The 144,179-nt window shown below is 39.3% G+C and overlaps 1 protein-coding gene across 2 annotated transcripts; it reads left to right on the forward strand.

Moving 5' to 3' along the window:
• The first annotated feature begins 55,899 nt into the window (after positions 1–55,899).
• LOC136875772 (uncharacterized) lies at positions 55,900–98,852 on the forward strand. 2 transcript variants are annotated; one of them, XM_068228129.1, is made up of 3 exons: positions 55,900–56,103; positions 83,339–83,521; positions 98,570–98,852. In XM_068228129.1, the coding sequence occupies exons 2-3, from the start codon at positions 83,372–83,374 to the stop codon at positions 98,792–98,794; spliced, it is 375 nt and encodes a 124-aa protein (XP_068084230.1). In that variant the 5' UTR covers positions 55,900–56,103; positions 83,339–83,371; the 3' UTR covers positions 98,795–98,852. The 2 variants fall into 2 exon arrangements, with proteins under 2 accessions (XP_068084230.1, XP_067005462.2); XM_067149361.2 differs by lacking the exon at positions 55,900–56,103 and adding an exon at positions 56,148–56,369.
• The last annotated feature ends 45,327 nt before the right edge of the window (positions 98,853–144,179 follow it).

A 144,179-nucleotide genomic window follows, 5' to 3' on the forward strand; every position in this document is an offset into this window, starting at 1 on the left:
CGTACTGGCACGAAATACGGAATCTCACCCTCTTGCCGATTAAAATAATGTCCCAACACACTGATGAAATAAATCATTTTCTTTCTAATAAAATATTACCACTTTTGAAGGGGACATATTTCTCCCTTGGTTAAATAATGATTTGATCTGAAGATGGAATCATTATTACAGGAAATCTCCAATTAACATGTTCCCTGAAAATTTAGGTGGTAATCAGGTGTCACTTCTATTTAGGGTTCTGTTCCAGCACGAAGCCTCGCGTTGTCTGCCTCGAGTGCAGCACCAAGCCGTCGAAGTTGATCCATTACCTTCTCTTGTAATTCACGGCATTCTTCACAAATCTCATCTTGTAAATTTACTTGGGTCGAAACATGGTGGTAGGTTGGATCTTCATCTGTATCTGGCGGTGTTTCTTCTTCTATTATGAGATTGATATGATGACCATCTACAGGTTTAGAAGAATAATAACTTTTTAAATTCTGGGCGTTATGAATACCTTCATAATTTTTATCTAAACTTTGGATTCTGTAAGCGTTATTCCCATAAACTTTTATAATTTTATAAGGACCTATAAAAAGTGGTGCAAATTTGGCGTAATATTTGCTGGTTGTTTCTGACGTAGCTGGCTTTTTCAAAAGAACATACTCATTGAGTTTGAGGGGTCGGCAAAACTTTTTATTCTTCACTCGGCGTTGTCTACGCTCAGCTTGTTCGCGCAATGAAGTGGCGGCTTTCCGAATGTTTTCTTCCAGCGTAGGTTTCAGATTACCGGGGCATTGGACAAGATCGTCCCAAGGTCGATGCGGTTGTCGGTCGAAGTGAAGAGTAACAGGAATCTGTGACGTAGCTTCGTGTACTGTATTGTTCAAACATTCCATCATAATGGGTAGAACATCAATCCAAAGCCAGTGTGCATTTCCACAAAATATCCTGCAGAATTTAGATAATTCTTGCATCACTCTCTCTCTTCCTCTCTCCAGTTTCTTTTCCGTCTCTCAGGTCTTCTATTCTCTGGTTCTCTTCTCCATCTGTCCCTATTGTTTTCATATGGTCTTCTTCGGACATTACGTCTGGAATAATTCCATTCTTCATCATCTCGGCGTCCTGGTCTCGGAGATCGGTCTCTGGGTTGTCTTCCTTCGATATTTCTACCCCAATTTCTCCCTTGGTTAACAATGTTCCTTTCTTCAGATCTGGTAACATTGGTTTGGAAAACTTGCTGTTCTTGGCCGGAATTTCGCCTCTGTGGTTCTCTAGATGTCATGTCGAGCTGTCTCAATATGGCTTCAGCTTGAATTGCGGTTTGTACATTTGAGGCAATCATAATTCGTTGCGTTTCTGCTGGAAGTTGCCTGGTAATAACCTTTATTAATTCAGCTTCCGATGGCGGTGTGTCTAGCTCTCGTAGCTTACGTAGCTGACTGGAGAAAAATTCTGAAAATCGTGTTGGCGTGGATAAGGCATACCTCTTAGCGTACAACTCTGTTTTGAGATTATGTTGAATGTCCGTGTTCCAATATTTTTCTAGGAAAGCCCTCTTAAATCCTTCGAAATTGTCGAATGAATATCGGAACGCTGTGAACCATGTCAATACAGAATTCTCCAAATATCTTTCCGTTACTCGCAGTTGGCGCTCTTCTGGTATTTTGTTGTCCCGAAAATATTCTTGTAATTCATTAATAAAACTCCTGGGAGTTACCCCTTTTACGTTATTAAATTTTTTTGGATGGTCTTCCTGCATTCGAATTATATTTACTATCTGCGTTTGACCTGACGTATTGAGTTGACTTACTCCTCCGCTATTATATCCTTGAGCTGGATTGGTGACATTTACGTTGTTATGGGCATTCATTTGGTCGTCCTGCTTCGGAGTTGAAGATAAAATTTCTCCGGATACCTTCCTTTCTAAATTACTTTGCCTCTCTAACAATGTATTGGTTACAATATTATGACTTTCGCCTTGCAATTTAAGCAATTGTAATTCTTTAGTGAGTTCCTGAATTCCGTTCTGTAGTTCTTGTTTATAGGATTCCGAACTAGCTTTTACCTCTCCTATTTCTTTATCTATTGAGGTTTTCATAGTTTGCAAACTCTGTTGTGTCTCCTCAATCGTTTCGTAAAAATATTCAAGTCGCTCTGAGTTGGTGACTTGAGCTACTTTTATTTCAGCAATAACGCCCTTTTCTACCTGTTTCACAGTTTCGAAAATTTGAGTGAATTTCCTAGACCATGCTGTTTTGGTTGCTGTTAAGTCCTGTGCATTCTCATCGATTTTCTCCTCAATCGCTTGAAATTTATCTTGCACCTCGTCCTTATATTTACCTAATCCTTGCAATATCCCAGTTTGTACTTTAGCCAGTCTTTCACTAAATTCATTAGACATAGCTGACATGGCATTGTCTATTCCGACCTGGATTTCTCCCTTTAAATTTGAAAAATTTTGTTTCACAGATACCAATTCACTTTGAACTGAAGCTAACTTCCCGTTAAATAATTTAACGTCCATGTGTAGCTTTTCGATATTTTCCTCTGTCTTGCTTTGGATTTCCTCAATAGTGTCTTTGAGTTCCCTCTTTATTAACTCACTATTCTCGCTAAGTTTTTTCTCTAGATTTACACTATTTTCACTGAGTTTTTGTTCTAATGATACGTTATTTTCACTAAGTTTTTGTTCTAATGATACGTTATTTTCACTAAGTTTTTGTTCTAATAATTCGTTATTTTCATTAAGTTTATGCACTAACAATTCATTAAGATTCTGCTCTAGTTTAGTTTGGTTTTCATTCATGTCCCGCTTTAAATTATTTTGTAAGTCTGTCACTACTCCGTCTAAGAGTCTACGTAAATCCTCCATTGTTACAGTACTCATCTTTCTTTTGAAATAAACGGCAATTCAGACATGGGAGGACTAAGTTCGATGGCCATATACCAGAATCCAATTCATCAGTCACAAGTGGATTGATGTCACAGCCATCAGAGAAGATTAACATCGCAAAATACAATCCTACAGCCTAAGTCAAAATTATGCGGAAAATAGCCGCTACAAGAATTTTGACAACTACCATCCAGATTTTGTTTATAATTAAACAACAAGGCCCTTCCTAAACTTAACCTGAGTGTAGTTCGCCACAAAATTTTGGGCTAATAAATGTTTCAAAAATAACCTGGAAAAATTTTATTTGTCGCCGCATCTTGTTTTTGTCCAAATTCTGGACTACAAGATCGAGTCCTTTTATTGGTACAGCCAATAAATCGGGCCTAACCACGTTGGCCGCCAAATCTATTCCTGCCCCCTTTATGCCGGGCTCAGCTCGCCGGAGAGCGAGGGTCTCAGTGGTGGACCGTTCGCTATCGGCTGCGCAGAAAATTTTAAAGGCAGGGATAGATGAAGGACTAGCGACAAATGAAAGGAGACTAAATTAGGTTTACACATTTATTAAACTAACACTCTTTTAAAGAAAACAATTAAATTAACAAAATCTGGGTTGGATTCTTGAAAAACATCTTCTCCTCGTGCTTTCATTCGTGAGGGATCTCGCTCAAATAAATTTTCAATGATTGTTCTTTTCTGCAATAATAAATATAGAAACCATTAACTTACTGAAAAATTGATTGGAAAACAAAATAATATCTAATATCCTTCTCTTATGATGATAATCCAATTATTAAAATTAAAATCTTCCCTCCTGGGTTTCAATTATTTTCCAAGAAAATGACTATTTTCTCCTCCTTATTTAAATTATTGAAAATTATTTAATTCATTAATTTATGATTAGCAAGTCTTCCCTAGACTTTCCTTTCAACAATTACTTCGTTTATATAATTATTGATTGAATAAACTTCTTCTAATAACTTTTACTTGAACTTATATCACCTTAACTTTTGCTCAATTTTATGCAGAAAGTGACTGTACAACATCTAACAATTAAATCTCGTGACATCAGTCCACGGACGTTGCCTTCTCTTATTCACTTTGAGTTAGTAAATTAGGCCCTAATCAACCTTAAATTACGATAAAATCTTCTAAAGATTCAAAATTGATCCAATTACGGACACGCGAAATAATACAAGTCGGTCAAAACTTTGACGCACATAATGAAAATTACCTTCACAAAATCGTACATGAAATATTCCAAAAAACACAGAATAGGATCAAATCTCACATCACACATTCACACAGGGTTACACGGCATTATTATAACATTATTTACACGAACACTAACCCATTATTATTAATTTTAGGATTTAATGCAAATTAGGGAAATCGTTCTCTAGATGACACTATCACACACATCCCAGGTATCAATTCAGAGTGTGATAGAATTAAGGTTATCACTTATACAAAAAAATTAACTATACAACGATGTTCAAGGAGTATTTTAAACAGAAATCATCCTAATTTAGCGAATAGAATAATTGTAACACAGGTCAAAATAATAGAATACGCGCTAACGGTACATGAGTTGCGGCATTTATTTTTATTCATCATAATGTCGTGGCTCTCAATTATTCTGCACTGAAGCTCGAAGAAATCATGTCCAGTGACACATCTCTTCCCAAAATTGACTCTAATGGGTGCATAAATTATTACTCAAAATATAATGCCCATCTGCAAGTCATACTCAAATTCATAGCGCAGAAATATACCTATAATTCGTCGATACTCCGTCCGGAGAATTTGCCATGTTCCAGGCTTACTTTACATAAAGTGAGCACACGATAATACTTCCCAAAAATAACTAACATTAAACTCATGACCTTATTAAATCATTTTAGCCCGTAATTAGCTTTAATTATTTTTACTCATTATTATTATTATTATATTCCTGACCGTGCCTAATCTCATTCGTAAAGTTGTCGTGTGAAGTTATACGGATGACTCTAAATAAATTCGAACCCATAAACATGTCGTACAATCATAGAATGAAATTCTACACGAAGAAAAACACTAGAACACTGTCCTAATTTGTTTCAAATAACTTTCAAATTATTTCAAAACTAATCAAAATTAACGCGGGGTTCATTTAATTTTTATCTCACCTGTCTTCTAAATTCTTAGGACAGTTGAGGTCTCTCTCGATGACTCACATTCATTTCTAACTCATAGAGCAAACACACACTCATTCCAAGGGTTCTAACTACCTCTCACCAAAGAAAGAAGAATGAAAAATCAAACTACTGCAAAACTAATAGAAATCCAAAGGAATAAGTAAGGCTACGTTTACAGATATTTACAAAGATAGAAAGCAATTGAATTCTTAAAGAATACTCATGTGACTGGTGTGAACTGGATTGTGGCTGATGACCTAGCACGTGGTCACATCACCTTCCATCGAACGAAGTCTCGCCCATGTCCGATGCCTTACATGTTTAGTGACTCATGGAGGCGTTGACGATGTACAGGAACTTGCAGTATTCTTCGTGGAGCTGGATAACCATCTTGCCGTAAACTCGAACTCAGGACCTTTCTTCTTCCAAGTTCTTGTAGAAAGCTGAAACTAACAAAAAGTCTTAGAAATAGCCCAGGATTCACTCTCGATGCTTTATAATCTGGCTGAAGACACTTATCTTAGAACAGCCCTAAATTAATCGTAGTGAAATTTTTCGAGTGTCTGAATTGCTGTTTATACAGTCCTCGATGCCTTCTCCAATGTAAAGTCTTCCCATGAAGCAAACGACGTCCAGTCTCTTCGGTTGCTGCAGTCAGAGTAATGCTCAAATTTAGCGTTCAGAAGTATAAAACCCTCTACCAAATTTTCCTCTGGAATTACCATTAATTTCCTGTCGTAAGACATAGGTGTGTCTCTTAATTACATCTAATTGGTGGATTTGTTGAATTCCAGTGAAGGTTGTCACTTTTATTGGTTGCTCCAGTTTTACGTCACTTGACTTTCCATTTATTGATCGATTGAGATCTGCTTGCTCGCCGTGTCACGTGGTACGCACACATGTGTCTGAAGGCCACATAACAGGAATTCCAGCCTGCTCCCTCGTGCTCTCTGTAGGTCGGGAAAACCGGTTCGCGAAGTGACTAGCTCGTACTGGCACGAAATACGGAATCTCACCCTCTTGCCGATTAAAATAATGTCCCAACACACTGATGAAATAAATCATTTTCTTTCTAATAAAATATTACCACTTTTGAAGGGGACAATAGATCGTTCCAGTTTTGGTGTAAGCTCAGATATATGCACCGAGCTCGATAGCTGCAGTCGCTTAAGTGCGGCCAGTATCCAGTATTCGGGAGACAGTAGGTTCGAACCCCACTGTCGGCAGCCCTGAAGATGGTTTTCCGTGGTTTCCCATTTTCACACCAAGAAAATGCTGGGGCGGTACCTTAATTAAGGCCACGGCCGCTTCCTTCCCACTCCTAGCCCTTTCCTCTCCCATCGTCGCCATAAGACCTATCTGTGTCGGTGCGACGTAAAGCAACTAGCAAATATATGTGGCGACCATGTCAGTCGAGCGTCATATGTGAGACCTGAAAACCTTGCCTGAGGTTTGACTCTGAAGTTGTATGGTCCCAAGTTCACGGTTAAGGGTGGGACTATCAGGTATTTACGCGTAAATATCACTACTTGAGACTTGGAAGGCGATAGGGATAAATTATTTGCAAGGGGCCAATGGTCTAATTGATATACAGCTAAAGCCATGTGGGCTTCTACAGTTTGGAGAGAGCTTGCACTAGTATATACATACACATCGTCAGCATATTGTAATATTTTAATCCTGGGTGAAAATATGTTCTCTAGGTCACAGGTGTATATGGTGTATAGCAGGGGACTAAGCACAGCACATTGAGGCAGACCTTGTGAGACTTTCCGTGGTCCAAGTAGTTTGTCATGATAACGCACATATATCCATCTGGCGTGTAGAAGATTGTAAATGCCCTTGATAAGCGGATGAGGAAGGCCGAGGTCCATCAATTAAGATACTAATCTTGAGATATCAACATTGTCATATGCAGCATAAATATCCAGAAAAAGGGCAAGCATATAACTGTTCGTAGCAAATGTCTTATATATGTCCTTAGTGAGCAGTGCATGACTATTGTACCAGGAAGGCCTAGGTCCTGGTCCATGTTAATTGAAAGAAATGATATTTCCAGCATTAAAGATCCGACCGACGTACGAACATCCATGTAAAGAATGTTCCAGTATGTGCCCGACCCTACGAGTGCGCTAGGCGGAGTCAAGTGACGTCACCTGTCGCTTGAAGCTCACCTCCCCTAGAGATATTTCTCGAAAGAAATTTTCTTTTAACAGCTTTTTAACGCCTTAACCAATTTCAACGGGACAAACGCTGAATTATAGCAAACATCATAAAAGTTAATCCCTGTAAATTTCAAATTAATTCATCAAACGGTTGTTGAGTTATAATAATTTAAAGTCTCAACGAAATTACGTAATCACGGTCACATGGCCGAGAGAGCCGCCACCCCTCCCTGCGCTGGTATCTATATATGTCAAGGCCAGACAGCCCGCAAGCTAGTACAAGGACAAGCAAACAGCTGTGTGAGTGAGATAGCGAAGAGACCGGCCCGTGTACAGTATGTTCGCGCAGTCACGGTAGAAGTACTTTCCGTCGTATCTCCGGAACGCGAAATTCTATCACCGATAGAATTATTAAAAGACGTCGCACTGCAGTTAGTATACCGCGTCGCGATTACAATATAATCCTAAAGACATTTAAGACTGTAACGCGAGTGAACTTATTGGAGTACAAATATTAACTATTTCATTACGTGTGGACTTAAGTAACTTCAAGTAACATTGAACTTCTACTGAGCCTAATACTTAGAATTACCAGAACTCATATTCACATCACATCAACATAAGACTCACAGTAGTAATTTGAGTGAAAAAGTGAGAACTTTTCTGTGTTAATATAACATTATAGTAACAGGATTAGCAGAAAATAATCCCTAGGAACTTCAGACTGTGTTCAAAGACTGTGCTTATCGACTTACTTTCTTTTTTTTTATGTGAACTGTGTGATTATGAACGTTTCAATAACGACTGTAAATAGCATTTCGTACAGAAAGGACTGTGATTCTTCATACGCCATAAATAGTGTTCAACAGTGTCAGTGATAAACTACTCACACTAAGTAAATTTTCGTGTGCGAAAATCACCCGAACAAGCTACAACTCAACGTGATCCAGTTCCAGCTGTCATCACCTCATTGGGAACGTCAACATCGCCAATCCTGATTCTACATGGAACATTCCAGACGTCCATCTTTCGACATTTGGTAGCAACAGTTCTTGTCATAAGTGAGTAACAAACTGACTAAACTTTTTCATTTATTTTGAACAGTGAAACTTCAGTGTCGCGTGTGAACAATTTTCATAATTTCTCAAAAGTGATAAATTTAATTTCAGTTTCATTTCTCGTAGAAAGACTGTAGGCTTTCAAGTGTGCTATATATCGAGATTGACGAACTGAGAACTGAAAACTTTGATAATTTCTCGTATCCATTTACAATTATAAAAGTGTGCTTAGGTTTAAAAAGACTTTAGGTGGAAATTCCCACATATGAAAGACTTTGAAACCAATGATATTTATGCCATTTTTTTCGACATTTAATTTCTCTGCAAAGTTTGAGTTAATAATCATACCGCAGGGTGAAAAATTAATAAATTGTTTAAAAAAAATTATTTACCATCTATTATTCGCTCTGCGAGACTATCCTTCTCTGTATCGGCTCCAAAACCCAGTTCCACTCCCTGAGGTCCTACTCATGCCCTTTGCCCACAACTTTTCCTGGTACACTATCATAGGTACTTCTTCCTTTTCGAAAACCATTCTGAGTTCGTGGTAAAAGATTGTGAAATTCTAACCACCATTCGAGTCGAAGTTTAATCATTCGCTCGAGGGTTTTCAGTATACATGAAGACAAGGCGATAGGATGGTAAGCATTCGGATCCTCTGCTTCCTTTCCGAATTTGAGGATGAGTATCACAATCTGTGTTAGCCAGGATATTGGAAATTCACCTTGACACCATATTTCGGATGGGAAAGGGGAATAAGTAAGACGTAGTGGGGGTGGAAGAATGGCGATGAATATCAGTCGCAAGAGGAGACAGGGTGAGAGCTTCAGTGATCATATGATTGTGATTTCGAAGAACTTTAGTAAGGTACTGTAGTTAAGGCCGAAGTCATGGGTATGCGTGAGGATGGAAGGGAAGGGATAGCACGGATTAAAATCGGCAGTAGGAATGTCGTAAGGGAAGTGGTAAGCAATGCGAATGGCTTGTCATTCTAATTTAAGAAGTTTGTTTGTCGTCAGCAGTCAACCATGTCAGTGAGGCATACGTCACTATGGGACGGACGGAGGTTTTGTATACATTTATAATTTGTGAGGGTCGGAGTCCCCATGTACTTCCGGAGAGAATACGGAGGACCCGAAACCGTTGAAGGGCTTTCTTATAGACGGAATTAAGATGATGGAACCATTAAGTTTGTTTTGGAAAGTTGCGGCTAGGTATTTAAGGAGAGGAGTTTCGGTTAGTGGGACATTGCACATGATTAGTGGAACTCGGTGTCTAGGGCGACAAAGGCAGGATTTTGCTCAAAATACTATAAATTGGGTTTTTTGTATGTTTAACAGTTATATTCCAAGAATTCAACCAAGAATCCAGAGTGTTAAGGTATGTTTGGAGATTTCGAGTAAGAGTGGTGACAGTGGGAGTAAGGACAAGGACAGCCAGGTCGTCTGCATATTGACAGAGTCGTAATGGAGGGTCGGGATGAGGAATGTCATAAGTAAATTGGACATAGAGCATTGGGGGAGCTGGGTGATCCCTGTGGCAGTCCAACTGTCATAGGGAAGGAATAGGAAGGAGTTACATGGATAATAATTTGAGCAGTAAGATGTTCAAGGAAGTTACTAGTAAGTCGGATGATGGTGATAGGAATCGGAAGATTGCGGAGTTTGAATAGTAAGCCCGGATGTCAGACAGAGTCGTAGGCCTTGTCGACATCCAGACAGACCAAGATGGTAGTTCTTCGAACACGGAGGTAAGCTTTAAGGGAAGCAGAAATATGAACTAGATGGTCTTGGGTTGCACGGAGAGAGCGGAAGCCGACTTGAGACTTAGGGAAAAGTCTTAAAGAACCGAGACAAGACTATAATCTCTTACTCAGGATTCTTTCTAGGATCTTTGAACGGATTATCAAGAGGGATACTGGACGGTAAGATCGAAGATCTGAAAGGGGATTATTCGGTTTGGGGAATAAAATGAAATTGGCATTATCCCAGTGTGCGAGGTAATATCTAGTATATAGAATGAAGGTGTAGATTATTGTAAGTTGTTCAATCAGGAGACGGTAGGTGATTCGATCTGGGCCTGAAGAGGTGTTTTTCTTGTTCCGGAGAAATTGGCGGATGTCGTGCGGAGTAATAGAGACATTTAAAGGATGGGTATAGTCTACGGTAGGGAAATGATGAAAGGAGGGTTGGAGTTCTGGAAGTTGGGGATGGTAATACTGAGTAATTAGGGGTTCAGCAGGGTGAAGCAGTTCAGGAGCTGTGGAAGGAGTAAAATCTAATCTGTAGTGGTCAGCAAAAAGGTCGGCTTTGTCTTTGTCAGTGAGGGTGTAGTAGGGAGAGCTAAGGATGGGATAAGTAGGAAGGAGTTTGTTTGTTTCAGTGAGTCGTCGATAAGTTTGCCAGAATTGTTGAGGGTCGCGGTAGTTGGCTATCTCCGTACATTTGGTTTAATAGCTTTAACATAGGAGCGAGCGTGACGTAACGTTCGATGGTCTTGTTGAAGAGTAGTGGAATCCCGAGTTCTAGTATAATGATGATAAAGGCCATGAGCTAGCCGTAAAAGACGCTATGTTTTGGGGGGAATGGGAGGTTTGGAAGGGTGGTAGGAGTGACGAGGTATATGAAGGGTGTCGGCAGTGATAACGGTGTGTTCAATTTGTGTGATGATGGTTTGGATGTTGGGGATTGAGGTGTGTGGAGGTAGATGTTGAAGGTGGTTAAGGATTGTTAGCCATAAACGTTCCAATTAGTATGTGAAAAACGTCGAGTGGGTGGGGATAAGGGAGGGGAGCGATGTTTAGAAGGGAGGATATCTGGTAAAGTGACGAGAGCGGGGGCATGATCAGTACCAACAAATTGAAGCTTTCGAATGGTAATGGAGATGGCTAAGGATGGAGAAAGAAGGAGGACGTCAGGAGTTTTATTATGTAAGGGTAAAGTATGGAACGGTAAGGGAAAGTGTAGTGATCGGCAAAAATACCCGTATTCGAGCGGGATCGAGCCGACCCGATACGCGTGAGGTTCGAGCCTGTTCGAAGCAAGCTCGAGCAGTCACGTGACTGAAGGCGAAGTCTGACTCGGGCTACAGCGCGAACGTGCAGATAAGCAAATAGCATATGAGGTGAAGCACTGTTCACGCAGGTGTGTGTATGATATTGATAACGAAGGTGCGTGCTGTCATATTTTACTATAGTCAGTCATTGACGTATATGTTATGGGGAATAAAATTAGAAGGTTTGGATTATGATAGACTAATATGCTATGAAAAGGACAAAGCATGTATCCGTAATATTCCCTGCGTATTAACGGAAGTATTTCCTCCCAAGGCAGTAGTTGTGCATCTTGTAACAACCGTACGTTTGACGCAAAATTATAAATACGGTAATATTATTTCAATCAATCAATACTGATCTGCATTTACGGCAGTCGACCAGGTAGCAGATTCCCTAACTGTTGCTTTCCTAGCCTTTTCTGAAATGATTTCAAAGAAATTGGAAATTTATTGAACATCTCCCTTGGTAAGTTATTCCAATCCCTAACTCCCCTTCCTTTAATGAATATTTGCCCCAGTTTGGCCTCTTGAATTCCAACTTTATCTTCATATTGTGATCTTTCCTACTTTTATAAACGCCACTCAAACTTATTCGTTTATTAATGTCATTCCACGCCATCCCTCCGCTGACAGCTCGGAACATACCACTTGGTAGAGAAGGTCTTCTTCTTTCTCTCAGTTCTTCCCAACCCAAACCTTGCAATATTTTTGTAACGCTACTCTTTTGTCGGAAATCACCCAGAACAAATCGAGCAGCTTTTCTTTGGATTTTTTCCAGTACTTGAATCAGGTAATCCTGGTGAGGGTCCCATACACTGGAACCATAATCTAGTTGGGGTCTTACCAGAGACTTATATGCACTCTCCTTTACATCCTTACTACAACCCCTAAACACTCTCATAACCATGTGCAGTGATCTGTACCCTTTATTTACAATCCCATTTATGTGATTACCCCAAGGAAGAACTTTCCTTATATTAACACCTAGATACTTACAACGCTCCCCAAAAGGAACTTTCACCCCATCAACGCAGTAATTAAAACTGAGAGGACTTTTCCTATTTGTGAAACTCACAACCTGACTTTTAACCCCGTTTATCAACATACCATTGCCTGCTGTCCATCTCACAATATTTTCGAGGTCACGTTGCAGTTACTCACAATCTTGTAACTTATTTATCTCTCTATAGAGGATAACATCATCCACAAAAAGCCTTACCTCCGATTCCACTCCTTTACTCATATCATTAATATATATAAGAAAACATAAAGGTTCGATAATACTGCCTTGAGGAATTCCCCTCTTAATTATTACAGGGTCAGATAAAGCTTCACCAGCTCTAATTCTCTGAGATGTATTTTCTAGAAATATAGTAACCCATTCAGTCACTCTTTTGTCTAGTCCAATTGCACTCATTTTTTCCAGTAGTCTCCCATGATCCACCCTATCAAATGCTTAAACAGGTCAATCGCGATACAGTCCATTTGACCTCCAGAATCCAAGATATCTGCTATATCTTGCTGGAATCCTACAAGTTGAGCTTCAGTGGAATAACCTTTCCTAAAACCGAATTGCCTTCTATCGAACCAGTTACTAATTTCACAAACATGTCTAATATAATCAGAAAGAATGCCTTCCCAAAGCTTACATACAATGTACGTCAAACTTACACAGGGGCTACTATAGCAACTCTCCATTCATCTGGTATAGCTCCTCCGACCAAACAATGATCAAATAAGTACTTAAGATATGGTAATATATCCCAACCCATTGTCTTTAGTATATCCCCAGAAATCTGATCAATTCCAGCCGCTTTTCTAGTTTTCAACTTTTGTATCTTATTGTAAATGTCATTGTTATCATATGTAAATTTTAATACATCATTGGCCTTAGTCTCCTCCTCTATCTCGACATTATCCTTGTAACCAACAATCTTTACATACTGCTGACTGAATACTTCTGCCTTGTGATGATCCTCACATACACACTCCCCTTGTTCATTAATTATTCCTGGAATGTCCTTCTTGGAACCTGTTTCTGCCTTAAAATACCTATACATACCCTTCCATTTTTCACTAAAATTTGTATGACTGCCAATTATGCTTGCCATCATGTTATCCTTAGCTGCCTTCTTTGCTAGATTCAATTTCCTAGTAAGTTCCTTCAATTTCTCCTTACATCCACTGGCGTTTCTAACTCTATTTCTTTCCAGTCTGCACCTCCTTCTTAGTCTCTTTATTTCTCTATTATAATAAGGTGGGTCTTTACCATTCCTTACCACCCTTAAAGGTACAAACCTGTTTTCGCATTCCTCTACAATTTCTTTAAACCCATCCCAGAATCTGTTTACATTTTTATTTACCCTTTTCCAGCGATCATAGTTACTTTTTAGAAACTGCCTCATGCCTGCTTTATCAGCCATATGGTACTGCCTAACAGTCTTACTTTTAAGACCTTCTTTTCTATCACATTTATTTTTAACTACCACAAAAACAGCTTCATGATCACTAATACCATCTATTACTTCAGTTTCACTATAGAGCTCATCTGGTTTTATCAGCAGCACATCCAGGATACTTTTCCCTCTGGATGGTTCCATCACTTTCTGAATCAGCTGTCCGTCCCATATTAACTTATTTGCCATTTGTTGGTCATGCTTCCTGTCGTTCGCATTTCCTTCCCAATTGACATCTGGCAAATTCAGATCTCCCCCTACAATCACATTTCTTTCCATGTCGATTCCCACATAGCTGACTATCCTATCAAATAATTCCGAATCCGCGTCAGTGCTCCCCTTTCCCGATCTGTACACTCCAAATATATCAAGTTGCCTATTATCTTTAGAAATGAGCCTTACACCTAGAATTTCATGTGTCTCATCTTTAACTTTTTCGTGGATTACAAATCCTTCTTTCACCAGAATGAACACTCCCCCGCCCACCATTCCTATCCTATCTCTACGATACACACTCCAGTGCCGTGAGAAAATTTCTGCATCCATTATATAATTTCTCAGCCATGATTCAACTCCTATTACAATATATGGTAAATATATATCTATTAAATTACTTAATTCTATTCCTTTCTTTACAATACTTCTACAGTTCAACACTAACAATTTTATGTCATCCCTACTTGATTTCCTGTTCCCTGTTCCCTTATCACCGCTCCCTAGGCCATTCCGTTTCGCTGAATGTACTCTCCCTATTACCCTTTCAAATAAATTTCTAACTTATAAGTACCACTGCGGTTTAAATGAAGGCCATCCGAGCGCAGATCCCTAGTCACGCTTTGGGTGGCTAAGACAGCTGTGTAACGTGGCAGGCGATAACAATCCTTAACCGCCTTCAACATCTACCTCCATACATCTCAAATCCTAACATCCAAAGCATCATCACACAAATTGAACACACCCTTATCACTGCCGACACCCTTCATATACCTCGCCACTCCTACCACCCTTCTTAACCTCCCATTCCCCCGCCCCCAATGCATTGCGTTGGGGGGGTTTGAATCCACTCCTTGGGAGAGAATTACCCTTTTTGCTCGTATAGAAGAATTTGAGTAAAAGAGGATTGATATCTCATCAATCATGTACACAAATACATGTATACATATTATTATGCAGCAATGTTACTGTCCGGTTACGCGAAATATATATGAAAATCAAAAGTGACTCGAAATTTCAAGCTGTATCCTTTACCAAACTTCAGGTCAATCGGTCCAGTAGTTTTCAAGCACATCCGAAACAAACAAAACAAGACACCATCGCATGGTGTAAACAATCTTGAACCTGCCGGGAATCGAACTCGAGACCCCTGCAACCAAATGCCAACACGCTACCCATTTAGCCATGGAACCTAGCGAGAAATGTGCTAACAACTAAAGAAAAAATATCATACATTTTAGTCTTATAACCATTCAAATATGTAATTATTTCGTACGTATAACGGTTTCCTTTTTTCTGTATTTACTATACGGCCCAAGCAACACATTTTAGTAGACAATTGGTTTATTCTCATGGAGGCATTTGAAACGAATCATCGCACAGATACAAAGTTTGACTGTCTCCAATATACAGATATGGGTCGAAATTATATTATGTACAAAAGGCACGGAAGTAACAGTAAACAGAGGACGAACCGATACCGTGCAACATAATACACTTACACATCCTTCTCAAGTTCGTCTTCTTCTTGGTTAGTTTTGGACATCGTCGTAAGACGCTACGTCCAGTCACTGGTTTGCAGTTGAAGTATTGTCTAGGAGAGGTGCCAAGTTAGGAAAATTAGTGCACTACAGGAGAGTAGGGATAGCTATTTAATGTAGCTAATTCACAGCGGGTAATGATAAAACATAAGAAAGTACAAAGTTATTTAGGGTAACTTACCAGGACATAACATAAAAACATTGGGACACAAGGTTCTAATTCTTCACGTCTGTGTGGTCCGTCACAACGTCTTACTGCAAACGAACTAGACCGGATCACAAATAAGGGTTGGGATGAGAAAGGATATCCCTGATGGAAAAGAAAATGTTACAATGAATGTTACAGGCAATTAAAAATTGAGAATTAAGTCTACAATAAGAAACGTCGGTTAGTACACTAAACACGAAACATTTAACGGCAGTTGGTAACTCGCGTTAAGAAGCTTAGATATGAACTCGCGTCGTTGATGGTCGTATGTCTGACACTGAAAAAAGATGTGATTTATAGTCCCGTGTGCCTGTCCACATGGACATAATTTACTTTCGGTAATACTAAGGCGATAGAGATGTGCAGGCGTACATACATGATTTAAACGGAGCCGTATGATTGTAGTATTATGACGGCGAGTGTATTTACCAAAAGCGAACCACGGTTTGTTAGGAATGTCAGGCAGAAACGTAAATAAATGCTTACCTTTTGTCTGTGATGTTCGTCGCCATTCTGCATTCCACTGGTCTTTGATGAAGTGACGACAGTGTATGATGTAGAAGACATCTATGGAGGATCGCTAGTGTATTTTCAAAGATAGTACGGGATTTTATTACCGTTTCTTTAATGGAATAAATAACTATTGACGTCCGAAACGGGGGAGGAGCTTACTGTCAGCTGTTTCCAATATGGCGGCGAGATAGTGACGGGAAGCAAACACGACAGTGATCGGGTGTGCGTCTGTAGGATTTATTAAGAGTTCAAAATGTCTTTGGTGTCGTATGCGCAACTGTTGAGAGTTGTCGAGATTTCACGCGTCCATTAGTGGAAGGGGAAGAAATATTCAAGCGTAATTACTTGATATGTGTAGGTAAAAGTTTTGAAACAGAAGATTAAACTGGTGTTGTAGCGTTGTGTTTAATCATCCCACATCGATTCAAAACCCCACAAAGTTAATGTTGTCTTGAACAAAGGGGGTGAAAATGTGAAGTGCAACTGTACATGTAAAGCGGGTTTGTCAGAGAAATGTTACCGTTGACACGCTAATTCACCTTAACAGTTAAGCTACTGTAATTTTCCACTATTAGAGGTTATGGAATAATTTCTTGTAGATTTGGTCCATGCCAAAGCCTTAGCCAGGTGACGGGGGAGTTACCTATTTTGTAAACTGTAATCTTGGGGAAGAAATAAAATAATAATTCTACTAAGTAAATGTTGTAAAGCAAATAAATCCTAGGCTTTATACAGGCTTGTGTTGGAACAGCCCACATAATCTTAATGATCTTCCATTTTTACCATCAGCACAAAAGTTAGAACTTATAATTTTTATACTTATTATTGTCGGTTCTAACTACCTACACAATATGCAGAGCAAAGTTTGAAAATTATAATTTAAGAGTACTATAACCTCTACAGTCGCAGCTGTTTCGGGTTGAAGAATACCTGGTTTGTCCAATTCTACCAAATAATTAGGTTATGGCTTCTAATTTATGATGACCGGGCGAGTTGGCCGTGTGGTTAGGAGCGTGCAGCTGTGAGCTCACATCCGGGAGATAGTGGGTTCGAACCCCACTGTCGGCAGCCCTGAAGATGGTTTTCCGTGGTTTCCCATTTTCACACCAGGCAAATGTTGGGGCTGTACCTTAATTAAGGCCACGGCCGCTTCCTTCCCATTCCTGGACCTTTCCTGTCCCATCATCGCCATAAGACCTATCTGTGAAGGTGTGACGTAAAACAAATAGCAAAAAAAATATGATGGCAAAATACTACATATTTTCTTTCATTGATAGAAGTATTTTATAAGCAATTTAAATGCAGTGCTTAATTACTACCAGTTAAATATATTACTCACATGTAGATAGTTAAATTACTGACTCCTGTTACACTTATGAAGAAGTTTACAAAGAGCGAATTACATTCTATGTGCGGCACAGAAGTACTAGGCTACAAGTTTATCAGTATTTTTGATGTAGCTAAATCTTTGTGAATACAAATTAGAGACAATAACTATCAATGAGTACAATGAACAGTACCGGTACCTACGCTGTGGAAAGAAGTCGTCTTCATGAGAATGCAGACTGCACACTGTCATGTATCGCGTAACGCGTTTTCCAATTGACAGCGCGGAAGCCCATCTTTCTCTCTGAACTTTTTGTACAGGAAAGTAGTGAAGAGATTTCGCATCCGTTTTATACGATTTGCAACCGTATACCGCCTCAAATTTCACAAATTCTTTTCTGTTTCCATCACGACGTCAATTCTTCGCCATGTAAATAAATCTCACCAGTCACTATCTTGCAGCTTCAACATCCTACCGCGTGGCTGCGCCATTCAACTTTTCTGACGTCAATATCATCAGCGTATTGTAGGATCCTAGCATGTTGAGTAATCACCTGCTCTAAGTCAAAGGTATATAACAGATACAAGATCGGGCTCAAAATGTCACCCTGTGGAAGACCTTTGGAAGTGTACCTAGAATCAAGAATCTATCCGTTGCTTTTTACAAAAATGTGACGAATAGTTAATAATTGTCTTATGATATTAATAAACGGAATAGGAAATTGCCACTTATGTAATTTGGCGAGAAGTACTCCGATGTCCACATTATCGTATGTTCCTTTTATATCGAGAATCAGAGCTGTCACAACGTCACCTCGACTTCGAGGGAGTAATTCTGTAAAACATATGTTAAGGGCGTCTGTCGTACTTCTGTCTTTCAAAAAACCAAACTGATAGACTGGAAGTATATTATAATATTCTAAACACCATAGAAGACGGTACAAGAGAATTCGTTGGAAAGTTTTTCGTAAGCAGGATCCCAACGCGATCCCTCTATACCCGTTTTTGTCTTGAGGATGTTTATCTTTTTTCAATATTGGTATGATTTGAAAATCATGCCGATCGACAGGAATTGCATGGCTATCGAGAATGGCGTTAAATTTATGTACCAGCGTTTGCTTAGCATGGGACGGTAGACGCTTCAACATTTTATAATTTATAGAATCTCTGCCCGGACTAGAATCTTTTCGATGTTCGAGTACCATATCGAGTTCATTAAGGGAGACATTTTGTAGGAGACTAAAAAAATTCGCGGAGGGAAGTCTGAAACTATATTCGTAGGATGGTTCCACGTAATCCTGTGTCAGTTGTTGATAAAATTGGGCAATTCCGATCGGGTCCGATTGAGACACAAGATTTGTGTGAGCATTACTTAGATGTTTGATGGCTGCCCATATATCTTTGATAGGAGTGTGTCTATTGAGAGATGTGACAAATGCATTCCACGCTGTTCGTCTGTTTTCATTAAAAATATACTGTATAGAAGCGACTGATGTTTATACTGAACATAATGATCATAAGTACTATATTTTCGATATGCTTTTTAGGCAGCTTGTCTTCGACGGACTAGGGAAGCGCATTCGGAATCCCACCAGTGAATAGAATTGTTCTGCTTTTTAAAAATCAGCTTGTGTTGGGTGGGATGATAGGTGTCTAAATAGGAATGAATTAATTTTAAAAGTAGATCATAGTCAAGAAGATGTGTATGTGGAAGTGTAGAGCGTCCATTTTTGCTAGGGGTTTTACGTCGCACCGACACAGATAGGTCTTATGGCGACGATGGGATAGGAATGGCCTAGGAGTTGGAAGGAAGCGGCCGTGGCCTTAATTAAGGTACAGCCCCAGCATTTGCCTGGTGTGAAAATGGGAAACCACGGAAAACCATCTTCAGGGCTACCTACTATCTCCCGGATGCAAGCTTACAGCTGCACGCTCCTAACCACACGGCCAACTCGCCCGGTAGAGCGTATTTTATCAGCAAGAAAGGTTGTGAATAAATCAGGATCAAACGAACGGAGATTACGGGATGTAGTAAATTGAGACACATTTCTGTAAACGTGTGGGCCTATATCTATTATTATTGGGAAATGGTCACTTTGATATGTATCATAAATTACACTCCAATTTGTTTTGTGTGCTAAATCAACTGTCCAAATAGCGAGATCTACTGCACTTTTATTAATGTTAGGGGCTGATAATTGAGTAGGAGAGCCGTCGTTGAGGATAACCAGTTCCTGTTATACGGTGATTTTTTCGATATTCCTCCGTTTTGGGCAGCTAGATATGCTCCCCCAAACAGGACTGTGGGCATTAAAATCTCCAGCTATGAGAGTGTTATTTTTGTGAAAATTGCGAAAAAAAAGTCCCATTGAGCATAGGCCTAATTACCTTTTATCCACGGCGGGCAGTATATTGAAACCACGTTCCAATCTTTAATTTGTACTGAATTGGCTTGAGTTCCCGGTATAATATAGTTTAATGGAGTTTTCTGCAAATAGATGTCTTGTTTGATTAAAATGCATGTACCTCCAGAGATGGGTGCATCATGCCGTAGCGCCGAAAAACATTTCATATGAAAATGAAAATAAGATTTCAACCAACTTTCGCTCAATAAAATTAACTCAGGATCAAAATAATTTAACAAATCCACTAATACATGTTTCTTATTTGGAATGCTCCTACAGTTCCATTGCAATAATCGTATGTTTTACTTGGAAGTAGTGGAATGTCCCAATAAAAGAAGAACCTCATCATGTAAAGACTTTAACAGATGCTTCCATTGGACGTTTTGTCCCATGTAGTCCATTAAGACTTCAGATTTTTTAGAAACGATTCGACATTTCTCATTAGAATTAACATTTGGATTACAATTTAGAGCCGCGACAGAGGTAGATGCAGTCTCATTAGGATTAGCAGGTATCAATCTCACTATTGGAGTGCCAGAATTTGCTGTAACTACCCTCGGATTACTTAACAAATTAAGATACACTATCCTGTCATAACCTGGTTTAATGGGTGGGCGGGGAGGATTACTAACCACTATAGTATATTTACGCTTTCGAGAGAAAGTTTCTTCAGATTTTGGTGAATTTCTATTTGATAAAGAAGGGAAATGTTGTGGCATCATAATGGGGTTGGATATGGACTCTAATGGGGAAAAATAGTTTTTTTACTTCTAAATACGATTTGTTTTCAACACTCATAATTATTTTATTTCTTTTTGTTGTTTGTGAATTTCACATCGTTCAGCCCCCGTAGGATGATTTCCTGCACTATTAGCGCATTTAATTTGTTGTTGAGTGCAATCGTCGGTAGTGTTATTAAGGGAACATTTACCACATCTCGGCTCCCTTGAACGACAATTAGTAGCGGTATGGCCATACCGCTGATAGCGTTTGCATAATAAGGGAGAAAATATAAAAGCCTGAACCTCTAAAATGACCTTAAAAATGGAAACACTTTTCGGAAGATGTTGACTTTAAAATACAACCTTCACAGTACTTGTAGGGATATATTCAGTTTTGCCCTCTTTCGAGGATCGTCTATTAAGACGTTGTACTTTCACAACCGGATATGGAGATTCTAAATATGTTAGAATGTCGGATTCGGAAATAGTAGTGTCTACCCCACGTAATGCCCCTACTCGATGAATATTCGAGGATGGAATAAACGCTTTCATTTTTTCCTTAAGAATAGGATGAATAAATAAGGCGCTTGCAGCCTTACTAGACAGGAAAGTAATCTGGATCTTATAATCACAGCAATAGAACCAGCTTTTGGGTGGTTAGGCCGTGTGCATAATGCAGAGTTTCGTCCAAATGGCAAATGGCACGTCTGGACGAAACTCTGCATTATGCACACGGCCTAACCACCCAAAAGCTGGTTCTATTGCTGTGATTATAAGATCTGCGGCCGTGAAAGCCTTTTTTGAAATCTGGATCTTATTTCTTCCCTTTCCATGAATGGCCTTGACTTCACCAATTTGCCTCTCATAGAAAATCTGACCCAGAGTCATAGGGTGAATATGTCCAATTTTATTTTGAGATTCTATCGATTCTACGTATACTATGTAGGGATCAAGATGAGTTTTAGAATATGTAGATACAGGAAGTTGATGACTTTGATCCATGTCACGTACTGTATCTTGAGAACCCTCTCTTTGAGAATCAGTATTAATATCGTCCATTCGTAAGTCCTCACTCATGGACTTATTGCCAATATCGGGGGTCTCCCTAAAGGGCCGCCTCCACTATCTACAGGCATAGTACACCTAAAGGTGATTACACTATACTATCAACGAAACAACTACAAGGGAAGAATTACAAAGATACAAGCACAAACACAAGACACTCTACTTTTCTACAGACGTGGGAAGTCAAAAGCCGCTGCACCAGTGGCCGGATAGAGAGGCGTGCACTTCACAACAGCCGAACACCGAATGTCCTTCTCAAGTTTTCTGGGTATTAGTAAGAGCAAGACGCTAGGTTGCGGCGCGCACAAAAGTTCGAACAGCTCGAGCCGGGCTCAAGCACATCACTAGCGAAGTGTATACTCCGGATGTTTGCACAAAGATCATTAAATTCTACGTGTTGAGCAGGGCTGTATGAATTTATATTAATATCGGCCAAGATAATATAATCTTTGAGCCGAGGGACAGTTGTTGTTGTTGTTGTTTTCATTTCCCGCGGGGCGAAGCGGCCCCCTAGAGCGTTACGCTCACTCTCGGGCCGGGAGAGGTGGAGAGAATAGTGAGATGTGTGGAATGAAGAAGGTTAGAAAGGCTGAGATAAGTTGATAGAGGAGAAAGGGTGGAAATTATGATGGATGCGTGTGAGGAGTGAATGTTTAATTGAGAGCGCTAGGATGGAGTTGAAGGGTTAGAAGTTGGAGGGTTGCTGTGATATTGCATAATGAGGTGGTGAGGAGTCTGAGGAGTTCAAACTGCAGAGAGGTTGATAGAAGAATTTAGCTGGGGGTAGGGGTGTCCTTTCTTCTATGTGAGGACTGTATGATGATGCTGTTGCTTGCAGTGTAACCCCTAGATATTTGAATTTGTTAACTCTCTCTAGTGGATTGCCTGAAAACACAATTTTGTCAGTCGCTGCTTCTTTTCCACCCTTCCTAAAAGTAATATGTACAGTTTTCTCTTGGTTTATGGTGACATCGTTTTCCCTGGCCCAATTTTCCAGCTTGTAAATTGCTTCATGTACTTCTGTCCTTATAGGAGACCCGATCACCATGTCATCTGCATATAGAATTATAGTTGTATTCGAGTTCTCCTTAACGATTTTCATTATGTCTGCTGTATAGATGTTAAATAGTGTAGGACTGATAGGGCCCCTGTGATACTCCATTTGTTTGAATAATCTGTCTCGATATTTCCACGTTGTTATTTATACATATGTAGTTATATTCCTTTCCCTTTATAGAGAATCTTCGTTGTTGCTGTTCTCCACCTTTCGGGTACCTGTCCTAATTCAATGCATTTGTTCATTAGATCTACGCAGAGATCTTGCTTAATATCAATAGATTCCTTCGAGTGCTCGATGTAGATATTGTCTGGTCCCACTGCCTTTTTTATTTTTCCCTCTTTATCGCCCGCCTTACTTCCTCCTTCGTTATTGGATCATATGCGTGAACCTGTTTTATTATTGGATCATATGCCCGACCTTTCTGTTGCTGGTTTAGAATTTTGCTGAAGTGGTTTGCCCTTGCCTCTATTGGTACTTCTCCTATAGTGGGTGGGTTCCTCTTCCTTAGAGCTATGAAAGGGTCAACCCTAGCGTCCTCTGCCTGTTTCCTTGCTTCTCTCTATATATATGGTCAGCTCTTTTCTGCTTTAGTAGACGTTTGTATTCTCTTCTTCTCTCAGCGTAGAATGTTAGGTCCGCTTGCTGTTTAGATGATTTGTCTCTGAATAGTGCTCTTGGTGGTTTTTTTCTTTCTGTAGCATTCCTGGTCGAACTATCTTTGTGCTCGCCTTGTCCTCCTTTCTGTGGTGGCTGTTTGCATTCTTTTGTGGATATTTCTAAAGCCTCATCTAATTTTCATTTTTTGATAAGGTCCCTTGCCTTCCCTATTTCTCCCGTACTATTCTTCAAGAATTTCGAGATCCAGTTTCCTCGAGTATTTGATTCCCTCCAACACACTTGTCTTTGTTTAGTTTCCATTTGAAACAGCGTTATAATTGGGACATGCTTCCTTATGGGTGCTTCTGAGGAGGTCCAAGGTCCTTCTTCCTTCTTTAATTGTAGCCTGTTCCCTCTGTAGAAGACAAGGTCGATTGTGCTAGTTCCATTTGGGGCTACCTATGTAGGTAGATGTTTGTTGTTTGTCATTTTAAAACCTTGCTCTTCTAAAGCTTCCATAAGCAAGTCCATCTTAGTGCAGGGTTTGTCAGTTCTGCAGTTGAAATCCCCAGTGATTTTCCTCGTTTCTTATTTGTTCTGTTACCTTGGATACAGTTTCTATGATGTTTCCCGTTGGTTCGCCCGGTGGGATGTATATTCCTATAAGAGTGACCATTGTAGTCCTAATTATTACCATATTCTCTTCTTTAGAAGTACCCTCGAAGTTTCCCAAATTGCCTTTATAGTAGCATGTGACTCCTCCTGCTGGCCTTCCAGCTGTCGGTGTTGCCAATGCGTGCACTGCGTAGAATGACTGCAGATTCAGTGGTTCTGTCTCAGTAAGTATCGCTCCGTCAATGCCCTTTAATGTACAGTACTTTCCTGTATGTTGGCAATGCATTCCTTAATCCTTCGATATTCTATAGAAGTAGTTTCATGAGTTTATTCAAGTGATCCTCTCTCTTCCTCATCTCTTCGTGGGTGTCCCCTCCAAAACCGAAATCTCCTCACAAATACTCGCTTCGGCCAGAAACCCGTATTCTCCACGTCAGCATGATTCTTGAATGGTATTCCCACCTTAAACGCTTTGTAGTTCCCCTTAATATTGAGATCCTTACACGATATACTCTCTGTGATTGCATTTTTTATTAAGGAAGCGCATTAGAGATTCACTGGTGGTGCTCTTCTTCAGTCGTCCCACATATAACCAAGCAGTCCTTTTCTCCTGCTCGTAGGTCTTCGTCCTCTTTCGTCCCTACTATTATTGGTGTTCGCGGCGAGATCTGTTCTTTTCCCTTCCTTTTCACCATTTGCGTCAGTTGGCTGGTATTTCCTTCTCCCTCTGCATTTTCTGCCTGCATCCGTTTGTCTGCTACTCGTTTGTCTGTGCTGTTCTCGTATGCATTCGGTTTAGCCATCCTATTACCTTCTGTTCCTCCTCCGTTGTTATCCTTTACTGGTTTAGCTTTTGGGATTCCTTGCGTCACTTATGGTCTCTGCTTATTCAGTGATTTTCCTATTTCTTCTATCGATGCTCCTAGCTGGTTTTGTAGGAAATCCATATTTGAGTCCACTTTCTGAGCCAGCTCATCTACCTCCTTTTCTTCTTTGTCCCTTTTCTTCATTAGCCGGTGCTTGCATGTCTCGCACATCCACGACAGTTTGCTGTTTTTTCGACACAGTGTGTCAAACTCCCCTATAGTCATGCCTGTGCACTCTTTGTGGTGCCATTTCTCACATATGCCGTCACATTGTATCGATATATCGTCATCTCTGACCTTCTTATCGCATGTTCCACATAGATCCTGGTTTTCTTTTGCACCTGTCATTTCGTTTCTTGCATTCCTGATCAGTCAATCGAAGTTCTAACTTCTTTGTAGTTCCAATATGGCGTTTTGGTATCTAGTAAGCCGTGATTTCAAAATTTCAAATTTTAACAGTCACTATCGACTGTTAGTCAAGAGAGAACAGTCCGTTCGTGAGTCTCGTACGGTGCGGATCGTTCTTTGGTTGCAGTCTGGTGTTGGCCTGCGGTGACAAGTAGTGTGTGAACGTTTGGCGAGTGTGTGTCTGTGTACGCTTTGGTGATGGATACTGATAATGGAGGAGATGAGGCACCGGATCCCTCATCTAATGCCAATGTTGGTCGTGAAGAAACTGTGCCGATGCAAACCGATTTGATTAATCTCACTTCAAATATGAATTCATTACAGCCGCCTTTACAACCTCAACAGTCTAATGACGCTCAGCCGCCTCCTCCACCTCCTTCACCTCCTGAAGGGTTGGAGGTTTATCAACAGGCTCATTTTGGTCCATTTATTGTCTTCGTTGAATCAACTAAGTCGAAAAATTATGGTGGGCTACATCCCATGGCGCTTGGGCGCTTGTTTTACGATAATGATATTTTTGTGAAAGGTATAACGCCCAAAGGACGAAATAGATTATTGGTGGAATTTAGTTCCGCGATCCAAGCTAATTCCTTTCTACGTCGTTCAATACTTGCAACTCACTCATTGAAAGCATATATTCCCAGTGCCAATATCTTTCGTGTTGGACTTATACGCGGTGTGGAAAACAATGTTTCTGATTCTGACATTCTTAAATACCTCAAATCTGATGTTCGGGTCAAATCGGTCAAGCGGCTTAACCGTAAGGTTGTAGAGCCCAGTGGAGTGACCTACGTTCCTATTGGAACAGTTAAGATTGTTTTTCGCTCTCAGACTCTTCCTCAATACGTCTCTTTGTTTCAAGTGCATTTAGAGGTTTACCCTTTCATATTTTCTCCGATTATATGTTCAAAATGTCAGCGATATGGACACACGATTAAAAACTGTCAGGCTAAGTCACCCCGATGTGGGCATAGTGCGTTACATCACCTTACATCAGAGTGTCAGGAAAATATTCGCCGCTGTGTTCACTGTCATCAGGAACATTATACTGGCTCATCAAACTGCCCTACTCATCAACAGCAAACTGCCCTTAAAAAGCTTATGTGTACAGAAAATCTATCCTTTTCCGAGGCGTCTGCTAGAATGCCCTCGACCCAATTTGACATGTCCAATAATACCCATCATTTTCCACCTCTTCTTTCAACTAGTTCCTCTTCACCCGTGGAAACCCCGAGGAAACGTAAATTTACTCAGGTAGTTATGAAAAAGCCCCGTCCCATTCCAACACCTGGTTTCGATAAGTCTGAGTATCTTAATCTCATCAGACCCACTCCAGTGTCTTCACATACCTCGGTCTTTCCATCCACTTCATCTTCATCCTCCCCGTCCCCGATTCCGTCTACGTCCCGTAATTCTCAGTGTTTACCTTCAGCTCCTTCTCAATCATCTAGTTCCCCTGTGCTACGCCAAAAGGCGTATCTCCAAAGTGGTCTTCATCAACTATTTCTACAACTTATTCAATTATTAGGGGACCAGCCAAATGTCCCACATACACTTTATAAGCTTCGTGACAGTGTGCACACTATGTTCTCTTTAGATGCTACGTATCCTGCAGTGGAATGTTAGGAGTATTCCTTCTAAACGGTATGAGTTACAATTTTTGATAAACGAAATTTCCCCATTCATTATAGCATTACAGGAGACTTGGTTTTCCCCATCCTCTGAGTTTTATTTAAATGGCTTTAATGTTGAACGCTGTGATGGTTTTGGTTACGGTGGTGTTGCTTTATTTATTCACCATAGTTTATCCTATTAACGTCTTCATATCTCGTATTGTCTACCCCATACGTTTGTTATTGGTATCTCATATAATCGCCTTTCCATTATTAACTTTTATTGCCCTCCAGATCTTTCTATTTCTCATATTCAATGGTGTCGATTCTTGCAGCAATTTTCTTCTCATAACGAGCTTCTCCTCTTGGGGGACTTCAATCTTCATCATTCTATGTGGGGAAGCAGTAGTGATACTTCCCTGGGTTCTTATTTCCTCACTGCTTCCCAATCACATGACTTTGTCATTTTAAACGATGGTTCTCCCACGCGCCTCACTCCCCCCGGCTCTCCTCCCAGTGCTGTGGATTTATCATTATGTCGTCCTGCAATGGCTTCGATTGTAACTTGGCACCGTCTTACTGATACACATTATAGCGACCATTTCCCTATTATTCTTACGTATGGTCTTGGTAGGTTTCCTAGTTCTTCTTCCGCTCCTACATGTATCAGTAATGTTCGCTCCCTCCGTCACTTTGATAGAGTATCTTTTATTTCTTATGTTACCCATCGTATTGAGCTTATTTCAGATACTATTTTGTCCTTTTCTACTTTCTTTCAATTTATACAAGATTATCTCGATCTTTACAATCCCTATAAACCTATTTCTTCTCACTCTGCTCGCCCCTCTTCCTTTTTACGATAGTGGGACTCAGAGTGCCATAATCTGGTTCTTAAACGACGCCGTTTATTCTTAAACAACACATTGCTTACACTAGACGAGTTTTTTCTTTCTAAACGCCGTGCTGCATGGCGATCCTTTATTTCCTCCCTAAACGCTCATACTTCGTCTTCTCACTTATGGAGTGCAATTCGTTCCCTTACCCGAGCTTCTCAATACATTCCACCCTTTGTCACCCCTCCACAGATTCTATCTATCTTTCTCAACTCCCTCACTCCTGATTATGCCGTGCCCGACTTTACTATCACCCTGTCTCCATGCTCTTCCCGCTTTTCTGTATTACTCCAACCTATACACCTTTCTGAACTTGAGGCCACCTTGTGTAACGCAAAGAGTTCGTCTCCAGGCCCTGATTATATATCGTATGATATGCTCCGGATTCTCCCTCTACGTGCTAAACAAGCTTTATTAGCTCTGTATAATAATATACTTCTCACTACATCTGTTCCTACCTCTTGGAATTATTTTTTTAGTGCCTATCCCCAAACCTGGTCAACTTCACACTGACGCTAACAGCTTTCGAGGGATTGTCCTTGGTTCATGTATCCGCAAGACGTTTTTAAAAATTCTCCTTCAACGAATCCTGTGGTCTCTTGAATATTATAATTTGGTTCCCAAATATCAATTCGCCTACTTTAAAGGTCGTTGTGCTCAAGATGCTATTAACAATTTACTTATAGATATTTTTTTAGCGCAAATTCGTAAGGATTGTCTTATTGCTATTTTTTGGACATACGAGGAGCTTTTGACTCCATACCACTTCATCTTCTCTGGACTAATCTCGCACAGAAAGGTTTTCCTGCTCATTTTCTCCACATCTTGCGTAATTTGTTTACGTATCGGAAACTTTCACTTAAATCCGCTTATTCTTCTCTTCCTTGTCGTCTGTCATCTGTCGGTGTTCCTCAGTGAGAAATTTTAAGTGGTCTGCTTTTCGCCCTGTATATGAGTAATCTTGAACAATTGGTTACCCAAAAATCTCGCATTCTCTTTTATGCTGATGATATAGTTCTTTATTACTCTCATAGTAATGTCGATGTGTGTCGTCACCATATATATCTGCTAATGGAGCAAGTCATTACATGGCTTACTTTCCATGGTCTTCAACTTTCTACCTCCAAATGCTGTGCAAAGTTTTTTACCTCTAAGCGTAGGTTTAACTCAGAGCCACTTGTTTTCGATTCTCATGTCATTCCTTTTTGTTCCTCCCATAAATACCTCGGTGTTATGCTAGACCGCTCGTTATCTTGGAAACATCATATTACTCAGTTACGTAATTCTTCTGATACGTATATTAAAATTCTCCAAGTGGTTACTAGACGATCATGAGGTGCTGACCCTGGCACAGCTCAGTTGTTATATTCCGCTACTATTCGCTCTAGACTCGACTACTGTGCGCATGTTATAGATACTGCGCCGGATTCTGTTCTTAACCACTTAAATACTTTACAATTTAAAGCCCTGAGAACTTGTGTTGGAGCATTGTTGTCTACCCCTACTAATGCTCTCCTTGTCGAGACCAGTAGTATAATACAGGGATTCAGCGGCCACCACCTCCTCCGGCACCCAGAGGCCACCTCCACCACCACCACAGCCAGAGGCTTCCCAGGGGCCACCTCCACCACCACCACAGCCAGAGGCCTCCCAGATGCCTCCTCCACCACCACCATAGCCAGAGGCCTCCTAGAGGTCTCCTCCACCACCCGCGGGAACTTTGAATTTGTAAACAAAGCCACGTGCTTTTTGACAGCTGTCATCGACAACAACGCATCGCTAACCTCAGTACTGCTATCTTGACGGGCCTAAACCTCAGTAGTGCCAACTTAACCTAACTAGCGCGAGGTAAACAAAGCCACGTGTTTTTGACAGCCACGTGCTTTTTGACAGACAACAACGCATCGCTAACCGCAGTACTGCCATCTTGACGGGCCTAAACCTCAGTAGTACCAACTTAACCTAACTAGCGCAAGATAAACAAATCCACGTGTTTTTTGACAGCCACGTTTTTTTTGACAGCTGTCAACGCCATCTTTAATCCAGAGAGCACCGTGCTGCCCTCTTTATCGTAGTAGCTGCAAATTCGTCACCTGTCATCCGCAGTGCTGCCATCTTAGCGGGCCTAAACCTTAGTGCTACCAACTTAACCTCACCAGCTCGAGATAAACAAATCCACGTGCTTTTTTGACAGCTGTCATCCGCCATCTTTAATCCATAGAGCACAGTGCTGCCCTATTTAGCTACTTACCTTTGAAATGTGTGGCGGATAATTTGAAAAATGCTTTTTGATAGCAGCCATCTTTAACCTAGAGAGCACCGTGCTGCCCTCTTTAGCTAGATACCTGTGGTGGCAGGCAATTCCACGTGACAGCAGCCATCTTTAATCAAGAGAGCACCGTGCTGCCCTCTATGTGGTGGCAGCAATTTGAAAAATTCTACATGCTCTTCTTTGGCAACAAACTCACGCGCTTTTTTGACAGCTACCATCCGCCATCTTTAATCAACAGAGCATAGTGCTGCCCTCTTTAGCTGGATACATTTGAAATGTGGTGGCGGCAAATTCCACGTGCTCTTGTTTGGAAACAAAGCCAAGTGCTTTCTTGACAGCTGTCATCCGCCAACTTTAATCAACAGAGCACTGTGCTGCTATCATGCGGGCAATTTCATCACCTGTCATCCGCCATCTTTAATCCACAGAACACCGTGCTACCCTCTTTACGGCTACTACCTTAAGCACGTAGCAGCGGGCAATTTGAAAAGTTCTGTTAGCTATCATCCGCCATCTTTAATCAAGAGAGTACCGTGCTGCCATCTTTTGCTAGATACCTTTGAAATGTGGTGGCGGCAAATTGAAAAATTCCACGTGCTCTTGTTTGGAAACAAACTCACGTACTTTTTGACAGCTACCATCCGCCATCTTTAATCGACAGGGCATAGTGCTGCCCTCTTTAGTTAGATACCTTTAAAATGTGGTGGCGGCAAATTCCACGTGCTCTTGTTTGGTAAACATAGCCACGTGCTTTTTTGACAGCTGTCATCCGCCATCTTTAATCCATAGAGCACAGTGCTGCCCTCTTTAGCTACTTACCTTTGAAATGTGATGGCGGATAATTTGAAAAATGCTTTTTGATAGCAGCCAACTTTAATCTAGAGAGCACCGTGCTGCCCTCTTTAGCTAGATACCTGTGGTGGCAGGCAATTCCACGTGACAGCAGCCATCTTTAATCAAGAGAGCACAGTGCTGCCCTCTATGTGGTGGCAGCAATTTGAAAAATTCTACATGCTCTTGTTTGGAAACAAACTCACGCGCTTTTTTGACAGCTACCATCCGCCATCTTTAATCAACAGAGCATAGTGCTGCCCTCTTTAGCTGGATACCTTTGAAATGTGGTGGCGGCAAGTTCCACGTGCTCTTGTTCGGAAACAAAGCCATGTGCTTTCTTGACAGCTGTCATCCGCCATCTTTAATCAACAGAGCACTGTGCTGCTATCATGCGGGCAATTTCATCACCTGTCATCCGCCATCTTTAATCCACAGAACACCGTGCTTTATGGCTACTACCTTAAGCACGTAGTAGCGGGCAATTTGAAAAGTTCTGTTAGCTATCATCCGCCATCTTTAATCAAGAGAGTACCGTGCTGCCATATTTGCTAGATACCTTTGAAATGTGGTGGCGGCAAATTGAAAAATTCCACGTGCTCTTGTTTGGAAACAAACTCACGTGCTTTTTTGACAGGCACCATCCGCCATCTTTAATCAACAGAGCATAGTGCTGCCCTCTTTAGTTAGATACCTTTGAAATGTGGTGGCGGCAAATTCCACGTGCTATTGTTTGGTAAACATAGCCACGTGCTTTTTTGACAGCTGTCATCCGCCATCTTTAATCCAGAGAGCACCGTGCTGCCCTCTTTATCGTAGTAGATGTAAATTCGTCACCTGTCATCCGCAGTGCTGCCATCTTTAGCAAGATACCTTTGAAATGTGGTGGTGGATAATTTAAAAAGAAATATTCTACAACAGCCCTCTCTCGACGCTAATTGCATAAGATGGCGGCTATACATGACTCCTTATGAGACGCCCTTGTGATGCTTGCGCAAGATGGCAGTTATACATGGCTCCTTATTAGATGCCCTAGGGATTCTTGCGCAAGATAGCGACTGCTCTTATGGGATGGCTTAAGGGTCCTTGCACAAGATGGCTTGAGACGCCCTAAGGATGCTTGCGCAAGATGGCGGACACAAGATGGTGGCTATACACAACTCCTTATGAGACGCTTTAAGGGTGCTTGCGCAAGATGGTTGCTACTCTTATGAAGAAAGCTAGCTTAGAGGCTAACGTGTCGTGCTAGTTCGATTCATTAAATTTAGGGCTTAAATGCAAAATGTTAAATATATCGAAAACGGTGCACCGTAGAGCAAAACGGACAAACATTTTCTGCCTAATATCTAGGTTCGCAGTATGAGGAACAAGAAAACCATAGTCTAATGATGGGATCAACGGTTCGGTTCCTACTTAGGCCCTTTGACATTTGCTCTGTTTTAGCTTGTATTGAAGCGAGTCTTCGTAACATGATCAGGTCTAGCTATGGTAGAGAGTATAACGTACCGTGCTGGTTCGATTCATTAAATTTGGAGGCTTAAATGTAAAATGTTAATTATCTCGAAAACGGTGCATCGTAGAGCAAAACGGACAAAATTTTTCCGCCTAATACGTAGGTTCGTAGTATCAGGAACAAGAAAAAACATAGTCTAATGATGAGATCAACGGTTCGATTCCTACTTAAGCCCTTTGGCATTGGCAGCTATCTATTTCTACAAGATGGTGGCTGCTCTTATGAGACACAAGATGGCTTGAGACGTCCTAGGGATGCTTACGCAAGATGGCGGACACAAAATGGTGACTATACATAGCTCCTTATGAGACAGCCTAGGGGTGCTCGCACAAGATGGCAGCTACTCTTATGAAGAAAGCTAGCTTAGAGGCTACTGCGCAAGATAACAGCTGCTGTTATGCATGCGGTGGAGGGCAATTTGAAATTCTATGTGCTTAATCAACAGATCACCCTGCTGCCCTCTTTAGCTGAAATGTGGTGGTGGATAATTTGAAAAAAATTTTGACAGCTATCATCTTTAAACAATGGCGACTATACATAGGATGTTAAGGTCTTATCATTCTCCTCCTCCTCCTCCTCCTCCTTCTCTACCTCCTCCTCCGCCTCTTATGTCAAGGCATAGCTTTATATCGAACAAGTTTAAACCTGCATCGCGAAGGCAAGCGTGTGCAGCGATAACATTATCGTGCATGTTTAGACTTTCGAAACATAAGAAGAGTAGAATTAAATGCTGTACTCGATACGACATGTGATCAGAACATTGATTGATGCGTTCAGAAAACAAAATAAGTGATCAAGACTAGAATCGAACACTGTACTCAATACATCATATGTTTAGAATATGTCAGGGGATACCCTTGTTCTAAGAAGATCAGATTGAAACATAACAAGACTAGAATAGAACACTGTAATCGATGTTGTTAACTTCAACATGTGATCAGAACATTGATTGATGTGTTCAGAACACAAAATAAGTGATCAAGACTAGAATCGAACACTGTACTCAATACAACATGTGTTTAGAACATGTTAGGGGGTACCCTTGTTCTAAGAAGATCAGAATGAAACATAACAAGACTAGAATCGAACACTGTAATCGATGTTGTTAACCTCAACATATGATCAGAACATTGTTTGATGTGTTCAGAGCAAAAGTACAATTTTGATGATTTGCTTAGTGTAAAATAAAAAACTATGGAAACACACTGTGCACATATCGCGTAGCTAACTCGCTCAGTAAGCAATATTGCAAAACTACAACTTCAATGATTTGTCTAGTGTAAAAAGTCAAAAACACACTGTACCCATACTGCGCAGCTAACTCGCTCGGTAAACGATATAGCCAAAGTATAACTTCAAATTATTTACCTTCCATCATTCGTCTTGTGTGAAAATCAGTCGAACAAGTTATCGCATAAACATGTAACATGAAATATCAGTCAGTCTGTTGGCATGGGTTACAAGCATGTAGCTTATGCGGGAAGTACAATTAAACAGAACGCTAGTGCTATAAGAAATACTCTGCTTACATTTAAGTCCCTAGCTGTTGAACAAGTTATTACATAAATATGTAACATGAAATATCGGTTCGGAAACATATTGTTTCAATCTGTTGGCATAGATGACAAGCATGTAGCTTATGCAGGCGAGGGCTACAATGCAAAATGCTAAGCCGAAAAAAAAATCGTGATAGGGTATGGAACCCAGGGGTTACATCTTATCAGAAGGGCAAAAAGGATGAAAGGACTCTTCCTCCTCCTTACCGCACATTCCTTGTACGGCTAATTGGCTGAAGGGCTAATGAGCAAAAGGCCTATGGGCTAAAGGGCTAATGGGCAGAAGGGATAATGGGCTAATGTGCTAAAGGGCTAAAGGGCTAAAGGAGCAACAACCTCATCGATCGCTATCAGCAAGAACGCTTGTACTTTGTTAAGTGTAGAAAATTAATCTTTATTGGTAAATGGTTTTATGTTCAGAACAAGGAATGGGACCTAGGGGTTACGTCTTACCTAATAAAATCCCTGAGGTGCGATGAGTTACGTTTTTCGAACTAGTGTTTGGAACACTGAACTTTTCAAGATGGCAAGAGTGAGGTTAGCAATGTTCTGTTGTTGGATTTTAAATTCTACGCTATAACATGCATAAGGTGGCAGCCTTGAGGTTTACCGCCGTAAAGATGGCAAGAGTGAGGTTAGCAATGTTCTGTTGTTGGATTTTAAATCCCCCGCTATAACATGCATAAGGTGGCAGCCTTGAGGTTTACCGCCGTAAAGATGGCAAGAGTGAGGTTAGCAATGTTCTGTTGTTGGATTTTAAATCCCCTGCTATAACATGCATAAGGTGGCAGCCTTGAGGTTTACCGCCGTAAAGATGGCAAGAGTGATGTTAGCAATGTTCTGTTGTTGGATTTTAAATCCCCCGCTATAACATGCATAAGGTGGCAGCCTTGAGGTTTACCGCCGTAAAGATGGCAGCAGTGAGGTTAGCGACGCTCTATTGTCCTTCAAAGTGAGGTTAAGGTTCGTCAAGAAGACAGCTGTCAAAAAAGCACGTGGCTATGTTTACCAAACAAGAGCACGTGGCTGTGACGTCACGGTCACGTAGTATGCTGCTTCAGCATTTAAAGTTCAATGTCTACACCTACGCAGTTAACACTCTGCTATGTTCACAAGATTTTTACACATAACTATTCTTTATGTTTTAAGTTCATGCACATAGGTTATGTTAGGATAGCAGCACACGTACAAGCGATGGTCGCACGCTCGCGTAGAAGTTGTTTAGTACGATAGTTGATGTATGCATTATCAAAAGGTGATATATACACGCTTTTAAACCTTGCTATTCTTACTGCTACTATGTTCGCAAGATTTTTAAACATCACTATTCTTTATCCTTTAAGTTCGTGCGCATAGGTCATGCTAAAGTAGCAGTGCAAACACATGTGAACGTTGTACATTCTAGCGGAATGTGTTTGTTATAATAGCTGATGCATGCAAAATCGATAGGTGATGTGTACACGCTTTGAAACTTAACTATTCTTCTTGTTTTATGTTCGTGCACATAGGTTATGCTATGATAGCAGCACACTCTAGCGGGAGAAGTTTAGTACTCTAGTTGATGCATGTATAATCGATAGGCAATGCGTACACGCTTTTAAAACATTGCTATTCTTACTGCTGCTGCTATGTTCAAAAGATTTTTATACATCGCTATTCTTTATGCTTTAAGTTCATGCGTATAAGTTATACTAAGTTAGCAGCATAGTTATAAGGTTGACGCACGCTCTAGTGGAAGAAGTTTATTACGAAAGTCGATGCATGCAAAATCGATAGGTGATGTGTACACGCTTTGAACTTGGCTATTCTTTGTGCTTTAAGTTCGTGCACATAGGTTATGTTAAGATTGCAGCACATACAAGCGATGATTGCACGCTGTTGTAGAAGAAGTTTAGTACGATAGTCGATGCATACATCATCGATAGGTGATGTGTACACGCTTTAGAACATAGCTCTTCCTTGTGCTTTAAGTTCGTGCACATGGGTTAGGGATAAACAAAAGCGATTGCTACATGCTCTAGCGGAAGAAGCCTAGTACGATAGTCAGTGCATCCATCATCGATACGTGATGTGTACACGCTATTCTTTATGCTTTAAATTCATGCACATAGGTTGCAGCACACAATTGTGATCGTTGTACGCTCTAGCGGGAGAAGTTTAACTTTATACACATACGTTAGCAATACACATATGCGATCGTTATACGAAAGTCGATGCATGCAAAATCGATAGGTGATGTGTACACGCTTTGAACTTAGCTATTCTTTGTAGTTTAAGTTCATGCGTATAGGTTATGCTAAGATAGCAGCACAATCTAGCGGAAGGAGTTTAGTACGAGAGTCGATGCATGCAAAATCGATAGGTAATGTGTACACGATTTGAAACATGGCTATTCTTTGTACTTTTAAGTTCATGTGTATAAGTTATGCAAAGATACCAGCACAATCTAGCGGAAGAAGTTCAGTACGAGATTCGATGAATGCAAAATCAATAAGTAATGTGTACACGCTTTGAAACATGGCTATTCTTTGTACTTTAAGTTCATGTGTATAAGTTATGTTAAGATAGCAGCCCAACCGAGCGGAAGAAGTTTAGTACGATATTTGTTGCATGCAAAGTCGATAGTTAATGTGTACACGCTTTGAAACATGCCTATTCTTTGTGCCTTAAGGTCATGCGTATAGGTTATGCTAAGATAGCAGCACAATCTAGCGGAAGAAGTTTAGTACGAGAGTCGATGTTTGCAAAAACGATAGGTAATGTGTACACGCTTTGAAACATGGTTATTCATTGTACTTTAATTTTATGAGTATAGGTTATGCTAAGATAGCAGCACGATCTAGCGGATGAAGTTTAGTTCGATGGTCGATGCATGTAAAATCGATAGGTGATCTGTACACGCTTTGAAACATGGCTATTCATTGTAATTTAATTTTATGGGTATAGGTTATGCTAAGATAGCAGCACGATCTAGCGGATGAAGTTTAGTTCGATGGTCGATGCATGTAAAATCGATAGGTGATGTGTACACGCTTTGAAACATGGCAAGTCATACTGCTGCTCTGTTCCCAAGACTTTTAAGTATAGCTAATCCTAATGCTGCGCTTAACGACGTCGAGGTAAGGATTGATTACGTGACCGTGACGTCACAGCCACGTGTTCTTGTTTGGTAAAAATAGCCACGTGCTTTTTTGACAGCTGTCTTCTTGACGAACCCTAACCTCACTTTGGAGGACAATAGAGCGTCGCTAACCTCACTACTGCCATCTTTACGGCGGTAAACCTCAAGGCTGCCACCTTATGCATGTTATAGCGGGGGATTTAAAATCCAACAACAGAACATTGCTAACCTCACTCTTGCCATCTTTACGGCGGTAAACCTCAAGGCTGCCACCTTATGCATGTTATAGCGTAGAATTTAAAATCCAACAACAGAACATTGCTAACCTCACTCTTGCCATCTTGAAAAGTTCAGTGTTCCAAACACTAGTTCGAAAAACGTAACTCATCGCACCTCAGGGATTTTATTAGGTAAGACGTAACCCCTAGGTTCCATTCCTTGTTCTGAACATAAAACCATTTACCAATAAAGATTAATTTTCTACACTTAACAAAGTACAAGCGTTCTTGCTGATAGCGATCGATGAGGTTGTTGCTCCTTTAGCCCTTTAGCCCTTTAGCACATTAGCCCATTAGCCCTTCTGCCCATTAGCCCTTTAGCCCATAGGCCTTTTGCTCATTAGCCCTTCAGCCAATTAGCCGTACAAGGAATGTGCGGTAAGGAGGAGGAAGAGTCCTTTCATCCTTTTTGCCCTTCTGATAAGATGTAACCCCTGGGTTCCATACCCTATCACGATTTTTTTTCGGCTTAGCATTTTGCATTGTATCCCTCGCCTGCATAAGCTACATGCTTGTAATCTATGCCAATAGATTGAAACAATATGTTTCCGAACCGATATTTCATGTTACATATTTATGTAATAACTTGTTCAACAGCTAGGGACTTAAATGTAAGCAGAGTATTTCTTATAGCACTAGCGTTCTGTTTAATTGTACTTCCCGCATAAGCTACATGCTTGTAACCCATGCCAACAGACTGACTGATATTTCATGTTACATGTTTATGCGATAACTTGTTCGACTGATTTTCACACAAGACGAATGATGGAAGGTAAATAATTTGAAGTTATACTTTGGCTATATCGTTTACCGAGCGAGTTAGCTGCGCAGTATGGGTACAGTGTGTTTTTGACTTTTTACACTAGACAAATCATTGAAGTTGTAGTTTTGCAATATTGCTTACTGAGCGAGTTAGCTACGCGATATGTGCACAGTGTGTTTCCATAGTTTTTTATTTTACACTAAGCAAATCATCAAAATTGTACTTTTGCTCTAAACACATCAAACAATGTTCTGATCATATGTTGAGGTTAACAACATCGATTACAGTGTTCGATTCTAGTCTTGTTATGTTTCATTCTGATCTTCTTAGAACAAGGGTACCCCCTAACATGTTCTAAACACATGTTGTATTGAGTACAGTGTTCGATTCTAGTCTTGATCACTTATTTTGTGTTCTGAACACATCAATCAATGTTCTGATCACATGTTGAAGTTAACAACATCGATTACAGTGTTCTATTCTAGTCTTGTTATGTTTCAATCTGATCTTCTTAGAACAAGGGTATCCCCTGACATATTCTAAACATATGATGTATTGAGTACAGTGTTCGATTCTAGTCTTGATCACTTATTTTGTTTTCTGAACGCATCAATCAATGTTCTGATCACATGTCGTATCGAGTACAGCATTTAATTCTACTCTTCTTATGTTTCGAAAGTCTAAACATGCACGATAATGTTATCGCTGCACACGCTTGCCTTCGCGATGCAGGTTTAAACTTGTTCGATATAAAGCTATGCCTTGACATAAGAGGCGGAGGAGGAGGTAGAGAAGGAGGAGGGGGAGGAGGAGGAGAATGATAAGACCTTAACATCCTATGTATAGTCGCCATTGTTTAAAGATGATAGCTGTCAAAATTTTTTCAAATTATCCACCACCACATTTCAGCTAAAGAGGGCAGCAGGGTGATCTGTTGATTAAGCACATAGAATTTCAAATTGCCCTCCACCACATGCATAACAGCAGCTGTTATCTTGCGCAGTAGCCTCTAAGCTAGCTTTCTTCATAAGAGTAGCTGCCATCTTGTGCGAGCACCCCTAGGCTGTCTCATAAGGAGCTATGTATAGTCACCATTTTGTGTCCGCCATCTTGCGTAAGCATCCCTAGGACGTCTCAAGCCATCTTGTGTCTCATAAGAGCAGCCACCATCTTGTAGAAATAGATAGCTGCCAATGCCAAAGGGCTTAAGTAGGAATCGAACCGTTGATCTCATCATTAGACTATGTTTTTTCTTGTTCCTGATACTACGAACCTACGTATTAGGCGGAAAAATTTTGTCCGTTTTGCTCTACGATGCACCGTTTTCGAGATAATTAACATTTTACATTTAAGCCTCCAAATTTAATGAATCGAACCAGCACGGTACGTTATACTCTCTACCATAGCTAGACCTGATTATGTTACGAAGACTCGCTTCAATACAAGCTAAAACAGAGCAAATGTCAAAGGGCCTAAGTAGGAACCGAACCGTTGATCCCATCATTAGACTATGGTTTTCTTGTTCCTCATACTGCGAACCTAGATATTAGGCAGAAAATGTTTGTCCGTTTTGCTCTACGGTGCACCGTTTTCGATATATTTAACATTTTGCATTTAAGCCCTAAATTTAATGAATCGAACTAGCACGACACGTTAGCCTCTAAGCTAGCTTTCTTCATAAGAGTAGCAACCATCTTGCGCAAGCACCCTTAAAGCGTCTCATAAGGAGTTGTGTATAGCCACCATCTTGTGTCCGCCATCTTGCGCAAGCATCCTTAGGGCGTCTCAAGCCATCTTGTGCAAGGACCCTTAAGCCATCCCATAAGAGCAGTCGCTATCTTGCGCAAGCATCCCTAGGGCATCTCATAAGGAGCCATGTATAACTGCTTTCTTGCGCAAGCATCCCAAGGGCGTCTCATAAGGAGTCATGTATAGCCGCCATCTTATGCAATTAGCGTCGAGAGAGGGCTGCTGTAGAATATTTCTTTTTAAATTATCCACCACCACATTTCAAAGGTATCTAGCTAAAGATGGCAGCACTGCGGATGACAGGTGACGAATTTACATCTACTACGATAAAGAGGGCAGCACGGTGCTCTCTGGATTAAAGATGGCGGATGACAGCTGTCAAAAAAGCACGTGGCTATGTTTACCAAACAATAGCACGTGGAATTTGCCGCCACCACATTTCAAAGGTATCTAACTAAAGAGGGCAGCACTATGCTCTGTTGATTAAAGATGGCGGATGGTAGCTGTCAAAAAAGCACGTGAGTTTGTTTCCAAACAAGAGCACGTGGAATTTTTCAATTTGCCGCCACCACATTTCAAAGGTATCTAGCAAAAGATGGCAGCACGGTACTCTCTTGATTAAAGATGGCGGATGATAGCTAACAGAACTTTTCAAATTGCCCGCTACTACGTGCTTAAGGTAGTAGCCATAAAGCACGGTGTTCTGTGGATTAAAGATGGCGGATGACAGGTGATGAAATTGCCCGCATGATAGCAGCACAGTGCTCTGTTGATTAAAGATGGCGGATGACAGCTGTCAAGAAAGCACATGGCTTTGTTTCCAAACAAGAGCACGTGGAATTTGCAGCCACCACATTTCAAAGGTATCCAGCTAAAGAGGGCAGCACTATGCTCTGTTGATTAAAGATGGCGGATGGTAGCTGTCAAAAAAGCGCGTGAGTTTGTTTCCAAACAAGAGCATGTAGAATTTTTCAAATTGCTGTCACCACATAGAGGACAGCACGGTGCTCTCTTGATTAAGGATGGCTGCTGTCACGTGGAATTGCCTGCCACCACAGGTATCTAGCAAAAGAGGGCAGCACGGTGCTCTCTAGATATTTTTTTTTTGCTAGGGGCTTTACGTCGCACCGACACAGATAGGTCTTATGGCGAGCTCTCTAGATTAAAGATGGCTGCTGTCATAAAGCATTTTTCAAATTATCCGCCACCACATTTCAAAGGTAAGTAGCTAAAGAGGGCAGCACTGTGCTCTATGGATTAAAGATGGCGGATGACAGCTGTCAAAAAAGCACGTGGATTTGTTTATCTCGAGCTGATTAAGTTAAGTTGGTAGCACTAAGGTTTAGGCCCGCTAAGATGGCAGCACTGCGGATGACAGGTGACGAATTTGCAGCTACTACGATAAAGAGGGCAGCACGGTGCTCTCTGGATTAAAGATGGCGTTGACAGCTGTCAAAAAAGTACGTGGCTGTCAAAAAACACGTGGATTTGATTATCTCGCGCTAGTTAGGTTAAGTTGGTACTACTGAGGTTTAGGCCCGTCAAGATGGCAGTACTGAGGTTAGCGATGCGTTGTTGTCTGTCAAAAAGCACGTGGCTGTCAAAAAACACGTGGCTTTGTTTACCTCGCGCTAGTTAGGTTAAGTTGGCACTACTGAGGTTTAGGCCCGTCAAGATAGCAGTACTGAGGTTAGCGATGCGTTGTTGTCGATGACAGCTGTCAAAAAGCACGTGGCTTTGTTTACAAATTCAAAGTTCCCGCGGGTGGTGGAGGAGACCTCTAGGAGGCCTCTGGCTGTGGTGGTGGTGGAGGTGGCCCCTGGGAGGCCTCTGGCTGTGGTGGTGGTGGAGGTGGCCTCTGGGAGCCGGAGGAGGTGGTGGCCGCTGAATCCCTGTATTATACTACTGAGACCGGTGAGCTCCCTCTTCCAATTCGCCGTAAAATGATAACATCTAAATATTTACTTAAAAGATTTGCTCTGGCTCAACACCCATTGCTTCCTAAATTGCAGTTATTAGATGAATAGTCTCTACTTTCACAGGCCCGCCGTCGTAAGATGCCTGCTTTGTTGTATGCATATCAATTTCTTCTCTCCTATAAAAATACTATCTTACGCACTGCTTCTTCCCCCGTTTATTCAGTAAATTTTGATTGTTTATTTTTGTCCCTTCTGTCATTATCTCCCCTACATCTTCTTTTTCCTCTTCTATTCCTGGTTCTTCGTTGACTGGCCCTCCTTTTAAGAAGCTACGTTTTGCTCTAAGTGATTCTGGCGTCCACATATATACAGACGGCTCAAAAAAACTCTTCTGGCGTTGGAGCTGCGTTCTATATTGTCAATACCAATGTTGCTGAACTCTATCGTTTACCCAGTGACTTTTCTATCTACACTGCGGAAAGTTTTGCTATTCGTCAAGCTCTCATGTACACTAAGCATCATTCTATTCCTAAAGCAGCTATTTATACGGATTCTCTCAGTGCAGTTCAGTCGCTCATGTCATCTCATCTTTCTTTTAACTGGTATTTGTATCATGTTAAAAGTCTCATTTATACTTTGCATCAATCTGAGGTGGTTCTCACTTTTGTCTGGGTCCCTAGTCATATAGGTATCTATGAGAATGAACGGGCGGATTTATTCGCTAAGCGAGCTGCTCGTGATGAAAATCCCTACTTAAACTTGCAGTTCCTCTACCCGATTTTTACCCTGTTCTTAAACATTACGCTTATCGTCAGTGGCAAGAAGATTGGACTCGATCAGCTTCTTATAAAGGTCACTATTATTACAATATCCAGCCTTGTATTCCTCCCTATCCTTGGTATTTGAAGGGTAACTATTCTCGCCGTCACATTACCAACATTATTCGTCTTCGCTTTAATCATGCTCTTACTCCTCTGTATAAACATCGTTTTAAACTCTCCCCACCCCCCACTCCTCCTGTCTATGTGGTACTCTGAGTGCTGATCTAAATCATTTATTATTCCAATGCCCTGTGTATGATTCTTTTCGTCCGGGTTTTATTTCTCGTCTTCTCAGTCTTCAGAAAGCTCTCCCCACCAATGTCTCCTGTTTGCTTACCGATATGTCTCCTGCTATAATACATGCTCTCAATCAATATTTGGATGACTCTCATAATCATTTGTAAATTACTGTCTATTTATTGTTCGCACGGTTGCATACTCCTGCTTCCACTGTTTTTTGCTTGTACGCACTTCTTTTGTTATGTTACGCGCTACTTAAGATGTGTACATAGACCTGATGCTCAACTCTGTTCTTCTGACCTTCGTAGTGAGATTAACTGCGTGTGACCTTCGTAGTGTGACTAATTGCGTGTGAAATAATAGAGCCCATAACCTCTCCAACAACAACAACTATCGATTGTTCTTCCTGTTCACATCAACAATGGCTCGCAACGGCTCATGGACCGCGCAACACTACTGTACAACACTACTGAGATGCTGTATGGCTGGACACTAAACATTAAACCAATCTAAACTAGTATTGTGAATAACTGATCGAAAACCTTTCATTGAGACAGACCTCACTAGCACAGCAATGCTATACACTGTAAATCAGCTGCTGTGAAATAACGTACGAGCCTCATAGGTCCGAAAGAACTAGCTTGCCATCTATGAAACTTGATTATAACTACCTGTACGACTGTGAAGTCTACCAGCGGCCTTCAGCGCGATCTAAGAGGAATGCAGAGAACTACCAACTACCTGAAGTAGAGGCGGCAAACTATCGATAGTAATCGCCATCGATATTTTCCGATAATATGAGCTCTACTATCGATAGTAATCGATAGTTTTCAAAAAGTTGAACGAATGATATCATTATGCATGAAAATAGGACATTCACTGAACACAATCCACAAAAAAATTCAGTACAAATTACAACTATTTCATGTTATGTAATTTTAGAAATTCAAATAGGAATCACTTATAAATCTATTTAGTGGCACCTCCGAGACATTCTCGAGCTGCACGCGCTTGCCCATAACTTGACCGCCCGAGAAATTCTCGTTCAGCTCCAATGTTCATTTGTGATCGCCCGACATTTTCTCGGGTATAGTAATATCTTTGGAAAAATGTTTTACAGCATTCTGAACGGATGGCAGGAGAGTTTTCAGTTGCTTTCATGAAGCCTATGGCCTAAAATTTGCCTTATCTTCTCTCGCCTATAAGTTATACAATCTCTTGACTCACCAGCTGACAAGGTAAACAGAAATGGCGAGCGCGAAAAGAAAGAAATGCTTGTCTGATGACAAAATAAGTGACTCGCCTACATCAAAGATGAATCTCTAAATGATATTGGTAATTCAGATAGTACAGTAGTAATAATGATTTTTCGTATGATGACCTGGTATTTCTAATGAATGTGAGGAAGATATTTTGTCGGAAACAATGGTGATGTAGCACATACATTCGTGTGGAAAAATGTTAATATTGTAAATACTGAACGATCTAATATCATTCCATTTACGGATATTCTAGTGTAGGGGTTCTATTACAGTATTCCACACCCATTGCACTTGGCTAATTTTTCATCCTCACTACGCCTGAATCACTTCCAAACGTCAGGTATCTTCCTTTTGGGCATCTATATATGAATTTCACAATTTTAAACAGGTATATTAAAGTTACTACCAAGCAGTGAAACATCTGTACAATTTCCGTTAGTGCAAAGAATAATCCAATAACGAAAAAGAAAAACGATCGTTGACTATCGATAGTAGGCAACTGACTGTCGATGTCAGACGGTAGTGGTCGCTATCGATAACTATCGATAGCACTATCGATAGTTTTCCGCCTCTAACCTGAAGCTAGCTACGGAATGGTACAGAAAGCTCTACGTTAGTCTCGTCCGCGACATCGTACTGTACGGTTCGTAGTGTTCGAGGTATCGTGTTCGGTGTCTGAAGTTTCTAGAACTTACTCCTGCGTTCGAGTGCTAGCTTGCGTGTGATTGTGAAGTGGTGTCATGAGTTCTGATAGTGGAGGTACTCGGGACTTTAATCCCGCGTCAAATAGTAATGTTGAACGGGAAGAAGTGAAAATGGATACAAACGTGAATGATAGTTCTACTCCTACCCCTTCGTTGCAAACTTCGACCCAATGCAATACTAACCCTCCCCTTCCTGCTCAACCTCCTAATACTAGTGCATGTAATTTATACCCATTAAACCACCCAGGACCATATCTTGTTTTTGTTTCATCCAAACAAGGTAATAACATTGGCAACCTACATCCTATTCCTATAGGGCGTCTACTCCATGAAAGGAACTTTCCTGTTAAATCCATCCAGTATAAAGGCCGTAACAGGATTCAGGTAATCTTTCACTCTCCTAATCATGCTAATGACTTTTTGCAGAATAAGTTCCTTAATACACACAAGTTGCATGCCTTTATTCCTCACTCCAATATCTTCCGTGTGGGCATTATACGCGGTGTTGAGAAAGATCTAACTGAATCCGATATTCTTACTTTACTTAAGAGTGAGGTCAAAGTTCATTCTGTTCATCGCCTACGCCGTAAATCCCTCCAAGATGGTCAGGCAGTCTATCTACCTACCGGCTCCGTAAAGATTATTTTTTGTTCCAAAACGTTGCCCAAATATGTTTCAATCTATCATGTAATGTTAGAAGTCAATCCCTTTATATTTTACCCCATTATTTGTTCCAAATGCCAGCGTTATGGACACACCATACGCAATTGCCAGTCCACTAACTTTCGCTGTCGCAACTGTGGTTTGAATCATCCTACCTCAGACTGCCTTGCTAGTGTCAAATTATGTGTACATTGCAATCGGGAACACGAAACGGGTTCATCAGATTGTGCTGTTCATCAGAAGCAAGTGGAAATCAAAAAACTCATGTGCACTGATAACATCTCCTTCTCAGAAACTTCTGCTCGACTAGTTCCACCTACTTATTCTGAGTATAATAACATTCAACAATTTCCTCCCCTACCCTTTCAACATCCTTCTCCAATACCAGACGCCCCTTGCAAACGCAAATTCACACAAGTGATTGTTAAGGATTTGCCACCTAAGCCTTCTGCCGGATATGACAGAGCTGGGTATCTACAGCAAGTGCAATCCACTACATCCTCTCGTCCCTCTCAATCTCTGAGTTATCAATACCCCATTCAACCCAGTCAGCCAACTCCCTCAACATCGAGCCCGTCAATCCCTCTGCAACCCGCACAGCATCCCCAAACAGGTACTACACTCCCACAGCGAGAACATGTTCAACAGTGTGTTCTCAATCTTCTCGTGCATCTTACTCAACTAATTGGAGATCACCCCAATATCTTACCAGTTATTAGTCAACTTCGCGACAGTTTACACCTTATCTTTAATAATGGTAGTACGCATCCTTCAATGGAATGCTAGGAGCCTACAAAATAAACAATACGAATTCAAAATTCTCATGCACGAAACATCTCCTCATATAGTCGCTTTGCAAGAAACTTGGTTTTCTCACACAACTAACTTTTATTTTCCAGGATATTCTATCGAACGCCATAACGGACCAGGATTTGATGGTTTCGCACTTATGATACATACTTCGTTATCGTACACTCCATTACATCTACAATACATAATACCAAATACCTATTCCCTAGGTCTTATATATCAGAACACATATGTTATAAACTTGTATAATCCCCCTGATAACTACATCTCTTTTGCCCAATGGTTCAAATTTTTTAATCAGTTTCCACCTGATACCCAACTGTTGTTTTTAGGAGATGTCAATATTCATCATACTCAGTGGGGAGCCCCGCTCAACACCTCCAAAGGCACACAGTTCTTACATGCTGTAACTCAACATAATCTCTTGCTTCTGAACGATGGTTCCCCTACCAGGCTCACTCCTCCTGGTTCGTTGCCTAGTGCAGTCGATCTATCACTTTGCCGCAACTCTATTGCCTCTATAACCACGTGGCGGGTCCTCAGTGATACTCATACAAGTGATCACTTTCCTATCCTCATTACTTATGGCCACGGGTATATTACTAAAAACCCACTTAACGACCATTATATCGCTCCGCTACGTTCCATGAAACAGTTCAATGCTTCGTGCTTTAACTCCTACATGGTAACCCAATTGGAGACCTTCCTTGTAACAGAATTATCCTATCACTCACTTCTCAAAATAACACAGTATCTGGACCTATACCATCCTTTTACACTACCATCAAACTCCATGACAACTGGTGCCTCTAAATTAAAGTGGTGGGACAGTGAATGTCACCAATTAATCCTTAAACGCAAGAGACTCTTCAAAATTTATCGTAAAACTCTAACCCCTTCACACTACTTTCGCCTCAAACATCATCTTGCTCATATCCGACGTGTATTCAATCAAAAACGACGACAGGCCTGGAAAACTTTTATATCCTCTTTCCATAACCATATTTCTGCATCTCAATTATGGAATGCTATCCGTGCTCTCACCCGGGCTTCCACTCACGTCCCACGTCCTCAAATCCCGCCGACTATTCTGAATGACTTTCTAAGGTCCCTCACTCCAGATCATGCACTTCCACCTTATACTCCAGCTATCTCTGCTTCCACTCGTCAGTGTTCAGTCCTTTCTCGTCCCATCACTCTCCCTGAGCTCACGTCCGTTCTTAACTCCTGCAAATCATCCACTCCCGGTCCTGATTATATCTCTTATGCTATGTTACAACAGTTGCCGACCAAAGCCCTACACGTGCTTGTTCAGTACTTTAATTTTGTGTTACATACTACGACTCCTCCTCCAGAGTGCAACACTTTTTTCCTAGTCCCGGTTCCAAAGCCTCGACGTCCAATGACCTCCCCTCACAATATTAGGGGAATAATTTTGCCATCTTGTATACGCAAACTATTTCTTAAACTCATGCTCCAAAGATTTCTCTGGTACTTAGAATATTATTCCCTCCTTCCCAAGTATCAGTATGCTTACTGTAAAGGTCGAAATGCTCAGGATGCGATCAATATGCTTATAATAGACATCTTATTAGCTAAATCTCGAAAAGAACACACTATTGCTGTCTTCATCGATATACGAGGTGCCTTTGATTCCGTCCCTCTGAATATGTTATGGGATGTGTTATCACAGAAAGGCATCCCAACCACTTTCATAACTCTTCTACGTCATCTGTTAACGTCTCGCACTCTAATCTTCAAACCTCCTCTCACTACGCCATCCCCTCGGCAAGCTACTGTCGGCGTCCCTTAAGGTGATATCTTCAGTGGAATACTGTTTGCTTTATATTTATCCGGTCTCGAGCAACTTGCCCTCCAATCTGCCCGAATTCTTATGTATGCCGACGACATAGTTCTCTACTTTTCCCCTAAGACGTAGATGTTGCTCGCAAATACATAACACGACTGCTCATTCAAGTTCAGTCCTGGTTACACACTCATGGGTTCTCTTTATCACCCGATAAATGCTCTGCAGTAATCTTTACTACCAAGTGGGTTTACAACTCCGAGCCTTTACTGTTCGATACTTATGAAATTCCCATACGTTCGCACCATAAATATCTTGGCATTATCCTTGACCGTAAATTACAATTTTCCCAACATATACAACACCTACGCAACTGTACTGCCACGTATATTAACCTCCTAAAAGCCATTACACGTCGTTCCTGGGGAGCTGATCCTCTTACAGCAAAATTAGTCTACTGCTCCACCATCCGTGCTCGTTTCGACTACTGTGCACATATAATTGATCTTGCATCACCATCTGCCCTTCAATCCCTCAACACAATTCAAAATCAAGCACTACGAGTTTGTTTTGGTGCGTTGTCTACCACACCTACTAATGCCTTATTAGTTGAAACTGGTGACCCTCCTCTTCTCCTTCGACGCAGATTTCTAACATCTAAGTATCTCCTCAAACGACTTCTAGTGCTCTCCAATAACCTTCTACCCAAAATATAATTACTCGCTCAATCATTCTCAACACCTATCACACATCCTTGCCGAGCCCCTGCCTTAATTTGGGCATTTGAGTCTGTCTCCCCTTTTAAATCTACTATTATTCGTAGTCATGTGCTACCATACTATTCTGTGGCATACGACGTGATTCAATATACTCCTACTATTATTCATTCTAAAGAATCTTCTTTTGCTATGCTCCCTTACCGGCTTTCATTTTTTCCTCTACATTCTAAAAAAGTTCGCATTTCATCCACTAATGCCTGTCCCAATTTTTATACTGATGGATCCAAAAATTCTTGTGGTGTCGGCGCTGCTTTTTATTACGAACAGACTCAGTATGCTGAATTGTTTCACTTATCGTCCCACTTTTCTATTTTTTCGGCTGAATTACATCAAACATTCATCCATACAATCTGCTAATATATTCACTGACTCTCTCTCCGTGCTCCAAACACTAAAATCTAACAAGTTTACGCTGAACTGGTATGTTTATAATGTCAAACACATCCTCTTCAATTTACACCAGTTAGGTGTCCAAATAACCCTCATTTGGATACCTGCACATAAGAACATACCAGGCAATGAACGAGCCGATCGCTTAGCGAAAGAGGCTTCCCTCTTATCTACAACCCCGGCTACATTTTCTGTTCCAGCCACAGATTTCATATCTCTCCTCAAATCACAACAGCGACAAATGTGGCAAAACACATGGACAACATCTGCATGTCAGAAGGGCAAATTCTATCATAGTCTCCAACCCATACTACCTACTACTTTCTGGTATCAACACGCCACCTACACTCGTCGTCATATCATCAATATCATACGTCTTCGCTTTGATCATTCCCTTACACCTCTATATAAATTTCGATTTCGCTTACAACCACATCCCCTATGTCATTGTGGATCTGTAGATGCTGATATCAATCATCTCTTTTTTCAATGCCCATTGTACAACTCTCCTCGCCGATGCCTGTACTCCAGCTTAATACAATACAATTATCCACTCCCCTCGTCAATTGCATGTCTCGTATACAAGCCCTCTCCCACAATCATACGTATCTTAAATCAGTTCTTAGATCACTCTAATTTACAACTCTAACCCCACTTTCCCACAATACATTGACACTACTTACATATTTCATCATATTCTAATTTGCCTCCCGCCCTCCCTAACGCCTCCTCTTCAACCAAGACACATAGCTACCGTTTATTCACATCTCCCCCTCCAACGATCGCGTGCACATTTTCATTGATGTTCATATCAACACACTGTCGCCCCTCTTCATCCTTTGTTTACGATTTCACTGACACTTTGCGCTCTCTACATCCCCCATATACGTTGGTCAGATATTTCTTTCCATCTGTCCAAAGTCCTACACTCTCACATATATCCACCCCTCCGTCGTTCCACTGCCCTCTCCTGCTTATCTCTTATATGTTGCCCGGTGTGTATGTTTTGTAGAAGTCGCTGAGACGGCCACTCTAGCGTGAAGATTAGTATACCTTGTGTCCCTGTGCTTTTCCTATATCTCCTAGTCATGTATACGTATTTCCTCACTCTCAGTTGTCTAGGTGATACGTCTTTTCCTGAACTACTTCAAGTGCTTTGAACCCATTTTGTGAGTCCGCTGCATGGTCTACTTCCCTCAATCTTCAAGTACTTCGTACTCAGAAAACATTGTAAACTCAGTTCCCTCTTAGCAGTGCTAGTGGGCAGTTGAGTGGACAGTCGCTGTGTAGAGGTAGCGTGGACGGTATTGAGTAGTGATTCTACGAGTGTAATTCGTACGTTATGGGGGAGCAAAGTGGTGGTGAGGAGTCTCCTGATCCTTCAACCCTCAGAGTTGCTAGGGAAGAGACAGTTCAAATGGACCAGGATGAGGATGATAGTCCAAGTGAGAATAGTGGTACAGTGAATAAATCGTATACACCAAATGCGGTGGTGAATAACGAGACTGGTGCTTCGATTTCGAAGACTGAGTCGCAGGAACTTTATCCTAGTACTCATTATGGACCTTTCATTATTTTTGTGGAGTCCACAGCAACAGGCAATGTCGGTAACATGCATCCGATGACCCTGGGTAGAATTTTCTATGAGAAAAAAATTCCAGGCATAAAATCAGTGGCCCGCAAGGGACGAAACAGGGTACAAATAGAATTTGTATATGCCGTACAGGCAAATTCATTTTTGAAACACCCTTTATTAGTTGAGCTTAAGTTACGGGCATACATACCTAGCTCTAATGTATTGTGGGTAAGAGTTGTCAGGGGAGTAGAGAAGACCTTGAAAGAGGAAGCTATTTTAAAGCACTTAAAGTCTTCTGCTGCTATAAAATCTGTAAAGCGTTTGAACCGTAGAATTGTTAACGAAGAAGGAACACAGTATGTCCCTACTGGATCTATAAAAGTGGTTTTTCGTGCGCAGAAACTTCCCCAGTATGTGTCATTATATCAGGTGCATTTAGAGGTGGAGCCATATGTTTTTGCTCCCATCATCTGTAAAAAATGCCAGCGGTACGGTCACGTTGATAAGCATTGCAGAGCGACAAGTCCAAGGTGTGGGAAATGTGCATTGCACCATACTACGGCGAACTGTATGGAAACTTTCCTGCAATGTGTGCATTGTCGCGGCACCCATTCAACTGGAGATGTTGACTGTCCAACTCACCAACAGCAAGTCCACATTAAAAAGATCATGAGCCATCAGAACTTATCGTTCAAGGACGCTGTACAACAAGTCCAACCTAGTGAATATAATGTAGTAGACAATTCCCAAAATTTTCCCCCTTTAACTGGGGAGGAGCAGACTCCTACACAGTCGAATCCCCGTAAGAGAAAATTCACACAAGTAATTTTAAAATCACCGAGACCAGTACCAGCCCCGGGATATGATAAGGCAGGTTATCAAAATTTGGTTCGAGAGATTCCCCGCATGGAGATGGCAGCTTCAAGAGTTACACCTGTTTCCAATGGCGCAAGCCGGCGGATGGAGGCACCTTTGGACGAACCTGTTGCCACGAGTAGCGCCTCAATGGCGCAACCGCTTTCGTCATTTCATAGGCAAAGAGAATATCTTCAAAGTGGTCTTTATCAATCTATTCAGCAATTGGTACAATTATTGGGTGATCACCCCGCGTTAGCTCATAATGTATTCCAGTTAAGGGACAGGGTTTGTAGTTTTATTCAATTCTATGATCAGAATCACTCAATGGAACGCTAGAAGTCTCATGAACAAACGTCATGAGCTATTTAAATTAATTCAGGAAACAGTACCTCACTTTTTAGCTATACAAGAAACTTGGTTTAATCTTGAGACTCACATTAAGTATCCTAATTACAAAGTTTTACGAAATTTGGATACACTTCAAGGTACACAGTTCCTTAATGCAGTAAATAACCATGCTCTTGCTATTTTGAATGATGGCTCTCCTACGCGTTTGACTGCGCCTTCTGCCCCTTCTAGCGCTGTAGATTTAACACTGTGTAAGCGAAATATGGTGTCTATCACTACATGGCATACTTTGAGTGATACTTATTCCAGTGATCATTTCCCTATTGTTATTTCTTATGGTGTAGGCAGACCCTTTTCTCCACCGCAGCACACATTTCAAAATAACATGATTCGATCTTTGAGGAGATTTAAACCGCAAATACATACCGCTTACATTGAGGATGCGTTACAAAAAATACAGGAAAATGATTTTTCATATCAAACTTTACTGCAGATTTTAACAGATTATATTAATCTTCACCACCCCATCATCGTTTCACCCCCTTTAACTTCTAGGAAACCTGCGCATGTTAAGTGGTGGGACGAGGAATGTCATTTGCTGATTCAAACCCGCAAAGTAGTTTTCCGACAATATAGGCAGCACGCAACACCTGAAAATTACTTCCGGCTCAAACGACACATAGCACAAACTCGCCGCATTTTCCATCAAAAACGTCGTGTCGCTTGGAGGGAGTTTATATCGTCCTTCACGCGTCAGGTTCCACTTGCGGACTTGTGGAAAGCCATCAGGGCAATCACACGAGTTACGCAGCACTCCCCTGCCAATACCATCCCAGGTCAGGTATTATCTGATTTTCTTGTTAAAGAGACGCCAGATTTTGTTGTTCCACAGTATGTTCATTCCCAAGACCCACTAGACGCACGTTTTTCCGTATTGCTACAACCCTGCGATTATCAGGAGTTAGAGGCAGTACTCCAATCGTGCTCAAATTCCTCCCCAGGTCCAGATAATGTATCATACCAAATGCTCAAATTATTACCTATTAGAGCAAAGAAGGCATTATTAAACAGGTATAATGATATTTTTCGCAATCATAGTACACCTGTTAGTTGGAATGACTTTTTTCTAATTCCCATTCTTAAAAATAAGCAGTTACCCACTGAGGTTAGTAATTATCGCGGTATCGTACTCGGTTCTTGCCTCCGTAAAGTCTTTCTAAAGATCTTACTTCGAAGAATCATATGGGTATTAGAATACTATAACTTGACGCCTCGATATCAATATGCTTTTTTAAGGGACGCAGTACATCTGATGCATTTAATAGTTTTGTTATCGATTTACTATTAGCTCGTCATATAAAACATAGTACCATAGCGGTTTTCCTTGATATTCAACGGGCTTATGATTCCGTACCTTTGAACATATTATGGGAAAAACTTGCAACTCTTCAGATTCCTGAGGGATTTATTATCATTCTCAGACAACTTCTGACTTATTGAACACTCAGATTTAAATCGACACCTTATACAATCCAGCCACGGCAGGTAAGTAATGGGTTGCCACAGGGCGATATTCTGAGTGGTATTCTTTTCGCTCTTTTCATGAAAGATTTCGAAACGGTCATTTTACGTCATGCTCGACTACAGGCGTATGCTGACGATTTTTTGCTTTATTATACACATGAAGATTTACAGCTCTGTAGACAACATATTAGTTACACGCTTCATGAAGCTAGAACATGGTTAGAGGTCCATGGGTTAAATCTTTCCATAGCGAAATGTCGAGCGATGATATTTACACATCACCGAACCTATGACCGATCGCCACTTGTTTTTGATCAGTATGAAATACCAGTGGTTAGTCACCATAAATATCTTGGGTTATTTATCGATCAAAAACTTACATGGAAACATCATTTTTTTTATATTTGCGTTCGAAGAGTGAACGGTATATTCAGGTAATACAAGCTGTAACCCGTAGGCAATGGGGGGCAGATCCCGTTGTGGTGCTATCTTTGCACAAAACCACTATTAGATCGATATTGGACTACGGATCGCATATTTTTGACTTGGCATCGTATACTAACTTGAATATTCTTAACACTTGTCAATATAAAGCAATACGCTCCTGTATTGGAGCTTTAAAGTCCACACCTACCAATGCACTTTTAGTCGAATCCTGCGAAGCTCCCTTACAAGTACGTAGAAAAATACTTGCGACGAAATATTTACTTAAAATGTTTTCTTTAACAAGTCATCCTTTAATTCCGAAGTTACAGTTACTCTCGGAGTATTATTCCGTACGGCGTCAGGGTTTACGCAGATTGCCAGTACTGGTTCATGCTTTTGCTACATTGAAGTCGAAACAGAGTACCTTAATACACAGTGTTAATTTAATACCATATACCTTACCCTATCAGGTTTCTTATTATAAGCCTCAAATAATATGGCCTATACGTAATGGCTCTACTACCGTTACTTGTCTGCAGGGGACCGAGATTTGTCCTGTTAAAAGAGTGAAATTTTCTAATATTCCACGAAACATAAACATTTTTACAGATGGGGCAAAGAACGTTAATGGAGTTGGGTCCGCTTATTATATACCTTCTCTAAATGTTAAAGAACAATATGGTTTGCCTAGTGACTGTTCGATTTTTACGGCGGAGTTATTCGCTATACAGCAAGCTTTACTTTTTGTTCAGCGACAGGGATATACGCGAGTTACAATCTATACGGATTCGCTGAGTGCATTGCAATCTTTGGTTTTGTATGAGTTGTCCTATAATTGGTATGTATACAATGTCAAGAGCCTCCTTTATATGCTTGACAACGTCGGTATTTACATAACTTTAGTATGGGTACCAGGTCATGTGGGTATCGAGGGCAATGAAAAAGTAGATTGTCTTGCAAAACAAGCTTCTCGTCTTCCTGTTCCGAATACTAACAATATTGTTCCTGCTTCTGATTATGTAGTTGTTATCCGACAGGATGCGCGTCAAGAATGGCAGAACTACTGGAGCCAGACTGCACAAGTCAAAGGTAACTTCTATTATCATTTACAACCAACACTTTTGGTTAAACCTTGGTTTGTACGAGGATCATATTCTAGACGACATATTATTAACATCATTCGGTTACGGTTTAATCATGCCCTTACACCACAATATAGATCACGTTTCCATTTAACGCAGGATACAAACTGTTTGTGTGGTACAAATATTCGTAATGGCGACTCCAACCACATTTTATTTGAATGTTCTTTATATGCTAACCCCCGTAAACAACTTCTGACTCATCTCAAGCGACTCAAGCAGGTTTTTCCAACCAGTGTTTCTTGTTTACTCAGTAATCCTACGGACGAGATTATTAGAGTGCTAAATTTGTTTCTAGATGAAGCCAATATCGTGTTATAATTCTGTCTGTAATATAGGGTGAGAATTGCTCATGCTTTTGAAGGTTCCATTTGAGTGATTCCTCATATCATTAGTGTATTACTTGAGAGTGCTATTTTGGACTATTCGTGTGGGTGAAGGTTTAGAAGAAGTGTGATTGCAAGATTGGAAGTTTCCCGTATGAGAACAGTCTGCTCTAGCAAATTAGGGTTATTATGTGATATAGTGAAGATCATTGTTTTGTGTTTTCTACTTGCAAGCTCAAGCAACAATTATTGAACTGAAGTTTTTCATTTATACTAGTGGGTTTACATGAGTAAGCAAGTATTGACTGGGTGAAATGTCGTAGACACAGCCCATACGCATCAGCATGCAAGCAAGCAAACATTGTAAATTGCATTGGTGTACTGCTTTATTGAAATTGTGTGCGCGTGTAGGACTAGTACAAATATAATACAGTATTGTGTCTGGGTGAAATAACGAGCCCAAATCAACTTCACGAACAGAACAGAACAGAACAAAGCTCTACGTTAGGGAACAGTGTCGACTCATTTGATAATGACAATAAAATATTCTGTCGGTCTTGCTTAGACTATACCTGAACGAATATAATTTAGGAGCATTGTAAGTAAATGGCAATGATCGGCTCTTTACGGATACCTATGATTCAGCTTCAGCTATGATTCACCTGGGCACGCCTCTGCGTACGATGTCGCTGCCACCAAATTACGAGTTTCTAGTCGTATAATAGGGTTTTTTAATTTTTCTTTAAAACCAGTGTAATTTAAAGAGTTTTTAATGCTGGATCAGTTGAACTGTAGTATCATATTCATCTTTATTCCTTGGTAATACGGAAACATTTGCACACGATGATTGATTGATTAACAGAGGTAAGATATTAGATAGTGGCGATTTTTCCGTTGACACGCCTGCTGATGGGGTAAATCAACAGTATTACTACTACTACTACTACACAGATCAAAAACAAAATTACGGGAACATGTTTTTGAACGTATGCAGTGCTCCACAAAACAGTACCTCACACCCCGGTATATTACCAACTAATCCTTTACCGTTGAAGTATACAAAAGAACATCGATTGATTCGCGGTTTTTTTTTTTTTTTTCAGAACACAAACGGAAATGTCCAAATAGGGGCGAAAACAACGTAATAAAAGTCCTCCAGGGTGGATTTTTATCACAGTTGGAGAGCGTCAGTATGGCGTATGTCCTCCACAAGCATTTATCACAGTTTGGCACCTACATGGCATGCTCCATATAAGTCGACAGAGGTCACGTTGCGGTATCAGGTCCCATTCTTCAACGAGAGCCTGTTCGAAGTTTTGGAGAGTCTGTGATGGAACAGGACCCCCACTAACACTTCTGTCAAGCCCATCCCACACATGCTCGATAGGATTAAGGTCGGGACTCACTGCTAGCCATTCCATCTCTTGAATGTCCAGTTCTTGTAGGACACCTCTGGTGATGCGCGCTACATGAGTCCTGGCATTGTCATGCACGAGTATGAATTCAGAACCAACACATGCTGTAGCAGTATCTGCTCGGTGTTGCCCCCAGCAGTAAGATTACCACGGACGACGACAAGATCTGTACGACCGTCAATACTGATGCCACCCCACATCATCATAGAACCTTGTCCGAATCAGTCGCCTTCCTGGACAACATTTGGCATATACGTTGACGTCCATCCCTCTGTGTCAGGGGAAATCTGGACTCGTCTGCGAACAACACAGATTTCCATTGGCAAAGTTGCCGGTTGACATGGGTACGGGCAAACAGAAGGCAAGCTGTGCTATGTTGCTGCGTTAAACAGGGCACTCGAACAGGACATCGGGGTCATTAAGGACACTTCTCTTAACCTGTTCCTTACTGTCTGGTCAGACACCATGACTCCAGTGACCCTCCTGAAGTCTTGTTGCAGTTCACTGGCAGTTGCTGAATGACGCCACAACGCACAGATATCGGTAATCCTGTGGGGTTGTCATGTGTCCTCGACCTTGTTCAACCCTCCTTGTGAGCTGGCCTGTCTCATTGTAGTGTTTCCACAAGCGTTGAATAACTGACGGAGAGACATTGAGATCCACAGCAACACGACGAAAAGTCCATCCTTCTGAATCAAAGTGACGGCCCTTGCGACTTGAACCTCGTTAAGATGTCTCATGGGATGTGCTGGTTGACGTACAACGTGCTCAAGTGACCGCAGTAGTCTGTGTACCTCATAACCACACAGGGACGCACCGCTATTCACTTTGTTTTTAGGGGTCACCTAACAGTTTAATTCATGGCTATGCCTACAGATGGAATATAAGTTCGATCTGACATACCCTGAGTAGCTAAGGTCTCAAGGTATGCTGTACGACCATTGGAACGCCATCTACCAAATTAACGTTCACATACCAGACGTTACATAATATGTTCCCCTAATTTTTTTTAACTGTACACCTACTAAAACGTTTTCATTCCATACCCTCCTAGAGAGTGGTTCTTCCTTTCAGGCCAGGATATGTGTTGCGGTGATTTGAGATCTGGATAAGGTGAGAGGGTAGCGGCTGTGGCCTATAAAAGGAACTGTCCTGGCATTCGCCTTACTGAGGAGAGTGGAAAACCATTCTCAGGACAGCCAACGGTGGGACCCAAGCCCACCGCCTCCCAAATGCACAGCTGTAAAGACGTGGCCACTTGTTAGCCGAAGCTACTCTACTCGGTGAGGAAAATCAATCGATCACTACTGATCTTCCTTTAGGGCTGTCACCCAGATGGCGGATATTTTATCAGTTATTTACCTAGTCTTTTCTTAAATAATTTCAAAGAAGTCTGAAATTTATAGAACATCACCATTGTTAAATTATTCCAGTCTAGGGCAGGGGCGTAGCCAAGCTGGGACTTAGAACCCCCATGGAATTTAAAAAAAAAACACACAAACTAACAATAAACTAAATAGACATTAAGAGACATACTTGTAGAACCAATGTTTTCTAAGAAGCCTCGAAAGTTGGATTTTAGTTTTTAGATTGTAAACTGAACATACCATTCACTGTAAAACTGTTGACCTTGATCCCATTGTTCTTGTTCTGTAAGTTAATGTAAAATTGTGTAATGTACTGCAGTCTAAATATCAACATAATTCACTTGTATCAGTGACCTTATAATGACAAGTCTTGTATGCGTGCAGCACACATGCACAAGCACCTTCAGTGTGTTCTATCATCAAACTATAACCTTCCCCCCAATCGACCGATCCTGGCTACGCTACTGGTCTAGGGTCACCAGATGCAAATAGATTTTTAAAAAGAGGACAAAATTATTTAAAAAGGAGGACAATGCTGGAAAAAAAGAGGACACAAAAATACTTCACTGAGAGTCGGAATTTAGACATATAGCTTATTCTAATTTTCACATATAGGTACATAAACAAAATTTATCCATTTACATATCATACAGTAAATACCTACAAAATTTAAACAATGAAACTAATTTACACACCTTGCTGGTAACTTACTTTCCTGAAGATTCAGTTGCCTTCAGGAGTTTCGGTGTGTCTAACATATAAAAAAATCCACATGTAAATTCCCTTAGATTATATTAAACCATTAAGAGGATTTTGACAGATTCTACTTTGAAATGGTTTCTGTTATCGGTCCATTGTGATAAGATCAATGAAAGTACTGCTACGTTTGCATTGTGTCCTGGTATAGAAAAAAAAAAAGTATTCTGCAAGTTTTAATAACTCTGAACTGCAATCAACTGACTTAAGTGATCTAAAATACTTTGCCCATTTCTGACTACAAGGTAACTTGTTAAATTCAGGATCATTACTACTTTCATTCAGAAATTGTTTGAAATTGTAGAACTGATCAAAATATTTCACATCATCAATATGAAAGGTTTTAAACTTGGCTCACAAATACAAATTACATTTTTCAACATCACAATAATCAATATTACTTTTCAGCACCATCCATTTAAAACAGGCTTCCTTCAAATTCTGGGACATTCTATAACAAACAAATCAATCAATCAATCAATCAATCTCCTGTCACTTGTTACATTATTACCTGTCACACTTCAACTTAGTACTGCTGAGAGAGAAGCATGCATTATACAGAGTGGTAAATAGCGTCTATTATCACAATACAAGATACGAATCCAATAATTGCATATACTGTATATCCATAATCACATTTCTATATATCGATATGATATCGATGATGCTGTCGCATAGTGAAGAATACTTGTAAAATCAAAGTAGTAAAATAGATTACCCCAAAATGAGCAGATTCACTAAAAAAAGGACATTTTTGGGTTTTTTAAATAATCCACCCTTCCCGGACAATGGTTAAAAAAGGAGAACATGTCTGGTCACCATATTCCAGTCTTTAATTCCTTATCGTATAAACTAATATGAATTCCAACTTCATATTATGTTCTTTCCTACTTTTATAAACTCCATTCAATCTTATTCATCCACTAATGCCATTCCACGCCATCTCTCCAATGACAGCTGGAGCTTGTTGACTTCCAAGTCTTCCCAGCCCAAAGTCTGTGAACTTTTATTAACCCTCTCATGCATAGATCGATCATTACTGCCTACTAGCCATGGGTGCATATTGCAAAGAGCAAGTATACCTGCAAAAGACCGTAGGTTGATACCAGATGTATTACTGAAGCCTGTGCTAACTGGATGGGGAGAACCCATGAAAAATAAATGGTACACGTGGATATTAATGGGGTGGAAGGAATACCTTTGGGTGTAGGGCTGTTCTGCCATCTGTCATGCAATTTTTTTTTTTTTTTTTTTTTTTTTTTTTTTTTTTTTCTTGAGACATCACTGGTATTGACCATTACTATTGAGATTAAAAATAATAAAATGCATATGAGGTCCTCGTGCACAAGAGGGTTAAAACTACATTTTTTGTTGTCGGAAATTACCCAGAACAAACCATGCTACTTTTTTTTTTCTTACCTATACCAGTTCTCAAATCGAGTCTCCTGGTGAAGGACCCATACACTGGAAGCACATAGAGAAATGCTGAAATCACTACCGAAGAAGTGTCACTGGAAGTCAATTATCGCAGATTCTTCAGTTTAAAAAACACACAGATTTTCAAGGACACTTGAGAACAATATGGGATGATGATAATTATAATAATCAAGAAAAATATTCTACAATTGTGAATATAATAGTATATTAGAACTTAAAATATAAGAAAAATCCCAATTAATATGGGTAATTGTACTTGCACTATTTTACATACTGCTACTCCTCCTCCAGTCCAACTGATGAGCCCACTGCTACACTGGGGCGAAACGCTGGTGATTTCACAATTAGAAAAGCTTAAAGACTTAAAGAGTTTAAATGTTTTTAACATTTGCAATCTATGAAATTAAATTATGGTTTCCTTCTAGAAATTTTTTGATATAGGCCAAAGGCAGGCATTCATACAAGTGGAGGCACATGCTTCCCCTAGTGCACCATTGTCCTACATAAGTAGGCTTGCAGTGGTGTCTCAACGGCGCACTAGCTGACAGCATCTTGGAAAGTTATAGCAATCCAACTGATGAGCCCACTGCTACACTGGAGCGAAACGCTGGTAATTTCAAGATTGAAAAAGCCTAAAGACTTAAAGAGCTTAAATGTTTTTAATTACAGTTTGTTTGATTGGCACCAACAAACCTGTGAGATAGTGGTGGTGGTGGTGGTGGTGGTGGTGGTGGTGGTTGTTAATGTTTCAAGAGGAAGTACAACTGGGCAGCCATCCTCTATTAACTCTAATCAAAGGAAAAAAGGAAGAAATCTGACACTTTGAAAAATGAAGGTTCGGCCAAAGAAAGCAAGGGCCACGAAGGGCATGAAAATGAACGGCTCCCTAGGCCTCCATACGTAACACCGATGTGTCAGAAAAGACCAAGAATTAACCAAGGGAGGTCGGGTAGGATAGATGAAAGAGGAGGAAGCACAAGTAAGTGGAAGCAATGCCAAGACTCAGCGAAGGACCCCATAGTTGCAAACCCACGCTCCCAAGTTAAGAGACCCTGAGGCCTCTTTTAGTCACATCTGACGACAGGCAGCAGGTACCATAGATGCTATTCTACCACCCCCATCCACAGGGACCTGCATAGCTAACTATTTTTTTTTTTTTTTTGCAACAGTTGATATTTTTGTTATGTACTGAAATTGGGCTGCTGACATTTTTGATGATAATAATAATAATAGTAATAATCAGTACTGGGTTTTTACAAATAAATGGTTCGTTTTGTGTGAGGTTTATAGTTCTTCTCAAGAAATTCTAATCTTAAACAGGGCCTAATAATCAACAGCAGTTGAAGTGTCCCTTATTTTCATGCTTTTAATCTGGTCACCCTAGGGCAATCATATGAACAAGGTTATTAAGAAAGGTTACAGATCTCTTCACATGGTTTTGAGAGTATTTAGGGGTTATAGTAATTATGTAAAAGAGTCGGTGTATAAATCTCTGGTAAGACTCCGGTTAGAGTACGGTTCCAGTGCATTGGACCCACACCAGGACTTCTTGGTACGAGAACTGGAAAAGATCCAAAGGAAAGCAGCACAATTTGTTCTGGATGGTTTCTGATAAAGGAGTAGTATTACAAAAATGTTGCAAACGTTGGGCTGGGAAGACTTCGAAGTAAGGAGATGAGGTGCTCAACTATGAGGTCAGTGGCGTGATGTCGAGGAATTACATTAGTAGAAGAATAAGCTTGAGCGGAGCTTTTAAAAGTAGGAAAGATCATAATATGAAGATAAAGTTGAAATTCAAGAGGACAAATATGGGCAAATATTCATTTATAGGACAAGGAGTAAGGCACTGGAATAAATTAACAAAGGAAATGTTCAATAAATTTTCAAATTATTTGAATTGAAAACATTTAAGAAAAAGCTAGGTAAACAACTGATAAGGAATTTGCAACCAAGGTGACAGCCCTAAATGTGGATCATTAACGATTTATGGCAGTAGGAACAATGGCAGGAGGGTACTCAGAATGAGGAGATAAAGGCAAAATTAGGTATGAACTCAGTTGATGGAAGCTGTACGCATAAATCAGCTTTGCTGGTGGGTCGTGTGAGGCAAATGGAGGAGGATAGGTTACCTAGGAGAATAATGGGCTTGTCATGGAGGGTAAGAGAAGAAGAGGGAGACCAAGATGATGAGGATGATTAGACTCAGTTTCTAATGATTTAAGGATAAGAGGTATAGAACTTGATGAGGCCACAGGACTACTTACAAATTCACAGAGGCTTGCTGACTGAACGTTGAAAGGCATAGCAGTCTATGATGTAGATTTATGTGTATAGTACAGTATATATATTATCCGCACACTTCATCTTGGTGCATTTAGACCCTAGTGCTGAATCAGTCGACCTCGGCGATCTTCGAGATTCGTACTGGCAACCTTTGAAACACAAACTATGAATCTCTTAAGCATCGTTGTGCGACATCTGGCGTACACTTTACGTACTAGTACTGTTGTTGTTTACATAACAAAGCCAAAGTATAGAATTCATGCTAGGAACAAGATTCGCATCGAGAAATGTTTTATAATGTGTATGTGACATAGTTGTTGGCTTAAGATGATAACGGTTTAGAAATTTCATACCGATCGATCATATTCTCAATTCAATTCAGATTTCATTTTCATTCAGTTGGCAGCACCAGGCAGCACTATCGATACCGGGACAGCTCCCTCCTTACTCCTCACCCCTGTACACAAATGCACCAAGATAAAGTGTGCGGATAATGTGTGTGTGTGTGTGCGCGCGCGCGCTATCTGCGCACTTTTTAGTGATATAGATTTACACCCTAGTGCTGAAGTGGTCGACTTCGGTTATCTTCGAGATTCGTATTGGCAACCTTTGAAACACAAACTATGAATCGCTTATCATCGCTGTGCGACATCTGGCGTACACTTTAAGTACTCGTACTGTTGTTGTTTACACAGCAAAGCCAAACTATAGAATTCATGCTAGGAACACGTTTCGCAACGGGAAATGTTATATAGTATTATATATTGTGTGTGTGACACAGTTGTTTGCTTAAAATAATAAAGGTTTACAAAATTCATATCGATCGATCATATTATCGATTCAATTTAGATTTCATTTCCATTCAGTTGGCAAAATTAACGGAACCCTTCTTACTTCTCCAACGAGTACAAAAATCTATCACTAAAAAGTGTGCATACTATATGTATGTATGTATGTATGTGTGTATGAAGGATCCATTAATAACATCTTGAAGAATACAGTATTGGAGGAAAGAAAACTGAAAAGCCTCCACTTCACTGTCAAATATTCATAGGACAGGAGTTAAGAGCAATGTAGAAACCTGACTATTCCTTGAGGACATATTAAGACATTTAGAATCTCCATATTTGGGAATATGTTGAGAGCACAACAGAATACATTTGTACAGGAACTCATAATGTAACCTTTTAATCTAGACAGTTATAAAGAAAGTGTGTATCTTTGATTCTCTTGAAGTTTGAGCATGCACTGTTTTTCCTATAACACAGTTTCAAACTGCTGCACTAAAGTTCCCTGTGTGGCAAATAATGTAAATGAATATAAAAAAGGAATGTTTGTAGGAAGTAAATCATCAAAGTTTCAAGTCAATTTACTGCCATCAGTGAACCTCTTAAACCACAGATTTGTCCCATAAAAATTTCCACCTCTCCTTCTTAATGACTCTTTAACTGTAAGTGAGAATATCACTTACATAAACAGAAAATAAGCAACAGTATTGAAAGTTCTCCATACCAGCCAACATTATGAGAGTTTGATAAAATGCTTATTTTAATATAATTAATCAAACAAAATACTATAAAGATACTCAAAGTGAACAGCCAATAGCAAAGAGCGCTAACATGATAGATTTAAATCAAAGTCATCGATCCATCTCGATTTTGAATTAAGGTAACCCCTGTAAATAAAAAGTACACTGGAGACATTTAGGTCCTACTTAAAACAGTGCATGATGGCATAAACACCGTAAGGATACTACAATGGAACTGTAGCTGAATATACTGCAGAAAAACAAATTTTTAAGACTTCTAGAAAAAATGAAATAAACTTCCTTAATGAAATATAGTTAAGAAAATAAGTACCATTTTAAAATCAAAGTTTATTCAACTAATTGTAACTAGGGTAAAGAGCAACATGTTAAGAGAATAGAAACAGGAAAAGATTTGATTCAAAATAACAAAATGCCAACTAGGATTACTGCCCCCTATTAATGAAGAAGAGTGCTGTAGATTTAACAGTCTGTAATAGATATCACTCGCCCATCAGTCGGACAATGATTAGCTATGGTGCCTACTACAACTGTGAACAGAGTACATTCCAGCTCAGAATAACTGGAAGAACAAGCAGAGGGAAATGTTTTCTTGTGGAACAATACAAAATTAGATGCTTGGAATGATGGCAAATGAAATTGATCTTGAACTAAATGAGAGTTTTCTGGGACTTCACTGTGCAACAGACACAACAGGTCAGGCTATAGTAGTTATTGTACTGGTCGTATTAAATAGACTAAATCTACCCAATAGTGTGTTTTGCGCAGTAGCGGTGATTGGAAATTAGAAGTGGGTGGGGGTGGGGGGAAATGTACAAACAACAAAAAGTACCCGGGTTTGTGGGATATAGCAGTCAGGAGGGAGGGGGGCAGGGTATATTGGCTTAACGCTGTATTGAGGCAAGGATCAACCTAGCGTAGTCAATGGATTCCATCCAATTATTCTCGTGTTTGTAGCCTGAAGTTCAGGGATAGAAATATAAGATAAAATTAAAAGAAAAATACATTGAAGTCAGCGACTGTGCCTAGTCGGTTTTCGAATTATCCCCATTATTTATTTATTCACGAAGCACAAGTTACAGCTACACTGAGCAAATTTCACTTGCACTGTCAACAGACTATTTAACAAACGTAATCTTTCATAATAAAATATAACAAACATAACAAAATATAACAAGATCAGGTACACAGCCTACTAATAACAACTGTCCAAATCAAAAACCATGAGAATGTCCATTTTCATAGCCAAGTCGTCGCGGGTCAAGATGACGGTATAATCCCTTCACATCAACTTATCTTTAAGATACTATGTATACCCCTCTCGAATATGCTTTTATTTGATGCTATATCAAGCTCTTGTCTCCTGTTAATATTGTTAAGAGTGTTGGGAGGCGGATTAGGAAAGATTGTTGAAGTATTGAGTGCTGAGTGTGGAGAATGTGGAGAAGGTCTTTGGTTCTGGTGGAGTGGGAAGGAACACGTAGAGAGAAGAGTGAGACAAGATGTTCCGAGCGGTAATGCCAATTTAAGATCCCGTAGAGGAAACTCAGGTCAGCTACCTGTCGCCTGATGTGCAGTGGTGACATATTAATTGCCATTAATACCTGCTGCATAGACAGATTTCTGAGCTTGGGGTTTCTGTTCCTTATAATTGCAGCAAAGAAGGACACTGCTCTGTCTAACTGCTTAGTATTGGAGGGGGCGGCTGCTGTCCAAATCAGAGAGCAGTAGTTTAAGAGAGGTTGAATGATCGTGAGGAAGAAGTGACGAAGAGTAATGGGGTCAGAAATTTCTGTGAAGCGATAGAGAAAGCCTAGTAATTTCATAGCCTTGGTTGTATATGTTTCTATGTGGTTCTTAAATTGTAATTTTGTATCAAATATTACACCTAGGTCACGCTGTTGCGTAACTACGGTGATGGGCTTGCCGAGTAGGTAATATGTCGGTAGAGGAGATTTACATAGTGTTATGGTCATGTGGCTGCATTTTTGTGGTTTGGGGATAGGTTTCCAAGTACGGCACCAGTTCGAGAGGGAATTAAGTGAGGACTGTAGCAGAGCTGCATCTGCTGGATTCCTGATCTCCCCAAATATCTTGCAGTCATCAGCAAAGAATAGGGTATTCGCTGTTTCATTGAGTTCGGACGGCAGATCGTCCATAAACAAAGAAAACAGCAAGGGGCCAAGAGTATTGCCTTGTGGGACACCGGAGGGGACTGGTAACATTGAGGATGAAGTGCCTGATATTACCACTCTCTGCCAACGGTTATGTAGGAAGCCAGCAAGAAGGGTCAGAAAACTGCCATGTATATTAAATTGTTCGGAGAGTTTATGGATCAACAGAGTATGGTCTACAGATTCGAAAGCTTTCGAAATGTCTACGTAGCAGATATCCAGCTGTGATTTAGCTGCAATGGCATGTGATGCAAAGCTATGCAGAGTAGCCAGGTTTGTTAGACAAGAGCCACCTGGTAGAAAACCATGCTGCTTGGTTGAGATATACGGCAAAGTGAATGCGAGGAGACGCTGGTGTATAATTTTTCAAACTAGAAAAATAACTCCACGAAAGGCAGGACAGCGACAAGATATTTCTTCAGAACAAATCTATGACAAGCTCTTCAACCGCAGGAAATACATTGGATGACGAGTATGAAATTCATGTGCACAATGACGTCTCAGAAAATTAGAGTAGGTGAAGCTTTATGTTTTCTCAGAGTGCATTGGCACTGCCGGTGGCTCCAAGTGGCCTACGCAATGGCCTCCACGGTATGCACTAGCCAGCGTCTTGGTAGGTGTGTTAGGTACCAACTGATGAGCCCAGCCTAGGACATGAGGGTGAAACGCTGGCAACCAGGAACGAGTTAGCTGGAAAATTTATAATGTCCAATAACGGACCACTAAATTGGTATTATAAATTTACTCATTCGGGACAAATATTTTAGATTCCCTATGGGAATCAACATCTATATCATCTGATAGCCAAGCAGGCATCAATTTTTGGTAAAGAGACAAAGTCTCTCATAGTGCATTAGCACTGCCGGTGGCTCCAAGTAGCCTACGCAGTGGCCTTCCCAAACTCGGAAAACCGATCTACGCTTATTTTTATTACGGCTGGGGAACACTTCAACTCTAACATTGTACCCAGCCGTGCCAATAAGCAAAACTAGTCCTGACACCAAATTGGAAGTCGGCCTCCCCCACCATGCCAAACTGCATACTCTAAGGCGTAGATCGCTCGTTTACAGATGGAGAACTCATCAGATACCTGAAGAACAAAGGCGTCCCAGTGTTGAACCTGAGCAGGATTCTGGAAAACTATATACCCACCGACTGAGTCCTAATCCAACTTTCAACCGAGGAAGCTGTCCAAAATACCATAAGGTTGATCTACATCAACTGACTTCCACGCTACGCAGAGCCGTGTTCTCCGTACATGGAGAATGACTTCGGACCGAACCCGGGCACAAAGCCACCCTTACTGTCTCCAAAACCAGCAGCAAGGCCACCTCCATACACCACACCACCCCAGCCATTGACCCATTTGTACACCACACCTATTACCACCATCACTACCACCATCGCTACTACTCCCGCCCACACTCCCCTCAATACTCCCATAACCACCACAGTCATGACCCACTCTTCACCTATCATGATGTCTCCCATCACCCTCTCCGCTCCCAGTCCACTCTGGCCACCGGTTGAAGAACAAGCCTCCAACATGACCATAGAGACAGGAAGACTGACACCTCCACCAGCTCCCGAGTCCAACAGGACAATTCCACCAGCGCCTGAGTCCAACACCAGCTGCGTCGTCCGAGGAGTCAACCCATCCATTCCAACCGAACTCATCACCCATGAAATACAATGCACAGGACTACATCTGAAGAAAGCAGCCAGGATCCACAACGCAGCCGGGCCCACCTACATGGTGCGGCTCCTACTCCAGCCTCAAGATGATGTTCAACACCTCATACAACAGGGGATCCAGCTCTTCGGAAGGCACTACTGGGTGGAACCATCGCTCTCCCCCACAACCTTCCACCCGCCCTAACCCACCTCGCAACCGTCTCCCCTCCCAACACCACCTACCAAATTCACATAGCAATTCCCACCTTCTCCGCCTCCTACTCACATCCCTCGCCAACGTAACCTTCTTTTACCAGCAAATCATAAACCTTCTACTCCCTAGCACCCAAACTTCAAGATAATCAATAATTGTACTAATTACTTGTAACTTGTAATGTACCCAATAATTGTAACCCATTAATTGCGCTAAATACTTGTAACTTCTAATGTAGCCAAGAAAATCTAATGAAAAGCAAAAGAGCAGAACTGCACCCTTCGCCAAGAGGCCATTTCTCCACTTCACCCTAAAAAACAAAGCTCCCCCTTTTTTCTCCCAACTTCAACAAATCCCCAAACCCCGCCAAATCTCCTGGCCAGAGAGAAGGCGTAACCTTCTAGGTGGCCCTTGGTCCTCCACGGTATGCACTAGCCAGCGTCTTGGTAGGTGTGCTAGGTACCAACTGATGAGCCCAGCCTAGCACACGAGGGCAAAATGCTGGCAACCAGGAATGAGTTAGCTGGAAAATTTATAATGTCCAATAACGGACCACTATATTGGTATTATAAAGTCTCATTCGGGACAAATATTTCAGATTCCCTATGAGAATCAAAATCTATATCATCTGATAGCCAAGCAAGCATCAATTTTTAATAAAGAGACAAAGTCTCTCATAGTGCATTGGCACTGCCGGTGGCTCCAAGCCCCCACGGTATGCATTAGCCAGCGTCTTGGTAGGTGTGCTAGGTACCAACTGATGAGCCCAGCCTAGCACACAAGGGCGAAATGCTGGCAACCAGGATTGAGTTAGCTGGAAAATTTATAATGGCCAATAACGGACCTCTATAGTGGTATTATAAGTGGTATGTTCCGAGCTCAGCGGGGAGATGGCGTGGAATGACATTAGTAGACGAATATGTTTGAGTGGCGTCTTTAAAAGTAGGAAAAATCACAATATGAAGATAAAGTTGGAATTCAAGAGGACAAATTGGGGCAAAAATTAATTTATAGGAAGGGGAGTTAGGGACTGGAATAACTTACCAAGGGAGATGTTCAATAAATTTCCAATTTCCTTGAAATCATTTAAGAAAAGGCTAAGAAAACAACAGATAGGGAATCTGTCACCTGGGCGACTGCCCTAAATGCAGAGTAGTATTGATTGATTGTCTCAATCCAACTCAATATTCTAGGGAGTAACAATGACAGCAGTCATCAGAAAATCATGTATTAGAGGCTCTGATCAAGATTTCTGAGACTGCAATAAAAGCTGATGACTAGAGCCCGGATTTCCATGCAAATGCATGTTTTTAAATAAGCTAGCTACACTTCTCAAACTTTGCAAATATTCGTTTTACAGCTTAACAATTCCAAATAACCATTCTTTTTCCGTGCATGTTTGCATGTTTTGGCATTTTTCGGAGAAAATTCATCCATAATGCATATTTAGAAGATTTTGGATTTAATAGCGCATGTTTGGACGTTTAATATTGCATAATATGACTTTTATTCTGACTTTGACGCATATATATTGTTAACTTGCATCATAGTGCATTTTCTGAATGTTAGTTTGCAGAATTTGGGACAATTTTTCACGTTGTAGGCTACAGTATGTCTATTACTGAGAGACGGAGAGAATGTATTCCTGGCATCCTATGTGACAACCATAGTTAGTAGCCTACGTACGGTACAGGTCCTACAGTATAATGCAATTAACCAAACACTTTCTTATCTGTTGCTTGAGTAAACAATGACGTAAGTCGGAAGGCCCCACGTCGAAATCTAATTCTTAGGAATAAGGTGTCCCAGTTTTACAGTTGTACATTGCTATAAATTGAACCGTAAATTGTGCATTAATCATTGACGGCTCATTTTTCGTCTGTTAAGACGAACAAAAGAAACCTTGTATCGCACTTCTGTGGTGCCACGTTACTGGAATAGCAGCGTACAAATTCTGGTTTTTCATTGAACCCTCTACTGTTGTTATCCTGGAATGTCCTACCCAGAACTCTCAATCGTCACATGTCTGTGTTATCGCACCAAGCAATCGGTACCACTTATTGAGGACATTCAAATGTGTCTGCAATCATAGCATGGAGAAGCAGCTGCCGCAGATAGAGATAAGTTGAACAAACTCATTCGCTCAAATCCTGACTTTGAATTCGTCAAGCTTATAAAAGACGTATTGTGGTGAAAATGCAAAAGATGTACAATTTGACCTCACTTTGTCCAAATGTCTTCATTGAATTATGCATCTATCACTTCTCGTGACGTAAAAAGATAATTTTCTGTGCTTAAGTATGTGCTGAACAATAAACGGATGGGCTTAAATCAAGACAATTTAGAGAAATTAGGGTAGTTTTTGTTCATGTTTCAAAAGGAACTGAATTTTGATAGTGCATATTTTCCAGTTTATTGTGCATGTTTTGCCATATGATAGTGCATGAATGCATGCATATTTTGAGATTTGATAGTGCATGGAAATCCGGGCTCTACTGATGACTAACTATAATGAAGTTAAAAGACTCCTTCATTTTTTGAAGTGCCAGATCCCTTCCTTTATTTTTCCTCTGATTAGAGTTAATGGAGGATGGTTGCATAGTTGTACGTCCTCTTGAAACAATAATCACCACCACCACTACCACAGGTTTGTTAGTGCCAACCAAACAAACTGTAATTAAAAACATTTAAGCTCTTTAAGTCTTAGGCTTTTACAATTGTGAAATTACCAGTGTTTCGCTCCAGTGTAGCAGTGGACTCATCAGTTGGATTGCTACAACTTTCCAAGACGCTGGTAGCTAGTGCGCTTTTGAGACACCACTGCTAGCCTACTTATGTACGGCAATGCATTGACGGTGCACTAGGGGAAGCATGTGCCTCCGCATGTATAAATACCTGCCTTTGGCCTATATAAAAAAATAAAGTTGTATATAGTTTAGAGCACTCTTTGTATATCCCTAAACTCAAATACTGAGTTTCGAGAAATTCTGTCGAGCTGTTTTCCCATGATATTCAGACAGCATACAGACAGGCAAAAATTGAACTAAACCTTTAAACTTTAGTATACCTAATCCAAGATAAATACAAAGTACGAGGTCAAAATCTGAAGTATACAGACAAAATTATAATTTTTATTTATACAGGATGGCGCAAAAGTCACTGGACAGTTGGTTAAAAGAAAACAAAAGTAACAGCAAGACGTAGTACAGTAGGATGTTTTAACCCATTAAGTTGTTATTTCCAAACGGCGATGATTATGCTTTGTCAAGTTGGTATACATTACAATGCTATGACAAACAAAACAAATACGATAATCAAACGAGTGTATTGTTGAAAGCATGATCTGTGAGACGTGTTTACAGCTGTAATTTTCTGAATTGTCATGATGTTAAAGAAAGAAGAAAGGATTTTTGAGTTAAAAACATTTTACAAAAGTGGTGCTACTGCAGTTGTTAATGAATGGGGACAATACTTGAGATCAAAACCACCGTCTAGACAAATGGTGTACAACATACGGAATAGATTTGAAGAACATGGACCTGTTATGGATGCACCAAGATCTGGCCATCCAAGAACAGTCAAAAGTGAGGAAAATGAACTGCCTGTATGTTTAGCTGTGACTCAAAGTCCGCAAAAATCAACCAGACGATTAGCAACTGAGCTAGATTTATCATGAAGGTCAGTGCAAAGAATGTTACACAAAGAGAAGTTTAAAGTTTACATTCTACGTTTACGACATGGGTTACTTGAAGATGATCCAGACTGACGTCCTCAGTTTTGTGAAGAAATGCTTGACCAGCAAAAACATGATCCTAACCTATTTAATAAAATTGCGTGGTCTAACGAGGCCAATTTTAAGTTAAGCAGACAAGTTAACAGACATAACTGCACTTACTGGTATACTGAGAAACAACATCTTTTGTTAGAAGAACAACTAAATCAACCTGGTGAGAATGTCTGGGGGGCAATATCATCATTTGGCATACTTGGACCATATTTTTTGACGGAACAGTGACAGGGGATAAGTATTTGGACATGCTTCAGAATTACATAGTACCAGGACTTATAATGTGTGCTGAAAACTTTCAAGAAATTTTCTTTCAACACAATGGGGCACCACCACATTATGCCACTGCCGTCCACGATTATTTAAACGAAACTTTTCAGAGAATGGTCGAAGGGCAGATATTGACATGCCTCCACGTTCACCAGATATTATGCCCATGGATTTTTTCCTATGGGGTGTCATCAAGGGTTCTGTTCATTCAAAAAAGCCTCGGAACATTGCTGAAATAAAAGACTACATACCGGGCGAGTTAGCCGTGCGCGTAGAGGCATGCGGCTGTGAGCTTGCATCCGGGAGATAGTAGGTTCGAATCCCACTATCGGCAGCCCTGAAAATGGTTTTCCGTGATTTCCCATTTTCACACCAGGCAAATGCTGGGGCTGTACCTTAATTAAGGCCACGGCCGCTTCCTTCCAACTCCTAGGCCTTTCCTAACCCATCGTCGCCATAAGACCTATCTGTGTCGGCGCGACGTAAAGCTCCTAGCAAAAAAAAAAAAAAAAAAAAAAAAAAAGATTTCATGATTTGGACAGTGATACCACACTATGCCACAGAGTATGTAACAGTGTTCCAAAAGAAAACTTGAAAGATGCATTCATGCAGATGGAAAACAGTTTGAACATAAAATATAATTGTAAGCATTGTTTGTATTTGTAATGAAACATAAAATCAATCTTTTGTTTAAATCAGTGACTTTTGCACCAGCCTGTATACTATATAGATAATCAGCTGATTGATTGAATTATGGTTTTATGACAAACTCTTAACTTGTAAAGGCCTAATAGTGTCAATGTTTAAAGAGGACAAGAGGTCGGTAAAGCATGTCTTAATGGCCACATGGCGCTATAGTCCTGGTGGCCCTTGGCCTTTCAGGTGACTGCTGGTCAACCCAAAGGCCTGCAGATTATCAGTGGTCAGCATGACATATCCTCTCAGACATTATTAATGACTTTGTAGACTGGGATCATTCTCTCACCATTAGTTAGATCCTCGATTGTCGTCATGTAGGCTTAATGTATCTTGAACCAACCCTCAGATCCTGGTTTAAAAAAATCCTTTACTTGGCCAGGAATCGGACCCGGGGCCACTCAATTGGAGGCAGATTGGCAATGGGTAATAAGAGAAAGGAAAATAACAAGAGCAATGGAGCAGCCTTAAGTCCTATGGTTATCAACCCTATACATACATACATACATACATACATACATACATACATACATAGACTTCCCATGTCATTCCATCTAAAGTGATGGGTTGGCAAACGAGGCTTCTCCACCCGTTCCAGCCTCTGAACCTCTCTCCCTCTTTGATGCTTTCCAAGGTATGTCCTCACTCTTCACTGTTAGTTTTCACCATGTCCTTATACCTGAGTCTTGGTCGCCCTCTTGGTCTTATGTCTCCAAGTTTTAGACCATATATATAACCTACAACAAATTTTAACAACTCTTGTATGCAGATTCTGAAGAGTTTCATTCTAGTTTTTAGTTTTTGAGTTGATGCAAGTATGTAATGGACTAGTATAACTTGGAAACAGTTCTCAAAACTCATGGGTAAATAGTGAAAATATCAAGCTCGATTAGTAGGTGTTGTTGTTGTTGTTGTTATTATTATTATTATTATTATTATTATTATTATTATTATTATTATTATTATTATTATTATTATTATTATTATTATTATTATTATTGGATGCAAAAAAGACCAGGAAACTGATCATGCAAAGCTCACTTAGAAGTTGTACATTTCCTTCTTTGCCAGGCAGCCTTCAATTTTTCTCTCATCGTGGTTCTTCGTTCTCTTTCCACTTAGCTCCTGTCTTCTTCTTGTGGTTTCTCTCTGACTCTACTTCCCACTTGCTACATCTCCCTCATCTGAATATGCACATCCCTTCACAGTTTTAGACATTGACATGGGACTAAACGACCTCAAACCTTTTAAGTCACCTGGTTTCGATGGCATCCATCCAGAATTTCTGATTCATTTGGGAGGATATGCTAAGAAATGGTTGGCAGAGTTCTTTACTGACATCCTGCTGACTGGTCAACTTCCATTGGAGTTCAAGAAGGCTAAGATAATTTCTATTTTGAAACCTGGCAAACCCAGCAACAAGGTAGAAAGCTATCGACCCATCGCCCTTCTTAGCTGCTGCTACAAACTTTTTGAAAGGTTGATACATAACAGAATAAGTAGCGCAATCCTAGAGCATATTCCAGTTGAATAGGCAGGCTTCAGACCAGGACGTAGCTGCTGTGACCAAGTATTGTCTCTTACATCCTTCATTGAGGCAGGATATCAAATGAAGCTGAAAACATCTGTAGCATTTGTTGATTTTACTGCTGCCTTTGACACTGTATGAAGGGAAGTCCTTATCTACAAATTTCTTCGTATCATACCATGCAGAATGATGGCTCAACTGATTAACATCATGTTAAGTGATCGCTGGAGGCAAGATAAGCAAGGAGAGGAAGCTAAACAACGGATTGTCCCAAGGATCAGTTCTCTCACCATTATTGTTCAACTTATATCTCTCTGACCTTCCTGACACTTCATCCAGAAAATTCTGCTATGCTGACGACTTGGCTCTAGATCCAACGAACATCCGGACGATTCTAGAAGAACCAGCGCAGGTATATAAGAGATGAACGACCTGCCTAGAGTCAGTGAGAATTGGAGAGTGAGAGTTAGTTAGTGAGTGAGTGGGAGCGAGATTGAGTTCGCTGGAGCGCAGTCAGTGATGGCCTGGGAGTGTGCAGCCTGATGAAGTATCTGCCTGTGGAGCCGAGGACTCGTTCCTGTTTTCCTGATGTCGTGCGCGCGCGCGTGTGTGTGTGTGCGCGCGCGCGCGCGCGCTTAGTTAATAAATCTTAGAAATAGGTTGCTACCAGGTGCTGTACTCATTTTTTATTTATCTACCCCGCCAACCTGTTACAATATATTATTGATATTGTCTGTATAAGCCATGCGCTAAATAATAATAAATAATAATAATAATAATAATCCCACTTGCTGATTTTTGTTCTGTAGCAGGTTCGGTCAGCAATGTCGGCCACTTTGATTCCTGACTTTTCCAGGTCTTGGCGGATTTCCGATGTCCACCTATTTGTTTTGATGTTTTCTGTTGCCTCAGGTAAGATTCATGTCAGTCTGTTTTTTGGAAGGCATTTCATGAGTCCCTAAAATTTCAGGCGTCTTTTTTCTCATGTCGGCCACAAGGTTTGAGAGCTCCTCAGTTTTTCTACGAGATTGCAGTCGGTATCCTTCATCAGTCAGTTTTGGGCCGAGAATTTTTCTGATGATTTTACATTCCTCTTTCAGGATGTCTTCGAGTACTGTTTTTCGGTGGAGATCCAGTGTTTCACTCACATATAGTATTTCAGGTTTGATCACAGTGTTGTAATGTCAAATTTTAGTGAAGATTGAAAGGCATTTTTTGTTGTAAATGTTTTGCGTTCGGTCAAGGGCTCTCTTCATTTTCTGGATGCGGACCTCGAGGGCCTTCCGTTCTTTTGCTGTTGGTACTACAATTTCTCCGAGATATCGGAACTCAGTTACTTTTTCGATTGTGCCAAATTTCTTGTTCAAATTCTGGAGGCTGCAGTGGTTGCACATGACCTTGATTTTTAAGAAGGAGATTTGTGGGCCAAATGTTTCTGAGCATGAGGGTTTCGATTTGGCTGATTGCCTGTTATTCGTTTGTTGTCACGAGATCATCTGCAAAAGCGAGACAGGAGATTTTTACATGTTTTCTTGACATACCTAATGGTTGCCAATTTCCTTGAGCTTTTAGAGCTTGTTCCCATTCTCTCATGATTTTGTCCAGGGCTATGTTAAAGAATAGTAGGGAAAGTCCATCTCCTTGTCAGACATCGGTTTTTATCTGAAATTTTTCAGATATATTTTCCATGAATTTTACTTGGGAGGTTGTGTTGGTGAGAGTTAGTCTGATGATGATGAATATTATTATTATTATTATTATTATTATTATTATGGGGTATTCTGTGGAACGCAGAAGGGAAAGAAGGTGTGGGCTTGAATGGGTCTATCTTTGACAGTCAGAAGGCATATTTAAAATATATGTTGAAAATGAAGATTATATTTCTTTTGATTTCTTTTCAGAAATGAAAGTTTTAACGATCAATTCGCTTTGCGAAAATGAGATACCAGTTACAGAACAAGTTAGTTAGATCAGGTACAAAGTAGGTAACATCAAAACATATACATTAGGGACCTGAGCTTGTCGCTCTTTAAGTTGACAATTTAACAAGAGCACTGAGGCTCGTTTCTGACACATTCAAGGAGAAAGATCTCATAATTTTCTTTTACAGGATATTTAAAAATTACACCATTATCAAGAGCACATTTCCTCCAAAATATTACAATTTACGGCCTTCCAAAAGCATCCAGTTTACATTACAAGAAAGAGCCTATATGCTCTACAAATGCTACCAAGGAGACTACGCTCCCAAACCCTTACAGCCTATTCAAGGCACCCATTAACTTTCACAATTTGGATAAGAGCGTCTTTGCTTGATAACTTTTACACTTTCAGGTCTCTTTAGGCACAACCTACAATTTACAAGACCATATCAATGACCTTTTTAGTTTACACAGGGGTATCTAGTACCCATTCTACTGGGTCTTTATGGAAATCAACAGTTTCAGTTACTGGCCCCAAAAATAAAATGTATGCAGGCGGACACTTGCGCTCCTTGAAATCGAGAGGTTAAAACCCTACTTGGGCTTGTGGCCCGACGATGCAGAGGCTAATCCTAAACTACTGAGGTGACTAGATGGACAAGTAAGTTACAATTTACTAGCGAAAACGGTTACAAAATCATAGTCACCTCAAGATTAATTGAAGGGGAATTCAAGAGGGTAACGCACTCTCTATCTCCGGTTTTCAGTTAAGTACTTTTGACTTACTTGAACTTTTACATGATCCACCCTACTTGCGTCCAAGTAAGCGTATGGATAAAGTCCCAGTAGCATATCAGGTTAAGAAATTCATCTCGTCATTACTATGTTCATATATCGTAGGTTCTGAAGAAGAATATAGGCACGTCCTCGTATAGTATTTCAGGTTTGATCACGGTGTTGTAATGTCGAATTTTGGTGAAGATTGAAAGGCATTTTTTGTTGTAAATACACTGACTGACAGAGCAAATGCAACACCAAGAAGGAGTGGTCAGAACTTTATGCCAATTGCAGGGTAGACTGACGTCACTGAGGTATGCTCATGATGTGAAATGCGCCGCTGTGCTGCGCACGTAGCGAACGATAAATGGGACACGGCGTTGGCGAATGGCCCACTTCGTACCGTGATTTCTCAGCCGACAGTCATTGTAGAACGTGTTGTCGTGTGCCACAGGACACGTGTATAGCTAAGAATGCCAGGCCGCCGTCGACGGAGGCATTTCCAGCAGACAGACGACTTTACGAGGGGTATGGTGATCGGGCTTAGAAGGGCAGGTTGGTCGCTTCGTCAAATCGCAGCCGATACCCATAGGGATGTGTCCACGGTGCAGCGCCTGTGGCGAAGATGGTTGGCGCAGGGACATGTGGCACGTGCGAGGGGTCCAGGCGCAGCCCGAGTGACGTCAGCACGCGAGGATCGGCGCATCTGCCGCCAAGCGGTGGCAGCCCCGCACGCCACGTCAACCGCCATTCTTCAGCATGTGCAAGACACCCTGGCTGTTCCAATATCGACCAAAACAATTTCCCATCGATTGGTTGAAGGAGGCCTGCACTCCCGGCGTCCGCTCAGAAGACTACCATTGACTCCACAGCATAGACGTGCACGCCTGGCATGGTGCCGGGCTAGAGCGACTTGGATGAGGGGAACTTCGTGTTCTCCGATGAGTCACGCCTCTGTTCTGTCAGTGATAGTCACCGCAGACGAGTGTGGCGTCGGCGTGGGGAAAGGTCAAATCCGGCAGTAACTGTGGAGCGCCCTACCGCTAGACAACGCAGCATCATGGTTTGGGGCGCTATTGCGTATGATTCCACGTCACCTCTAGTGCGTATTCAAGGCACGTTAAATGCCCACCGCTACGTGCAGCATGTGCTGCGGCCAGTGGCACTCCCGTACCTTCAGGGGCTGCCCAATGCTCTGTTTCAGCAGGATAATGCCCACCCACACACTGCTCGCATCTCCCAACAGGCTCTACGAGGTGTACAGATGCTTCCGTGGCCAGCGTACTCTCCGGATCTCTCACCAATCGAACACGTGTGGGATCTCATTGGACGCCGTTTGCAAACTCTGCCCCAGCCTCATACGGACGACCAACTGTGGCAAATGGTTGACAGAGAATGGAGAACCATCCCTCAGGACACCATCCGCACTCTTATTGACTCTGTACCTCGACGTGTTTCTGCGTGCATCGCCGCTCGCGGTGGTCCTACATCCTACTGAGTCGATGCCGTGCGCGTTGTGTAACCTGCATATCGGTTTGAAATAAACATCAATTATTCGTCCGTGCCGTCTCTGTTTTTTCCCCAACTTTCATCCCTTTCGAACCACACCTTCTTGGTGTTGCATTTGCTCTGTCAGTCAGTGTATATTCATTAAACTCTGCCGGTGGACATCTCCATTCAACATACGATGTGAATTAATTCCTACCATCCATGACTATAATACCTTATTGCTACATATCTTATCCTATTTTCCAAAAATAATAATTCAAAATAATTCTTACACTAGTTTATGCTAATCTGGATAAAAATGAAATGAAATTATAATCTGTAGAGAAAAGAAAAAGGATGCTTAATAATTAATCAACACATATTTACATTGCTTTCTGTTGATAACATAGCTGAAATGGGGTCTCGTCTGCTAATACATTCATTAAATGCCAAACATTTAATTAATTAATATCATCGCACAACTCCCAAATTTGTAATTCAACTCAACTGATGAAAAGTTAAAGTTTTACTATGTGAACAATGTGCCTATTGAAAATTAAATGCTCACAAATTGATTAGTTTCCAAGTAAATTCATAATTGATCTTGGGGTTGTCCCTACACAAGGTTTTGATCTTTATTTTTATTCTTTATGGGGAAAATTTCACGTTGAGTCTTCTTGTTGTTGACATTCTTGACTTATAAGAGCCAAGATATTCAATAAGTTTCCTTATTATCGCTAATAATTGTTGCCATACCCTTAAAATATTGTTATAATTTAAAATATTTATTCATCACTGCTATATTAACTCATGTGCAACACTGGCAATCATAGACAGGCCAAATAAACCTCTCATTAAATATTCCATTAATATATCAACTGAGAAATTGTGCCAAATATCTATATATTATCCTACCATCAGTCCTAATTTAATCTTATTTCATATACTGCTGTGCCATCAATTCAATTTAATTCAATCTACTGTTTGCTTGGGAAAGAATGATCCTCTATAAGACAATAATTCTTGACATAAATCCCTACATCTACACCATTAAGCATATGAAGTCCAATAACTACTCATATTCTGTTACAATATGTTACAAATCAACATTGAATCAGCTGGTCTTTTGCTATTACGTTCATCTCAACATGACCTAACCTTGCAACATTTATTTCAAATACGATCCTCTACCAACATGTATCATATGAATTCGTAACAACTTCTTTCACATAACCTTTTGACGAATAAACATTACATCTCAACATCTCCATTAATACATAATTCAAATCCATTTCTTCTTATTAATCATTCTTCATATATAACATCTCATTACTCTTCCCTTTAATATCATATTTGTTACGATACAACTTTCCCTCGACGATATATTTTCTATAATATTCTCATATTCCAAGCAAGATCCATTTCTTCTTATTTATCAGTTAGGTACGGTCATGTCTGTCGATCTGATTTCCTCTTAAAACTCAACTATGTTCTATAATTCATGTATTCTTCCCAAGATCTCCCAGTTCATAGCTGACTAGACTTTCCGTGTAGATTGGTACGTTAAATCGATATACACTCATTACGTATGTCAACATAACCATGTCACTTCACATTTGAGTATATCTGCTACTTAAATTAATGAGTATTTGCGGTTATATGATCAAGACCTACCACTAACATTTAGAATTTGGCACATAGGATTCATTAAAAATAAATATTTCACCAACACAGATTATGTCCGACTCATTGGCCGAATGGTCAGCGTACTGGCCTTCGGTTCAGAGGGTCCCGGGTTCGATTCCCGGCCGGGTCAGGGATTTTAACCTTCATTGGTTAATTCCAGTGGCCGGGGGGCTGGGTGTTTGTGCTGTCCCCAACATCCCTGCAACTCATACACCACACATAACACTATCCTCCACCACAATAACACGCAGTTACCTACACATGGCAGATGCCGCCCACCCTCATCGGAGGGTCTGCCTTACAAGGGCTGCACTCGGCTAGAAATAGCCACACGAATTATTATTATTTAACTCATTATTTGTATCAAATATTACAAATGTTTTTACACAGGAAACTTATCTTATATCTCGTCTCTCCTCTGGGAACTGCTGGCTTCTACTTGGTCATTATGCCATCTCCATGTGGATGGATTCCACCTCTTGAGACGTCATTTCTGGTCCCACGGCATGGTATTGCTTGATCTCGATATGGTATCCCAGGCAATCTTCTCCCAATAGTTTAGGCGGATCTCATGATGTCGCAGCCGCTCATGAAAGTAGAAAATGATATTATACTAGCAGAATATACAATTGAGTCATTCATTTTAGCCTCTCAATAAATATAAATATATTATTGTCTTTATGTTGAAACTGTGTCTGTATAATTATTCAAATGTGGCTTCTTTTAATAAATATATCTTTTCCTCAGGCTAATTACAGATTCCAATTGCTACTTTGATTATTCTTCAGTGTTTTTAGATTGCTTGTAGCACGGAAATTTGCCCTTTCTCGTTTTCTTTTGGCGACTCCAATATCTCCCTTCCCTAATATTTTGAATTTAAAGATCTTCATCCCTTTCCACAACTTGACTTATTGTTCTGCAGTTATGTAGCTCGGAATTCTACTGCAATCTTCGTATTTAATCTGTTATATATTTTCTTAATGATGATAGACTGCCTCTTCTTGCTTCTGAGTTGATTTTCCTGTATGCATTTTTCTTTCAGTATTAAGAATGAATTGATTTCAATTATTTTCTAAAACAATACTTGTTCCATCTTGAAGCTCCTTTGCAAGGTCTCTATGATTCTGCGCCTTCTACACTTAGATTAATCTGTATCTCGGTGAGAATTTATATGCATTTGTACTGCTTGAAGCTGCCGCGCGCCATTTTTGTCCGCTCCTTTTCCATGCGTATGAGCGCCTCTAATGTAACTTAATTGTACAGTGAGAAAGAAGAAAGTTTTCATATTCGGAAATTGACTGTTACATAGCTAAAGATAGGAACCTTCCCCTCGAATCAGCTTTTGGAGATAACTACAGAGATAGAAAAATGGTGGCCATTACCATAGCTGATGTTCTGCCTGGTGATGGGTGAGGCCTCCGCCTCCTCTCTTAACACACACACTCAGTAACGCGATGATCAATAAGACAAGTTAGCTCGAAAAGGCGTCAGCTTTTATACCCGAGAGAAAGGTTCGAGAAGGCTCTGGGCTAAGACCAGACACACCCTCTCATTTTTATTGAACAATCGGAAAGTTACAAGAAGCCTATGACTGGCTGAAAAATAAATACACAAAATTTCTGATTGGCTAGAATCCAAAGTTGGCGGAATGAGTAAGAAATGTTGCAAACCTTGAAGTTCAGAAAACCTATGAACATAAAATTTCTTTAAATTTCTAGTCATTCCACTTTGCACCAGAGTGCATGACATTAGTTCTTAAAGAGACACCTATGGGGAAAAAGTCCAAACTTCTTGAAATAGTTGTTGTAAACTGTGATACACCCCAAAAAAAAAAAAAAAATCCGCTCAGTTCAGGAAACCTTAAAATAACACATTACTCTATCACTTTAGTAGTTACATCTGTTGATCAACGTCCCAACTTCTTTCACAAGTTGTTTCAATTTTTATGTGGTATTATTATTATTATTATTATTATTATTATTATTATTATTATTATTATTATTATTATTATTATTATTATCATCATCATCATCGTCATCATCATCATCATCATCATCATCTACATAGTTATGTACGACATGTTGTCAGTACAGACATTATTTGGTGTAAATCGTGGTCGTATCATTTATTAGTTGTGTTTTGTATGATCTGTCTTGTGTAACAGAACATGAAGAGGGTATGTCACGATACTTCTGATTTATGTTCATTAATACGACTTTATTTAATGTAAGAATACGTAATTAATAGTATATAATTTGTTGTTACCTGTGAATATGATGTATGAAGCCGATGTAATGTTGTTCGACACAGGGTATGGTTCTAGAACAACGCACCTTTGTCACTCGAGTTTTACAGAATGTTCTATTCATTTGTACATAGGTTATTGGAGATTCAAGAAGATACGAGAAAGCATGTTGTGTCATACTTTTCTGGAAGCCTGGCCAGGCAAGGTATATAAAAGGACGGTCTTGGGAGTTGAGTTGAGTAGTTAGCGAGAGGCATTAGTTGAGTTAAGTATGTGAACTCACGTTGTGGTTTTGCCGTTGAAGTGGTTATGTTGCGTTGGTACAAGTGTTCCATAGTTGGTTGACATGCTAATGTGCAGTCAATTAAGTACAAGATGGTGATTCATTTGATGTGCAACTATTAAGGTGTATATAATTTGTAAATAAAATAGTGTACACAATTGACAGCATCTCGTGTGTGTGTCTTTGTGAATACAATAAAGTAATTGAATTTTTTGTGTGAAACTCTGTCTCTTATACTAAATTCTATACTGAACCATAATTGATTAAATTACTGGTATGTTGCAGGTTGCCGTTGCTGCATGTGAATTTCATAACAAGATGTCTGAGGAGTGGAATCTTGCCACTCAGAATGCTAGGAGAGCCTTTTTGGCAGGCAATGAGGAAGAAATTAATAGAATAGCAGAAGTAGCAGCAAACCAGTTCAAGGAATTTAAGTCACTACTGGGAAGTTTGCAAAATCAGCTTTTGGTAGGGGTAAAAGGCTTTACACAGAAAATCTACTTCTGGATATTCTTCAGTAGCAATGGTGATTTAAAATTTAAAGAGACATTTTTCTCACAATTTCCTTTCTTTCAAAAAAACAAAAATTTGCCTACATTTTACTGTTCATGCTAAGAAACCTACCATTAGAATGAGGGAACTAAAAATGAGCGCTTCAGTCATTGGTCAAAACTATCTCTAACATTTAGTCTGTGTTTGACTTCACATCCTTCTACTCCACAAAAATGCTGAAGCTATTTGGAAAGGAACAAGCAAGTGTCACATCAAGTCATATATAGATAGTAATAATGTTATTGGCTCAATGTCCCACTAACTACTTTTAAAGTTTTTGGAGACGCCAAGGTGCCAGAATTTAGTCCCACAGGAGTTCTTTTACGTACCAATAAATCTACCGTTATGAGGCTGACGTATTTGAGCACCTTTGAATACCACCGGACTGAGCCAGGATTGAACCTGCCAAGTTGGGGTCAAAAGGCCAGCACCTCAACCGCCTGAGCCACTCGGCCTGGCATATATAGATAGACAGGAGGAACAAGAAAAGAAACACAAAATAGGCAAGTTAGTGTGTGAAGAGTGTTTTTTTGTTTCTCCCCTTTTTATTGCTCCCTCTTCACACACTGACTTGTCTTATTTAAGATACGAGGCTCATTTTTTAACTCTTTCCGGTCTAACTGCGAGCATAGCTCGTAGCGGCCGAAATTACGTTCAGGCTGCGCTGCGGGCATAGCCCGTAGTAAGGTTTGACAATTCACTAAAAATCGAGAACGAGCTATGCACGCATTCTGGTGTTTACATCATGTTTCTTCAAGTATTCGTTACGAGAGTATTTAAGCAGATGACAGTATTAAGTCAGAGAATTTATGATATTTTCAATCAGCATGCATCAGTAGATGGTGTCACACTGTGAGCTCTAAGACATGGCTTCTCGTGGCAAACATGTGCTTGACGAAAGTTATATTTTCAATATATTATGATATATTATAATATATTATAAGTTTATGCGCAAATGAACATATTATTGACGTATGAATTCGAAATAACTTCTTACATTTCATTATGATTGGAGTTCGTTTTACGGCCGAGCGCATGTTCCCGCGTATTTCATACTTGCGTGAATACGTAAGACCTTTCCTCCATTCGCAAAACATGGTATAATATATAAACAATTTTAAAATATCATGTGATAGTTGACATGATACAAACAGCGTTTTCCAAAATTAGATGCTCAAACAAGCACAAAGATGAAAGAATCATGCAAATATCTCCTACAGGTACAGGTATATGATGTTTTATAAATCCTTAAAAATGCCCAGTCCAGAACGTTTGTTAGGGATTTTAAGGCCCAGACTGGAATGGGTTAAAAGTAGGCTACCATTTTGATACAGAAGAAAGAGTAATGCAAGTTTTTAAACAATTCTTCTTTTTACATGTAAACCTGTACCTTAAACTACTTCTCAACATAAGTTCCAAGCATATTAAGGCACTTGTCATATCGTGAAACAGCTTCTGAACTCCATCCTCATAGAAATCTGCCGCCCGATATGATATGCCAGCCACTGCTGCACAGTTGTTTTAGGTCATCATCATCGTCACAGCGCTGACCTCCTAAATGCATTATCAAGTGCAGGAACAGGTAGTAGTCACTAGGCACTAGGTCAGGACTATACGGAGGATGATCAAATTGTTCCCAACCAACTGAAGCGATGAAGTCTCGGGTTTGATTAGCTGTGTGAGGTCACGCATTGTCATGAAGCAAAAGACTCCCCTTGTGAGCATGCCACGCTATTTGTTTGGGATTGCACGATGGAAATTACATAAGGTCTCACAATAATTCGCAGCATTTATTGTGTCACCCCAATGCAAAAAATCCACAAGCAACACACCCTATCTGTCCCAAAACACAGTGCACATTAGAGTTGACTAGTGTGTTTACGTCGAAACACTGAGCCAGCACAATCAATGCCTCAACACAACAATGCCTCACTGTTTCGAAGCAGTGAGATTGCTTTGTGTGTCATGTCGCGGGAACAGAAACTCCAGTCGTTCCGTACATGTCAGCTACACCAATGCTTTGAAACGGTAAAGCTTTGAAACAGTGGCGGTGCTTTGTTTATCCTCTTGCCTCAATAGAAACACTCTTATTGCCCTGAAGATGAGCCAGCAATCATTAATAGATGCTCCACATTCCTAACCTCCAGTAAAGTTACTAAAAAAACCAATGTTTGGTGCTGATAACCTAGATGTTAGGCCCCTGTAAACAACAAGCATCATCATCATCATCATCATCATCATCATCATCATCAAACACAAAATGTGCTCCACAATGTACTGTCTTTGTTTTACACAGAAAAAGGACGTTATTGCTCTCAAAGCAGGGTCATACTACAACAGAAAGAAGCTCCCTTTGTCAAGTGCAAAAGTTTCAAAAATTATTTTTTAAACTTTGAAGTAGATTTTGAAACTGGATTAGGTCAAATCTGTTACTGCACATATAATACTGACCTTGGACTCTTCTTAGATTTAATTATTTTATAATAATTCAAATTAGTTCGTCTTGCTATGCTTACTATGCTTTTGTAACTAGCTTGGGTCGCTTCTTAATGTACATAAAATTCCTATTTTGGACTCTTCTTAGATTTTATAATTATTCAAGTTAGTTCTCTTACTTAGACTGCTATTTTACTATGCTTTTGTAACTGGATTAGATTTTGTTATTGTACACAGAATATCTATTTTGAATTCTTAAATTTCATTAATCATTTTATAATTATTCAAATGTTACTGTTTTAGTGTGCTTGTAACTGCAAAATTGATCCCTTTTAGTATCATCGTAAGCGTGTAGTGAAGATGCAAACGCAGTTCATTACTATACAGGGTGTATCCATGATGATGTTAGAAACTTTCAGAGATGATGGAGGACAGCAAATGGATCAGTTTGAGATAAGGAACCATAGTCTGAAACTGACATAGAAACGTCTTATGGGTATGATGGGATAGGAAAGGCACAGGAGTGGGAAGGAAGCGTCTGTAGCCTTAATTAACGTACAGCCCCAGCATTTACCTGGTGTGAAAATGGAAAACCGTGGAAAACCATCTTCAGGGCTGCCGACAGTGGAGTTTGAACACTCTATCTTCTGGATGCAAGCTCACAGCTGCGCGTCCCTAACTGCACAATCAACTCGCCCGGTGAAGTATAAGAACAACCAGGCCACATAATATTCTAAGACTCGGTCATTTACCTGGTGTAGTCGGTGATCCTCAATTATCCAAGACACCGTAAGATGCTTGGAGAACTTTGTTTACAGGTGACATGATTAATATGATTTTCCAGTACGTTGAATTAGTGAAAAGTAAATACAACTGAGAACGCAATGCCAAGTTAACAGACACTGTAGAAATAAAAGTATCCATAGGTCTTCTGTATTTGTACAGTGTGCTTCAGAGTAACAAACTGATTTTAGAGGAACTTTGGAGTTTAGATGGAGATGGTGTGGAAAGATTTAGACTTGTTGTAAATTTGAAACATTTCAGATTTGTATTACATTATTTATGATTGACCACTTTGCTACAGTTACGGAGCTTCTTGACAATTTCGTTGAAAACTGCCAACAAAATTATTTTCTTGGCCCTTATGTAACATTGTTATGCAAAGCTTGAAGATTTTAGAGGCCATTGCAGTTTCAAGCAATTCATTTCCTCAAAACCAGCCAAGTATAGTGTTAAAATTTATGTGACCGACCTCGATAGCTGCAGTCGCTTAAGTGCGGCCAGTATCCAGTATTCGGGAGATAGTAGGTTCGAACCCCACTATCGGCAGCCCTGAAGATGGTTTTCCGTGGTTTCCCATTTTCACACCAGGCGAATGCTGGGGCTGTACCTTAATTAAGGCCACGGCCGCTTCCTTCCCACTCCTAGCCCTTTCCTGTCCCATCGTCGCCATAAGACCTATCTGTGTCGGTGCGACGTAAAGCAACTAGCAAAAAAAAAAAAAAAAATTTATGTGATGGTACATGAAAAGATGTTCTACACACATAATCTGGAAGTACAGTATATGCTGGAAATCAGCCCAAAGGAAAATATGTTATCAGCAATAAACTATGAGATGCTCACTTGAGACTGCCTGAACCAATTTACAATACAGTACTGCGGATGTCAGTGTAGTTAATGAGTTGCAAGTAAAGAGATTATCATTTGTTGGGACACTAATGGAGAGTGGTGGTGGTGGTGATTACTGTTTTAAGAGGAAGTACAACTACGCAACCATCCTCTGTATAATACTAATCAGAAAGAAAAATGGAAAATGAAGGTATCGGCCAAAGATAGACAAAGTCCTTGAGTGCTGTGATACCGTCGGGGTCAGAAAAGAACAAGTGTTGACCAAGGGAGGTCGGATAGGATAGATGAAAATGAGGAGCCTGGCACAAGTAAGTGGAAGCAAGCCAGGACTCAGCTGAGGGCCCCGTGGTCGCCAACCCACGCTCCCAAGTTCAGAGCCACTGAGGCCTCTTACGACAGGCAGGGGATACTGTGGGTATTATTCTACTGCCTCCACCCATAGGGGATCTTAAAGGAGAACAAGCCACAGCTACTTCCAGAGCTTTTAGCAGTCAAAGACAGACCAGAGAAGTCCTGTATATTGTAACCTAAAAGCTTTTCAGTCTGTCGAACACAAGTTCAATATAAAATATTATACTATGGCATCCCTCTCAGAAAACACACTATTAAACAAAGAATGACATGTTTCCTTTTTAAAATATCATCAGATTCCACATTATAAATTTCATATTAGAGCCCGTATTGTCAAAGTATCAACTTGTGAAAATTTAAATTTATAATTCCACCTTTACAGTACTGTAATTGTCTTTATTGAAAAGACTGCATTAGACTATATCATGCCGGTTCGAAACATGTCTATTTATGTGTGAAGTTTTGTCTTAATTGGACGTAAAATATATAGTATTGACTAGGAGGATTAAAATAGTTTTGTGCAATTTTGTAAGAAGAGAAGTAAAGACACTAAGAAGGAGGTGCATGTTGGAAATAAATTAGAAATGGCTGTTAAAGTGTGGGAAACTGAAGGAACTTACTAGGACATTGAATCTAGCAAAGAAGTCAGCTAAGCATAACATGATGGCAAGCATAATTGGCAGTCATACAAATTTTAGTGAAAAATAGTTGTGTATGTATAGGTATTTCAAGGCAGAAACAGGTTCCAAGAAGGACATTCCAGGAATCATTAATGAACCAGGGGAATGTGTATGCGAGGATCTTCAAAAGGCAGAAGTATTCGGTTAGCAGTATGTAAACATCATTGGTTACAAGGATAATGTACAGAATGAGGTGGTGAATATGGTAAAGAAGTATTAAAATTTACCTATGATAACAACGACATTTACAATAAGATACAAAATTTGAAAACTAGAAAAGCAGCTGGAATTGGGGATATACTAAAGACAATGGGTTGATTATTGTTTGCATGAAAGAGCTATACCAAATGAATGGAGAGTTGCTATAGTAGCTCCTGTGTATAAAGGAAAGGATGATAGACATAAAGCTGAAAATTACAGGCCAGTCAGTTTGACATGTATTGCATGTAAGCGTTGGGAAAACATTCTTCCTGATTATATTGGACATGTTTGCAAAATTAATGACTGGTTTGATAGAAGGCAGTTAGGGTTTAGGAAAGGTTATTCTACTGAAGCTCAAATGAGTGCAGCTGGGCTAGAGAAAAGAGGGACTTAATGGGTGGCTATATTTATAAATAGTCCCGGGCATGACATTAAACTTCGTCTACTGAGTGACAACCGCTATAAGTGGTCCCCTTCTACCAAGTGCCAACAGCCTCCTCAGAGGGCGGATGAGCAGGTAGAGGTCCAGGGCATAATTTTGTCCTTGGGTTGAGAAATCATCCCTAAAGGCAGATGAACTGGCTTGATCTGGTCAGCGACATTAGGATGCAGAAGGCAACGGAAAACCACTGCATTAAAGATCCTAGGAATATCCCTTGTATAGCAGCCATGCCAAGTTGCGGTAATAGAATTGTAGTTACTAATCATGGAAGTCGGAAGCCAAGATTCGGCAGGAGTGGAAAAAGCAGCAAGGCCTCTCTGGTCGTCATCAGGCAAAATCCTTGCAAAGAGAACAGTAAGTTCAACTTAGGTACATGAAATGTGAGAACACTAGGTAAGCTTGGGAAATTTGAAGAAGTAAAGAACTCAATGATCAAGAAAGACGTAGATGTGCTTGGTGTATGTGAAACTAGATGGGCAGGAAACAAAGACTTTCAATCAGGGAATTTCAGGGTAATACACACTAGAAATGATAAAGGTGGAATGAATGGAGTAGCAATAATCCTAAAAGGTAAATGGTGTCAAAATGTGATGAATACCCTTCATATCAGTGACAGGATTGTGATGGTTAAGATAAAAGCTGACCCTGTTGACGTAGTCATTATTCAAGTATATTTTCCAACCACAAACAGTGAAGACGATGTTGTAGAAGAAATGTATGATTATATTCAAGAACTCTTTGAGTTAGTAGACACTAAAGCTAATATTATCTTAATGGGAGACTTTAATGCTTCAGTTGGTAGTCATGAAAATCTTAAACATACCGGAAAATTCGGACTTGGCGAAACAGACTCGAGAGGAGAAAAATTGCTCTAGTTTTGTGAACAACATGAACTATTAATAACTAATACATGCTTTTATGTTCACAAAAGATGACGTTATTCATGGAAGGCTCCTGGAGATAGTAGAAGACATCTCTTAGATTACATAATAGTAAGACAGAGATACAAAAACCAAGTGCTTACCAGTCACAGTTACCCAGGGGTTGATGTAGACAGCGATCATATATTAGTTGCAGTGAAGTGCAGTATTAGATTCAGAAAACATAAAGCGTACGGTTCGAAGAAATGGTGTTTGAATAATTTATACATTGCAGATTTTGGCTTCAAATTTCAAAGAGAAAACCAATCAACTGACCAATGAAAGTACTGGATGGGGAAATGTCAAGAACAGCTTAATGATGGCCACTTCAAGAAATTTTAGAATTCATTGAACAGAGGAACAAAATGAGAAACAGCAATTTTGAACAATATAGATCATTAAAAAATGTAATATTAGACAAGTGTCGGTTAGCAAAGACAGCTGGATGAATGAAATTGACGAGAACATCGAAAAAGATTTAAAAGGAGGAAAATCTGATGAGGCCTATTTTAAAATAAAATCATTGCAGAACAAGAAAATAACCAGAAGTAATGTGGTTAAAACAAAGCAGGAAAGATTCTTTTTGAAAATGAGGAGGTAGGTGACTGCTGGAAGCAATATATTGAAGATTTATATGAAGGTCAGGAAATAGATAACATTCGGGATTATGTAGAGGATGAGAGCCTGATTGAGATAGAAAGAAAAGGCCCACCAATTACAAAAAGTGAACTTAATATGGCTGTACACTTATTAAAGAATAAAAAGCCATAGGTGTTGATAACATTTGAGCAGATTTCCTAAAGAACTGTGGAGACATCATGAAAGAGAGGTTGTTTGATATCATTACAAACTGCTATGAAGAAGGAATCATACCACCTGATTTCATACAGAGCCAGACAATAACACTCCCAAAGAAAGGAAATGCCAAGAACTGTTCAGATTACAGAACAATACCCATTCTATCCTATGCTTCTAAAATCTTACTGACAATACTTAAAGGTCGAATTAGCAGGGAAAATTGAGCAGAATTTAGATGACGACTAATATGGCTTCAGAGCAGGTAAGGATACCAGAGAAGCAATTCTAGCTCTGCATCAAATCCTGGAGAGGAGACTGGAAGTTAACAGGAAAACTTATGTAACTTTCGTGGATTTAGAGAAAGAATTCGAAAAGGTTGACTGGAAGTTATTATTTCAAACTCTGAGCATGTTGGGTCTTGATTGGAAGGACAGATGTTTGCTTTTTAACCTGTAAAAAGCCCAAAGCACAGAAATAAACATCAATGGAATGACAAGAGAAGCAAAAATAGGAAGAGGAGTGCGGCAAGGGTGTCCCTTATCACCTTATCTCGTTTAATATCTTCATAGAATTTGCTATTAGAACAATAAAAGAAAAACCAAAGGGATAAATTTTAATGGTAAACAAATTCATAGTATTCACTTTGCAGATGATATTGAATTGATAGCTGATTCAGAGCACAAAATGACTAGGATGCTCGGTATACTAAACAACACGTTAGAGAGGTTCAGGCTAAAAATAAACACAAAGGAAACGAAAGTGATGGTCATTCGAAAGAAGAAGACTGAATTGAAACATACATACATTATCATTATAGACTGTTATGCCTTTCAGCGTTCAGTCTGCAAGCTTCTACTGAATTGAAAACAAACATTAAATTAGGCGGTGAAAAAATAGATCAGGTTAAAGAATTTTGTTATCTGGGTAGTGTTATTATCAATGATAATCAGTACCTGACAGAAGTCAAAAGAAGAAATGCTACGGCAAAACAAGTGTTTCAAAGCAGGAAAAATCTATTGTTAAATAAGCACATAGGAATTGAAACCAGGAATAAATTTGTTAAAACCTTTGTTTGGAGTATGCTAACTGACGGTTGTGAGACCTAGACTTTGGGAAAACAAGCACAGTCAATACTAGAAGCTACAGAAATGTGGTTCTGGAGAAGACTGACAGGGATGAGTTGGACAGAAAGGAAAAATAATATCCAAATCTTGAATGATGTTAATGGGAAACGGACCTTAATTTATTCAATAGAGCAGAGGAAAGCTAAATTTCTTGCACACGTCCTACAACATGACACCTTTCGAAGGAAATGTCCTAGGGAAGAAGTCGAGATGAGAACCACATCTCTCATACCTTAGGAACATAATCACTCAGCTGGGTTTTGCTTCCTATGTCATGATGTAAAGGACTGCTGAATACCGTGGGATGTGGCTGCAGTGACAAGGCTTAGCCTTTAGATAATGGATGAATGGATGGACGGACGGACGGATCTTTATCTGACCGTGTAATAATTATGAGGGGAATTCCTCAAGGCAGCATTATTGGACCTTTATGTTTTCTTTATATATAAATGATATGAGTAAAGAGAGATGTGGCTTTTTGCGAATGATGTTATTCTGTATTGAGAAATAAATAAGTTACGAGATTTACAAGATTGTGAGAAACTGAAAATTACCTTGACAATGTTGTAAGATAGACAGTAAACAATGGTATGATGATAAACAAGGTTAAAAGTCAGGTTGTGAATTTCTCAAATAGGAAAAGTCCTCTCCATTTTAATTACTGCATTAATAAGGTGAAAGTTCCTTTTGGGGGATCAGTGTAAGTACCTTGGTGTTTATATAAGGAAAGATCTTCATTGGGTAATCACATAAATGGGATTGTTCATTGCAATCATGTAAGAAAAGGCTATGAAACCAACATATAGGGAATCTGCCACCTGGGTGCCTGCCCTAAATGCAGATCAGGATTGATTGATTGATTGATTGATTGATTGATTGATTGATTGATTGATTGATTGATTGATTGATTGATTTTAACTTGTTAATATTTATGCAAGTATGTATTAATACCACTGTACGTTGTTTATTTAGCTATATACATCAGTGCTGTATTTGGTTTTCGTATATTATCTTCAGCGTGTTTTCATATTCAAACTGTAGTATTATAGTAGTAAGTCAATGTTCTTCATTCTGTTTTTGTTTTTTTTTTTTTTTTTTTTTTTTCTTATTTATATTTATTAACCCTTTCCGGCCCTTAGCTCCCGAAAGCGCCCGACTGTTCATTTAGCCTTCCAGTCCTTAGCGCCCGAAAGCGCCCGGCTGCATTATCTGCATTCGTCTGCGATCTGTGCGATAGTTTTTTTATTTTTTGTATCAGTGAAGTGTTTATAAGGCATTTATGAACACGCAGTGCAATCTACAAGACTTAGAGAATAAAGGAAGAGAGATAATCTGTCTTGACATTGTCTAGGCAACGGTCTTGGACTTCCGCGAGCGCGGGTCAGCTGTTTCGTGGGCGAAAAAAGTGACACAGAATCCTTGAGTAGGGGTGCAGGTGAATTTTTAATGAGTGAATAATGTATTAACGAAGATAATTTTAGTGATAACAGTGATATGAATGAAAACGAATATCGATAAATCGGACCTGATGGCGATGCCACGGCAATTCAGGTAACAAATATTACGTTTCGTTACTCCGAATGATTAAATGGATGATGTTGAACCTGCGCATAATTCGGAAAGAGTATTAGGGGAAAGAGATTGTTTTTACGTATGTTAGGAGGAGAAAAACTATTCAGTGACATAGCCTATTGCACATATAACAATGCAGCCTTCAAACAGTCGCATTCCGGTAAGATAAAAACAGAATGGGAAGACCCTCGCCCAGATAAAATAAAGTCATATATACATGGGCATCATTCCACTTCCAAAATCACGTGATTATTGGTTTTTAGGGATTCAGACAACATGGGAATGTGACAAATGCAGACTGTCTCTGTGTCGAGTATCACGAGGAGGGGGGGGGGGGGGAACACAATATGACTCAATAAACAGAGAAATGGATGTGATGGTATATTTTCTAATGTTATTGAAAATTTGAATTCATTCTGATCAATAGTTTTTACTGTATATAACTTTTTATGAAACAATACGGTTTGTTTCAGTTTTTGCTAAATAATAGGTTGAAACCTGGGGATAAGCGGAGTGAAAATGCGGGCGGGAAAGGGTTAATATACATTGAAAATGTTTGTACAGAGAGATCAGAAATATAAGTAAAACCCTCAATAATTTTTGCATATGACAGATATTGTGTACCTGTTCACAGTAGCGGCGACTAAGGGGGGTGAGGGAGGGCAGTTGCCCCCCCCCCCACTTTGTAGAGAAAACATTACATTTTTATTCCATTTTAGCTTGCTTAAACTAGGAATTATAGGAATGATTAAAAAACAGTTTGTGCAAATTTTTAATTATCAACAAAATTATTATCGAAAATACGCCTAAAGTGTCGTTCGTCGCTGTTAACCGATCTGCATAGCGCTACAGCAAGTAGTGGAGACTTCGCAAATGCTATGAGGAAGGGTAACAGGGGTATATTTTTTGCCAAGGTCATGGACACTGAGGTCTGATTCACCTGCTTGTCACGTGCATTCGTCAGTCTGGCAGTCTCTTTAATATAGTCTGTTAGTTTCTTAGAGTGTAGTCAAATACTAAATGATTTTTTAAATTTTATAATCACACCGTACTTCTATTGAATTGTAATATGTGTGCAATATTGTGTCTTTGGTGAAAGTATAGTATTGAATGAAAATCTCAACAAAAAAAAACCTATTATTGCCGCACTTAAGTTAGTAAACTGACAACCTTTTTCCTTTATGTCAAAATTCGCTCAAAGACCATAAAAAATTTACCATTTTGTAGCTTTTTGGTTCAGTTTGATGTGTATAACATCCGCCCGCCCGCTATACCCCACAACCTGGCTACTTTCTGTTGTCTGCGTATTTTTTTGCCCTCCACTTCTAACCCCCAATTGCCGCTACTGCCTGTTCATATAACAAATAATATTGTTTATTAATATTTTTATTGGTAACAAATACATTGCATTTGGGAAGTATCCCAGTGGGAATGGTCACTTACAGTAGCGTGATAATAAAGTAAAGCTTAAACATAATTACCCAACAACAACAAATGTTACAAGCAATATTAATAGTTTGACATTCTAAATCCAGCATCATCATATACAAATTCACACACAACTTAAGCATTTTCCAGTGCTTAACACTACGGCTTATAATAGGGTACTCTAGGTTGAGCTTACTACTAGCTTAACATTACAAGTGATAATAAAGCAAAAATCTTAGGTAATTACATAACAACAACAACAACAACAACGACATGAGTACATCAAGCAATTCCATGGAAAGAGAATATTACAACAAACACTACTAGTTTAACATTCTAAATCAAGCAGAAAATCAAAATTCAGTGTCCGTCATTTACAACTTTTACTTTACACTTTACACTAGCACTAATGATCTTCTTAAATGGCTTGATACCAAAAGGGAATCTATCAAAGACCACTGCAGGTAATTTATTCCTGTCCCTTATGGACCTGTTTATGAAGGAGAAGTTGCCCACATCCATAAGCTGGTTCCCGGCCCCAATTTTATGCTGGTGATCATTTCTCGACAAGTACAAGGGAGGTTCCAACCTATTCCTAATACTAGTCCAGGCAGCCCTTCCCGTGTAGCTCTTATAAAGACCACAGAGGTGAGCTCTAGTTCTTCTAGATTCAAGACTTTCCAAATTAATGGTATTCCTCCTATTCCTGTTTACAAAATGCATCGCTCTTCTTTGAACTTTTTCTAGGGAATTTATTAAAGCTACCCTGTACGGATCCCAGCATACAGATCCATCTTCAAGAACTGGTCTTACCAAACATTTATAAGCTTTACTTTCGGCACCAGAATTAGCTTTCTTGAGATTCAACATAATAAAATGTAACAATCTGCAGGATTTCTTAACTACATTTTTCACTTGCTCTGACCAGTTAAAGTCTTTCCTAATAGTAACACCTAAGTACTTACAACTATCAACTTCAACAACACTTCTGCCCCCCAAGTTCATAACCCCTCTTTCCTGTATTCTTTTTTTTACTGCAACACAATTTCTTGCTTCTTTCCGCTGTGGATTTACATTCAATTTCCATGTGCCAATTTTTCAATCATATTGAAATCCTGTTGAAGCAATAGTTCGTCCTCCTCCATCTTTATCTCCTAGTATATGATGCAATCATCTGCAAAGAGGCGCACTTCTAATTTCATTGAATCAGACATATCATTCATGAAAAGTATGAAAAGAATTGGCCCAATAACCCTACCCTGAACCACACCAGACGTAACGTTGATTAGAGAAGATAGCGTTTCTCCCACGTGCACCCTCTGAGATCTTCCATTGAGGAGTTCTCATATCCATTTCACCACTCTGATGTCAATGTCCGTACGCGCTAACTTGTTAAGGAGGATGTCATGTGACACAAGATCAAATGCCTTAGCAAATTCAATTACTACTACATCAATCCTTGACCTATTATTGGGCTTATGCGATATATCTTGACATGCGGAACAGAGCTGGCTTTTGCAGGAGGAGCCTTCCCTCCCTGAACCCATGGTGCCCCTTAAATATTATTCCAGAAGAGTCCCATTTTAACCTCAAATAATCTACTATTAATTGCTCCATTTGTTTGCATACGATTGACGTCAGACTTACCGGTCTGTGGTTGTTCAAGTCGCTCTTGTCACCCATAGGAACTACAATGGCTGATTTCCAATCTTCTGGAACCTTCATATTGTTCAGTGATATATTAAAGTTTCTTATTAAGTAAGTTAGGATCGATCCACCTCCAAGTTTAAATGCCTCTCTGGAAATAAAATCTGGTCCACAAGATTTATTTTATCAGAGTTTCAAAAGACCGTTACGCAATAATGAATCTTTAATTTGGAAATCGTTATTAGTTTTCGGAAAATTGTCCCTGAATGACTGTGCCACCAGATTGAAAACCTTTCCGTAGTGCTTATTTAATGCTTCCGCTTTATCTATATCTGTTGTCTCCAATAATTCCCCTCCTATACAAAGAGAAGGAATTGATTTGTTCTCTCCCTTCAGTCTTCGTGTATATATATATATATATATATATTTTTTTTAAAGGGTTCCAGGAATTTCGATTTTTGTTTAGGATTTGGTCAGGATATTTCTCTTCACCCACTTCCTTTTCTGCTAGCAAAAGCTTCACCAAACTTCTATACTCAACTTTGTACGCATCATTATTATTTCCTCTGTTGAACGCTCTCGTAGTATTATGTTTGAGATACCTAATAGTCGCGGTGTAGTACTACAGATCTGAATTTTCCCTAATTATCTTTTTGGGAACAAATTTATTCAGTCCAGTATTTAACATGTTTTTGAAATTCTCCCAAGTTTCATCCATCCCTTGCCCTCCTTTAACCAATTAGTAGAGCAGAACTTCAAATAGTTTTGAAAACCTACAGAATCTCCCCTCATATAACACAAAATAGTCTTAAAATTTCTCACATACCTCGTATTACAAGTTCCCCAAGAGAGATTGAGTACCACTGCATTGTGGTCACTAATCCCCTGAATTATGTCACAAGATATATGTCGTCCGGTCTGACTAGAAAAACATCTAAAAGTGCTCGTTTATGTGTGTTCTTTGTAAAAACTTGGGAAAAGCCATTATTCCACACTAATAAATTAACTGCTTCCTGCGATAGGCCCGTCGTAGTTGACCCAGCCCAGTTTACTGACAGTAGATTTAGATCCCCTGCAATTATAGTTCTTTTCCCGTAGCACATGTCAATTCTAAAAGACGAGTAATCATGCTATTTTTTTTTTTTTTGCTAGGGGCTTTACGTCGCGCCGACACAGATAGGTCTTATGGCGACGAGAGTAATCATGCTTAAACCTGATTTCGGTGGGCGATAAGCTCCAATAATGACTATATTTTGTTTACTGGGTGCATTATTTACCTCTACCCTAATTATTTTTTTTGCAGTCATTGAGAACCCGTTTTAATGTACTGCTTAGCTTTGATCTAACACAAATGAAAATTCGACCGTCTATCCCGTCTAAACGTTAGAAATTTTGACCTGAATATTTCTGAATTATATATAATATCTGATAACCAACCCCCATTTCTACAATTATATCAGGGTCACTCGCATCAACTAAGTTTTTGAATTTTGCTGTTTTATTACCAATACTTCTGCAATTTACCTGCAACAATCTAAGAAACTTACCCGATCCGGTGTCATTATCTATCACTATATGCTGTTGGTGGCCTCCTTGTTGCTGTAGCTGCATCAAAATACATTTTGCCTGATGGAGGGTTAAACAAACAATTATCTAGAATTCTGAGGTTATGAAGCTACAATACTTCTCTCAAACTATAAATACAATGATTTTGTAACCCCCTTGTTTTTTTTCAGGCTGGTTCTTCTAAAGAGTCATCAGAAGCATTAAATATTGTGGAACAGCAGCAGAAAAAGTACAATGGCAAGGAACTCGGGGGACTTGAGCAGGTCAATTTGAACCTTAATACTGTAAAGATAATCATGAAGGCCCACACTCTTGTCCCCACAGCCATATTCTGGGAAAGTATAGAAAATAAAATATCTTCTCTATTGGAAGAGCTGAAGAGTGCTGGTATATAGGGCTTAAAAATTTGTGATTCAATTACCTTGCATAAATAAACAAGTTATTAAAAGTTGACCATTCTTATTTTGATCTCTGCCCATGTCTTCTTCCTGGCCTTTTCCCCAGTTTTATTGGGGTGAGCATGAGAGGTGAATTTGGCCATGTTTTACAGCCAGATGCCCTTCCTGACTCCAATCCTACATCATAGAGGATGTATTCACTATAGCATGCTTCTCTGGTGGTTGGTAATTTGGTGTGGTGTGTGTAGTTGAAGAGGAGAGAAGTATAAAAAGCTAACTTCAGTGGATATAGGATGAGTCCATAAAGTTCTTTGCGTATGAAGTACGTACATACAACATTTCTTTCTTTTTTTTTTTTTTTAGTCACAGCTTTATAAATTATGAGTGATTTAAATTTGTTTTAAAAAGTATAGGAAAATGTAAGTAAGTGAGTAAGTAAGTAAGTAAGAAAGTAAGTAAATCATTTTTATTGGTGGCGAGTTAGGGCTCAAGGCCTTCTCTAACAATTAACCACAACATTTAAAAAATTATGTAACAGAAATGGACAAGCAATTACAACAAATCATAAAAAATAATATAGTAGTACTAATGACAAATATGGAGATAGTAACAATGAAAATAATTATAGAATGTTCAATATCACAATATAAATGAAAAGTTAATTATAAAACTCACAGTAATAATAATAATAAAAGAAGGAAATTCGGTAAAAACCTGTAACTAGCAAATACATTTCTAATTTTTATGAAAATATGCTCATTCACACTTCACTTATTAAACAAGTCAGCCAGAAGCATTCAGCAAGTGATTTCAGCAATCTATCTTAAATCTCCTACGAGAACACAAATCTCTGATGTTAGCAGGGAGGGTATTCCACAGCCTAGCAGCAGTGATGACAAGGAAGCAGTTGTAAGCCCTGGAGTGACTGAGAGATATAGTTAAAGAGGAGCCAGATCATGTATCGTGGCTATGGTAGGAGGAGAGATAATTAAAGTTTGATAAAGGGTAATTCAGTACATCTGAGTTTAGAACTCCATGCAGAAGGGATAACATGTGGAGACTGCGACACTCGTACACACAAAGCCATGCCAATTGCCTATAATATGGTGAGATGTGAGAATCATATCGCACTTTAAATATAAATCTAATACAGATGTTGAAACCCCATTCGAGCATATTATTACTGTCTACCTGGGAAAACCCACAAATACAAAGAACCATTGCAAACCATATAAGAACATCAAAAGGCTCAGTGTTCAGGATAATAAGGCAACATAAAACACTTGAATGTCTTGGAAGAGCAGCATATCAATAAACAGTTCACCAATGCAAGATAATTGCATGAAAACCACCTGTCAGATAAGTGGTAATGGGAAGTTACCTTGGATGAGGCGTGGGTGTGCTTGGATGATACAAACAGACCCTGGGCCATTTACTATCATCTGATAGGTCAAACGGGGTGTTCCAACTTAATTTGGAAGAACAAAGAAAAGTTCTCCAAGGGGATTGCTGCAGCTACTATGCCAGAGGACAACTCAAGATTTACAGAGTTGCAAGTAATGTGAAAATAATAATAATGATATAGACTCCATAAAGATGAAGACATTCCTAGTTTGTGTGCTGACAACAGCTCAAAAGTATGGATCCACATGGATACGGCATCCAGACACACTGCCAGATCCTCCCTCACCTTTTATCAAGACCATGCTTCTATATGTTCCATCACCACTGAAGATCTCTGGAAAGCCTGCCATGAGGTTTGGCATAATTTTCCACTTCATGTCTTGCAATCCTTCTGCAGTGGAAATCGTGATGTTTGCAATAGTCCAGGTCCATGGACATCACACTAAACACTATCAATGGTATAGATGTTGATTCCCATAGGGAATCTGAAATATTTGTCCTGAATGAGTAAATTTATAATACCAATATCATGAGACAAAGTCTCTCATAGTGCATTGGCACTGCCAGTGGCTCCAAGGAGCCTATGCAGTGGCCTCCATGGTATGCACTAGCCAGCGTCTTGGTAGGTGTGCTAGGTACCAACTGATGAGCCAAACCTAGACACTGGGGCAAAACGCTGGCAACCAGGAATGAGTTAGCTGGAAAATGTATAATGTCCAATAATGGTCCATTAATATTGGTATAATAAATTTACTCATTCAGGACAAAGATTTCAGATTCCCTATGGGAATCAACATCTATATTATCTGATGGCCAAGCAGGCAGCAAATTTTGGTAATGAGACAAAGTCTCTCAGAGTGCATTGGCACTGCCGGTGGTTCCAAGTAGCCTACGCAGTGGCCTCCACGGTATGCACTAGCCAGTGTCTTGGTAGGTGTGCTAGGTACCAACTGATGAGCCCAACCTAGCACACGGGGGCAAAATGCTGGCAACCAGGAATGTATTAGCTGGAAAATTTATAATGTCCAATAACGGACCATTTATATTGGTACTATCAGTGCTGACAAAAGGAAATCTTGTTCTGAAAAATAGTAAGAAAAACATCCATGTTTAAATCGGACAACCCTTTGTATACCATGTTCATGTTCCTATCTCTTTCCTAGCTAATTTATACAAGAAATGTTTACAAACTCATTAATGAATCATTAATGAACAAGGGGAGTGTGTATGCGAGTATCTTCAAAAGGCAGAAGTATTCATTCAGCAGTATGTAAAGATTATTGATTACAAGGATAATGTCCAGATGGAAGAGGTGACTAATACTAAAGAAGTATTAAAATTTACCTATGATAACGACATTCACAATAAGATACAAAAGTTGAAAACTAGAAAAGCAGCTGGAATTGATAAGATTTTTGGGGATATACTAAATACAATGGCTTGGGATATAGTACCATATATGAAGTACTTCTTTGATTATTGTTTGCATGAAGGAGCTATACCAAATGAATGGAGAGTTGCTATAGTAGCCCCTGTGTATAAAGGGAAAGGTGATATACATAAAGCTGAAAATTGCAAGCCAGTAAGTTTGACATGCATTGCATGTAAGCTTTGGGAAAGCATTCTTTCTGATTATATTAGACTTGTTTGTGAATTTATTAACTGGTTCGATAGAAGGCAGTTCGGGTTTAGGAAAGGTTATTCCACTGAAGCTCAGCTTGTAGGATTCCAGCAAGATATAGCAGATATCTTGGATTCAGGAGATCAAATGGACTGTATCACGATTAATCTATCTAAGGCATTTGATAGGGTAGATCATGGGATACTACTGGCAGAAATGAGTGCAATTGGACTAGACAAAAGAGCGACAGAATGTGTGGCTATATTTATAGAAAATAGATCTCAGAGAATTAGAGCAGGCGAAGCTTTATCTGACCCTGTAATAATTAAGAGGGGAATTCCTGAAGGCAGGATTATTGGACTTTTATGTTTTCTTATATATATAAATGATATGAGTAAAGAATTGGAATCAGAGATAAGGCTTTTTGCAGACGATGTTATTCTGTATAGAGTAATAAATAAGTTACAAGATTGTGATAAACTGCAAAATGACCTTGATAATATTGTGAGATGGACAGTAGGGTGGGCCAAAAATATTTGAATCCTTTTTTTTAAGTCGTACTTCCGCAGAAAAGTTGCGAATCGGGGAGAATAAAACATGGTAAAAAAAATATCGGTTCATTGCTTCCGATCACGCACGTGCTCTAAAGTTTGCCGAAATTCGGAAAAATGTATTTTTTTACGATAATTTTCTATCTTAACTTGTCAATATTTAAATGTAGTAGCTCTAGTCGACTCTTACTCAAACTAAAGAAAAAAGAATGGTTCAAATTGGTTAAGGTCTTTCGCTCACGCAACAACCGTCAAATCTAACAAATTCCCACACTCGCCGTAACTCGCTCGGGTCAAAGACCCTGACGCTCTGCCCACCTACGACTCTCGCCACCACACTGCACTATTGTTGTGTCAGTCTGCACTTATTCCTCGTGTTTGATGTGTGTTTCATTCACCCTTCCAGTTACTATTGTGGCATTTGCATTTACTGTATTTCAATGTCAGTTTTGTGTTATGCCATTTTTGTGTAACTTCGTAACTTAACGGTGATATACTATGGCTGTACCCAAGAAAATCATCACAGGACAGGTATTTGATTGCCCTACATTTGGTGCAATGAAAGACTTTTCATCAAACAAGCTTCCTATTGGTGAGGACGTGATTCGGTGTTGTTCACAGGAGATATACCACTTGGCGCTTAAAGTTAATAATAAGGGCGTCAGTTTTTCACTCGTTGCCAGTACAGTAGCTAACAAAATAATTGGTTTGTATCAGAAAGCATCCATCCCAACGGTTACAGATAAGAGAATTGTTAAACTTATAAATGTGTTGCATGATAAATATTACAGCATTCGAAAATCATATACACGGGATAAAAACAAAGATTCGTTTAAGCAGAAATTTCAGGAAGAATGCTCATTGCTTTTTGACATAGTGGCTTGCAAATGCACCCTCGTTGTTAACTGCATTTGTAACAGAACCCCTGATTTATGTAAATGCGATATAACTATCAACTGTGTTTGTGCAAAATCAAATAAAATACCTGCTGTTGCGCTAAGATTTGTTTACTTATTATGAGCACATGGAGTAGGCAAAATTGGAGGGTTGGCCGTGTCTGAAACAAAGAAACGTATTAAATCATTTGAAAGGAGATTGCGTGACAGCCATTTAACTTAGGATGATGAATATGAATCTCATCTGAAACCCTTGTGCTCGCATTAAATGTAAATATTGTTGAAACTGATGATGAAGACCAATATCCTTGTAAAGGTAGCAAAAGTGACCAAGATTTTAAAGTTCCAAAACAGGTTTCTTCTGATAATTTGCCGATGAGAATTCAGCTAAGATCTACTACATTACAGAGCGATCGTTATGGAGTTTCTGATCGTGCTACCACTGCATTCGCATCAAGTGTTTTGCACGATGTTTGATTAATTACCGATTCTGACCAAATAAGAAGAGGAAAACGAAATGTTAGAGCTGAATTGTGCAGTAAATCTGAAGAATTTCCACTACAAGGTCTCTATTTTGATGGGAGGAAGGACGACACGTTAGTGGTAGATCTAACTCATTCGAAAAGGTTCTGTAGAGTAAAAGTGGAAGAGCATTACTCGCTAATTCAAGAACCTGGTTCAGTCTACATCGGCCTTTATACTCCAACTTATGGAAGTTCTGAAGATATTCTCACTTCTATTATTTCTTATCTGTCTGGTCGTGGTATTTCTCTTGAAAAGTTAGTTGTCGTAGGATGTGATGGCACTGCTGTTAATACAGGTTGGAATAATGGTCTGATTCGTCAAATCAAAATACATTTGGAGAAACCATTACAATGGACAGTTTGCCTTCTCCATTTCAATGAACTGCCATTCTGGCATCTATTTCAATACCTAGACGGTAAATCAACGGGTCCGAAATCATTGAGAGGACCAGTTGGTGAAAAGCTAAATGGCTGCGAAAAACGTCCAGTGATTAGCTTCAAGAGCATTGACTGTCAGATCCCCACAATAAACAGAAGTACAGTATACTAAATAAGGATCAGCAATATCTACTCGATATTTCCATGGCAATAAAGTCGGGAAACTGTAAAGAGGATTTGGCTGTATGATATCCCGGTCCCTTCTCACACTCAAAGTGGTTGACAGCAGCTAATTGAACTCTCAGATTGTACTTAAGTGAAGAAAGTCCAACACATGAACTTCAAGAAATAGTTGTATTTATTTTGAAGTCATACATGCCAATGTAGTTTAGTATCAAAACAAGTAAATACTTTACATAGGCACCAAAACTTGTGTACCAAGGTACCTGCCTGAAAATGTACATAATATTGTCGACCCTGTGATAGAACGAAATGGCTTTTTCGCTCATCCAGAACATTTAATGTTAGCCATGATATAGAATAATACAAAACACGTATGAAAGCTCGGACTTTGACGAATTCTAAAGGCGAGATAGATCGAAAGAGAACAACTATCAGAACATTCTTGCCACCAAAACTCAATTTCAAGACTCAAGACTACTCGGAAATAATTAACTGGATGGATTGTGATTTATCTTCTCCCCCAGTATTAAAAGATATCAGTGACGATGAGATTAAATCCTATATTCAAAGTGACTCAGTCCCTAATTGGGATATAACATTCAAGACATTCCCAGTTCACACACAGGCAGTTCAATGATATGTGAAACTCATGACAGAAGCCTCAAGTTTGCAGAGCTGAGTCTAGGGATGCTTTTATCAGAATGACTGTGCTGTCAAGGTCAACCATGCCTAACTTCACCCATAAATCAGATTTCAAATTACCTTCAGCTAAAAATGAAGTTCAATTGTTCTACATGAGTTTCTTGGACTTACAATTCTTCACACAAACACTTGTTTTTTATATTAAAAAATTGTTTATAAATAATACTCATAGTCTAAAATAATTTCTTGTGGAACATTTCAATCAATCAGTCAGTCAATCAATCAATCAATCAATACTGATCTGCATTTCGGGCAGACGTCCAGGTGGCAGATTCCCTATCTGTTGTTTTCCTAGCCTTTTCTTAAATGATTTCAAAGAAATTGGAAATTTATTGAACATCTCCCTTGGTAAGTTATACCAATCCCTATCTCCCCTTCCTATAAATGAATATTTGCCCCAATTTGTTTTCTTGAATGCCAACTTTATCTTCATATTGTGATCTTTCCTACTTTTAAAGACGCCACTCAAACTTATTCGTCTGCTAATGTCATTCCACGCCATCTCTCCGCTGACAGCTCGGAATATACCACTTATGATATAGATGTTGATTCCCATAGGGAATCCGAAACACCCGTTTCGAATGAGTAAATTTATCTTAAGGTTGTATTCAATAAAGAAAAGAAAAATAAACGTGGAAGTGTTTCTTTCTCCTTGAACTGTGATCTACTTTATTTGCATATAGTTTTTTTAAATCAAGTTTTCATTAACTTTGAAGGAAATGCGCAACCGGGAGATGTTGATGGATTTAAATAATATTCAAACATTATTTTCTGTGGTTCTAATACATAAGAATTACATTTGGGAAGAGGCTAATTTAAAAATGTTTAACAATTATTGTAAAAAAAAAAGGTTTTTTTTCAAATTTCATCAAACTTTACAGCACGTGTGACCAGAAAATATAAACCAATTTTATACGTTTTTTAACCATTTTTATTCTCGTCAGTTTGCAACTTTTTTGCAGTATTACGGTTTGGAAAAAATAATTCAAATTTTTTCGGCCCACCCTAATGGACAGTAGGCAATCGTATGATGATAAATGGGGTTAAAAGTCAGGTTGCGAATATCACAAATAGGATAAGTCCTCTCAGTTTTAATTAACTTACTGCATTGATGGGATGAAAGTTCCTTTTGGGGACCATTGTAAGTACCTAGATGTTAATATAAGGAAAGATCTTCATTGGGGTAATCATATAAATGGGATTGTAAATAAAGGGTACAGATCTCTACACATGGTTATGAGGGTATTTAGGGGTTGTAGTAAGGACGTAAAGGAGAGGGCATATAAGTCTCTGGTGAGACCACAACTGGAGTATGGTTCCAGTGTATGGGACCCTCACTAGGATTACTTGATTCAAGAACTGGAAAAAATCCAAAGAAAAGCAGCTTGATTTGTTCTGGGCGATTTTGGACAAAAGAGTAGCGTTACAAAATTGTTGCAAAGTTTGGGCTGGGAAGACTTGGGAGAAAGGATACAAGCTGCTCGACTAAGTATGTTCCGAGATGGCGTGGGAGTGTCCCTCTCCTTTCCCTGACTACTCACCTTGCCCCACCCCTCTCCCCTTGCCCCGCCTCTCTCCCCTTGCTCCGCCTCTTCCTTTTTCTTTGAATCTCACAAGTGTTAGTATGAGGCACACAACAATAGGCCACGCACCACATGCCTCAACAAGAGGTAAGTCTCATATAATCTATGCCATTTGACTAACACACTCTCTCCTTCAATTCACTAATTTGATCTAATTTCATTTATTCAGGTTAACTTACCGCAGTAAATTGCGAATTTATACCATCCACAAATTAAGAATATGTCAGTTTTAACCATATCTTCATGTTTTGTCCTGACAATGTCCAACAGCATTGCAGCATGATTTTAACAAGCGTATGAGAACATTTTATTTTGTTTATGTTGGTTGATGTGGAAACACCATCCAGCAGTGCTGTGTCAGCTGGTGGTTATTTACAGTGGCGTCCAGAGGCTTGCATACTGCTAACACCACTCAAGTAGATTTGGTGATTAATGATCTGACTACAGAATCTACAGTTACCAGTTCCTGTTTTGCAATTGATATTATAATGATTTGCAGTGATGGAACTAACAATTCTATGAATACACAACCCAGCATGTTCAAACTTTCTTTTTGTGGCAAGAGGTATGATAGGTAATCTTAACTAATTTTGGGTCGCTGAACACGAATCCGTTGTCCGTTTCCACGTCACGTTTTCTCGCAATAGGAATATCAATATAAGAGATAGATCTGAATACGTCACGTTTTCTCGCAATAGGTATATCAATATAAGAGATAGATCTGAATATTGCATATATAAAGTACAAAAATGTTGATAATTTTGGAAATATTTATAATTTTTGTATTATATATATTTTGAAATAGTTGAATATTGTCTTGAATTATTATATACAATGAATAATTATTGCCGGTCTAGAAAGCCAAGAATAACGGCCGAGAGGAATCGTCGTGCTGACCACACGACACCTCGTAATCTGCAGGCCTTCGAGCTGAGCAGCGGTCGCTTGGTAGGCCAAGGTCCTTCAAGGGCTGTAGTGCCATGGGGTTTGGTTTTGGAATAATTATTGAGTATAAAATTACAATGAAGTACTTAGCATTTATTGTAATATAATACTGATTTACATAAAAACACATAAACAAATAACTCTGAGGCAATGAAAGCAATTTATGTTGACAATTAAACATGATTTACAAGCAAACAGTGTAACTTTTATTCAGTAGCTTTATGAATTCATAAATGTGAACAAAATAAACGTTAACAGTCCTAGATGTCCCCTTGGAATGAACGCTCGGCTGCCCACCATCTGACTGCATCAAGTTTGTCTTCTCTTTTCAAACACCAACAGTAGTCGGCCATCATTGGTTCATCCCACCTCCCCTGGTATCTTCTTTCTGCCTCCTTGATGTCTTAGTGGAACCTCTCTCCCATCTCTTCCCTAACAGCCCCAAGATTTTCCGGAAAGTTATCGAGATGAGAATGAAGGAAGTGCAATTTCAGACTCATTCTACATCCCAACTCTTTCATATCATCCAACATCTTTTTCACTATTGTTTTGTATTGTTCATCCTTTACAGTTCTTAGGAACTTCGTTATGATGTCTCTTATTGAATTTCATGCAGCAAGTTCCACAGCATTCATTATCTTTTCAAAGTTTCTGTCTTTCAGAAGCTTTCTAATTTGTGGTCCATTAAAAATGCCTTCCCTGACTTTTGCATCAGACAAATGTGGAAATTTGCTTGCAATATACTTGAAACAGGGACTACTTTTGTCCAAGGCCTTAACGAACTGCTTCATGATTCCCAGTTTGATGTTTAGCGGTGGCAAAATAATTTTTTGTGGGTCAACTAAGGCAGCATTTTTCACACCAGGTGTCAAAACTTGTCTCTTGGGCCAGGAAGGTGTAGACCAGTGTATGTTCCTAGCTCTGCTGTCCCATTCACATAAATAACAAGGAAATTTAGTGTAGCCTGCTTGTTGTCCTAATAGAATACCACACACCTTCAAGTCACTACACACATCCCACTGGTGCTCTTGATATTTGATTTTATCTAAAACAGTTTGCATTTTGATATAATTTTCTTTTAGTGAAACAGAATATGCCGCAGGAATCGAAGCTAGAATGTTTCTGTTATGAAGTAGTACAGCCTTTAAGCTCCTCTTAGAGGAATCCACAAACAATCTCTATTCTTCAGGATTGTAATCTCTCCCTAGCTGTTCTATCAATCCTGGAATGTCACAGCAGTAGGTCAGATCATCTTCCTTCTTGAAATACTTCCTGAACTCCTTATCTCTATGTCTATACCAAGAAAAGGTAGTTCTAGGCACAAGAAGGTTTTTTTCTTTCAATCGTGACCCTAGCAGTTCACTTTTTTCCTTTGTGAGACCAAGGTTTCGTATTAGATCACTCAACTCCGACTGTTAAAACAATTGTGGACCTACTGCATCTGCGGCAGGTGAAAAATCCATATCAACTTGCTCATTATCAGAATTTGAGGAACAGTCAGAGTCAGGTAAACTGGTAGGTGGGGAAGATATTGGAATTTCCGGTCCGTGAGGAACAGGTCTCATCGCTGACTTTAAATTTGGGTACACAATGCTGTCCTTGTTTCTCTTATTGAATCCCACTACTTTACACGGGCAAAAGTAACAGTCCGTGGTATGGTCCCAGGGCTCGCGCCACACCATTCCTGTCCCAAATGGAAGGGCCTTACGTTTCCCAATGCTCCACTGTTGTAGGTTTTCAAGGCATGTTTTACAAATTATGTGGGGAGCCCACGACTTGTCCAAGTCTCCTAATTTTACCTTAAAATATGCACAATATAAACTTTTCACTGATGCAGTTATTGGCCTACTCTGTCCCTTCATAATATAACACCCACACACGTAACAAAATGAGTCTGGATTATTTACACATCTTCTTCTAATTCCTGACACACTTGCCATTTTCACAACACAACACAGTATAACAAGGTCAGACTTCTGCCTCACTCATGACGCAACTGACTGGCTTCACCGCATTGCCGCTACCATAAGCTAAAAATCAAGTCTGTTATCTGACTAATTCAAAGCAGGGTACATAGTCGGTGGAGGAGGTTTGGATTGACAAACGTACGCAACATTAACAAAGCAAACCACGGCCACTCTAACAACAGCCGATTCGCTGTTATCACAAAACAGCACTGTGCTGCAATGACACATTTTCAGGCAGTAAATGGCAAATAACACGAAAACTAGATATGATACAATAGAACCAATGACATTTCTGAAATCAGGAGACCTTATTTAGTTAAAATCATGTATAAGATGCTTTGCCGTAAAAATCATGCTGGATAGTGATATTAAGGCAAAAAAAGAGTCTGGATGATGAGCATACTCCAGATGCTAAGAATTTAGAGCCTAATTTATTTTTCAATTTTAAACATAGTTCATCCCAGATTTGAATGTCAATTGTGTGTTTGTACTGAACCCATAATTCTAACCCTGCTAAGTATTGCAACTACAAAATACAACTTCAAGTGCAACCATAATTCTTTATTGCAAGCATCTCATCCACCATTGTGGGAGAAGTCACCATGAGAAATAGCCATGGGAGAGAGCGAGCCATCCATTCGGATGGTGTTGGAACACTTCGACTGACCTCACGTAGTTAATATTTAACTTCCACATAACAAACCTTCATTGCAAGAGAATTTGGCAATATCATTAAGCAAGAAATAAATAATTATGAATTGTAAGAAATATTAAATGAAGCTAGAATCCACAGGGTGGAAATGTATGTAATTAAGCCTGGAGAAAAGTTGGCTTCTGTATTGGCAGATTAACGGCACGTGTCAAGGCCACGCTGTTAAAAAGCGCGCAAAGTCGCATGCATGAAATTAATTAATTATGCCCGTTAAAGGCACAGGAAAAATCTGTAAACAACACCATCATGACTTGGAAATTAGGTGGAACTTTTAGGGCGAGTTTCAAAGAAATTGACCCTGTGGTTATGGAATTGTATGATTACACTGACCAAGATAGCATCCCTTGGAAACCTATAAGTATTCCCACCTCTGGACAGTAGACACACTCACTTGTTCGGTCGTCGTGTTAATACAAAACATAGGTCTTGGACTGTTCTTCAAATAAACTTGTTAGTGAATTGAGATAAAATATTTTACCATGTAGTAAAGGTAAAAAGGACATTTCTTAGTTGAATTAGTAACAGAATTCCTGAACTTCTTTCTGCAAATGAAAATCGCAAGTGCATAGCTAGCTTTCATCTAATTATTGTGTGTTTTTGAAACAGTAGAGGAGTGGTAGACTAGCCAGAGATTAGCCTCAAGTTTGATATCTCATGAACACCTGGTATAACAAATGGGGTGAGGGCAAGTTGAAGTTCTCACAGACAGTCAGTTTCTTTCCAGCAGACGGTAAATACGTATAGATAGTGGGCCACCAGAATAATCCGTTATTTGTGTGTTTGTACTATTTCCAACGTAGAATCTGTGTAATGTAATTAATGTATAAGAAAGAATATTCTCTGCAAGTATGAGTGGCTAATTCTGAATAAACTGGCTAAGGTGTAGCCAGGAGCCCTAAGATGACACTGTTACAAGATCTGTCTATTTTTAATATGTTTTGTAGATAGATTGTAAATGCTGGTCCCATTAAATTACTGTGTTGCGTGTATAGATTTATGTATATGATAATGTTCAGGCAAAGTGTCTATTGTTCATGTCAGTGTGCAAAACTCCTAAATACACTTAAAATTTTGTTAAGAAACTGTAAAAAGCAAAGTTTAAATATTGTACTAAAAATCAATGAAATAATGTTCAGGCTGATAAAAGTTACAAATATGATAACGATAAAATAGTTGTGGTGAGCGTGATAAAGTCAAATATCAAATAAATAATAATAATATTCACGTCAGGATAAATTTTAAATGATAAATTATGTAGCCTATTCAACAGTAATGTTGAGTGAGATTTGCGATTTATATCAAAATCCAGTGAAGTCTGATAAAGTTATCAGTTGTTTTTGGGAAACTGAAATTTTGTGATACAGAAAATCACGGTATGTTATTTTTGTTCTGGAGGTCAAAAAAAAATGTAATGAAGTTAATTGAGAGATTCTTATAAAATTGTTTATCATGTGATTACGTATATTTGAAAAGTTTTGAACAGGAAGAAATGGATTGTAATGAAAATGAAATGTTATGGGCATAGTTAGGAAGATGCTAAAGGCAGAGTAAGCCTGTATATTTATGAGTGATGTATAATGAACATGTAGCCGAGGGTAAGAGACTGTGTTTGTCAATGGAGAAGAATTTTGTGATAAGCTGTATGTTAAAATGTGATATTTCTGAGACAGGCTGTATAAGATGACGATGTCCTGTAAGCAATCCAGAAGAGTTGACTAAATAGTGGTCAGAATCTAAGTGAGCGCGTTGTAACGCCTGCTTTTATTTTCAAGTCGCTGTTCTCCCATGGTTACCATTTTTCTACGAGATTGTAGGTCTTGGCAATTAAGTCCAAGTGACGATTGTATGTAGAACCAGCGTAATGCGTTTTTGTGATAGTTGACCTCACAAACAAAGTGCATTCTGACACACGGTCAAGGTGATACTTGATTATTGTAAACTGAATTCAATTCTGTATTTTTACGAGACAAAATTATTATTTTGAATGGAAACATTGCGGGATAGAAAATGGAAGAAAATGGAATGTTATTAGAAGGATAGTCTGGCTTGTGTAGATCGATGGAAAGTTGCTTCACAGGATAGTTCACGACAATACATGTTTGGAACGTCAAGATGAAAGGCCATTTGGAGCCTCACACTAGAGTGATGCTGTGGATTCCGTGATGGTGGTGATTACTGTTTTCAGTGATATTACGTAAAATTAAACTAGTGTTGAATTTATTTTTATTTACCGAACTTCACTGCATGTGTTGAGATTGTATTGAGTCATGGATTAAACTATTTGGACGTGTTGTTTAATTTTGAATTTCATGCGTTATAGGAAGAAATGAACATAGTTATATTTCCAGATTCAAGTTCAGCTGTGACGAGTTTCATTTTATTGTGTTCGAGTTTCAACAAGGATTAAATTTAAATATCCGGGTTTGTGTTTGGAGTTTCGATTTTGCCTGACAGTGTAAATGATGTGTAAATATCCCAAATTTGTCTCAACGATAGATTTAGGATGCTGCATATATTACAATAATTTAAGTATGTGTGGACACTACGTAGGCTCAACAACAGGATTAGGGCGTTGCCTGTTTTTAGTCAAGTCATAGGTTAGTCATTTTGCGAACAGACTTGAATGATGTTAGTGTCTGTAGTAGTGAATACAAATGTGAAGAGTGTTATCAGGTATTATCAAGACCATGTTTCGGCATAATTCTTACCAGCCAGAAGGCGCTCCCATAATATCATTGCATTAGTGGTGGCATGAATGTGAGGGTTGTCCAACATGGAAACCTAGCTAATGGAGATTGATTATTACCACTTGGCCGTGCATCTTCAAGTTCAGTGAACTTTCGTTTTCTATTTTCACTCCCTTTACTTTATGATTTATTTGTTTGGATGTCTGGTATCTTGTGAGAGTGCCGTATATTGACACTTGGCTGATTTATGTGGGATTTACGCTACGAATGCAGTTTTGATTCGTCAGCTGTTAATATATTTTATTTTCAATTTTCGTTCTTTCACTTTATATTAGGTGAGACACTGGTCTACCGATTACTTCTAGTTTGGTTTAATGGGACAAGTGTAGGTAGACAGATTTGTAATGGTAGTCGTAGTTATTGAAAACTGGAAAGATTTCTGCCATTTGTTTCTGTAGTGTGGACTTGTAATTTAACAAGCTTAACGACATTATTATTTTATGACCTGAAAATTGGTTTAGTAAGAATATTTTCGAGTGACTTATCACTTTTCTTTAACTTCAGTGTTTGGCATTTCTTCTAAATGCATGATGAATTAGTGTTTTCCTGCATTTTGCTGTTTTGTTCCTTCAGGATGACGTAACGTAACACCCCCTCGGATCAAGTTGTTGGTTACTTCTGAACATCTGTTTGGGTGATGCATGTTTCAGTATCGGGATTATTCTGTAACTTAAGGGTGTCATGAGATGACAATACATGGTGGAATTTTATTTTTGATTGTGACCATTGCTGGTAACTTGTAACGAACACCATGCTTTCTAATAATATTTTGCAACCTATCCAAAGCAACTGATAGTCAATTTGATTTGATTAAGGGTCCATTCAGGGGATGTTCCAATATCCGATAGGATACCAGACTGGTGGATAACCTTAATTAAATGTAAATCTGGAATTCTACTTGTTGAAGGTCAGATTTTCCACAGATCATGTGGATTAATTCTCAGTTATCGTTTGGATTAATGGTGCCCGGTTTTCAGGTTTTATTTTCATTTTCTAGTTTTGCTGTCCACGAATTTTATAATACATTTTCATTCTTTGAAACATAATGTTAAACAATAATAAGAAGATAACATTCGTGTTGTGTATTGTGACTGCGTTAAAATATTATAAATTATTATGTGATTTTTTTATGGATGATTTTAATAAATATTTAATAATGTAGTGACAGAAATAAACCTGCTACAACCCCAAGATTTAAGAGTTCGATATTGCTCTATTGAAGCAGCTGTGGCAGACAACCAACGATGGAACGGTAAGTTCAAGGGTTCAAGTACATTAGTTTTTATGTCAATTGTGTGTTTGTACATTTGTTTAGTTATTAGATGTATTACATTAAGGCTAAAGATGGCCAGCCACGGCCGAAACTAGTCCCTAGTTTAGTAATGTAATTCAAAATATTACATATTATAGTACTGAAAAGGTGGACCATTATGACATAAATTTAATAATAATTATTGTGATTACAATTCAATATAGATCAAAACCATGAAGTTTATATCCTATGATCAACCAACTGAGCCACATGAAAAGGAGGTTTTGTGATTATTGTTATAAATAGATGCAATTCGTATTTTTACAAAGGTTTTATGAGGAGCATTTATTAAGGCATACATTTTCCAACTATTCTAAATGCACGAGACCAGACAAAAAACTAGCTGGAAGCTAAAGAGTCTTGCAGGGATGTTGCTTCCTATTCTGTTTACTTTTCCAAACCAAACTCCATGGCATAACAGCCCCGAAGGGCTATTGCTTACCAAGCGACCGCTATTCAGCTCAAAGGTCTGCAGATTACGAGGTGTCGTGTGGTCAGCATGACGAATCCTCTCCATTGTTATTCTTGGCTTTGTAGACCAGGGCCGCCAATAGATAGCTCTTCAATTATAAGCACGTGGGCTGAGTGTACCTCGAACCAGCCCTCAGATCCAGGTAAAAATCCCTGACCTGATTGGGAATCAAATCCGGGGCCTCCAGTAAGAGGCAGGCTCACTACCCCTACACCACGGGGCCGGCTGTTTACTTTTAGGTCTTCTTATTTTAGAATTTGACTTGAGGCACCCTGTATTCGATTCATGGCACTGACAGAGTTAAGAAAGGCATGGGATGGGGAAGATACAGCCTTGTTTGTGGATGCAATAGAGTTGGCCTTGAGTCTCCCATCATCAAAATATCTATGACCTGGAAGGTAGTCACCTTCACGGGGTGTAATACCAAAGTGGTTCCTTTTTTTTAAGAAGACAAATTAAATGAAGATTCTACTTCCTCACAAACGAAGAAGATATTATCAATTTTACAAACAATTTCAATAATACAGCTAGTTTATGTTAAGAGTTACAGAAGCTATGAAGCTATGATTTTGATTGTTGAATAATAATAATAATAATAATAATAATAATAATAATAATAATAATAATAATAATAATAATAATTGTATGGCCTCAGCTACCATTGGATATAATTACATGGCAACAATCAAAACCATCAATATCTACTGAATATCCATTACCGCACTTGGTAAGACCAGCTTTCTTTTCATATCCACTGGGCGAGTTGTCCGTGCGGTTAGGGGCGCACAGCTGTGAGCTTGCATCCGGGAGATAGTGGGTTCGAACCCCACTGTCGGCAGCCCTAAATATGGTTTTCCGCAGTTCCCATTTTCACACCAGGCTGTACCTTAATTAAGGCCACGGCCGCTTCCTTCCCACTTCTAGCCCTTTCCTTTCCCATTGTCGCCATAAGACCTACAGTGCAATGTAAAGCAAATTCTAAATAAAATAAACTTTCCACAACCCCTTCCAAGGAAAAGTTGTATCCACACTACTGGCCTGGACTTATACCCCACCCACTAAATTATTTTGTGGGTATGCTACTGCATCCACTCACCATTTAACGTACAAGGTAAGCCCGAAGAATGGTTGGATACTCAAAATACACCACCATAAATGATGCAGTTATGGCTCAAAAGTACTAAAGAAAGGTAAGGGATGGGATCTGGTGTTTTAAGTAGAATTCAAATCAATAGAACATGACTTCCCATTTTAAAAATGTTTCATGCATCGACTGCAATTCAAGCCTCAGCCGTCTTGATGAGAAGATAGAATCATTGTAACTGAGTTATTGCGCCCGCTAATTACAAAATAGTTATCCGCATTTTTGATGGTGCCATTTGAGGTTCAAATCAGTCCCCGGGCATTTGACAAAATATATAGGCCTACCTACAGAACTCAGGCACGCATCCACGATCTGTCTTGCTACTGTTAGAATAAAAAAAAACTTTTTCATAACCTACCAAGGATGCACACAGTTTTGGCTTCTTTATGACAAAACAATCCATCTTCAAAAAAGTTACTTATATGGCACAAAATGAGGAACTAACGTGCAGCTCACAATCATCTCACAGTCTTCCCAACTCTGCAACTTAAACACAGCACATCTCTCAACCACAGTACAACCTCAGGATCCCTAGGACATGGTTGTTTCCTGGAACCGATGTGCAAAAGCTGACACGATGTTGTAAGCTTGCAACTGTTTCTGGCTGTCGTCCCCGTTATCTCAGTGGTCACATTCCGGCCCCCTACTGAGTAATTCCCTGCTAATTGCCCTTTTCCTCATCTCTTGACATTTGTCAACACATGGTTATATTCCCAATACAGAGGCCTCTACAGGGAAATATCTCTGCGCATCACATTCCTAAGTGTTTTCCTTTCATGCAAGCAGTACAAATATGGAAAATTATGTATGGTCCTACTGAGATTCTTTGTCGCTATGTTAAGTTAATATTTCGGTGTAAGTTTTTAAGTTGTTCATACCGTACATAAAACAAAGGCTGATCTTCGCTCTAGTTTCAGGAAATATTTTGAGGGGGCCCAGCCCCCCTGCTCCTCCCCCTTGGCTACGCCAGTGTCAATTACCACATACTTTACCTATCCATGGTTAAATTCATATGTATCCAAAGCACTGAGGATTGCTTGAAAACACGTTCTGCTGTTCACACCATCTAGAAACGCACAATGTCTTGAGTTTTAATCAAGATTGCAAACACACAGCCCCCTGAAGAGTCGGTAGTTTTGTCACAAATTACAGCTAAGTGTATTTATCCTTCCAAAGACTGTTTTATACTTGCACAATGTGAGATGTACTGTTTCTTTAGTTGGTTGGCTGTGGGGAGGTCTACAGATCCTAACTAAACAAACAAGTGCCACAATCAGGGAAGAGGTATTATAATTCCAATTTGACCATCACTGAATACCGACTGCTGATAGTTTATTAATATTCATACTGTACCTGGAATTCATTTTTTAAGCCATTGCTGTGCTGCAGAGTCGTCCACCTTTTCTAATGGGATGTTTGGCTTTGAGTAAGATAATGGTTGTATATTGAATAAATTCTTACTTTTCACTGTTAGCTTTCTTTTGTTTATCTAATGAGAGTTCTATTGTTGCTTGCTGTTTTCCTGATGGAATATTTAAAGCACACTGTAAAAGTTCCTTATTTTTAAAACAATGTTTTGATACAGCATCTTTCTTCTCCCATTTGATACAAACATTTAAAAAATTTGCACATTAAAACATTACTTTCTGAAATGTATAAACTTTCACTTACAAACCCTTGAGCTCTGCTGTGCACCATCAGAGTCATCGTTCACCCCATCTTTGCAACTGATTCTATGGTCACTGAACCAGAATGCCATTTTAAATCCACAAACTTCTTGTATACACAGCCAATACAACAATACCAAATGACAGGAGTACATCTGGCAATAGATGTCATTATAGATTTCCAAGAACCGTAGCTTTTGTGGGGTAAGGTGACACATGGCAGCTATGACAAGGAAACCATTCAGAACACTTCATTTGACAAGAGGACAAGGCCATACAATGGACAGTATTTGTGTCAGGTTACTTAGAAAGGTTCAACCCTAACCCTTTCACTCTCTATGGCCATACCATTAAGGGATATCCTAAAATATTAGATGAACAGGTACTTCTGTCAAATTGAGAAATCCTTATTCTGTCTTCTGTTTCTCTTCACACACATAATATTGGAATACAATTTCAAACTCATCATTTTCCATGAATTTTGTTGCAGTTTCACACGCAATTAACCTTATTGCTTTAATTTATAAAAATAAAATCACCATTTTCTGAAGCAGATTCATATCACTTGTATCTCAAAATTGTTTCTAAATATTTTGTTGTGCTTATCGTTAATGGGAAAAATATCATGCCTCTACACCTACCCCATTACCCTGTATACCATTAACTCTGTCCCTTTACCATACATTCCACTCAAATTCTAGGGTGTGAAGACATTGTGTACTATGAACTCAATAAGGCTACAGTCTTGTGGTTTTGAGCTTGATATGACAGATTGTGAATGCTGTCTTGCGGCCGGATGCTGAAGCAGACAATACGGAAGTGGACGCAAGTGAAACCAACAGAGACTGAGTGACAACAGACAATCTTTAGAGGTAAGAAAATTTTTATGATTTTATTCAAAACTCACGAGGATCAAACGTGAAATATTTTATTACAATACTGTTGAAACAACAACAAAAAAAAAATTTCTCCATGGTTTCAGGTTGCCTTATGGTTTGTCCAACAAAGCAGCAAATCCATACCAGTTATACAAAGCTCAGCTGTTCACGAGTATTGTGAGGAGGAAGTTCAAAAGAACATTTCCAATTTTATGAAACAGTGCATCTGGATACTGTGCTTTACACATAATAAACAATACTTGGAATTAAACAATATTGTATGTACATAGGAGTAGAGTATTTGTTTCTTTTGTTCTAAAAATAGTTTCCAGGTTTTATCTGAAAAAATGCTCTGCCCCTTTAGTTCGGTTAAGTGTGGTTTTACAGTAGTTAAATCTATATTATTCATCTATGGGGCAGAAATGTGAATTCTTCATGCTACAGATTTTAAGAGAATTGACTCCATTGAAATGTGGTGTTGGAGAAGAATGCTCCGTATAACTTGGACAGCATTCTGCACGAAATCATCAAAACCAGGCTGTCAATAACATGCAAACAATGGATTCTCTAGTTCTTTGGTCATATAGTCTGATGTAGGGAACTTCTTTATCAAAGGAAAAGTCCTGGGCAACAGAGAGCATGGATGTCGAACACCATAAAACAAGTAAATATACTGGTGAAAATGAAATCCCAACACCAGGGAGGAGTTGTGTTTGATAAACAAAATTCAGCAGGCATATTTGCACATCTAAAAGATGACACCTATTCAAATTTGCACACTAGTCGACAAAGAGTGGTATGAGTAGCGCCATTATGACCTCGCAAAGCAAGTGCTTTAAATACACGTTGTACACTTTGTGAACGTTAGTCATTGTCCAGTGTTAACGTTGATGTTATGATGTTATGCCTTTAAGGAGATATATATATTTTTTTTTTTGCTAGTTGTTTTACGTCGCACCGACACAGATAGGTCTTACGGCGACGATGGGACAGGAAAGGGCTAGGAGTAGGAAGGAAGCAGCCGTGGCCTTAATTAAGGTACAGCCCCAGCATTTGCCTGGTGTGAAAATGGGAAACCACGGAAAACCATTTTCAGGGCTGCCGACAGTGGGGTTTGAACCTACTATCTCCCGAATACTGGATACTGGCCGCACTTAAGCGACTGCAGCTATCGAGCTCGGTTAAGGAGATAAAGAAGGCAGTATCAGCAGCTTAATTAGTTTGAATGAGGCTGTGTATTAGGATGGTCTTTCAGTGATACTGCAGAAAGACTTGGCATGGATGTATCCATAATGTATTGATGTTGGCAACAATGGTCCCCTGAAGACACTGTCTCAAGAAGACCAGGGTCCGGCCGTACACAGGCCACTATGGAAAGGGAAGATCACTGTATTTGCCACATGGCTGTGGTAGATTGTACTGCAACTGCAGCAGTCATTAGAGCTTCAGTTGGCACCAGAGTGACACAACAAAATTTAACAGATTACTTTTTTTTTTTTACAATCTGCTTTACGTCACATCGACACAGATAGGGATTATGGCGACAATGGGAGAGGAAAGGGCTAGGAGAGGGAAGAAAGCGGTCAGCAGTCGTAACCTTAATTAAGGTACAGCCTGGTGTGAAAATGGGAAACCACGGAAAACCATCTTCAAGGCTGCCGACAATGGGGTTCGAACTCACCATCTCCTGGATGCAAACTCACAGCTGCGCACCCCTAAGTGCATGGCCAACTCGCCCGCTCAAACAGATTACTTGAGGGACAGCTCCGAGCCAGACGTCCTGTAGAGTTCATACCACTAACTCCATATCACTGCCATCTGCAAATTCAGTGGTAACAAGCTAGAGCTCATTGGAAGGTGGAGCGGAGATCTGTGGTGTTCACAGATGAGAGCTGTTTCTGTCTTGGTGCCAGAGATGGCTGTAGTTTGGTATGAAGTAGACCAGGTGAGTGCTTGGAACCAAGCTGTCTGTGGCATCGACAAATAGATCCTACACCAGGGGTTATGGTCTGGGGAGCGATTTCCTTTGATAGCAGGAGTACTCTAGTCATTATTTCAAGAACCTTGACAGCAGGATTTGTATGTCAAACTGGTGATTGAATCGGTTGTGTTTCCATTCATTTGCAGTATTCAAGGCGGTGTCTTCCAACAGGATAATGTTTGTCCTCATGCCCCTGCTTTACAGAGAATCAACCAGTTGCCTTGACCTGCGACATCACCAGACCTTTTGCCCACTGAGCACATATGGGACATTATGAAATGAAAATTCCAGAGTCATCCTATACCAGCATTAACTGTCGCTGATTTGATTGACCAAGTGCAACAGGCGTGGAACTCCATCCCTCAAAATGATATACAGCAAGTTGTTTTATGTCGCACCGACACAGATAGGTCTTATGGCGACGATGGGACAAGGAAGGGCTAGGAGTGGGAAGGAAGCGGCCGTGGCCTTAATTAAGGTACAGCCCCAGCATTTGCCTGGTGTGAAAACGGGAAACCACGGAAAACCATTTTCAGGGCTGACGACAGTGGGGTTTGAACCTACTATCTCCCGAATACTGGATACTGGCCGCACTTAAGCGACTGCAGCTATCGACCTCGGTATGATATACACCACCTGTACACAACAATGCATGCAAGTTTGCATGCTTGCATTCAAAATCTTGGCTACTGCAGCAGTTATTTATGTACTACCATGCCACATGTCTTTTCATGCATACTTGAACCTGTGACCTTGAACTTTTAATCAAATAAATATGTTACCTAGAAAATTGCTTAGCCTCAATTGCTTTCCTCTAAACTAATGTCTTCTTGGTGTTGTGATTTCATTTTCCAGGTGTAGGGCAACCCTCGTGAAGGCTTTGCATCTGGCTCAGAACCAAAAACTATGGAGAAATAATACGAAACAATCTCCATGGAGATCACAATCTTCAGTATAGAGGAAATGATTAGAGAGAGATGCATATTTAATGTGATGTATATACCAATCAATACACAATTTATTTTAAACGGATTAAACTAGTACCGGTTTCGGCTCTCTAACGGCCATCATCAGCTAGTACATGATTTGTTTCCAGCCATTAGACAATTCACAAGTTGTTATTGTATTAGACATCTGGATGTCTAATGGGGCATGGAGATGTATACAGTAGCATGTAATTAAAATATCAGTAGTCAAGGTAAAAAGTTACAATAAGTTAGAACATGAGTATGTATGACATATTAAAACATATGGGCCATAATATAAAACACTTAAAAAGTTTTAACACATTAAAATTTGGTAAGTATAGGTATACACTTGTTAAGAATTTTTAGTTCATGTTACATAGATTCCATTCTTCTATCTTCTGTGTAGTTCCTTTGCTTCTATGTTATGTTGATTTTAGCTGTGTGAGGTAATCTTCGAGAATGTTCTGAAGCTGATATGCGTCATATTGATATGGACCTTTGTCATGAAGAAATTTTTTATATTGTGTTATATATTCCAACTTGTGATGTACTCTGGTAAGTTTTAATATAGTAAACAGCAGGTCTTGAGTTTGAATTTAGAAGTAGTTGGTGGCAACACCTCTCTCGTCTACGTTTGTGGTTGTAGTCTGTAAAGATAAGGTAATATAATTATACTGGTGGTGTGTGTATGAAGGAATGCCTGGTGTGTGTATGGAAAGAGTTCTTACTATAGTTGTTGTGGAAGTCTTGTATCGATGTGTTTGAAGGCTTGTTGTGTTCTACTGCGAGTGCGTCTGGGGCTCATATTAGCTGTGGAGGGGGATGTAGGTAGAGGGGAAGAAGGAGTGGCCGTTGGGGAAGTAGAGGCGGGGTCGGGCTTGTGATTCGTTGGTTTGTTGGAGCGTGTGTTTACTATTTTGAGGTATACTTTTAATCTGTCAATACGGAAAATGAAATTTATAAATAATAAAAATGTATATACCATCAATAAATTATTATTATTATTATGCCAAATAACCTCTTCCTATAGAAAGAGCAAAGCCAGTCTTGGTTGTTGCTAGATGCTCAAACTAGGGATGGGCTGCGGAGTCCCGAAGAGTCGAGACTGCTGCCTCTGGAACCAACACTCTCGACTCCACTGATGCACTAACGCCATCTAACAACTGTTTTCGGAACTGCTTGGAACTATAGTTCCACGGTTCTCTCTTGCTAACTTGTGATTCGATGAATACAAGACAATTATTATGCAGCAACATTAAATATTGTTTTGGGTTATCATCATCGTTATTGTTAATTTTGTAGGTCTATTTTGGCGATGATGATGGTGACGATAATAGTAGTGGTAATAATAATCTGACAGTATACTTTTAAATAAATGCCAATATTAACTGCAATGAAGTAAAACAGAAAAAAGGCGAGTGCTTAGAGTATGATTTTACAACAAATATTTGACCAATTATTGTGGATCATTTAAGCCACCTCCGCAGTCTATGGAGGCCCCAGGATCGATTCTGGCCAGGCCAGGGATTTTTACCTGTATCTCAGTATTCATGATGGTGAAATATGCGCGAATTATATACGGGCGTCTTTGGTATAGTTAATTCTTGAAATATCTTTTGTAGTACAAATATTATTCAGTGTTCATTGTCGTACTGTATAGCCACCAACATGTGTCGGAGACAACATTGGCGTTGTTTATTAAGGGTTCATTCACAGTGTATATTTTTAATGGTTTCATCTGTGTTCAAAATATGTTAGTGGCTTTACCCATATTAGATTCGTTTTCATCTTTCATGTGCAATTCATAATGATTTACCGTCAATATTTGTTTATCAATTTCCTGATCACAACAAATAAAGACGTGAAATTAAATGCCCGTGGTCTACTTTGCCGATATTTTCTGACTTGACACGTTTTATTTTATTTCAACTACACCATTACGCTCGTTGTCTTCGTTAACAATACCGTACTTCATTCTAAAGTAATCTTAAAAATCCCAACAGGAAAATGAGCAGAAACATGTACAATATTTCATGTTATTTTCTGCGCTTTGACGTGCTAGCGGCCCCACAACTAGAGTCAAGTCAGCTTGGAGTCGCGAGGCTTCATGTGAAGTGAACATGCGGCCCCGCAATGCGCATCATGTTAACTTGGAGTTGCGAGGCTTCACGCGAACCGAGTCCGGTGCTCAGAGTTGATGCCGTCGACACTCTCGATTCCACACTTCAGTCGCGCCCATCCCTACCTCAAACAGCTAAATAAAAGTCAGTAAATGAAATTTTAGCCATTTAGCCAATATAAATTAATTAATGTTCTAAGAATTCAGTTGCTGATATCTTTTGGCCATCTTCATCGTTGAAGAAACATTGTTATTTTTGAGGATATATTATGCAAATACCTAAGAATTATTCATTTTGAGTACTCTCTTGATGTCAAGTTGTTGTACGGAGCCAGAGACATTATCATTTCATAACAAAGTATGGTATTAATTGTACCGGAAGTACACCCGCCCCATGCATTTAAAACTAGTGCCTTGTAGAAGGCCATCTAGAACAGGAAATCTGAAACTCATTTCGGAAATAGTTTGAACATTTCACAACAAATGTCATTACTATCAAATTATGTTGCGCCTTCTGGGGTGAAGATGAACTATTAATTTTCAAAGTAACTTTGTGTATCCAGGTTTCCTAAACTGAATTGTTTATGGTTTGTTTTTGGTGTTCTAAAGTTTTCAACACTTCTATCTCTTCCCGCCAACTTAATATGTTAGCCAATTAGAAATTTTGTACATTCATTTAAGTAACCAATCAAATTTTTTAAAATATTTATTAAATTAATCAATAGGAATTGTGAGTGTGTCAGGGTTTCCACCCAGAGAAATCTGGAACCTTCCTCTCTGCTATAAAAGCTGGGACATGTCAGGCCATGTTGTCTTTGTGATCGCTCTAGTCAAGAGGTTTAGTGTGTGTTCATAGCGGAGCAGGGGGAAAGGCTCCCTCGCCTATTTTTGGGAGGTCCACCAGCTCAAGGTAATGGCAGATTCTGCTTAACAAAATAATCTTTGAAAGCTAGCTCAAGGGAAAGGTTTCAAATTTCTTTCGCAATGTATTTTTTAATGTAAATTCTCACTCAAGTCTAAGGAAATATTCTCGTACTTAGGGAATAAAGCGTGAGGAACCCTTTTGTATTCCCTCTCAACTTGATATTGAGGTGACTATGATTTCATAACCTTTAACTTTATCTATTAATTTTGTAAACTTTCTCTCCATCTAGTCACCTCCGTAGTATAGGCTTAGCCTCTGTAACGTCGGGCCATAAGCCCACATAGAGTTTTAAGTATTTTCATGTGAATTTCAAGGAGTGCAAGTGTTCGCCTCCTAACCTTTTGATTTTTGGCCAGTAACTTAAACCTTTCCTTTTTACCAAAGGCCATGTAGTCTGGGTACTTGTTACCCCTGTTAAAGTCAATTTCATTCTTTTACTTTTAAGGTAAATCAGACTGTTGAGCGTATAAAACAGTGTTTACTGTTTGGAGTTGTTAAATGTAGGCAAGTGCCTTAATAGGCCTGGAACTTGTAATTTTGGAGAATAGTCTCCTAGGAAGTAATTGTGTAAAGACACTCTTCCTACTGGTGTAAAAATTTGGTAGATTTGTCTCTTTGACTGTTGGTTGAAAAGAATAGTAGTCATCATCATCATCATCATCATCATCAGTTTTCCACTCCAGTTGCCCGGGTGTGGTTTACGAGCACTCTCCACTTCTGTCTGTCCATGTACCACTCTTCTCTCAAGACGACATCCCAGCTGAATCCTCTTGTTCCTATGTCCTCTTTCACTTGGTCCAGCCACCTCTTCCTAGGTCTTCCTACCGGTCGTTTTCCGGCCACGACTGTGTGTAGCCATTGTTTTGCTGTCCTTTCACCGTCCAATCGTTTGACATGGCCAAACCATTTCAAACGGGCCCTTGTCACTTTTTCATTCAGGGATGGGTACACACCAGCTTCCTCCCTTATTCTTTCATTCCTTACCCTGAAAAGAACAGTAGTGCTCATGTAAATTTGTAACTAGGGAGCTTCAAGCTCATATTGTTAAATTATTGTTATCTGATTATCCTAAACCCCTCTAAAATTGTTACTCAAGTTTACGAGCTAAACTCTTGTACCTGATTGTTAAAAGGTTAGGAAAAGGCTAGGAAAACAACAAATAGGGAACCTGCCACCTGGGCGAGTGCCCTAAATGCAGATCAGTATTGATTGATTGATTGATTGAACCCTGTTTAAAATTTGAAAAGAAACAAACGATACAAGGAAGAAACATAAATTTTAAAAATTTAAATTAATCTTCTGTCTTTTATGTATCCGCCCATTCACGCCCGCACCTTCTTTCACCTCTGCGTTCTATGGTATCCCTGGAACAAGTGGTATGTATCTTTTGTTTCTTTTCACATTTTAAACAGGGTTAGAAAATAACAATTAATCAGGTACAAGAGTTTAGTTCGTAAGCTTGAGTAACAATTTTAGAGAGGTTTAGGATAATCAGATAACAATATGAGCTTGAAGCTCCCTAATTACAAATTTACATGAGCACTACTGCTCTTTTCAACTAAGTCAAAGAGACGGATCTCCCAATTTTTACACCAGTAGGACAAGCGTCTTTGCTCTACACAATTACTTCCTAGGAGACTATTTTCCAAAATTACAAGTTCCTGGCCTATTAAGGCACCTACCTACAATTAACAACTCCAAGCACTAAACACTGTCTTATACGCTCAACAGTCTGATTTATCTTAAAAGTAAAAGAATGAAATTGACTTTAACAGGGGTATCGAGTACCCAGACTACGTGGCCTTTGGTAAAAAGGAAAGGTTAAAGTTACTGGCCAAAAATCGAAAGGTTAGGAGGCAAACACTTGCACTCCTTGAAATTCACAAGAAAATACTTTAAACCCTATGTGGGCTTATGGCCCGACGTTACAGAGGCTAAGCCTATACTACGGAGGTGACTAGATGGAGAGAAGTTTACAAAATTAAGAGATAAAGTTAAAGGTGACGAAATCATAGTCGCCTCAATATCAAGTTGAGAGGGAATACAAGAGGGTTCCTCACTTTTTATTCCCTAAGTACGAGTAAGTTCTTTAGACTTGAGTGAGAATTTACATTAAAAAATACATTGCAAAAGAAATTTGAAACCTTTCCCTTGAGCTAGCTTTCAAATATTATTATGTTGTTAAGCAGAATCTGCCATTACCTTGGGCTGGTGGACCTCCCAAACATGGGCGAGCGAGCCCTTCCCCCTACCTCCGCTACGAGCACACTCTAAACCTCTTGACTAGAGTGATCACAGAGACAACATGGCCTGACATGTCCCAGCTTTTATAGCAGAGAGGAAGGTTCAGTCAGCAGTATGTAAAGATTGTTGGTTACAAGGATAATGTCCAGACACGGGAGATGAGTAATACTAAAGAAGTATTAAAATTTACCTGTGATGACAATGACATTTACAGTAAGATACAAAAGTTGAAAACTAGAAAAGCAGCTGGAATTGATAAGATTTCTGGGGATAAACTAAAGGCAATGGGTTGGGATATAGTACCATATCTGAAATACATATTTGATTATTGTTTGGTTGAAGGAGCTATAACAAATGAATGGAGAGTTGCTTTAGTAGCCCCTGTGTATAAAGGAAAGGGTGATAGACAGAAAGCTGAAAATTACAGGCCAGTCAGTTTTACATGCATTGCATGTAAGCTTTGGGAAAGCATTCTTTCTGATTATATTAGACATGTTTGCAAAATTAATAACTGGTTGGACAGAAGGCAGTTTGGGTTTAGGAAAGGTCATTCCACTGAAGCTCAGCTTGTAGGATTTCAGCAAGATATAGCAGATATCCTGGATTCAGGAGACCAAATGGACTGTATTGCAATTGACCTATCTAAGGCATTTGATAGGGTAGATCATGGAAGACTACTGGCAAAAATTAGTACTATTGAGTGATTTCCGACAAAAGAGTAGCGTTACAAAAATGTTGCAATGTTTGGGTTGGGAAGAACTGAGAGAAAGAAGAAGAGCTGCTCGACTAATGTTCCGAGCTGTCAGCGGAGAGATGGTGTGGAATGACATTAGTAGACGAATAAGTTTGAATGGCGTTTATAAAAGTAGGAAAGATCACAATATGAAGATAAAGTTGAAATTCAAGAGGACAAACTGGGGCAAATATTCATTTATAGGAAGGGGAGTTAGGGATTGGAATAACTTACCAAGGGAGATGTTCAATAAATTTCCAATTTATTTGAAATCATTTCGGAAAAGGCTAGGAAAGCAACAGATAGGGAATCTGCCTCCTGGGCGACTGCCCTAAATGCAGATCAGTATCGATTGATTGACTGATTGATTGATTGATTGATTGATTGATTGATAGGAAAAAGTGACTGAATGGGTGGCTCTATTTCTAGAAAATAGAACTCAGAGAATTAGAGTAGGCGAAGCTTTATCTGACCCTGTAATAATAATAGGGAATTCCTCAAGGCAGTATTATTGGACCTTTATGTTTTCTTATATATATATCAATGATATGTGTAAAGAAGTGGAATCAGAGATAAGGCTGTTTGCAGATGATGTTATTCTGTACAGAGTAATAAATAAGTTACAAGATTGTGAGAGGCTGCAGGGTGACCTTGATAGTGTTGTGAAATGGACGGTGGGCAATGGTATGATGATAAACGGGGTTAAAAGTCAGGTTGTGAGTTTTACAAATAGGAAAAGTCCTCTCAGTTTTAATTACTGCATTGATGGGGTGAAAGTTCCTTTTGGGGATCATTGTAAGTACCTAGGTGTTAATATAAGAAAAGACCTTCATTGGGGTAATCGCATAAATATGATTGTTAATAAAGGGTACAGATCTCTGCACATGGTTATGAGGGTATTTAGGGGTTGTAGTAAGGATGTAAAGGAGAGGGCATATAAGTCTCTGGTAAGACCCCAACTAGAGTATGGTTCCAGTGTATGGGACCCTCACCAGGATTACTTGATTCAAGAACTGGAAAAAATCCAAAGAAAAGCAGCTCGATTTGTTCTGGGTGATTTCCGACAAAAGAGTAGCGTTACAAAAATGTTGCAAAGTTTGGGCTGGGAAGAATTGGGAGAAAGAAGACGAGCTGCTCGACTAAGTGGTATGTTGCGAGCTGTTAGCGGAGAGATGGCGTCGAATGACATTAGTAGACGAATAAGTTTGAGTGGCGTTTATAAAAGTAGGAAATCACAATATGAAGATAAAGTTGGAATCCAAGAGGACAAACTGGGGCAAATATTCATGTATAGGAAGGGGAGTTAGGGATTGGAATAACTTACCAAGGGAGATGTTCAATAAATTTCCAATTTCTTTGAAATCATTTAGGAAAAGGCTAGGAAAACAACAGATAGGGAATCTGCCACCTGGGCGACTGCCCTAAATGCAGATCAGTAGTGATTGATTGATTTCTCTGGGTCGAAACCCTGACACATCCACAATACCTATTGCTTAATTTAATAAATGTTTAAAAAAATTTGATTGGTTACTTAAATGAATATACAAAATTTCTAATTGGCTAACATAATAAGTTGGCGGGAAGAGATAGAAGTGTTGAAAACGTTAGAATACCAAAACCAAACTATGAACAATTCAGTTTAGGAAACCTTGATATACAAAATTACTTTGAAAATTAATAGTTCATCTTCACCTCAAAGGGTGCAACATAGTTTGATAGTAGCAATGTCTGTCGAGAAATGTTCAAACTACTTCTGAAATGAGCTTCAGATTTCCTGTTCTAGATGGCCTTCTACAGGGCACTAGTTTTAAATGCACGGGGTGGGTGTACCTCTGGTACATTAATAGTTACATATAACTGCCAAATAAATACTGCCTTTTAAAAAGTATACTTTCATAAGTTCTCACAAATGTCCCCAACTGGTTTTTATACTAAAGCTAATCTTTGTCTCTGAGCCTTGCATTGAGAAAATTAATAAAATAAAGGTATATGTATGAGTTAAAAGAAACACTTGTTCAAAAATATTACATCTTTATTCATTCCATTACAGGTATATACAAACAATTATGAATTACATCATTATCTCAAAAATTATTTAAAATAAATGTGAATTTCAACATCCTCTCAAACATGATTGCCAAGAACAAGGTAGAGTCTACTACAGCAACACAGATATTGGAATACATAGTCAGCATATACAGTAACTAACACATCTTCCCTGAAATTATAATTGTACATTCAAATAGCTAGACTTTTTGTGAAAAGGGGCACAGATATTATATATATATTCTAAAACGGTATGTTTATCAGACCATGTTCACCTCTATGAACCCTACCACAGCATATAGATTTGTACAACATTAAATTGATAAAATTTCTCTAAAAGAAATTGATATTCACAAGAATTTCAGTTAATTCTAAGAAAGAAAGAAAGAAAGAAAGAAAGAAAGAAAGAAAGAAAGAAAGACAGAGAGAACAAAAGAAAGATTCCTTTCTACCATTACAGATCACTTCATTAACCCTGTAATGGCAACGCGGGGTGCTGCTAGACCCCCATGGTCAGTTCTCGAACTACTGCGTTTATGTTTAGTTGACTGAACTGCTAATGCTTTGTCTACCTTCATTCACATGTTCGCTTTACACGTTACTGCATGTGTCTTGAGTGTTCTCTGCCTTGGAAGAAGTAAACAGCTCGTTAAAGTGACGTGGACCCCCCCCACGTTACCGTTTGTGGAACATTTTTGTATACATAATTTTGCATTGCTGTACTATGTTGTGCATTTGTTTGTGGGTAAGTAATATTCCCACTACTAAATAATGAGGTTGTATGCAAACTGTTATGTGTCACTGTTGATATTAGACCTATTGTATTCTTACTATGTGTAGCTTTGTCATTCCTTAGAAGAGAAGTGCCGAAGGAATTTGTTGCGCAAAAAAAGAACACCTAATTCCTCACTATTTGGGTGCTGGAAAAATATGACAGTTGTGTCTTATGCCCCAAAGAAAAAAAAGGCTGTGCTAATGCTGTCAACAATGCACTTGGAAGATGATTGCATAGATTTGTCTACAGGTGGCCACAACAAACCGAATATAACTACCTTTTACAACCTCACCAAGTGTGGTGTGGATGTAATTGACGTGTTAAGCACCTCCGACACAACGTCTAGAAAATGTAAACGCTGGCCATTGGTGATCTTCTTCAGAGTTCTGGGTATTGCGGGAATAAATAGCAATGTAATTTACAACTGTAACATGCCAGATAAGAAGATGAAGCGCAGTAAACTTCTGGTAGAAATATTGGTATCAAACTTGTTGAAGATCAACTCAGAAAAAGAGCACTGAAACCCGAAATACCTAGGCATATCCGCCAGAAAGCAGCCAAGCGAGTGAAGATTGAACTAAGTGATGGTTCACAAGCAGAGCCAGGTCCCAGTGGCAAGTCAAGATGCACTATTTGTCCCAGGAGTACGGACATAAAGACTAGGTCATTCTGCAGTAAGTGTTTACGTTATATGTGTATAAAGCACATTAGAAATGTTTGTGAAACTTGCATTGATGTTGGTGAACACACGACTAGTGAATCTGAATGAGACTTACAATGAAAGGAATTGCAATAGAAATTAATACGATTACAAACTGAATTAACGTAGCAACAGTGATTTGTATATGTCTATTGATGTACCAATAACATACCTTACACTATACTGCAGTTTTGTTCTCTGTTAAACTTCTCTTACTGTTTATTTATGAAAATATAACTTTGCGTTATTTTCAGTAACACAGACAACGGAAAACTGCTGGGGGTCTGAGGACACCCCACGTTACTACTAACGTTACAAAAATCCCCGTTTCCACTCCTGGGTTAAGCACTTCTCTCAAATAAAATGACATTGTTAACGTAAGACTAACAATCATTTCGAGTGAAACAGATTAGTGCAGGAAATCTAAATATAAAATATATTCAGTTACAAAATTAATATTAAGGTTATAACTATGAGGGATCCGTGGTAGAGTGTCAGCCTCCGGATCCCAAGATAGCGGGTTCAAACCCGGCAGAGGTAGTCGGATTTTTGAAGGGCGGAAAAAAGTCCATTCGACACTCCATGTCGTACGATGTCGGCATGTAAAAGATCTCTGGTGATACATTTGGTATTTACCCGACAAAATTAATTAAATCTCAGCCATAGACGCCCAAGAGAGATCCGGTTTACTCTAGGTCCGCTAGATGGCAGACAGAGTAAACCGGAACGTCGAAATTGACGAGCAGACAGCCAGATGGCGTCAATTCGAAATGTCTGCAAACGGTAGCTGAGGCCATACGATTATTATTATTATTAACTATGAGGGCGACTATTAAGAACTATAGGCCTTCGGACTGAGCAGTGGTTGCTTGTTAGGCCAAGACCATAGGTACCCCACCCCTACCCTCACTGTAATTTGGTCTACACATAAGACTGTAGGTCCCATGAGCAATATAAAAAGGTAGAACTATACAGAAACTTGCTCCGAACCTTTGAGATTGTTATATTGGAAAGGGCGGAAATAAAAGATTCCCTAGGATTCACAATTGGATATTACCAGACTGTAAGAGGAAACCTACTCTCCAAAGTTAAAGAGGACATAAGGCTGAATCACACGTGAGTTTACATGGGAAATTTAATAATGCATAGAATAATAATTTACTACTTTAAGTCAGCAACGTCAATTTTTCCAGAAGTTCTTGCTTTTAGTCACAGGAAGGAATCTGTTACAGAACACTATTTATATATTCTCTTTATTTTGCTCCAACTAACTGGTCATTACAACAATCTATGTTTATTTGTCCAACCCTTTTCCTGTTTCTCTACGGGTCGTGTATGAGGTGAGGTAAGATGAATATGTCGTGGCAGGTTTTTATGACCGGATGCCCTTCCTGATGTCAACCTCATCAAAGGAGTTAAGACATTAAATGAATGACGTGATATATGACAATAATAAGGGAGAGGGTGAAACCCAGTGCTGGCATGTAACCTACTCCTGTCGAATAGCACCAAGAGGTCTGCTCAAGGCTTAACGTTCCCATCTGATGGACAAATCACCATCAACAGCATCATATGCCCTCACTCCGTATGAACACTGCGGAGAGGTTTAGAATTTAATCCAGGCTTTTGGCATGCAATCTAGTGATTAGAAATTGTATACCACCATTTCCCCTACCCTGCCAGCCAACATTCTGATGGTGAAATTTGTTTTGACCAACAGGACTCGAACCGGCTAACCTCTGTGTCAGACCATTTAGACTTCAACGCCTTAACGATCATGATACCAAAATAAGTGGTCCGTTATTGGACATTATAAATTTTCCAGCTAACTCATTCCTGGTTGCCAGCGTTTCACCCCAGTGTGCTAAGTTGGGCTCTTCAGCTGGTACATAGCACACCCACCAAGACGCCAGGCAGGCATCAATTTTTGGTAGGCTCCAAGTAGCCTACGCAGTGGCCTCCACGGTATGCACTATAAATTTAATGATTCGGGACAAATATTTCAGGTTCCCTAAATCAACATCTATATTAACAATCATGGCCACCAGGCGGGCGACTACAATAATCTATGATATTTTTTAAAAAGATATTCCAGTCCAAAATTTCAAGGTTTTTTTCAAGACTTAAAAAGAAATTCTGCTCCTGATAAGTCTCCTAAAAAGTACAACTCAAGGAGAAGTGTAATTAGAACTGAAATGATCTGAGGTCTGTGTAGCCAAGGTGGTAAAGGAGTACTTTGTTCACCTGGAAGAATGTAGATTCGATTCCATCAGGAAGATGAGAAATTTAAAAACATGACTTTAATGGCTTTGTCTTCCTTTACTGTAATTATTTGGAAGAGAAGGGGGAAATGTGACCAGAATTGGAAATAACGTAACAATGTACAGGAGTTTGTGGAAAATTCCAGCAGAGAACATCAATTAAGATAGTTTCTGAATTACTGTGGCTTGAAATTGAACCAATCAATGCAGACTCCTCGTCCTCAATAGCTGACTGCACAATAGAGGTAGACTGAATATATGAGAGGACTGTAAATTGAAATAGCACCACTGATTAGAAAAATGACTGGCTTGATGTCATTCTGAGCAGTATTCAAAGATGTTATTTCAAAAGAGTTATTGGCTATCTTTTTGTATGAAATAGTGGTAGAGTGTCGGCCTCCTGATCCCAAGATCACAGATTCAAACTTGGCAGATGCAATCAGATTTTTGAAGGGCAGAAAAAAGTCTCTTCTGCACATCATGTCATTTGATATCGGCATGTACATGATCTCTGGTGACACATCTGGTGTTTACCCAGTAAAATTTATTAAAATTCAGACATAGATCACCCAACAGTGATACAAGTTACTCTGCCATCTGGTAAAGTAAAACAGAGTGTCAAAATTAATGTGCAAGCAGCCAAGATGGCGTTAAATGAATATGCCAGCATGTGGTAGCTGAGGCCATATGATTATTGTTACCAGCCCTTAACAATATTAATTATGAACAGATATGCAAGGGAAAACGACTTGCATATCTTTAATATTAACTTTTAAGGATACTCAATGACCTGCAATGAGAATAAATAAAAATACAATTCAATAAAACAAAAATGCACAATCATTTAAAATGCCAATTATAATAAGTAATATTCAGGAATTCATTAACTGTTCTTAAGCCTATTTCTAAAACTTTATATAAAATAAAGTAGTATATTCCAATAATTCCTATTATAAATATTATACCTAGCTGCAAAATCCAGAGAAGTGCAACTAGGAATAAATGTATTTGCAGAGAATAATCATAACAATAAATGCTGAGAAAAATATTAAAATAAAGTTCATTACAAGAACTGTTGTAGAAACTAATGGCTCACTTGTCCACAGCCAAACAAAAATGTTTACTTCCTTGTATAGTTTTCACAAACACAATTTTCAAGCTGAGTAGGTGATTAAATAATCAGAATAATATATTCCACATGTTCTTCTGCATGAATTGACTGTTCCTATCTGGTTATTAAGCCATATGTATAATTTATTTATGGCAGACAATTATGGCTGTGTTATCTTTGAAAGAGGAGAAATGCAGAACAATGCACATTTATACAAACATTTCCAACAGAACGGAATAGATTTTGAGTGAATGACTACTAGACATTAACCCTAGAGGACAAAAATCATACAACTATATCACTGTTCTCTTGGGACTAGGCAATTAAGATGCTTCAAGGAGAGTTACATAAGCTTCAGGTCACTGTAATTAATAACAAATTTATCAGTAAGAATTTCAAATGATCCTACTTCGAGATCAAATTACATCTGCACTGATGTGTCAAAGTACACTGCGACATGAAACTTGCTACCTCGCTAAATAATAAATAACTGAACATCACACTACCTGGCAGACTCACCATATTTTATATCACAACAGGACTCTTTGGATCCGTACTGTTCTTATTTTTGGCTAATATCATCACAGAACAAAGTCGCTGTAGTAATGTATATATCTGCTGACTTTATCCATATTATATTGGTGTTACTTTATATAATCTTTTATAGTGTGGTTTTTTAATACTGAACAGTTGCAGCAACAATTAAGGAATATCCTAAAACAATCATTAAGAAGAAAGCTTGTAAATATTTGCAACAGTGTAGATTTAATAATTGCAATTATTTAAAACGGGTCTCAGAAAGTAAGGAAATCTTAATAATTTATTTATAATATCGCTGATCCTCTGTGACTCAGATGGCAGCGCGTCAGCCTCTCACCGCTGGATACCGTGGTTCAAATCCCGGTCACTCCATGTGAGATTTGTGCTGGACAAAGCGGAGGCGGGACAGGTTTTTCTCCGGGTACTCCGGTTTTCCCTGTCATCATTCATTCCAGCAACACTCTCCATTATAATTTCATAGTATCTATCAGTCATTCATAAATCACTCTGGGAGTGGCGACCCCATCATATTAATAGCCTACAGTATACTGTATATGCTTCATTCATTACATCCCTGACCTGGTCAAAGACTGGAAAACAGGTTGTAGGTTTTCATTTTCATCGCTGATGAAGAGAACAGCATAGTTTCACAAAACATGTACGATGAATAAATAATTAGACTATGTTTTAATATATATTGACAGAGCGGACCCATTAAACAACTGGTTGTGTTTATTTCTTGATGCATCAAGTTGGTCGTGATATAACCTGTATCTGAAAATTTGTTTGTGAAAATGAGGATTGCAGTACCAGTGACCTAGAAGACAACATTAACAGAAAGCCTCCCAGAAAGCCAAAATGACTACTGAAATTTAATTTAGAGTGGTTACATAAATAATATGCCTTTTTAAGGGAAGGAGAAATGCAGTTTCATGTAAAGTGCAAACTTCTAATGTACAGTTCAGTGTCCATCATGGTGGCGAAAATGATGTTAAGAAGCATTTTATAACAGACTCACATGGACGTTTGGTGAAAAAGGGAGAGTATACTCATAGCAAGAAAATCAATGACTACTTCAGTGCGAACAAAAAAAAAACCTGTAACAAATGCGTAAGATCCTTCTTCTGTTAGTGCTGTTGTTGAAGAAATTAAAAGAGCTAATCTTGCAATTCAAACAGATGCTTCCAATTCTTTTACTTTGCTGCTATTTTGATAGAAATTAGAAGAGCTAATCTAGCAATTCAAACAGATACTTCCAATTCTTTTACTTTGCTGCTATTTTGATAGAAATTTAGGAATATGTACAAAACTGCAAGCATTTTGTTCTCTGGACAATGAAACATCAATGGCATTGCAAACTCTCTTGTTCAGAAAATAGATGAATACCATTTACTGCATCAATATATCTCCTTATATTGTGCTGACAATGCACTGGTTAATTTTGGTAATCACAACAGTGTGTTTACACACCTGCAAAAAAAAAAAAAATGAGAATGACATAATTGTTATTGGATATCCTTGTCATTTTATACACAATTGTGGAAAGTATACATTATCATGTCTGAAATGACACTGATATTATAATAATAATAATAATAATAATAATAATAATAATAATAATAATAATAATAATAATAATAATGTTCATCAATATTATAATATGGTATGTGGCAAAACAAAGGACACTGAAATTATTGTTCATCTACTGTCCACATTTCTCTAGCAACTATGTATTTATTTATTGTATATAATAGTTCAACATATTGTGAATTCAGTTCACTGTTGTGTTGATTTCTGACAGAGTGGGGAATCAGAATGGGCCAAGTTTGCTTTATGTTAAAGAATCGTACAAGGAGCGATTTAATAAGGAGGTACCAAATAACAAAACAATGTCAGTAGTTGTTGACAAGTTCTGTCTCAAGGGATCAGTCTTATGTCAACGAAAGGGCACCAAAAAAGAGTCACCACAAACAAGAATCATTGAAGACTTCTCCGATTGGTGTTACAGTCCCCAAAGCGTAGTCTATGACAAACATCGCTGAAACTTAGTTCGAGCGATAGGTCTTTTCGGCAGATGTTTAAAGAGGTGGGTGGATTTGCATACCGCATTCAAGTTGCTCGGCATCTAACAGAAAGGGATGAGCGAGCCCAATTACAGTATTGCAACTGAGTGTTGTCCATGACATATGAGGATCCTGATTTCTGCAACAAATGGTTTTCAGATTAAGGCCACATTTACTTTGATGGCTACATCAACCGACAAATAACGCGTTTTTTAATAGTTTGTGCAGTCTGATGTTATATAGAAATCACTTACAGTGTGCAGGTTACAATTTGGTGTGGCACGTCTGGTCATGAAATACTGGGCTGTTATTTCATCGTGGATGCTGCACAGAATCCAAAAGCAGTGGGCCAATTAGTCATTATTACCCCATTTGTTCAAAATTTGCCCCATTTTTGTCACAGCAGAAACTTACCCCTTCAACAACAATGGATGCAGTGAGATGGAACTACAGCCCAAACTGCGGGAGAGTCATTTGCCCTTCAGCAACGACCCTTTGGAGATCGCCTAATTTCTCATGGAGCTCCATTCCCATACCCTTCCTGCTCCCCAGATACCTACATATGGGGCTTGAAAGAATCAGTTTTCAAGACAAATGACTCCACTTACAAATATTTCCGAATCATGCAAGATGAAAATGTCATTTTTTTTGTCCTTACAGCAACCTGTGTTCATCAACATGTTAGATAATCTTACCCAAGAAACATTGTAAATAATGTGTGGCACATGATGGTAGACATTTTGGACACATACTGTACCAACACAATCAGGTAACATTTCAGTGTTGTTTGTTTTGCTGCATTCAGTAAAATGCTTTAATGAATTCAATAATTTCTACCAAAAAAGAAACAACAACTCAACTGAACAAATTTTTTAAGTGATTGGACAATGAGTGGTCAGAACTTCTAAGAATGTGCCAACACGATGGACATCACTGGTGCTGCAATAGAGAAACTGAAAAATGTTGAGCCTATTAAGTCATTCTTCTCATCCCAAGACTGCTGATCCAAGATTCTTTTAGGCTTCTTCAGTAATGATGAGTGAAGCTTATTTGGATTTTGAAATGAATGTTGGCAACCATCTCCAGTCTGCTATTTTAAAATAATAATGTTATTTGCTTTACGTCCTACTAACTTATTTACAGCTTTTAGAGACGCCGAGGTCCGGAATTTAATCCTACAGGAGTTCTTTTACGTGCCAGTAAATCTGCCGATGAGACTGACGTAATTGAGCACCTTCTAATACCACTGGACTGAGCCAGGACTGAACCTGCCAAGTTGGGGTCAGAAGGCCACCGTCTCAACCATCTGAGCCACTCAGCCAGTAGAGTCCAATGAAGCTGTCAATATGCAATTAAACTCTTGTTTAGAAGTTTTGCAAAACAACTTAATTAAAAGAAAGGATAACAATTTTATGAATCCCTAGCTAGGCCAGTTATATCCAAGTATTTTATTTTTAATGACAGAGCTATCTGCAATTCCAAAGAGAAGCACAAATGTTTTAAAGCAGGACTATAGATTTCTTTGAAAAGAGATTTAATTTAAAATACAATAAACTGCAAATGTTGATATCTTTTTAGGAACAGTAGAGTAATTACCAAGGACACATTTGTGTTACATTGTTCTCATTTGCGTTCTCCATTCCCAATTCTAATGCTAAATACGAGAGGACTTTCAGCTTACGGAAAAAATTATAATTTCATGTGGCTATTTCTAGCCGGGTGCAGCCCTTGTAAGGCAGACCCTCTGATGAGGGTGGGCAGCATCTGCCATATGTAGGTAACTGTGTGTTATTGTGGTGGAGGATAGTGTTATGTGTGAGTTGCAGGGATGTTGGGAACAGCACAAACACCCAGCCCCTGAGCCACTGGAATTAACCAACAAAGGTTAAAATCCCCGACTCGGCCAGGAATCGAACCCGGGACCCTCTGAACCAAAGGCCAGTACGCTGACCATTCAGCCAACGAGTCGGACAAAATGCATGGTGAAAAGAAAGAAACAGGCTACATATAGAGACTCTAGAAGCAGATTTTTTTGTCAAGACTAATAATGGCATGACATGCAAAGAACTTTATCAGTCTGTATTCAGTACAGAGGGGAAATCATTTCTTCAAGAAAGTCATTCAAGCAACAATTATGATTACACTTGAAGGGAGTGTAAATTTAACAGAATGTTGTTGACTTTATGCAAAATATTACTTTTATGATTTTATATATTCATATTAAATTGTCACATTAACTTAATTATCAGAATTATAAATTATAAAATTAGAAGGATAAGTATTCATTAAAATGATGAAGAAGTAATCCTTAAATTATTATTTATGCACATAAGCTACAGAGTATCAATACAGTACATTATTAAGAAGCTTGTGTTTCGACAGTAGTAAAATGTCCCACTTTGAGACTTTTAAATCGGGCAACCCTAGTCCACTATGTGACTTTCCTATCTTTGACTTGGTTGCAGACGATGTTGGATGTATAGGGTGTTTGATAAGTCACTCCCTATTTTCAAATAACTGTAACTCTAATTATTAGTTGACTACTCTGAACCTTAGTCGTTATACTCACTAGAACTTGAGGTGTTGTTTGACATATCGTCGCTGCCGGGATAAAACCTCCTATGTGAAATATTTTAGCTTAGAACTTTGGCCAGTAAGGTTCTGTCATCTAAGGTTCATTGAAATCTTTTTGGTGTGGCATGATGACTGGCTGAAACTGTTCGACAGTGTACTGTGCATATTGTCAAAGCATTCTCGTTCTTCATAATGTATGTGCTGTGGGTCAGTATATCTCCAGAAATATTATCACATAGGAGGTTCTGTCCCGGCAATGACTTTTTTTTTTTTTTTCCAGGTGAATTATGGCGCATAATTTAAGAGTGGAAGAGAGAGCCAAGATAGCGGCGCAATGTAAGATTTAGGGGTCAGTAGTACGCGTGCAAAGATGAAGGGGGTAAACGTGGTATTCATGTGACGTAAGATGAAAAAGTAATTACAAATTGTAATCGGAAGCAGCTAACAATTGGCAGAAATCAGGAAAATCATCAGCTTCGAGAACAGACATCATTGTTTGTACGGTTCATGATATGTATACCAAGAGTCCACACTCACGAAATTGAACCATTCTAGAAAAGGATCTCTCCTGAAAGAAATGGAAACCACATTAAGTCCAGCAATTGTTTTCTGAAGATTGTGAGCGAAGGATGGAGTTCATTGAAATCTTTTTGGTGTGCGTGATGACTGGCTGAAACTGTTCGACAGTACTGTGATCAGATGAGGTTGTGTTTCATGTTGGCGGTTTTGTGAACAGACATAACTGCCATTATTGGACTAATGATAATCCACACATTTGTGCTGAAAATTCACAGGTATGTCTGAAGGTAACTGTGTGGTGAGAGATTACATCATCTTCCATTGTTGGTCTTTTCTTTCTCTGCACAACAATGAATAGCACAATATTCTTCACTTTATGCAGGATTTTTCACATGACATTCACAAGTGGTTGCATGACCATTTCCCAAGTCGATGGACTGGCAGACGTGGCCTACACGAATGGCTAGCTCACAGTCCAGCTCTCATGCCGTCCAACCTTTTTCCTTTGGGATGGGCAAAGGAAGAAATGTACCGACAGAAACCAACAAAGCAACAATCATCACTGTGCTCACGAATGTTTCACACGACATGTTGAAAGTGACAGTTGCAAATGTACCAGATCAATTACGCAGATGCGCTGCCAATACAAGGGCTTATGTGGACATTTAGCTGGTATCAAACAAAACCTCAAGATTTGATGCATGTAATGAATTAGTTTCAATGTAGTCAATTAATAAAGTAACAGTAATTTGAAAATAGGGAGTGACCTATCAAACACCCTATAGATTTATGCTTTTTATATATTGTTGCATGGTGTATTATCCCATTGCTGCTGTGTTGTATCTTGGACTTCTTTCCAAGGCCTTACATACTGTAGCCCACAGTCAATAGTGTACTTTATTGCTGAATAATGTGCATCAGTAAGGAGCAAAAGTGTTCATGTAAAGAAGGTAAGTGCCCAGATTAAGGACATTATGAGAATAATATTGACCTCTTTACGATCTATTCCTTGGGTTCATGTTCTCTCCAACGTGTCTCCTCTACAACTGGGAAAAAAAAAAAGCAAGAATTTGTGAATGGTACAAATACAGTATAATGACCTAAAAGTTCTCTCAACACTTTGTGCATTCAAGAAGCATTCCAATACACCAGGTTCCTGCCTCAGATTCAGGAAACCATCTTACCCAAACAACTTACAACAAAAACATCAAAAATAGAAGCAATATGAAAGTACAACTGGAAATTATACTATAGCTTAAATCATCGCCATCTTGACAACCCAATGTGCCTACCAAGACATGCTTTTACCCACAGGGACTTGGAATTAACTAAAGCAAATACGAAAAAACAAGCTTGTAGTTCTATGTGACTGATGATATTGTGATCACAGTCATGGGACTTTCAGCTTTACATGGAATCTGAACCGCAAGGACACAACTTTTCATTTCAAAAATTCCACATGCATTGGACAGAACAAAGACTGTAGCCACCTTGGTGAGAACTGAACAACAATGTCACTTGACTATCGTGCCCCCAAAATCAAGTACAATCTGGCCATGGAAAAACAAAGCAACTCATTATAAATGAGGAATATTTGGCTTCCCAATGTATGATTGTAAAGCTCTGGACCAGATGATAATGAGTACTGTTGAAGTGCAGAACTCCCCCAAAAATATGTCTGAAGTTAACAGAAAGGAAATTCTAAAAACTTCCCAGTCAGCTGCAGACCAGCTGAACTCAGATGACGCAGAACTCTAGCTAATGTTTAACCTGAAATATTATTTGTGTATTATAATTTGTAGTGATATCCATATGATAAATATAAAAACTGATGAAGCCTTTGTTGTAGACGGTATGAAAGTTTTCCAGAAACAATATCTACCTCACTTGTTATATGAAACTCTGATTCAATTTCTAGAGGTCAAATATCAAGTAGTGCAGCTGTTCAGGAGTTCTACAAAGCCCTACCTACAGATGATGATGATGATGATGGTGATTATTATTATTATTATTATTATTATTATTATTATTATTATTATTATTATTATTATTATTATTATTGTGGGACAGCTGCAAGTTGGATACCAGATTTGGGTAGATGCCCAGTATCAAACCAAGGATGCGGAGACGGTTTTGTTTGGGTCCGCACTGGTAGATATACTTTAGTGAGCTGTTACTTCACGCCAAATGAGTCAGTATTTGAATTTCAGGCTAAGCTGGACGGCCTAGAGGACGTATTACAAGGTTTTGACAACGGTTTAATCGTGGCTGGTGATTTCAATGCCCAAGCACTAGAATGGGGTATGCCACAGTATGACTCTGGAGGGCGCCGAACTATGGAGATGGCCGCTAGGCTGGGTTTGACAGTCACTAATATTGGAAATGTGCCAAACTTTCGACGACCGGGCTGTAGAGGAACCATACCAGACATGACTTTTGTATCTGAGGACATCATGTCGAATATCAATGACTGGCGGGTAATTGAAGAATACACGGGAAGTGATCACCAGTACATTACTTTTTGTATTCTTCCTGAAACTTCACAGATTAATATTACATCGTATAAACCAACACAGTGGAATATAGAAAGTATGGACAAAGAAAAATTTCTTGCTATCTTAAGAAATGAAATGGATAGTATAACAGAACAAATATGTTGTTATAAAAGGAGCTCACCATGGAGCTTATTCGGAGAGCATGTGATTTTTCTGTGACTCGTAAAACATCACGAAACAAGAAACGTTCAGCGTACTGGTGGACCAAAGATATTGCTGATCAGAGAAGACGTCTGCAACTTAGACGGAAGGCACAGAGAGCACGAGTCACCCAAGAAGACACCTCACTTACAGCTGAGTATAAGTCGGCGAAGGAAGAATTGAGAAATGTTATCAAAAAGAGCAAAGTCGAAAAATGGTGGAAAATGGCTGAAGAAGTGGATGACGATCCATGGGGTTTAGGATACAAGATCGTTATGAAGAAACTTGGAAGTTTCTCGAACCCGATCATGGACTCAAATACAATGAAGGATATTGAGGATACATTATTCCCAGATCATCCTGAGAGGTATGCTGATGATGACTTCATAAATGATGTGCCACTTTTTACACGAGAAGAATTGATGAGAGCAATTAGGTCCCTTAGAAATAAAAAGGACCCAGGACCAGATAGTATTCCAGCAGAGATATTAAAGCTGATAGCAGATTTCTGTCCACAACTACTGCTGAAAATGTACAATAGCTGCCTGCTATCAGGGGTGTTCAGTGTTCGCTGGAAAACAGCTCGGCTAGTTTTAATAAGCAAAGGAAAATCTGGGGGCTATAGGCCTTTATTTATGCTGGATACTGCTGGTAAAGGATTAGAGAAACTTTTGCAGCCAAGAATACTTTCAGCAGTTCAACTAGCTGGGGACCTCTCTGATCGTCAACATGGTTTTCGAGGAGGGCATTCGACAATCGATGCAGTATGGGAAGTGTTAAATACAGCTAAAAGGGCACAAATGGGTAATCATCACTCTCGAAAAGTGACACTCCTTGTGACCCTGGATGTTAAGAACGCTTTCAACTCGATAAGTTGGAATGACATATTGGAAGCGCTTCAAAATACTTTCAAACTACCGGAGTATCTCATGCGCATAATGAGAAATTATTTGAAATATCGTACTCTAGTATATCACACAGAAGATGGGCAGAGAGTGAAACGGCTCACAGCTGGTGCAGCACAAGGATCCATCCTTGACCCAAATCTGTGGAACATAGTGTATGATGGATTGTTGAGGTTAGAGATGCTGATGATATAGCTGTTTTGATAGTTGCTCGAAATTTGGAGTTGGCTCAGTTTAAGCTAAATCAAGTAATGCGACGGGTGAAAGATTGGATGGCGAATCACAGATTACAGCTGGCAGATCATAAAACAGAGATTGTTCTCTTGACAAGAAAAAGGATCACGACCGTCATTCCAATGTATATTGGACAAACAGAAATCGAAACATCTAGAAGTATAAAGTACCTCGGAGTGACACTTGATACCAAACTTACTTTTTGGGATCATATCAAACGGGTGACAGATAAGGCAGTGAAAACAACGACTGCGCTGAGTAGATTAATGAGCAACGTTAAAGGTCCGAAGTCTAGCAAACAA

The sequence above is a fragment of the Anabrus simplex genome, chromosome 6 (genome assembly GCF_040414725.1).
Source record: "Anabrus simplex isolate iqAnaSimp1 chromosome 6, ASM4041472v1, whole genome shotgun sequence".
In the NCBI taxonomy this organism is placed as follows: domain Eukaryota; kingdom Metazoa; phylum Arthropoda; class Insecta; order Orthoptera; family Tettigoniidae; genus Anabrus; species Anabrus simplex.

What these genes read in the sequence shown, in the direction of transcription:
- LOC136875772 (XM_068228129.1), top strand. Translation starts at nt 83,372, where the DNA reads ATGTCTGAGGAGTGGAATCTTGCCACTCAGAATGCTAGGAGAGCCTTT. An exon ending in GTTTGCAAAATCAGCTTTTG is followed by an intron (nt 83,522 to 98,569) that starts GTAGGGGTAAAA and finishes GTTTTTTTTCAG; the next exon opens with GCTGGTTCTTCTAAAGAGTC.